Source organism: Cherax quadricarinatus, chromosome 26 (assembly GCF_038502225.1).
Source record: "Cherax quadricarinatus isolate ZL_2023a chromosome 26, ASM3850222v1, whole genome shotgun sequence".
NCBI lineage: Eukaryota > Metazoa > Arthropoda > Malacostraca > Decapoda > Parastacidae > Cherax > Cherax quadricarinatus.
The window spans coordinates 12,903,861-13,048,039 of NC_091317.1; positions in this window are offsets into that span (position 1 = coordinate 12,903,861).

A 144,179-nucleotide genomic window follows, 5' to 3' on the forward strand; every position below is an offset into this window, starting at 1 on the left:
TGGAAGCATTCACCACAAGAATGTAAATAAGAGAACTGGGAGAGACAGAAATAAAAATCCATGTATTTATGACATTTTAAGCTTAACGAGGAGAGACATTCTCGTTTACTGTCTCACAAATCATCGTTAATCCTGACATTTTTAAGTATGTTAAGAAACTGGAGGAAGTGTCGATGTAATTACTGCATAATTAGTTTTCAAGTAATTTTTCACTTATTTAGTGCATATTTTTGACTTATTACCCAGTCTTATATTATTGTTACGTATTTTTCACTTAGTGATGCTTATTTTTAACTTACTGACACTTATTTTTAACTTATTGACCCTTATTTTTAACTTATTGACACTTATTTTTAACTTATTGACACTTATTTTTAACTTATTGACACTTATTTTTAACTTATTGACACTTATTTTTAACTTATTGACACTTATTTTTAACTTATTGACACTTATTTTTAACTTATTGACACTTATTTTTAACTTACTGACACTTATTTTTAACTTATTGACACTTATTTTTAAGTTATTGACATTTATTTTTTACATGATATTTATTCTTCACTTGGCACTTATTTTTCACTTATTGTCACTTCTTACTTATTGGCACTTATTTCTCACTTATTGCCACTTATTTCTTACTTATTATCACTTCCACATTTTTCCACTTATTTTGTGCTTATTTCATTGTGAACGACGAAAGTTGAGGAAAATCTTCAATAATATCAAGTGATAATATTGTTGGAGCAGCACAAAGTTACGTGTAGTGAGAGTTTTGTCTGGATTATTGTGGCAGGTCTCGCTCTACTGACCTCCTCCTCTTATTAACGTTCTGGTCTCGTGAACGTTCTGGTCTCGTCTTGTGAACGTTCTGGTCTCGTCTTATGGACGTTCTTGTCTCGTCTTTTAAATGTTCAGGTCTCGTCTTGTGAACGTTCAGGTCTCGTATTATGAACGTTTAGGTCCCGTCTTATGAACGTTCTAGTCTCGTCTTACGAACGTTCAGGTCTCGTCTTATGAACGTTCAGGTCTCGTTTGATGAACGTTTAGGTCTCATCTTATGAACGTTCAGGTCTCGTCTTATGAACGTTCAGGTCTCGTCTTATGAACGTTCAGGTCTCGTCTTATTGACGTTCAGGTCTCGTCTTATAAACGTTCAGGTCCCGTTTTATAAACGTTCAGATCTCGTCTTATAAACGATCTGGTCTCGTCTTATGAACGTTCAGGTCTCGTCTTATGAACGTTCAGGTCTCGTCTTATGAACGTTCAGGTCTCGTCTTATGAACGTTCTGGTCTCGTCTTATGAACGTTCAGGTCTCGTTTGATGAACGTTTAGGTCTCATCTTATGAACCTTTAGGTCTCGTCTTATGGACGTTCAGGTCTCGTCTTATAAACGTTCAGGTCTCGTCTTATAAACGTTCATGTCTAGTCTTATGAACCTTTAGGTCTCGTCTTATGAACGTTCAGGTCTCGTCTTATGAACGTTCAGGCCTCGCCTTATAAACGATCTGGTCTCGTCTTATGAACGTTCAGGTCTCGCCTTATGAACGTTCAGGTCTCGCCTTATGAACGTTCAGGTCTCGCCTTATGAACGTTCAGGTCTCGTCTTATGAACGTTTAGGCCTCGTCTTATGGACGTTCAGGTCTCGTCTTATAAACGTTCAGGTCTCGTCTTATGAACCTTTAGGTCTCGTCTTATGAACGTTCAGGTCTCTTCTTATGAACGTTCAGGTTTCGTCTTATAAACGTTCTGGTCTCGTCTTGTGAACGTTTTGGTCTCGTCTTATGAACGTTCATGTCTCGTCTTTTGAACGTTCAGGTCTCGTCTTTTGAACGTTCAGGTCTCGTCTTATAAACGTTCAGGTCTCGTCTTATAAACGTTCATGTCTAGTCTTATGAACCTTTAGGTCTCGTCTTATGAACGTTCAGGTCTCGTCTTATGAACGTTCAGGCCTCGCCTTATAAACGATCTGGTCTCGTCTTATGAACGTTCAGGTCTCGCCTTATGAACGTTTAGGTCTCGTCTTATGAACGTTCAGGTCTCGTCTTATGAACGTTCAGGTCTCGTCTTATGAACGTTCAGGTCTCGTCTTATGAACGTTCTGGTCTCGTCTTATGAACGTCCAGGTCTCGTTTGATGAACGTTTAGGTCTCATCTTATGAACCTTTAGGTCTCGTCTTATGGACGTTCAGGTCTCGTCTTATAAACGTTCAGGTCTCGTCTTATAAACGTTCATGTCTAGTCTTATGAACCTTTAGGTCTCGTCTTATGAACGTTCAGGTCTCGTCTTATGAACGTTCAGGCCTCGCCTTATAAACGATCTGGTCTCGTCTTATGAACGTTCAGGTCTCGCCTTATGAACGTTCAGGTCTCGCCTTATGAACGTTCAGGTCTCGCCTTATGAACGTTCAGGTCTCGTCTTATGAACGTTTAGGCCTCGTCTTATGGACGTTCAGGTCTCGTCTTATAAACGTTCAGGTCTCGTCTTATGAACCTTTAGGTCTCGTCTTATGAACGTTCAGGTCTCTTCCTATGAACGTTCAGGTTTCGTCTTATAAACGTTCTGGTCTCGTCTTACGAACGTTCAGGTCTCGTCTTGTGAACGTTTTGGTCTCGTCTTATGAACGTTCATGTCTCGTCTTTTGAACGTTCAGGTCTCGTCTTATGAACGTTCAGGTCTCGCCTTATAAACGATCTGGTCTCGTCTTATGAACGTTCAGGTCTCGTCTTATGAACGTTTTGGTCTCGTTTTATGAACGTTCAAGTCTCGTCTTATGAACGTTCAGGTCTCCTCTTATGAGCGTTTTGGTCTCGTCTTATGAACGTTCAGGTCTCGTCTTTTGAACGTTCAGGTCTCGTCTTATGAACGTTCAGGTCTCTTCTTATGAACGTTCAGGTTTCGTCTTATAAACGTTCTGGTCTCGTCTTACGAACGTTCAGGTCTCGTCTTGTGAACGTTTTGGTCTCGTCTTATGAACGTTCATGTCTCGTCTTTTGAACGTTCAGGTCTCGTCTTATGAACGTTCAGGTCTCGTCTTATGAACGTTCAGGTCTCGTCTTATGAACGTTCAGGTCTCGTCTTATGAACGTTCAGGTCTCGTCTTATGAACGTTCAGGTCTCGTCTTATGAACGTTCTGGTCTCGTCTTATGAACGTATAAAGTCACCTCAGCAGTGTTGCCAACCCGTTCTTTAAATATATGATAAGGTGTCGCGCTAATCACCTTGTTTACACTCTTGCTGGATGTGGCAACACTTGTCTTGTTGACAATTTTAATGACTCTCTCTCTCTCGCTCTCTCGCTCTCTCGCTCCCTCTCTCTCTCTCTCTCTCTCTCTCTCTCGCTCCCTCTCTCTCTCTCTCTCTCTCTCTCTCTCTCTCTCTCTCTCTCTCTCTCTCTCTCTCTCTCTCTCTCTCTCTCTCTCTCTCTCTCTCTCTCTCTCTCATCCTAACATAAATTCTTCCTTTTCTGCTTGCTTGCCACCTTCATCCACTCCTCCATCTCCACCAACAACTCCTTCCCTTTCACCACTCACTCCTCCATCTCCATCACCCACACCTCCCCCTCCACCCACTCCACCTCCACCACCCACTCCTCCACCTCCACCACCCACTCCTCTTTCATCATCCACTCCTCCCCTCCACCCACTTTCTCTCGTCCACCCACTCCTTCCCTCCACTACCCACTCCACCTTCACCACCCACTCCTCCAGCTTCACCACCTACATCTCCCACTCCACCACCTACTCGTTCCCCTCTACCACCCACTCCTCCCCCTCAATCACACACTCCTCCGTCTCAAGCACCCACTCCTCCACCTCCATCTCTCACCTGGAGGGATGAAGGTGTGGTGGGAGAGAGGGGGGGGTAGTGGGGTGGAGGAGGGAGGTTAAGAAGAAGTGTAGGGTGGAAGGAGGGAAGGAAGGGTGGAGGGAGGGAGGGGTGGAGGAACGCAGGGTAGAGGGAGGCGTGGGGGTGGGGAGGTAGGGAGGTAGGGAGAGGTATATGGAGGGGTGGAGGGAGTGGTGGGAGGAAGGGTAAAGGGGTAGATGGAGAGGTAGCGGGAGGGGTAGATAGAGGGGTAGAGGGAGGGGTAGAGGGAGGGGTAGCGGGAGGGGTAGATAGAGGGGTAGAGGGAGGGGTAGAGGGAGGGGTAGAGGGAGGGGTAGAGGGAGGGATGGAGGGGGTGTTGTTGCAGATAGATACTCTAAATGTTAGTTATTTGTCGACGTACCCGTGTGTGTCTCACCTCGGGGTATATATAGATCTCCTGGGGTATACCACACTCCATGGAGGGCCACGGAGGGAGGGAGGGAGGGAGGGAGGGAGGGAAAGTGAGAGGAGGGAAGGGGAGGAAAGGTGAGAGGAAGACACAGAGTGTGAAATTTAGTTGTATCTTTCTGTATACAAAACTGTTGTTATTCTCTATAACATATATTTTTGGGTGTCTGGAATGGTTTAATTGGATTTACATTATTTTTATAGGAAATATAACAAAAAATACATTTTATACAGAATAACAATATATATATATATATATATATATATATATATATATATATATATATATATATATATATATATATATATATATATATATATATATATATGCCAGTTCATTTAGATATTCAGCAATATCCTTTATTATTATTATTAGTAGTAGTAGTAGTAGCAGTAGTAGTAATAGTTGTAGTAGTAGTAGTCACTAAAATGAGACGATAAATCTGTAAAGTGAGCGAAAGGTTGACTAAGTAAACGCTGGTTGTTAGGCTGGGCTGGTCTCACACTCAGGCAACGCCAGCTGGTTCCTGGGCGGGGCTGGTCTCACACTCAGGCAACGCCAGCTGGTTCCTGGGCTGGGCTGGTCTCACACTCAGGCAACGCCAGCTGGTTCCTGGGCGGGGCTGGTCTCACACTCAGGCAACGCCAGCTGGTTCCTGGGCGGGGCTGGTCTCACACTCAGGCAACGCCAGCTGGTTCCTGGGCGGGGCTGGTCTCACACTCAGGCAACGCCAGCTGGTTCCTGGGCGGGGCTGGTCTCACACTCAGGCAACGCCAGCTGGTTCCTGGGCTGGGCTGGTCTCACACCCAGGCAACGCCAGCTGGTTCCTGGGCGGGGCTGGTCTCACACTCAGGCAACGCCAGCTGGTTCCTGGGCGGGGCTGGTCTCACACTCAGGCAACGCCAGCTGGTTCCTGGGCGGGGCTGGTCTCACACTCAGGCAACGCCAGCTGGTTCCTGGGCGGGGCTGGTCTCACACTCAGGCAACGCCAGCTGGTTCCTGGGCGGGGCTGGTCTCACACTCAGGCAACGCCAGCTGGTTCCTGGGCGGGGCTGGTCTCACACTCAGGCAACGCCAGCTGGTTCCTGGGCGGGGCTGGTCTCACACTCAGGCAACGCCAGCTGGTTCCTGGGCGGGGCTGGTCTCACACTCAGGCAACACCAGCTGGTTCCTGGGCTGGGCTGGTCTCACACTCAGGCAACGCCAGCTGGTTCCTGGGCGGGGCTGATCTCACACTCAGGCAACGCCAGCTGGTTCCTGGGCGGGGCTGGTCTCACACTCAGGCAACACCAGCTGGTTCCTGGGCGGGGCTGGTCTCACACTCACGCAACGCCAGCTGGTTCCTGGGCCGGACTGGTCTCACACTCAGGCAACGCCAGCTGGTTCCTGGGCGGGGCTGGTCTCACACTCAGGCAACGCCAGCTGGTTCCTGGGCTGGACTGGTCTCACACTCAGGCAACGCCAGATGGTTCCTGGGCTGGGCTGGTCTCACACTCAGGCAACGCCAGCTGGTTCCTGGACTGAGCTGGTCTCACACTCAGGCAACGCCAGCTGGTTCCTGGGCGGGGCTGGTCTCACACTCAGGCAACGCCAGCTAGTTCCTGGGCTGAGCTGGTCTCACACTCAGGCAACGCCAGCTGGTTCCTGGGCGGGGCTGGTCTCACACTCAGGCAACGCCAGCTGGTTCCTGGGCTGGGCTGGTCTCAAACTCAGGCAACTCCAGCTGGTTCCTGGGCTGGGCTGGTCTCACACTCAGGCAACGCCAGCTGGTTCCTGGGCGGGGCTGGTCTCACACTCAGGCAACGCCAGCTGGTTCCTGGGCGGGGCTGGTCTCACACTCAGGCAACGCCAGCTGGTTCCTGAGCGGGGCTGGTCTCACACTCAGGCAACGCCAGCTGGTTCCTGGGCGGGGCTGGTCTCACACTCAGGCAACACCAGCTGGTTCCTAGGCGGGGCTGGTCTCACACTCAGGCAACACCAGCTGGTTCCTGGGCTGGGCTGGTCTCACACTCAGGCAACGCCAGCTGGTTCCTGGGCGGGGCTGGTCTCACACTCAGGCAACGCCAGCTGGTTCCTGGGCGGGGCTGGTCTCACACTCAGGCAACACCAGCTGGTTCCTGGGCTGGACTGGTCTCACACTCAGGCAACGCCAGCTGGTTCCTATGCGGGGCTGGTCTCACACTCAGGCAACACCAGCTGGTTCCTGGGCGGGGCTGGTCTCACACTCAGGCAACACCAGCTGGTTCCAGGGCTTTGCTGGTCTCACACTCAGGCAACACCAGCTGGTTCCAGGGCGGGGCTGGTCTCACATTCAGGCAACACCAGCTGGTTCCTGGGCGGGGCTGGTCTCACACTCAGGCAACACCAGCTGGTTCCTGGGCGGGGCTGGTCTCACACTCAGGCAACATCAGCTGGTTCCTGGGCTGGGCTGGTCTCACACTCAGGCAACACCATCTGGTTCCTGGGCGGGGCTGGTCTCACACTCAGGCAACACCAGCTGGTTCCTGGACGGGGCTGGTCTCACACTCAGGCAACACCAGCTGGTTCCTGGGCTGGGCTGGTCTCACACTCAGGCAACGCCAGCTGGTTCCTGGGCGGGGCTGGTCTCACACTCAGGCAACGCCAGCGGGTTCCTGGGCGGGGCTGGTCTCACACTCAGGCAACGCCAGCTGGTTCCTGGGCGGGGCTGGTCTCACACTCAGGCAACGCCAGCTGGTTCTAGGGCGGGGCTGGTCTCACACTCAGGCAACGCCAGCTGGTTCCTGGGCGGGGCTGGTCTCACACTCAGGCAACGCCAGCTGGTTCCTGGGCGGGGCTGGTCTCACACTCAGGCAACACCAGCTGGTTCCTGGGCGGGGCTGGTCTCACACTCAGGCAACGCCAGCGGGTTCCTGGGCGGGGCTGGTCTCACACTCAGGCAACGCCAGCTGATTCCTGGGCAGGGCTGGTCTCACACTCAGGCAACACCAGCTGGTTCCTGGGCGGGGCTGGTCTCACACTCAGGCAACACCAGCTGGTTCCTGGGCGGGGCTGGTCTCACACTCAGGCAACACCAGCTGGTTCCTGGGCTGGGCTGGTCTCACACTCAGGCAACGCCAGCTGGTTCCTGGGCGGGGCTGGTCTCACACTCAGGCAACGCCAGCTGGTTCCTGGGCTGGACTGGTCTCACACTCAGGCAACGCCAGATGGTTCCTGGGCTGGGCTGGTCTCACACTCAGGCAACGCAAGTTGGTTCCTGGGCTGGACTGGTCTCACACTCAGGCAACGCCAGCTGGTTCCTGGGCGGGGCTAGTCTCACACTCAGGCAACGCCAGCTGGTTCCTGGACTGGACTGGTCTCACACTCAGGCAACGCCAGCTGGTTCCTGGGCTGGACTGGTCTCACACTCAGGCAACGCCAGATGGTTCCTAGGCGGGGCTGGTCTCACACTCAGGCAACGCCAGCTGGTTCCTGGGCGGGGCTGGTCTCACACTCAGGCAACACCAGCTGGTTCCTGGGCGAGGCTGGTCTCACACTCAGGCAACACCAGCTGGTTCCTGGGCTGGGCTGGTCTCACACTCAGGCAACACCAGCTGGTTCCTGGGCGGGGCTGGTCTCACACTCAGGTAACACCAGCTGGTTCCTGGGCGGGGCTGGTCTAACACTCAGGCAACACCAGCTGGTTCCTGGGCGGGGCTGGTCTCACACTCAGGCAACACCAGCTGGTTCCTGGGCTGGGCTGGTCTCACACTCAGGCAACACCATCTGGTTCCTGGGCGGGGCTGGTCTCACACTCAGGCAACACCAGCTGGTTCCTGGGCGGGGCTGGTCTCACACTCAGGCAACACCAGCTGGTTCCTGGGCTGGGCTGGTCTCACACTCAGGCAACGCCAGCTGGTTCCTGGGCGGGGCTGGTCTCACACTCAGGCAACGCCAGCTGGTTCCTGGGCAGGATTGGTCTCACACTCAGGCAACGCCAGCTGGTTCCTGGGCTGGGCTGGTCTCACACTCAGGCAACGCCAGCTGGTTCCTGGGCGGGGCTGGTCTCACACTCAGGCAACGCCAGCTGGTTCCTGGGCAGGACTGGTCTCACACTCAGGCAACGCCAGCTGGTTCCTGGGCTGAGCTGGTCTCACACTCAGGCAACGCCAGCTGGTTCCTGGGCGGGGCTGGTCTCACACTCAGGCAACGCCAGCTGGTTCCTGGGCGGGGCTGGTCTCACACTCAGGCAACGCCAGCTGGTTCCTGGGCGGGGCTGGTCTCACACTCAGGAAACGCCAGCTGGTTCCTGGGCGGGGCTGGTCTCACACTCAGGCAAGGCCAGCTGGTTCCTGGGCGGGGCTGGTCTCACACTCACACAACACCAGCTGGTTCCTGGGCGGGGCTGGTCTCACACTCAGGCAACGCCAGCTGGTTCCTGGGCGGGGCTGGTCTCACACTCAGGCAACGCCAGCTGGTTCCTGGGCTGGGCTGGTCTCACACTCAGGCAACACCAGCTGGTTCCTTGGCGGGGCTGGTCTCACACTCAGGCAACGCCAGCTGGTTCCTGGGCGGGGCTGGTCTCACACTCAGGCAACGCCAGATGGTTCCTGGTCGGGGCTGGTCTCACACTCAGGCAACGCCCGCTGGTTCCTGGGCAGGACTGGTCTCACACTCAGGCAACGCCAGCTGGTTCCTGGGTGGGGCTGGTCTCACACTCAGGCAACGCCAGCTGGTTCCTGGGCGGGGCTGGTCTCACACTCAGGCAACGCCAGTTGGTTCCTGGGCTGGACTGGTCTCACACTCAGGCAACGCCAGATGGTTCCTGGGCTGGGCTGGTCTCACACTCAGGCAACGCCAGTTGGTTCCTGGGCTGGACTGGTCTCACACTCAGGCAACGCCAGCTGGTTCCTGGGCGGGGCTGGTCTCACACTCAGGCAACGCCAGCTGGTTCCTGGGCTGGACTGGTCTCACACTCAGGCAACGCCAGCTGGTTCCTGGGCTGGACTGGTCTCACACTCAGGCAACGCCAGCTGGTTCCTGGGCGGGGCTGGTCTCACACTCAGGCAACGCCAGCTGGTTCCGGGGCGGAGCTGGTCTCACACTCAGGCAACGCGAGCTGGTTCCTGGGCGGGGCTGGTCTCACACTCAGGCAACGCCTGCTGGTTCCTGGGCGGGGCTGGTCTCACACTTAGGCAACGCCAGCTGGTTCCTGGGCGGGGCTGGTCTCACACTCAGGCAAGGCCAGCTGGTTCCTGGGCTGGGCTGGTCTCACACTCAGGCAACACCAGCTGGTTCCTGGGCGGGGCTGGTCTCACACTCAGGCAACGCCAGCTGGTTCCTGGGCGGGGCTGGTCTCACACTCAGGCAACACCAGCTGGTTCCTGGGCGGGGCTGGTCTCACATTCAGGCAACGCCAGCTGGTTCCTGGGCAGGACTGGTCTCACACTCAGGCAACGCCAGCTGGTTCCTGGGCGGGGCTGGTCTCACACTCAGGCAACGCCAGCTGGTTCCTGGGCTGGACTGGGCTCACACTCAGGCAACGCCAGATGGTTCCTGGGCTGGGCTGGTCTCACACTCAGGCAACGCCAGTTGGTTCCTGGGCTGGACTGGTCTCACACTCAGGCAACGCCAGCTGGTTCCTGGGCGGGGCTGGTCTCACACTCAGGCAACGCCAGCTGGTTCCTGGGCTGGACTGGTCTCACACTCAGGCAACGCCAGCTGGTTCCTGGGCTTTACTGGTATCACACTCAGGCAACGCCAGCTGGTTCCTAGGCGGGGCTGGTCTCACACTCAGGCAACGCCAGCTGGTTCCTGGTCGGGGCTGGTCTCACACTCAGGCAACGCCAGCTGGTTCCTGGGCTGGGCTGGTCTCACACTCAGGCAACGCCAGCTGGTTCCTGGGCTGGGCTGGTCTCACACTCAGGCAACGCCAGCTGGTTCCTGGGCTGGGCTGGTCTCACACTCAGGCAACGCCAGCTGGTTCCTGGGCGGGGCTGGTCTCACACTCAGGCAACGCCAGCTGGTTCCTGGGCGGGGCTGGTCTCACACTCAGGCAACGCCAGCTGGTTCCTGGGCGGGGCTGGTCTCACACTCAGGCAACGCCAGCTGGTTCCTGGGCGGGGCTGGTCTCACACTCAGGCAACGCCAGCTGGTTCCTGGGCTGGGCTGGTCTCACACCCAGGCAACGCCAGCTGGTTCCTGGGCGGGGCTGGTCTCACACTCAGGCAACGCCAGCTGGTTCCTGGGCGGGGCTGGTCTCACACTCAGGCAACGCCAGCTGGTTCCTGGGCGGGGCTGGTCTCACACTCAGGCAACGCCAGCTGGTTCCTGGGCGGGGCTGGTCTCACACTCAGGCAACGCCAGCTGGTTCCTGGGCGGGGCTGGTCTCACACTCAGGCAACGCCAGCTGGTTCCTGGGCGGGGCTGGTCTCACACTCAGGCAACGCCAGCTGGTTCCTGGGCGGGGCTGGTCTCACACTCAGGCAACGCCAGCTGGTTCCTGGGCGGGGCTGGTCTCACACTCAGGCAACAACAGCTGGTTCCTGGGCTGGGCTGGTCTCACACTCAGGCAACGCCAGCTGGTTCCTGGGCGGGGCTGATCTCACACTCAGGCAACGCCAGCTGGTTCCTGGGCGGGGCTGGTCTCACACTCAGGCAACACCAGCTGGTTCCTGGGCGGGGCTGGTCTCACACTCAAGCAACGCCAGCTGGTTCCTGGGCAGGACTGGTCTCACACTCAGGCAACGCCAGCTGGTTCCTGGGCGGGGCTGGTCTCACACTCAGGCAACGCCAGCTGGTTCCTGGGCTGGACTGGTCTCACACTCAGGCAACGCCAGATGGTTCCTGGGCTGGGCTGGTCTCACACTCAGGCAACGCCAGCTGGTTCCTGGACTGAGCTGGTCTCACACTCAGGCAACGCCAGCTGGTTCCTGGGCGGGGCTGGTCTCACACTCAGGCAACGCCAGCTAGTTCCTGGGCTGAGCTGGTCTCACACTCAGGCAACGCCAGCTGGTTCCTGGGCGGGGCTGGTCTCACACTCAGGCAACGCCAGCTGGTTCCTGGGCGGGGCTGGTCTCAAACTCAGGCAACACCAGCTGGTTCCTGGGCTGGGCTGGTCTCACACTCAGGCAACGCCAGCTGGTTCCTGGGCGGGGCTGGTCTCACACTCAGGCAACGCCAGCTGGTTCCTGGGCGGGGCTGGTCTCACACTCAGGCAACGCCAGCTGGTTCCTGAGCGGGGCTGGTCTCACACTCAGGCAACGCCAGCTGGTTCCTGGGCGGGGCTGGTCTCACACTCAGGCAACACCAGCTGGTTCCTAGGCGGGGCTGGTCTCACACTCAGGCAACACCAGCTGGTTCCTGGGCTGGGCTGGTCTCACACTCAGGCAACGCCAGCTGGTTCCTGGGCGGGGCTGGTCTCACACTCAGGCAACGCCAGCTGGTTCCTGGGCGGGGCTGGTCTCACACTCAGGCAACACCAGCTGGTTCCTGGGCTGGACTGGTCTCACACTCAGGCAACGCCAGCTGGTTCCTATGCGGGGCTGGTCTCACACTCAGGCAACACCAGCTGGTTCCTGGGCGGGGCTGGTCTCACACTCAGGCAACACCAGCTGGTTCCAGGGCTTTGCTGGTCTCACACTCAGGCAACACCAGCTGGTTCCAGGGCGGGGCTGGTCTCACATTCAGGCAACACCAGCTGGTTCCTGGGCGGGGCTGGTCTCACACTCAGGCAACACCAGCTGGTTCCTGGGCGGGGCTGGTCTCACACTCAGGCAACATCAGCTGGTTCCTGGGCTGGGCTGGTCTCACACTCAGGCAACACCATCTGGTTCCTGGGCGGGGCTGGTCTCACACTCAGGCAACACCAGCTGGTTCCTGGACGGGGCTGGTCTCACACTCAGGCAACACCAGCTGGTTCCTGGGCTGGGCTGGTCTCACACTCAGGCAACGCCAGCTGGTTCCTGGGCGGGGCTGGTCTCACACTCAGGCAACGCCAGCGGGTTCCTGGGCGGGGCTGGTCTCACACTCAGGCAACGCCAGCTGGTTCCTGGGCGGGGCTGGTCTCACACTCAGGCAACGCCAGCTGGTTCTTGGACGGGGCTGGTCTCACACTCAGGCAACGCCAGCTGGTTCCTGGGCGGGGCTGGTCTCACACTCAGGCAACGCCAGCTGGTTCCTGGGCGGGGCTGGTCTCACACTCAGGCAACACCAGCTGGTTCCTGGGCGGGGCTGGTCTCACACTCAGGCAACGCCAGCTGGTTCCTGGGCGGGGCTGGTCTCACACTCAGGCAACGCCAGCTGATTCCTGGGCAGGGCTGGTCTCACACTCAGGCAACACCAGCTGGTTCCTGGGCGGGGCTGGTCTCACACTCAGGCAACACCAGCTGGTTCCTGGGCGGGGCTGGTCTCACACTCAGGCAACACCAGCTGGTTCCTGGGCTGGGCTGGTCTCACACTCAGGCAACGCCAGCTGGTTCCTGGGCGGGGCTGGTCTCACACTCAGGCAACGCCAGCTGGTTCCTGGGCTGGACTGGTCTCACACTCAGGCAACGCCAGATGGTTCCTGGGCTGGGCTGGTCTCACACTCAGGCAACGCAAGTTGGTTCCTGGGCTGGACTGGTCTCACACTCAGGCAACGCCAGCTGGTTCCTGGGCGGGGCTAGTCTCACACTCAGGCAACGCCAGCTGGTTCCTGGACTGGACTGGTCTCACACTCAGGCAACGCCAGCTGGTTCCTGGGCTGGACTGGTCTCACACTCAGGCAACGCCAGATGGTTCCTAGGCGGGGCTGGTCTCACACTCAGGCAACGCCAGCTGGTTCCTGGGCGGGGCTGGTCTCACACTCAGGCAACACCAGCTGGTTCCTGGGCGAGGCTGGTCTCACACTCAGGCAACACCAGCTGGTTCCTGGGCTGGGCTGGTCTCACACTCAGGCAACACCAGCTGGTTCCTGGGCGGGGCTGGTCTCACACTCAGGTAACACCAGCTGGTTCCTGGGCGGGGCTGGTCTAACACTCAGGCAACACCAGCTGGTTCCTGGGCGGGGCTGGTCTCACACTCAGGCAACACCAGCTGGTTCCTGGGCTGGGCTGGTCTCACACTCAGGCAACACCATCTGGTTCCTGGGCGGGGCTGGTCTCACACTCAGGCAACACCAGCTGGTTCCTGGGCGGGGCTGGTCTCACACTCAGGCAACACCAGCTGGTTCCTGGGCTGGGCTGGTCTCACACTCAGGCAACGCCAGCTGGTTCCTGGGCGGGGCTGGTCTCACACTCAGGCAACGCCAGCTGGTTTTTGGGCAGGATTGGTCTCACACTCAGGCAACGCCAGCTGGTTCCTGGGCTGGGCTGGTCTCACACTCAGGCAACGCCAGCTGGTTCCTGGGCGGGGCTGGTCTCACACTCAGGCAACGCCAGCTGGTTCCTGGGCAGGACTGGTCTCACACTCAGGCAACGCCAGCTGGTTCCTGGGCTGAGCTGGTCTCACACTCAGGCAACGCCAGCTGGTTCCTGGGCGGGGCTGGTCTCACACTCAGGCAACGCCAGCTGGTTCCTGGGCGGGGCTGGTCTCACACTCAGGCAACGCCAGCTGGTTCCTGGGCGGGGCTGGTCTCACACTCAGGAAACGCCAGCTGGTTCCTGGGCGGGGCTGGTCTCACACTCAGGCAAGGCCAGCTGGTTCCTGGGCGGGGCTGGTCTCACACTCACACAACACCAGCTGGTTCCTGGGCGGGGCTGGTCTCACACTCAGGCAACGCCAGCTGGTTCCTGGGCGGGGCTGGTCTCACACTCAGGCAACGCCAGCTGGTTCCTGGGCTGGGCTGGTCTCACACTCAGGCAACACCAGCTGGTTCCTTGGCGGGGCTGGTCTCACACTCAGGCAACGCCAGCTGGTTCCTGGGCGGGGCTGGTCTCACACTCAGGCAACACCAGCTGGTTCCTGGGCGGGGCTGGTCTCACACTCAGGCAACGCCCGCTGGTTCCTGGGCAGGACTGGTCTCACACTCAGGCAACGCCAGCTGGTTCCTGGGTGGGGCTGGTCTCACACTCAGGCAACGCCAGCTGGTTCCTGGGCGGGGCTGGTCTCACACTCAGGCAACGCCAGTTGGTTCCTGGGCTGGACTGGTCTCACACTCAGGCAACGCCAGATGGTTCCTGGGCTGGGCTGGTCTCACACTCAGGCAACGCCAGTTGGTTCCTGGGCTGGACTGGTCTCACACTCAGGCAACGCCAGCTGGTTCCTGGGCGGGGCTGGTCTCACACTCAGGCAACGCCAGCTGGTTCCTGGGCTGGACTGGTCTCACACTCAGGCAACGCCAGCTGGTTCCTGGGCTGGACTGGTCTCACACTCAGGCAACGCCAGCTGGTTCCTGGGCGGGGCTGGTCTCACACTCAGGCAACGCCAGCTGGTTCCGGGGCGGAGCTGGTCTCACACTCAGGCAACGCGAGCTGGTTCCTGGGCGGGGCTGGTCTCACACTCAGGCAACGCCAGTTGGTTCCTGGGCTGGGCTGGTCTCACACTTAGGCAACGCCAGCTGGTTCCTGGGCGGGGCTGGTCTCACACTCAGGCAAGGCCAGCTGGTTCCTGGGCTGGGCTGGTCTCACACTCAGGCAACACCAGCTGGTTCCTGGGCGGGGCTGGTCTCACACTCAGGCAACGCCAGCTGGTTCCTGGGCGGGGCTGGTCTCACACTCAGGCAACACCAGCTGGTTCCTGGGCGGGGCTGGTCTCACATTCAGGCAACGCCAGCTGGTTCCTGGGCAGGACTGGTCTCACACTCAGGCAACGCCAGCTGGTTCCTGGGCGGGGCTGGTCTCACACTCAGGCAACGCCAGCTGGTTCCTGGGCTGGACTGGGCTCACACTCAGGCAACGCCAGATGGTTCCTGGGCTGGGCTGGTCTCACACTCAGGCAACGCCAGTTGGTTCCTGGGCTGGACTGGTCTCACACTCAGGCAACGCCAGCTGGTTCCTGGGCGGGGCTGGTCTCACACTCAGGCAACGCCAGCTGGTTCCTGGGCTGGACTGGTCTCACACTCAGGCAACGCCAGCTGGTTCCTGGGCTTTACTGGTATCACACTCAGGCAACGCCAGCTGGTTCCTAGGCGGGGCTGGTCTCACACTCAGGCAACGTCAGCTGGTTCCTGGTCGGGGCTGGTCTCACACTCAGGCAACGCCAGCTGGTTCCTGGGCTGGACTGGTCTCACACTCAGGCAACGCCAGATGGTTCCTGGGCTGGGCTGGTCTCACACTCAGGCAACGCCAGTTGGTTCCTGGGCTTGACTGGTCTCACACTCAGGCAACGCCAGCTGGTTCCTGGGCGGGGCTAGTCTCACACTCAGGCAACGCCAGCTGGTTCCTGGGCTAGACTGGTCTCACACTCATGCAACGCCAGCTGGTTCCTGGGCTGGACTGGTCTCACACTCAGGTAACGCCAGATGGTTCCTAGGCGGGGCTGGTCTCACACTCAGGCAACGCCAGCTGGTTCCTGGGCGGGGCTGGTCTCACACTCGGGCAACGCCAGCTGGTTCCTGGGCTGGGCTGGTCTCACACTCAGGCAACGTCAGGTGGTTCCTGGGCAGGACTGGTCTCACACTCAGGCAACGCCAGCTGGTTCCTGGGCTGGGCTGGTCTCACACTCAGGCAACGCCAGCTGGTTCCTGGGCGGGGCTGGTCTCACACTCAGGCAACGACAGCTGGTTCCTGGGCGGGGCTGGTCTCACACTCAGGCAACGCCAGCTGGTTCCTGGGCGGGGCTGGTCTCACACTCAGGCAACGCCAGCTGGTTCCTGGGCGGGGCTGGTCTCACACTAAGTCATCGCCAGCTGGTTCCTGGGCTGATCTGGTCTCACACTCGGGCAACGCCAGCTGGTTCCTGGGCTGGGCTGGTCTCACACTCAGGCAACGCCAGCTGGTTCCTGGGCGGGGCTGGTGTCACACTCAGGCAACGCCAGCTGGGTCCTGGACGGGGCTGGTCTCACACTCAGGCAACGCCAGCTGGTTCCTGGGCGGGGCTGGTCTCACACTCAGGAAACGCCAGCTGGTTCCTGGGCGGGGCTGGTCTCACACTCAGGCAACACCAGCTGGTTCCTGGGCAGGACTGGTCTCACACTCAGGCAACGCCAGCTGGTTCCTGGGCTGGACTGGTCTCACACTCAGGCAACGCCAGATGGTTCCTGGGCTGGGCTGGTCTCACACTCAGGCACCGCCAGTTGGTTCCTGGGCTGGACTGGTCTCACACTCAGGCAACGCCAGCTGGTTCCTGGGCGGGGCTAGTCTCACACTCAGGCAACGCCAGCTGGTTCCTGGGCTGGACTGGTCTCACATTCAGGCAACGCCAGCTGGTTCCTGGGCTGGACTGGTCTCACACTCAGGCAACGCCAGATGGTTCCTAGGCGGGGCTGGTCTCACACTCAGGCAACGCCAGCTGGTTCCTGGGCGGGGCTGGTCTCACACTCAGGTAACACCAGCTGGTTCCTGGGCGGGGCTGGTCTCACACTCAGGCAACACCAGCTTGTTCCTGGGCTGGGCTGGTCTCACACACAGGCAACACCAGCTGGTTCCTAGGCGGGGCTGGTCTCACACTCAGGCAACACCAGCTGGTTCCTGGGCGGGGCTGGTCTCACACTCAGGCAACACCAGCTGGTTCCTGGGCTGGGCTGGTCTCACACTCAGGCAACACCAGCTGGTTCCTGGGCTGAGCTGGTCTCACACTCAGGCAACACCATCTGGTTCCTGGGCGGGGCTGGTCTCACACTCAGGCAACACCAGCTGGTTCCTGGGCGGGGCTGGTCTCACACTCAGGCAACACCAGCTGGTTCCTGAGCTGGGCTGGTCTCACACTCAGGCAACGCCAGCTAGTTCCTGGGCGGGGCTGGTCTCACACTCAGGCAACGCCAGCTGGTTCCTGGGCGGGGCTGGTCTCACACTCAGGTACCGCCAGCTGGTTCCTGGGCGGGGCTGGTCTCACACTCAGGCAACGCCAGCTGGTTCCTGGGCGGGGCTTTTCTCACACTCAGGCAAGGCCAGCTGGTTCCTGGGCGGGGCTGGTCTCACACTCAGGCAACGCCAGCTGGTTCCTGGGCGGGGCTTTTCTCACACTCAGGCAAGGCCAGCTGGTTCCTGGGCGGGGCTGGTCTCACACTCAGGCAACACCAGCTGGTTCCTGGGCGGGGCTGGTCTCTCACTCAGGCAACGCCAGCTGGTTCCTGGGCGGGGCTGGTCTCACACTCAGGCAACACCAGCTGGTTCCTGGGCGGGGCTGGTCTCACACTCAGGCAACGCCAGCTGGTTCCTGGGCAGGACTGGTCTCACACTCAGGCAACGCCAGCTGGTTCCTGGGCGGGGCTTGTCTCACACTCAGGCAACGCCAGCTGGTTCCTGGGCTGGACTGGTCTCACACTCAGGCAACTCCAGATGGTTCCTGGGCTGGGCTGGTCTCACACTCAGGCAACGCCAGTTGGTTCCTGGGCTGGACTGGTCTCACACTCAGGCAACGCCAGCTGGTTCCTGGGCGGGGCTGGTCTCACACTCAGGCAACGCCAGCTGGTTCCTGGGCTGGACTGGTCTCACACTCAGGCAACGCCAGCTGGTTCCTAGGCGGGGCTGGTCTCACACTCAGGCAACGCCAGCTGGTTCCTGGGCGGGGCTGGTCTCACACTCAGGCAACGCCAGCCGGTTCCTGGGCGGGGCTGGTCTCACACTCAGGCAAGGCCAGCTGGTTCCTGGGCGGGGCTGGTCTCACACTCAGGCAACACCAGCTGGTTCCTGGGCGGGGCTGGTCTCACACTCAGGCAACGCCAGCTGGTTCCTGGGCGGGGCTGGTCTCACACTCAGGCAACACCAGCTGGTTCCTGGGCGGGGCTGGTCTCACACTCAGGCAACGCCAGCTGGTTCCTGGGCAGGACTGGTCTCACACTCAGGCAACGCCAGCTGGTTCCTGGGCGGGGCTGGTCTCACACTCAGGCAACGCCAGCTGGTTCCTGGGCTGGACTGGGCTCACACTCAGGCAACGCCAGATGGTTCCTGGGCTGGGCTGGTCTCACACTCAGGCAACGCCAGTTGGTTCCTGGGCTGGACTGGTCTCACACTCAGGCAACGGCAGCTGGTTCCTGGGCGGGGCTGGTCTCACACTCAGGCAACGCCAGCTGGTTCCTGGGCTGGACTGGTCTCACACTCAGGCAACGCCAGCTGGTTCCTGGGCTTTACTGGTCTCACACTCAGGCAACGCCAGCTGGTTCCTAGGCGGGGCTGGTCTCACACTCAGGCAACGCCAGCTGGTTCCTAGGCGGGGCTGGTCTCACACTCAGGCAACGCCAGCTGGTTCCTGGGCGGGGCTGGTCTCACACTCAGGCAACGCCAGCTGGTTCCTGGGCGGGACTGGTCTCACACTCAGGCAACGCCAGATGGTTCCTGGGCTGGGCTGGTCTCACACTCAGGCAACGCCAGTTGGTTCCTGGGCTTGACTCGTCTCACACTCAGGCAACGCCAGCTGGTTCCTGGGCGGGGCTAGTCTCACACTCAGGCAACGCCAGCTGGTTCCTGGGCTAGACTGGTCTCACACTCATGCAACGCCAGCTGGTTCCTGGGCTGGACTGGTCTCACACTCAGGTAACGCCAGATGGTTCCTAGTCGGGGCTGGTCTCACACTCAGGCAACGCCAGCTGGTTCCTGGGCGGGGCTGGTCTCACACTCAGGCAACACCAGCTGGTTCCTGGGCGGGGCTGGTCTCACACTCAGGCAACACCAGCTGGTTCCTGGGCTGTGCTGGTCTCACACTCAGGCAACACCAGCTGGTTCCTGTGCGGGGCTGGTCTCACACACAGGCAACACCCGCTGGTTCCTGGGCGGGGCTGGTCTCACACTCAGGCAACACCAGCTGGTTCCTGGTCGGGGCTTGTCTCACACTCAGGCAACACCAGCTGGTTCCTGGGCTGGGCTGGTCTCACACTCAGGCAACACCATCTGGTTCCTGGGCGGGGCTGGTCTCACACTCAGGCAACACCAGCTGGTTCCTGGGCGGGGCTGGTCTCACACTCAGGCAACACCAGCTGGTTCCTGGGCTGGGCTGGTCTCACACTCAGGCAACGCCAGCTGGTTCCTGGGCGGGGCTGGTCTCACACTCAGGCAACGCCAGCTGGTTCCTGGGCGGGGCTGGTCTCACACTCAGGCAACGCCAGCTTGTTCCTGGGCGGGGCTGGTCTCACACTCAGGCAACGCCAGCTGGTTCCTGGGCGGGGCTGGTCTCACACTCAGGCTACGCCAGCTGGTTCCTGGGCGGGGCTGGTCTCACACTCAGGCAACGCCAGCTGGTTCCTGGACGGGGTTGGTCTCACACTCAGGCAACACCAGCTGGTTCCAGGGCGGGGCTGGTCTCACACTCAGGCAACGCCAGCTGGTTCCTGGGCGGGGCTGGTCTCACACTCAGGCAACGCCAGCTGGTTCCTGGGCTGGGCTGGTCTCACACTCAGGCAACACCAGCTGGTTCCTGGGAGGGGCTGGTCTCACACTCAGGCAACGCCAGCTGGTTCCTGGGCGGGGCTGGTCTCACACTCAGGCAATACCAGCTGGTTCCTGGGCGGGGCTGGTCTCACACTCAGGCAACGCCAGCTGGTTCCTGGGCTGGACTGGTCTCACACACAGGCAACGCCAGCTGGTTCCTGGGCGGGGCTGGTCTCACACTCAGGCAACGCCAGCTGGTTCCTGGGCTGGACTGGTCTCACACTCAGGCAACGCCAGATGGTTCCTGGGCTGGGCTGGTCTCACACTCAGGCAACGCCAGTTGGTTCCTGGGCTGGACTGGTCTCACACTCAGGCAACGCCAGCTGGTTCCTGGGCGGGGCTGGTCTCACACTCAGGCAACGCCAGCTGGTTCCTGGGCTGGACTGGTCTCACACTCAGGCAACGCCACCTGGTTCCTGGGCTGGACTGGTCTCACACTCAGGCAACGCCAGCTGGTTCCTAGGCGGGGCTGGTCTCACACTCAGGCAACGCCAGCTGGTTCCTGGGCGGGGCTGGTCTCACACTCAGGCAACGCCAGCTGGTTCCTGGGCTGGGCTGGTCTCGCACTCAGTCAACGCCAGCTGGTTCCTGGGCTGGGCTGGGCTGGTCTCACACTCAGGCAACGCCAGCTGGTTCCTGGGCTGGGCTGGTCTCACACTCAGGCAACGCCAGCTGGTTCCTGGGCTGGGCTGGTCTCACACTCAGGCAACGCCAGATGGTTCCTGGGCTGGACTGGTCTCACACTCAGGCAACGCCAGCTGGTTCCTGGGCTGGACTGGTCTCACACTCAGGCAACGCCAGCTGGTTCCTGGGCTGAGCTGGTCTCACACTCAGGCAACGCCAGCTGGTTCCTGGGTGGGGCTGGTCTCACACTCGGGCAACGCCAGCTGGTTCCTGGGCTGGGCTGGTCTCACACTCAGGCAACGTCAGCTGGTTCCTGGGCAGGACTGGTCTCACACTCAGGCAACGCCAGCTGGTTCCTGGGCTGGGCTGGTCTCACACTCTGGCAACGCCAGCTGGTTCCTGGGCGGGGCTGGTCTCACACTCAGGCAACGCCAGCTGGTTCCTGGGCGGGGCTGGTCTCACACTCAGGCAACGCCAGCTGGTTCCTTGCCTGGGCTGGTCTCACACTCAGGCAACGCCAGCCGGTTCCTGGGCGGGACTGGTCTCACACTCAGGCAACGCCAGCTGGTTCCTGGGCAGGATTGGTCTCACACTCAGGCAACGCCAGCTGGTTCCTGGGCTGGGCTGGTCTCACACTCTGGCAACGCCAGCTGGTTCCTGGGCGGGGCTGGTCTCACACTCAGGCAACGCCAGCTGGTTCCTGGGCGGGGCTGGTCTCACACTCAGGCAACGCCAGCTGGTTCCTTGCCTGGGCTGGTCTCACACTCAGGCAACGCCAGCTGGTTCCTGGGCGGGACTGGTCTCACACTCAGGCAACGCCAGCTGGTTCCTGGGCAGGATTGGTCACACACTCAGGCAACGCCAGCTGGTTCCTGGGCTGGGCTGGTCTCACACTCAGGCAACGCCAGCTGGTTCCTGGGCAGGACTGGTCTCACACTCAGGCAACGCCAACTGGTTCCTGGGCTGAGCTGGTCTCACACTCAGGCAACGCCAGCTGGTTCCTGGGCGGGGCTGGTCTCACACTCAGGCAACGCCAGCTGGTTCCTGGGCTGGGCTGGTCTCACACTCAGGCAACGCCAGCTGGTTCCTGGGCGGGGCTGGTCTCACACTCAGGCAACGCCAGCTGGTTCCTGGGCGGGGCTGGTCTCACACTCAGGCAACGCCAGCTGGTTCCTGGGCGGAGCTGGTCTCACACTAAGTCATCGCCAGCTGGTTCCTGGGCTGGGCTAGTCTCACACTCGGGCAACGCCAGCTGGTTCCTGGGCGGGGCTGGTCTCACACTCAGGCAATGCCAGCTGGTTCTTGGGCGGGGCTGGTCTCACACTCAGGGAACGCCAGCTGGTTCCTGGACGGGGCTGGTCTCACACTCAGGCAACGCCAGCTGGTTCCTGGGCGGGGCTGGTCTCACACTCAGGCAACGCCAGCTGGTTCCTGGCGGGCTGGTCTCACACTCAGGCAACACCAGCTGGTACCTGGGCGGGGCTGGTCTCACACTCAGGCAACGCCAGCTGGTTCCTGGGCGGGGCTGGTCTCACACTCAGGCAACGCCAGCTGATTCCTGGGCTGGGCTGGTCTCACACTCAGGCAACACCAGCTGGTTCCTGGGCGGGGCTGGTCTCACACTCAGGCAACGCCAGCTGGTTCCTGGGCGGGGCTGGTCTCACACTCAGGCAACACCAGCTGGTTCCTGGGCGGGGCTGGTCTCACACTCAGGCAACGCCAGCTGGTTCCTGGGCAGGACTGGTCTCACACTCAGGCAACGCCAGCTGCTTCCTGGGCGGGGCTGGTCTCACACTCAGGCAACGCCAGCTGGTTCCTGGGCTGGACTGGTCTCACACTCAGGCAACGCCAGATGGTTCCTGGGCTGGGCTGGTCTCACACTCAGGCAACGCCAGTTGGTTCCTGGACTGGACTGGTCTCACACTCAGGCAACGCCAGCTGGTTCCTGGGCGGGGCTAGTCTCACACTCAGGCAACGCCAGCTGGTTCCTGGGCTGGACTGGTCTCACACTCAGGCAACGCCAGCTGGTTCCTGGGCTGGACTGGTCTCACACTCAGGCAACGCCAGATGGTTCCTAGGCGGGGCTGGTCTCACACTCAGGCAACGCCAGCTGGTTCCTGGGCGGGGCTGGTCTCACACTCAGGCAACACCAGCTGGTTCCTGGGCGGGGCTGGTCTCACACTCAGGCAACACCAGCTGGTTCCTGGGCTGGGCTGGTCTCACACTCAGGCAACACCAGCTGGTTCCTGGGCGGGGCTGGTCTCACACTCAGGCAACACCAGCTGGTTCCTGGGCGGGGCTGGTCTCACACTCAGGCAACACCAGCTGGTTCCTGGGCGGGGCTGGTCTCACACTCAGGCAACACCAGCTGGTTCCTGAGCTGGGCTGGTCTCACACTCAGGCAACACCATCTAGTTCCTGGGCTGGGCTGGTCTCACACTCAGGCAACACCAGCTGGTTCCTGGGCGGGGCTGGTCTCACACTCAGGCAACACCAGCTGGTTCCTGGGCTGGGCTGGTCTCACACTCAGGCAACGCCAGCTGGTTCCTGGGCGGGGCTGGTCTCACACTCAGGCAACGCCAGCTGGTTCCTGGGCGGGGCTGGTCTCACACTCAGGCAACGCCAGCTGGTTCCTGGGCGGGGCTGGTCTCACACTCAGGCAACGCCAGCTGGTTCCTGGGCGGGGCTGGTCTCACACTCAGGCAACGCCAGCTGGTTCCTGGGCGGGGCTGGTCTCATACTCAGGCAAGGCCAGCTGGTTCCTGGGCGGGGCTGGTCTCACACTCAGGCAACACCAGCTGGTTCCTGGGCGGGGATGGTCTCACACTCAGGCAACGCTAGCTGGTTCCTGGGCTGGGCTGGTCTCACACTCAGGCAACACCAGCTGGTTCCTGGGCGGGGCTGGTCTCACACTCAGGCAACGCCAGCTGGTTCCTGGGCGGGGCTGGTCTCACACTCAGGCAACACCAGCTGGTTCCTGGGCGGGGCTGGTCTCACACTCAGGCAACGCCAGCTGGTTCCTGGGCAGGACTGGTCTCACACTCAGGCAACGCCAGCTGGTTCCTGGGCGGGGCTGGTGTCACACTCAGGCAACGCCAGCTGGTTCCTGGGCTGGACTGGTCTCACACTCAGGCAACGCCAGATGGCTCCTGGGCTGGGCTGGTCTCACACTCAGGCAACGCCAATTGGTTCCTGTCCTGGACTGGTCTCACACTCAGGCAACGCCAGCTGGTTCCTGGGCGGGGCTGGTCTCACACTCAGGCAACGCCAGCTGGTTCCTGGGATGGTCTGGTCTCACACTCAGGCAACGCCAGCTGGTTCCTGGGCTGGACTGGTCTCACACTCAGGCAACGCCAGCTGGTTCCTAGGCGGGGCTGGTCTCACACTCAGGCAACGCCAGCTGGTTCCTGGGCGGGGCTGGTCTCACACTCAGGCAACGCCAGCTGGTTCCTGGGCGGGGCTGGTCTCACACTCAGGCAACACCAGCTGGTTCCTGGGCGGGGCTGATCTCACACTCAGGCAACGCCAGCTGGTTCCTTTGCAGGACTGGTCTCACACTCAGGCAACGCCAGCTGGTTCCTGGGTGGGGCTGGTCTCACACTCAGGCAACGCCAGCTGGTTCCTGGGCTGGACTGGTCTCACACTCAGGAAACGCCAGATGGCTCCTGGGCTGGGCTGGTCTCACACTCAGGCAACGCCAATTGGTTCCTGTCCTGGACTGGTCTCACACTCAGGCAACGCCAGCTGGTTCCTGGGCGGGGCTGGTCTCACACTCAGGCAACGCCAGCTGGTTCCTGGGCTGGTCTGGTCTCACACTCAGGCAACGCCAGCTGGTTCCTGGGCTGGACTGGTCTCACACTCAGGCAACGCCAGCTGGTTCCTAGGCGGGGCTGGTCTCACACTCAGGCAACGCCAGCTGGTTCCTGGGCGGGGCTGGTCTCACACTCAGGCAACGCCAGCTGGTTCCTGGGCGGGGCTGGTCTCACACTCAGGCAACGCCAGCAGGTTCCTGGGCGGGGCTGGTCTCACACTCAGGCAACGCCAGCTGGTTCCTGGGCTGGACTGGTCTCCCACTCAGGCAACGCCAGCTGGTTCCTGGGCTGGACTGGTCTCACACTCAGGCAACGCCAGCTGGTTCCTGGGCGGGGCTGGTCTCACACTCAGGCAACGCCACCTGGTTCCTTGGCTGGGCTGGTCTCACACTCAGGCAGCGCCAGCTGGTTCCTAGGCGGGGCTGGTCCCACACTCGGGCAACGCCAGCTGGTTCCTGGGCTGGGCTGGTCTCACACTCAGGCAACGTCAGCTGGTTCCTGGGCAGGACTGGTCTCACACTCAGGCAACGCCAGCTGGTTCCTGGGCTGGGCTGGTCTCACACTCAGGCAACGCCAGCTGGTTCCTGGGCGGGGTTGGTCTCACACTCAGGCAACGCCAGCTGGTTCCTGGGCGGGGCTGGTCTCACACTCAGGCAACGCCAGCTGGTTCCTGGGCGGGGCTTTTCTCACACTCAGGCAACGCCAGCTGGTTCCTTGGCTGGGCTGGTCTCACACTCAGGCAACGCCAGCTGGTTCCTGGGCGGGGCTGGTCTCACACTCAGGCAACGCCAGCTGGTTCCTGGGCAGGATTGGTCTCACACTCAGGCAACGCCTGCTGGTTCCTGGGCGGGGCTGGTCTCACACTCAGGCAACGCCAGCTGGTTCCTGGGCGGGGCTGGTCTCACACTCAGGCAACGCCAGCTGGTTCCTGGGCGGGGCTGGTCTCACACTCAGGCAACGCCAGCTGGTTCCTGGGCGGGGCTAGTCTCACACTCAGGCAACGCCAGCTGGTTCCTTGCCTGGGCTGGTCTCACACTCAGGCAACGCCAGCTGGTTCCTGGGCGGGGCTGGTCTCACACTCAGGCAACGCCAGCTGGTTCCTGGGCAGGATTGGTCACACACTCAGGCAACGCCAGCTGGTTCCTGGGCTGGGCTGGTCTCACACTCAGGCAACGCCAGCTGGTTCCTGGGCGGGGCTGGTCTCACACTCAGGCAACGCCAGCTGGTTCCTGGGCAGGACTGGTCTCACACTCAGGCAACGCCAGCTGGTTCCTGGGCTGAGCTGGTCTCACACTCAGGCAACGCCAGCTGGTTCCTGGGCGGGGCTGGTCTCACACTCAGGCAACGCCAGCTCGTTCCTGGGCTGGGCTGGTCTCACACTCAGGCAACGCCAGCTGGTTCCTGGGCTGGGCTTGTCTCACACTCAGGCAACGCCAGCTTGTTCCTGGGCTTGGCTGGTCTCACACTCAGGCAACGCCAGCTGGTTCCTGAGCGGGGCTGGTCTCACACTAAGTCATCGCCAGCTGGTTCCTGGGCTGGGCTGGTCTCACACTCGGGCAACGCCAGCTGGTTCCTGGGCGGGGCTGGTCTCACACTCAGGCAATGCCAGCTGGTTCCTGGGCGGGGCTGGTCTCACACTAAGTCATCGCCAGCTGGTTCCTGGACGGGGCTGGTCTCACACTCAGGCAACGCCAGCTGGTTCCTGGGCGGGGCTGGTCTCACACTCAGGAAACGCCAGCTGGTTCCTGGGCGGGGCTGGTCTCACACTCAGGCAACACCAGTTGGTTCCTCGGCGGGGCTGGTCTCACACTCAGGCAACGCCAGCTGGTTCCTGGGCGGGGCTGGTTTCACACTCAGGCAACGCCAGCTGATTCCTGGGCTGGGCTGGTCTCACACTCAGGCAACACCAGCTGGTTCCTGGGCGGGGCTGGTCTCACACTCAGGCAACGGCAGCTGGTTCCTGGGCGGGGTTGGTCTCACACTCAGGCAACACCAGCTGGTTCCTGGGCGGGGCTGGTCTCACACTCAGGCAACGCCAGCTGGTTCCTGGGCAGGACTGGTCTCACACTCAGGCAACGCCAGCTGGTTCCTGGGCGGGGCTGGTCTCACACTCAGGCAACGCCAGCTGGTTCCTGGGCTGGACTGGTCTCACACTCAGGCAACGCCAGATGGTTCCTGGGCTGGGCTGGTCTCACACTCAGGCAACGCCAGTTGGTTCCTGGGCTGGGCTGGTCTCACACTCAGGCAACGCCAGCTGGTTCCTGGGCGGGGCTAGTCTCACACTCAGGCAACGCCAGCTGGTTCCTGGGCTGGACTGGTCTCACATTCAGGCAACGCCAGCTGGTTCCTGGGCTGGACTGGTCTCACACTCAGGCAACGCCAGATGGTTCCTAGGCGGGGCTGGTCTCACACTCAGGCAACGCCAGCTGGTTACTGGGCGGGGCTGGTCTCACACTCAGGCAACACCAGCTGGTTCCTGGGCGGGGCTGGTCTCACACTCAGGCAACACAAGCTGGTTCCTGGGCTGGGCTGGTCTCACACTCAGGCAACACCAGCTGGTTCCTGGGCGGGGCTGGTCTCACACTCAGGCAACACCAGCTGGTTCCTGGGCGGGGCTGGTCTCACACTCAGGCAACACCAGCTGGTTCCTGGGCGGGGCTGGTCTCACACTCAGGCAACACCAGCTGGTTCCTGGGCTGGGCTGGTCTCACAATCAGGCAACACCATCTGGTTCCTGGGCGGAGCTGGTCTCACACTCAGGCAACACCAGCTGGTTCCTGGGCGGGGCTGGTCTCACACTCAGGCAACACCAGCTGGTTCCTGGGCTGGGCTGGTCTCACACTCAGGCAACGCCAGCTGGTTCCTGGGCGGGGCTGGTCTCACACTCAGGCAACGCCAGCTGGTTCCTGGGCGGGGCTGGTCTCACACTCAGGCAACGCCAGCTGGTTCCTGGGCGGGGCTGGTCTCACACTCAGGCAACGCCAGCTGGTTCCTGGGCGGGGCTGGTCTCACACTCAGTCAACGCCAGCTGGTTCCTGGGCGGGGCTGGTCTCACACTCAGGCAAGGCCAGCTGGTTCCTGGGCGGGGCTGGTCTCACACTCAGGCAACACCAGCTGGTTCCTGGGCGGGGATAGTCTTCACACTCAGGCAACGCCACTGGTTCCTGGGCCGGTGCTGGTCTCCACACCTCAGGCAACGCCAGGCGGTCGGGCTGGGGTCTGGTTCCTCACACTTCAGGCAACGCCAGCCGGTTCCTGGGCTGGACTGGTCTCACAACCAGGCACGGCCAGCTGGTTCCAGGGCGGGCTGGTCCTTCCACACTAGGCACCCCAGCTGGTTCCCGGGCGGGGCTGGTCTCACACTCAGGCAACGCCAGCTGGTTCCTGGGCGGGGCTGGTCTCACACTCCAGGCAACGGCCAGGCTGGGTTCCTGGGCCGGCTGGTCTGGACACTCAGGCATTAGGAATCTGAGGTTAATGGTCTCACACTCAGGCAACGCCAGGGCTGGTCTTGGGGCTGGCCCAATCTCACACTCAGGCAACGCCAGCTGGTTCCTGGGCTGGGCTGGTTCACTCAGGCAACACCGTTGGTTCCTGGGCGGGGCTGGTCTCACACTCAGAAACGCCAGCTGTCTCCCTGGGCGGGGTTGGTCTCACACTCAGGCAACACCAGCTGGTTCCTGGCGGGGCTGTCTCACATCAGGCACCAGCTGGTTCCTGGGCAGGACTGGTCTCACAACTTCAGGCCAACGCTGCGCTGGTTCCTGAAGCGGGCTGGTCTCACACTCAGCAACGCCAGCTGGTTCCTGGGCCTGATTGGTTCTGGCCACCAGGCACCAGATGGTTCCTGGGCTGTGCTGGTCTTCACACCTCAGGCAACGCCAGTTGGTTCCTGGGGTCCTGACCGGGTCTCACACCTCAGGCAACGCCACTGGTTCCTGGCGGGGCTGGTCTCTGGCTCAAGGCACCAGCTGGTTCCTGGGCTGGTCTGGTTCTCACACCAGGGTACCAGGGGCTGGTTCCTGGGCTGACTGGTCTCCACTCAGGCAACGGCCCAAGCTGGTTCCAGGCGGCTGGTCTTCACACCTCAGGGCAACGGCCAGCTGGTTCTGGGCGGGCTGGTCTCTTACACTTCAGGCAACGCCAGCTGGTTCCTGGGAGGGGCGGGGCTGGTCTCACACTCAGGCAACGCCAGCTGGTTCCTGGGCGGGGCTGGTCTCACACCTCAGGGCGTAAAGGCCAGCTTTGGTTCCCTTAAGGGGGCTGGTCTCACCACTCAGGCAACGCCAGATGGTTCCCGGGCTGGGCTGGGCTGGTCTCACACTCAGGCAACGCCAGCTGGTTCCTGGGCTGGGCTGGTCTCACACCTGTGGCAAACGCCAGCTTGGTTCCTTGACCTTGGGCTGGGTCTCCCGGCACTCAGGTTCAACGCCAGCTGTTCCTGGCGGCCTGGTCTCACCAGGCAACGCCAAGCTGGCTTCCCGGGCTGGGGCTGGTCTTCACACTCAGGCAACGCCAGTTGGTTCCCTGGGCTTGGGCCTGGGTCTCACACTCAGGCAACGGCCAGCTGGTTCCTGGGCTGGACTGGTTCCACTCAGGCAACGCCAGCTGGTTCCTGGGCTGGACTGGTCTCACACTCACACTCAGGCAACGCTAGCTGGTTCCTGGGCTGGGCTGGTCTCACACTCAGGCAACACCAGTCCCCAAGGCTGGTCTCACACTGGTCAATCGCCAGCTGGCTCCTGGGCTTGGCCTGGGTCTCACACCCGAAGGCAACGCCAGCTGGTTCTGGGCGGGGCTGGTCCACCACTCCCAGGCAACACCAGCTGGTCTTCGCCCGGGCTGGGGCTCACACTCAGGCAACGCCAGCTGGTTTCTGACGGGCTGGGTTCCCACACTCAGGCAACGCCAGCCCTACCCTGGGCTTGGGCCCCTGGTCCACACTCGGGCAACGCCAGGGCTGGTTCCCTGGGCGGGGCTGGTTCACACTCAGGGCAACGCCAGCTGGTTCCTGGGCGGGGTTGGTCTCACACTCAGCAACGCCCTAGCTGGTTTCCTGGGCGGGGCCTGGTCTCCACACTCAGGCAACGGGCCAAGCTGGTTCCCGGGCCAGGACTGGTCTTCACACCTCAGGCAACGCCAGCGGTTCCTGGCTGGGACCTGGTCTCACACCTCCAGGCAACGTCCAGCTGGTTCCTGGCTGGTTCCTGGGCGGGGCTGGTCTCACACTCAGGGAACGCCAGCTGGTTCCTGGACGGGGTTGGTCTCACACTCAGGCAACACCAGCTGGTTCCAGGGCGGGGCTGGTCTCGCACTCAGGCAACGCCAGCTGGTTCCTGGGCAGGACTGGTCTCACACTCAGGCAACGCCAGCTGGTTCCTGGGCGGGGCTGGTCTCACACTCAGGCAACGCCAGCTGGTTCCTGGGCTGGATTGGTCTCACACTCAGGCAACGCCAGATGGTTCCTGGGCTGTGCTGGTCTCACACTCAGGCAACGCCAGTTGGTTCCTGTCCTGGACTGGTCTCACACTCAGGCAACGCCAACTGGTTCCTGGGCGGGGCTGGTCTCACACTCAGGCAACGCCAGCTGGTTCCTGGGCTGGTCTGGTCTCACACTCAGGCAACGCCAGCTGGTTCCTGGGCTGGACTGGTCTCACACTCAGGCAACGCCAGCTGGTTCCTAGGCGGGGCTGGTCTCACACTCAGGCAACGCCAGCTGGTTCCTGGGCGGGGCTGGTCTCACACTCAGGCAACGCCAGCTGGTTCCTGGGCGGGGCTGGTCTCACACTCAGGCAACGCCAGCTGGTTCCTGGGCGGGGCTGGTCTCACACTCAGGCAACGCCAGCTGGTTCCTGGGCGGGGCTGGTCTCACACTCAGGCAACGCCAGCTGGTTCCTGGGCTGGGCTGGTCTCACACTCAGGCAACGCCAGCTGGTTCCTGGGCTGGGCTGGTCTCACACTCAGGCAACGCCAGCTGGTTCCTGGACTGGGCTGGTCTCGCACTCAGTCAACGCCAGCTGGTTCCTGGGCGGGGCTGGTCTCACACTCAGGCAACGCCAGCTGCTTCCTGGGCTGGGCTGGTCTCACACTCAGGCAACGCCAGTTGGTTCCTGGGCTGGGCTGGTCTCACACTCAGGCAACGCCAGCTGGTTCCTGGGCTGGACTGGTCTCCCACTCAGGCAACGCCAGCTGGTTCCTGGGCTGGACTGGTCTCACACTCAGGCAACACCAGCTGGTTCCTGGGCGGGGCTGGTCTCACACTCAGGCAACGCCACCTGGTTCCTGGGCTGGGCTGGTCTCACACTCAGGCAACGCCAGCTGGTTCCTAGGCGGGGCTGGTCCCACACTCGGGCAACGCCAGCTGGTTCCTGGTCTGGGCTGGTCTCACACTCAGGCAACGTCAGCTGGTTCCTGGGCAGGACTGGTCTCACACTCAGGCAACGCCAGCTGGTTCCTGGGCTGGGCTGGTCTCACACTCAGGCAACGCCAGCTGGTTCCTGGGCGGGGCTGGTCTCACACTCATGCAACGCCAGCTGGTTCCTGGGCGGGGCTGGTCTCACACTCAGGCAACGCCAGCTGGTTCCTGGGCGGGGCTGGTCTCACACTCAGGCAACGCCAGCTGGTTCCTGGGCGGGGCTGGTTTCACACTCAGGCAACGCCAGCTGGTTCCTGGGCTGGGCTGGTCTCACACTCAGGCAACGCCAGCTGGTTCCTGGGCGGGGCTGGTCTCACACTCAGGCAACGCCAGCTGGTTCCTGGGCGGGGCTGGTCTCACACTCAGGCAACGCCAGCTGGTTCCTGGGCGGGGCTGGTCTCACACTCAGGCAACGCCAGCTGGTTCCTGGGCGGGGCTGGTCTCACACTCAGGCAACGCCAGCTGGTTCCTGGGCGGGGCTGGTCTCACACTCAGGCAACGCCAGCTGGTTCCTGGGCGGGGCTGGTCTCACACTCAGGCAACGCCAGCTGGTTCCTGGGCGGGGCTGGTCTCACACTCAGGCAACGCCAGCTGGTTCCTGGGCGGGGCTGGTCTCACACTCAGGCAACGCCAGCTGGTTCCTGGGCGGGGCTGGTCTCACACTCAGGCAACGCCAGCTGGTTCCTGGGCTGAGCTGGTCTCACACTCAGGCAACGCCAGCTGGTTCCTGGGCGGGGCTGGTCTCACACTCAGGCAACGCCAGCTGGTTCCTGGGCGGGGCTGGTCACACACTCGGGCAACGCCAGCTGGTTCCTGGGCTGGACTGGTCTCCCACTCAGGCAACGCCAGCTGGTTCCTGGGCGGGGCTGGTCTCACACTCAGGCAACGCCAGCTGGTTCCTGGGCGGGGCTGGTCTCACACTCAGGCAACGCCACCTGGTTCCTTGGCTGGGCTGGTCTCACACTCAGGCAACGCCAGCTGGTTCCTAGGCGGGGCTGGTCCCACACTCGGGCAACGCCAGCTGGTTCCTGGGCTGGGCTGGTCTCACACTCAGGCAACGTCAGCTGGTTCCTGGGCAGGACTGGTCTCACACTCAGGCAACGCCAGCTGGTTCCTGGGCTGGGCTGGTCTCACACTCAGGCAACGCCAGCTGGTTCCTGGGCGGGGCTGGTCTCACACTCAGGCAACGCCAGCTGGTTCCTGGGCGGGGCTGGTCTCACACTCAGGCAACGCCAGCTGGTTCCTGGGCGGGGCTTTTCTCACACTCAGGCAACGCCAGCTGGTTCCTTGGCTGGGCTGGTCTCACACTCAGGCAACGCCAGCTGGTTCCTGGGCGGGGCTGGTCTCACACTCAGGCAACGCCAGCTGGTTCCTGGGCAGGATTGGTCTCACACTCAGGCAACGCCTGCTGGTTCCTGGGAGGGGCTGGTCTCACACTCAGGCAACGCCAGCTGGTTCCTGGGCGGGGCTGGTCTCACACTCAGGCAACGCCAGCTGGTTCCTGGGCGGGGCTGGTCTCACACTCAGGCAACGCCAGCTGGTTCCTGGGCGGGGCTGGTCTCACACTCAGGCAACGCCAGCTGGTTCCTTGCCTGGGCTGGTCTCACACTCAGGCAACGCCAGCTGGTTCCTGGGCGGGGCTGGTCTCACACTCAGGCAACGCCAGCTGGTTCCTGGGCAGGATTGGTCACACACTCAGGCAACGCCAGCTGGTTCCTGGGCTGGGCTGGTCTCACACTCAGGCAACGCCAGCTGGTTCCTGGGCGGGGCTGGTCTCACACTCAGGCAACGCCAGCTGGTTCCTGGGCAGGACTGGTCTCACACTCAGGCAACGCCAGCTGGTTCCTGGGCTGAGCTGGTCTCACACTCAGGCAACGCCAGCTGGTTCCTGGGCGGGGCTGGTCTCACACTCAGGCAACGCCAGCTCGTTCCTGGGCTGGGCTGGTCTCACACTCAGGCAACGCCAGCTGGTTCCTGGGCTGGGCTTGTCTCACACTCAGGCAACGCCAGCTTGTTCCTGGGCTTGGCTGGTCTCACACTCAGGCAACGCCAGCTGGTTCCTGAGCGGGGCTGGTCTCACACTAAGTCATCGCCAGCTGGTTCCTGGGCTGGGCTGGTCTCACACTCGGGCAACGCCAGCTGGTTCCTGGGCGGGGCTGGTCTCACACTCAGGCAACGCCAGCTGGTTCCTGGGCGGGGCTGGTCTCACACTAAGTCATCGCCAGCTGGTTCCTGGACGGGGCTGGTCTCACACTCAGGCAACGCCAGCTGGTTCCTGGGCGGGGCTGGTCTCACACTCAGGAAACGCCAGCTGGTTCCTGGGCGGGGCTGGTCTCACACTCAGGCAACACCAGTTGGTTCCTCGGCGGGGCTGGTCTCACACTCAGGCAACGCCAGCTGGTTCCTGGGCGGGGCTGGTTTCACACTCAGGCAACGCCAGCTGATTCCTGGGCTGGGCTGGTCTCACACTCAGGCAACACCAGCTGGTTCCTGGGCGGGGCTGGTCTCACACTCAGGCAACGGCAGCTGGTTCCTGGGCGGGGTTGGTCTCACACTCAGGCAACTCCAGCTGGTTCCTGGGCGGGGCTGGTCTCACACTCAGGCAACGCCAGCTGGTTCCTGGGCAGGACTGGTCTCACACTCAGGCAACGCCAGCTGGTTCCTGGGCGGGGCTGGTCTCACACTCAGGCAACGCCAGCTGGTTCCTGGGCTGGACTGGTCTCACACTCAGGCAACGCCAGATGGTTCCTGGGCTGGGCTGGTCTCACACTCAGGCAACGCCAGTTGGTTCCTGGGCTGGGCTGGTCTCACACTCAGGCAACGCCAGCTGGTTCCTGGGCTGGGCTAGTCTCACACTCAGGCAACGCCAGCTGGTTCCTGGGCTGGACTGGTCTCACATTCAGGCAACGCCAGCTGTTTCCTGGGCTGGACTGGTCTCACACTCAGGCAACGCCAGATGGTTCCTAGGCGGGGCTGGTCTCACACTCAGGCAACGCCAGCTGGTTCCTGGGCGGGGCTGGTCTCACACTCAGGCAACACCAGCTGGTTCCTGGGCGGGGCTGGTCTCACACTCAGGCAACACAAGCTGGTTCCTGGGCTGGGCTGGTCTCACACTCAGGCAACACCAGCTGGTTCCTGGGCGGGGCTGGTCTCACACTCAGGCAACACCAGCTGGTTCCTGGGCGGGGCTGGTCTCACACTCAGGCAACACCAGCTGGTTCCTGGGCGGGGCTGGTCTCACACTCAGGCAACACCAGCTGGTTCCTGGGCTGGGCTGGTCTCACAATCAGGCAACACCATCTGGTTCCTGGGCGGAGCTGGTCTCACACTCAGGCAACACCAGCTGGTTCCTGGGCGGGGCTGGTCTCACACTCAGGCAACACCAGCTGGTTCCTGGGCTGGGCTGGTCTCACACTCAGGCAACGCCAGCTGGTTCCTGGGCGGGGCTGGTCTCACACTCAGGCAACGCCAGCTGGTTCCTGGGCGGGGCTGGTCTCACACTCAGGCAACGCCAGCTGGTTCCTGGGCGGGGCTGGTCTCACACTCAGGCAACGCCAGCTGGTTCCTGGGCGGGGCTGGTCTCACACTCAGGCAACGCCAGCTGGTTCCTGGGCGGGGCTGGTCTCACACTCAGGCAAGGCCAGCTGGTTCCTGGGCGGGGCTGGTCTCACACTCAGCCAACACCAGCTGGTTCCTGGGCGGGGATGGTCTCACACTCAGGCAACGCTAGCTGGTTCCTGGGCTGGGCTGGTCTCACACTCAGGCAACACCAGCTGGTTCCTGGGCGGGGCTGGTCTCACACTCAGGAAACGCCAGCTGGTTCCTGGGCGGGGTTGGTCTCACACTCAGGCAACACCAGCTGGTTCCTGGGCGGGGCTGGTCTCACACTCAGGCAACGCCAGCTGGTTCCTGGGCAGGACTGGTCTCACACTCAGGCAACGCCAGCTGGTTCCTGGGCAGGATTGGTCACACACTCAGGCAACGCCAGCTGGTTCCTGGGCTGGGCTGGTCTCACACTCAGGCAACGCCAGCTGGTTCCTGGGCGGGGCTGGTCTCACACTCAGGCAACGCCAGCTGGTTCCTGGGCAGGACTGGTCTCACACTCAGGCAACGCCAGCTGGTTCCTGGGCTGAGCTGGTCTCACACTCAGGCAACGCCAGCTGGTTCCTGGGCGGGGCTGGTCTCACACTCAGGCAACGCCAGCTCGTTCCTGGGCTGGGCTGGTCTCACACTCAGGCAACGCCAGCTGGTTCCTGGGCTGGGCTTGTCTCACACTCAGGCAACGCCAGCTTGTTCCTGGGCTTGGCTGGTCTCACACTCAGGCAACGCCAGCTGGTTCCTGAGCGGGGCTGGTCTCACACTAAGTCATCGCCAGCTGGTTCCTGGGCTGGGCTGGTCTCACACTCGGGCAACGCCAGCTGGTTCCTGGGCGGGGCTGGTCTCACACTCAGGCAACGCCAGCTGGTTCCTGGGCGGGGCTGGTCTCACACTAAGTCATCGCCAGCTGGTTCCTGGACGGGGCTGGTCTCACACTCAGGCAACGCCAGCTGGTTCCTGGGCGGGGCTGGTCTCACACTCAGGAAACGCCAGCTGGTTCCTGGGCGGGGCTGGTCTCACACTCAGGCAACACCAGTTGGTTCCTCGGCGGGGCTGGTCTCACACTCAGGCAACGCCAGCTGGTTCCTGGGCGGGGCTGGTTTCACACTCAGGCAACACCAGCTGGTTCCTGGGCGGGGCTGGTCTCACACTCAGGCAACGCCAGCTGATTCCTGGGCTGGGCTGGTCTCACACTCAGGCAACACCAGCTGGTTCCTGGGCGGGGCTGGTCTCACACTCAGGCAACGGCAGCTGGTTCCTGGGCGGGGTTGGTCTCACACTCAGGCAACACCAGCTGGTTCCTGGGCGGAGCTGGTCTCACACTCAGGCAACGCCAGCTGGTTCCTGGGCAGGACTGGTCTCACACTCAGGCAACGCCAGCTGGTTCCTGGGCGGGGCTGGTCTCACACTCAGGCAACGCCAGCTGGTTCCTGGGCTGGACTGGTCTCACACTCAGGCAACGCCAGATGGTTCCTGGGCTGGGCTGGTCTCACACTCAGGCAACGCCAGTTGGTTCCTGGGCTGGGCTGGTCTCACACTCAGGCAACGCCAGCTGGTTCCTGGGCGGGGCTAGTCTCACACTCAGGCAACGCCAGCTGGTTCCTGGGCTGGACTGGTCTCACATTCAGGCAACGCCAGCTGGTTCCTGGGCTGGACTGGTCTCACACTCAGGCAACGCCAGATGGTTCCTAGGCGGGGCTGGTCTCACACTCAGGCAACGCCAGCTGGTTCCTGGGCGGGGCTGGTCTCACACTCAGGCAACACCAGCTGGTTCCTGGGCGGGGCTGGTCTCACACTCAGGCAACACAAGCTGGTTCCTGGGCTGGGCTGGTCTCACACTCAGGCAACACCAGCTGGTTCCTGGGCGGGGCTGGTCTCACACTCAGGCAACACCAGCTGGTTCCTGGGCGGGGCTGGTCTCACACTCAGGCAACACCAGCTGGTTCCTGGGCGGGGCTGGTCTCACACTCAGGCAACACCAGCTGGTTCCTGGGCTGGGCTGGTCTCACAATCAGGCAACACCATCTGGTTCCTGGGCGGAGCTGGTCTCACACTCAGGCAACACCAGCTCTTTCCTGGGCGGGGCTGGTCTCACACTCAGGCAACACCAGCTGGTTCCTGGGCTGGGCTGGTCTCACACTCAGGCAACGCCAGCTGGTTCCTGGGCGGGGCTGGTCTCACACTCAGGCAACGCCAGCTGGTTCCTGGGCGGGGCTGGTCTCACACTCAGGCAACGCCAGCTGGTTCCTGGGCGGGGCTGGTCTCACACTCAGGCAACACCAGCTGGTTCCTGGGCGGGGCTGGTCTCACACTCAGGCAACGCCAGCTGGTTCCTGGGCGGGGCTGGTCTCACACTCAGGCAAGGCCAGCTGGTTCCTGGGCGGGGCTGGTCTCACACTCAGGCAACACCAGCTGGTTCCTGGGCGGGGATGGTCTCACACTCAGGCAACGCTAGCTGGTTCCTGGGCTGGGCTGGTCTCACACTCAGGCAACACCAGCTGGTTCCTTGGCGGGGCTGGTCTCACACTCAGGAAACGCCAGCTGGTTCCTGGGCGGGGTTGGTCTCACACTCAGGCAACACCAGCTGGTTCCTGGGCGGGGCTGGTCTCACACTCAGGCAACGCCAGCTGGTTCCTGGGCAGGACTGGTCTCACACTCAGGCAACGCCAGCTGGTTCCTGAGCGGGGCTGGTCTCACACTCAGGCAACGCCAGCTGGTTCCTGGGCTGGATTGGTCTCACACTCAGGCAACGCCAGATGGTTCCTGGGCTGTGCTGGTCTCACACTCAGGCAACGCCAGTTGGTTCCTGTCCTGGACTGGTCTCACACTCAGGCAACGCCAATTGGTTCCTGGGCGGGGCTGGTCTCACACTCAGGCAACGCCAGCTGGTTCCTGGGCTGGTCTGGTCTCACACTCAGGCAACGCCAGCTGGTTCCTGGGCTGGACTGGTCTCACACTCAGGCAACGCCAGCTGGTTCCTAGGCGGGGCTGGTCTCACACTCAGGCAACGCCAGCTGGTTCCTGGGCGGGGCTGGTCTCACACTCAGGCAACGCCAGCTGGTTCCTGGGCGGGGCTGGTCTCACACTCAGGCAACGCCAGCTGGTTCCTGGGCGGGGCTGGTCTCACACTCAGGCAACGCCAGCTGGTTCCTGGGCGGGGCTGGTCTCACACTCAGGCAACGCCAGCTGGTTCCTGGGCTGGGCTGGTCTCACACTCAGGCAACGCCAGCTGGTTCCTGGGCTGGGCTGGTCTCACACTCAGGCAACGCCAGCTGGTTCCTGGACTGGGCTGGTCTCGCACTCAGTCAACGCCAGCTGGTTCCTGGGCGGGGCTGGTCTCACACTCAGGCAACGCCAGCTGCTTCCTGGGCTGGGCTGGTCTCACACTCAGGCAACGCCAGTTGGTTCCTGGGCTGGGCTGGTCTCACACTCAGGCAACGCCAGCTGGTTCCTGGGCTGGACTGGTCTCCCACTCAGGCAACGCCAGCTGGTTCCTGGGCTGGACTGGTCTCACACTCAGGCAACACCAGCTGGTTCCTGGGCGGGGCTGGTCTCACACTCAGGCAACGCCACCTGGTTCCTGGGCTGGGCTGGTCTCACACTCAGGCAACGCCAGCTGGTTCCTAGGCGGGGCTGGTCCCACACTCGGGCAACGCCAGCTGGTTCCTGCTCTGGGCTGGTCTCACACTCAGGCAACGTCAGCTGGTTCCTGGGCAGGACTGGTCTCACACTCAGGCAACGCCAGCTGGTTCCTGGGCTGGGCTGGTCTCACACTCAGGCAACGCCAGCTGGTTCCTGGGCGGGGCTGGTCTCACACTCATGCAACGCCAGCTGGTTCCTGGGCGGGGCTGGTCTCACACTCAGGCAACGCCAGCTGGTTCCTGGGCGGGGCTGGTCTCACACTCAGGCAACGCCAGCTGGTTCCTGGGCGGGGCTTTTCTCACACTCAGGCAACGCCAGCTGGTTCCTTGGCTGGGCTGGTCTCACACTCAGGCAACGCCAGCTGGTTCCTGGGCGGGGCTGGTCTCACACTCAGGCAACGCCAGCTGGTTCCTGGGCAGGATTGGTCTCACACTCAGGCAACGCCAGCTGGTTCCTGGGCTGGGCTGGTCTCACACTCAGGCAACGCCAGCTGGTTCCTGGGCGGGGCTGGTCTCACACTCAGGAAACGCCAGCTGGTTCCTGGGCAGGACTGGTCTCACACTCAGGCAACGCCAGCTGGTTCCTGGGCTGAGCTGGTCTCACACTCAGGCAACGCCAGCTGGTTCCTGGGCGGGGCTGGTCTCACACTCAGGCAACGCCAGCTGGTTCCTGGGCTGGGCTGGTCTCACACTCAGGCAACGCCAGCTGGTTCCTGGGCAGGACTGGTCTCACACTCAGGCAACGCCAGCTGGTTCCTGCGCGGGGCTGGTCTCACACTCAGGCAACGCCAGCTGGTTCCTGGGCTGGATTGGTCTCACACTCAGGCAACGCCAGATGGTTCCTGGGCTGTGCTGGTCTCACACTCAGGCAACGCCAGTTGGTTCCTGTCCTGGACTGGTCTCACACTCAGGCAACGCCAATTGGTTCCTGGGCGGGGCTGGTCTCACACTCAGGCAACGCCAGCTGGTTCCTGGGCTGGTCTGGTCTCACACTCAGGCAACGCCAGCTGGTTCCTGGGCTGGTCTGGTCGCACACTCAGGCAACGCCAGCTGGTTCCTAGGCGGGGCTGGTCTCACACTCAGGCAACGCCAGCTGGTTCCTGGGCGGGGCTGGTCTCACACTCAGGCAACGCCAGCTGGTTCCTGGGCGGGGCTGGTCTCACACTCAGGCAACGCCAGCTGGTTCCTGGGCGGGGCTGGTCTCACACTCAGGCAACGCCAGCTGGTTCCTGGGCGGGGCTGGTCTCACACTCAGGCAACGCCAGCTGGTTCCTGGGCTGGGCTGGTCTCACACTCAGGCAACGCCAGCTGGTTCCTGGGCTGGGCTCGTCTCACACTCAGGCAACGCCAGCTGGTTCCTGGACTGGGCTGGTCTCGCACTCAGTCAACGCCAGCTGGTTCCTGGGCGGGGCTGGTCTCACACTCAGGCAACGCCAGCTGCTTCCTGGGCTGGGCTGGTCTCACACTCAGGCAACGCCAGTTGGTTCCTGGGCTGGGCTGGTCTCACACTCAGGCAACGCCAGCTGGTTCCTGGGCTGGACTGGTCTCCCACTCAGGCAACGCCAGCTGGTTCCTGGGCTGGACTGGTCTCACACTCAGGCAACACCAGCTGGTTCCTGGGCGGGGCTGGTCTCACACTCAGGCAACGCCACCTGGTTCCTGGGCTGGGCTGGTCTCACACTCAGGCAACGCCAGCTGGTTCCTAGGCGGGGCTGGTCCCACACTCGGGCAACGCCAGCTGGTTCCTGCTCTGGGCTGGTCTCACACTCAGGCAACGTCAGCTGGTTCCTGGGCAGGACTGGTCTCACACTCAGGCAACGCCAGCTGGTTCCTGGGCTGGGCTGGTCTCACACTCAGGCAACGCCAGCTGGTTCCTGGGCGGGGCTGGTCTCACACTCATGCAACGCCAGCTGGTTCCTGGGCGGGGCTGGTCTCACACTCAGGCAACGCCAGCTGGTTCCTGGGCGGGGCTGGTCTCACACTCAGGCAACGCCAGCTGGTTCCTGGGCGGGGCTTTTCTCACACTCAGGCAACGCCAGCTGGTTCCTTGGCTGGGCTGGTCTCACACTCAGGCAACGCCAGCTGGTTCCTGGGCGGGGCTGGTCTCACACTCAGGCAACGCCAGCTGGTTCCTGGGCAGGATTGGTCTCACACTCAGGCAACGCCAGCTGATTCCTGGGCTGGGCTGGTCTCACACTCAGGCAACACCAGCTGGTTCCTGGGCGGGGCTGGTCTCACACTCAGGCAACGGCAGCTGGTTCCTGGGCGGGGTTGGTCTCACACTCAGGCAACACCAGCTGGTTCCTGGGCGGAGCTGGTCTCACACTCAGGCAACGCCAGCTGGTTCCTGGGCAGGTCTGGTCTCACACTCAGGCAACGCCAGCTGGTTCCTGGGCGGGGCTGGTCTCACACTCAGGCAACGCCAGCTGGTTCCTGGGCTGGACTGGTCTCACACTCAGGCAACGCCAGATGGTTCCTGGGCTGGGCTGGTCTCACACTCAGGCAACGCCAGTTGGTTCCTGGGCTGGGCTGGTCTCACACTCAGGCAACGCCAGCTGGTTCCTGGGCGGGGCTAGTCTCACACTCAGGCAACGCCAGCTGGTTCCTGGGCTGGACTGGTCTCACATTCAGGCAACGCCAGCTGGTTCCTGGGCTGGACTGGTCTCACACTCAGGCAACGCCAGATGGTTCCTAGGCGGGGCTGGTCTCACACTCAGGCAACGCCAGCTGGTTCCTGGGCGGGGCTGGTCTCACACTCAGGCAACACCAGCTGGTTCCTGGGCGGGGCTGGTCTCACACTCAGGCAACACAAGCTGGTTCCTGGGCTGGGCTGGTCTCACACTCAGGCAACACCAGCTGGTTCCTGGGCGGGGCTGGTCTCACACTCAGGCAACACCAGCTGGTTCCTGGGCGGGGCTGGTCTCACACTCAGGCAACACCAGCTGGTTCCTGGGCGGGGCTGGTCTCACACTCAGGCAACACCAGCTGGTTCCTGGGCTGGGCTGGTCTCACAATCAGGCAACACCATCTGGTTCCTGGGCGGAGCTGGTCTCACACTCAGGCAACACCAGCTCTTTCCTGGGCGGGGCTGGTCTCACACTCAGGCAACACCAGCTGGTTCCTGGGCTGGGCTGGTCTCACACTCAGGCAACGCCAGCTGGTTCCTGGGCGGGGCTGGTCTCACACTCAGGCAACGCCAGCTGGTTCCTGGGCGGGGCTGGTCTCACACTCAGGCAACGCCAGCTGGTTCCTGGGCGGGGCTGGTCTCACACTCAGGCAACGCCAGCTGGTTCCTGGGCGGGGCTGGTCTCACACTCAGGCAAGGCCAGCTGGTTCCTGGGCGGGGCTGGTCTCACACTCAGGCAACACCAGCTGGTTCCTGGGCGGGGATGGTCTCACACTCAGGCAACGCTAGCTGGTTCCTGGGCTGGGCTGGTCTCACACTCAGGCAACACCAGCTGGTTCCTGGGCGGGGCTGGTCTCACACTCAGGAAACGCCAGCTGGTTCCTGGGCGGGGTTGGTCTCACACTCAGGCAACACCAGCTGGTTCCTGGGCGGGGCTGGTCTCACACTCAGGCAACGCCAGCTGGTTCCTGGGCAGGACTGGTCTCACACTCAGGCAACGCCAGCTGGTTCCTGAGCGGGGCTGGTCTCACACTCAGGCAACGCCAGCTGGTTCCTGGGCTGGATTGGTCTCACACTCAGGCAACGCCAGATGGTTCCTGGGCTGTGCTGGTCTCACACTCAGGCAACGCCAGTTGGTTCCTGTCCTGGACTGGTCTCACACTCAGGCAACGCCAATTGGTTCCTGGGCGGGGCTGGTCTCACACTCAGGCAACGCCAGCTGGTTCCTGGGCTGGTCTGGTCTCACACTCAGGCAACGCCAGCTGGTTCCTGGGCTGGACTGGTCTCACACTCAGGCAACGCCAGCTGGTTCCTAGGCGGGGCTGGTCTCACACTCAGGCAACGCCAGCTGGTTCCTGGGCGGGGCTGGTCTCACACTCAGGCAACGCCAGCTGGTTCCTGGGCGGGGCTGGTCTCACACTCAGGCAACGCCAGCTGGTTCCTGGGCGGGGCTGGTCTCACACTCAGGCAACGCCAGCTGGTTCCTGGGCGGGGCTGGTCTCACACTCAGGCAACGCCAGCTGGTTCCTGGGCTGGGCTGGTCTCACACTCAGGCAACGCCAGCTGGTTCCTGGGCTGGGCTGGTCTCACACTCAGGCAACGCCAGCTGGTTCCTGGACTGGGCTGGTCTCGCACTCAGTCAACGCCAGCTGGTTCCTGGGCGGGGCTGGTCTCACACTCAGGCAACGCCAGCTGCTTCCTGGGCTGGGCTGGTCTCACACTCAGGCAACGCCAGTTGGTTCCTGGGCTGGGCTGGTCTCACACTCAGGCAACGCCAGCTGGTTCCTGGGCTGGACTGGTCTCCCACTCAGGCAACGCCAGCTGGTTCCTGGGCTGGACTGGTCTCACACTCAGGCAACACCAGCTGGTTCCTGGGCGGGGCTGGTCTCACACTCAGGCAACGCCACCTGGTTCCTGGGCTGGGCTGGTCTCACACTCAGGCAACGCCAGCTGGTTCCTAGGCGGGGCTGGTCCCACACTCGGGCAACGCCAGCTGGTTCCTGCTCTGGGCTGGTCTCACACTCAGGCAACGTCAGCTGGTTCCTGGGCAGGACTGGTCTCACACTCAGGCAACGCCAGCTGGTTCCTATGCTGGGCTGGTCTCACACTCAGGCAACGCCAGCTGGTTCCTGGGCGGGGCTGGTCTCACACTCATGCAACGCCAGCTGGTTCCTGGGCGGGGCTGGTCTCACACTCAGGCAACGCCAGCTGGTTCCTGGGCGGGGCTGGTCTCACACTCAGGCAACGCCAGCTGGTTCCTGGGCGGGGCTTTTCTCACAATCAGGCAACGCCAGCTGGTTCCTTGGCTGGGCTGGTCTCACACTCAGGCAACGCCAGCTGGTTCCTGGGCGGGGCTGGTCTCACACTCAGGCAACGCCAGCTGGTTCCTGGGCAGGATTGGTCTCACACTCAGGCAACGCCAGCTGGTTCCTGGGCTGGGCTGGTCTCACACTCAGGCAACGCCAGCTGGTTCCTGGGCGGGGCTGGTCTCACACTCAGGAAACGCCAGCTGGTTCCTGGGCAGGACTGGTCTCACACTCAGGCAACGCCAGCTGGTTCCTGGGCTGAGCTGGTCTCACACTCAGGCAACGCCAGCTGGTTCCTGGGCGGGGCTGGTCTCACACTCAGGCAACGCCAGCTGGTTCCTGGGCTGGGCTGGTCTCACACTCAGGCAACGCCAGCTGGTTCCTGGACGGGGCTGGTCTCACACTCAGGCAACGCCAGCTGGTTCCTGGGCGGGGCTGGTCTCACACTCAGGCAACGCCAGCTGGTTCCTGGGCGGGGCTGGTCTCACACTAAGTCATCGCCAGCTGGTTCCTGGGCTGGGCTGGTCTCACACTCGGGCAACGCCAGCTGGTTCCTGGGCGGGGCTGGTCTCACACTCAGGCAACGCCAGCTGGTTCCTGGGCGGGGCTGCTCTCACACTCAGGCAACGCCAGCTGGTTTCTGGACGGGGCTGGTCTCACACTCAGGCAACGCCAGCTGGTTCCTGGGCTGGGCTGGTCTCACACTCGGGCAACGCCAGCTGGTTCCTGGGCGGGGCTGGTCTCACACTCAGGCAACGCCAGCTGGTTCCTGGGCGGGGTTGGTCTCACACTCGGGCAACGCTAGCTGGTTTCTGGGCGGGGCTGGTCTCACACTCAGGCAACGCCAGCTGGTTCCTGGGCAGGACTGGTCTCACACTCAGGCAACGCCAGCTGGTTCCTGGGCTGGACTGGTCTCACACTCAGGCAACGCCAGCTGGTTCCTGGGCTGGACTGGTCTCACACTCAGGCAACGCCAGCTGGTTGCTGAGCTGGACTGGTCTCACACTCAGGCAACGCCAGCTGGTTGCTGAGCTGGACTGGTCTCACACTCAGGCAACTCCAGCTGGTTGCTGGGCTGGGCTGGTCTCACACTCAGGCAACGCCAGCTGGTTCCTGGTCGGGGCTTATCTCACACTCAGGCAACGCCAGCTGGTTCCTGGGCGGAACTTGTCTCACACTCAGGCAATGCTAGCTGGTTCCTGGGCGGGGCTGGTCTCACACTCAGGCAACGCCAGCTGGTTCCTGGGCAGGACTTGTCTCACACTCAGGCAACGCCAGCTGGTTCCTGGGCTGGGCTGGTCTCACACTCAGGCAACGCCAGCTGGTTCCTGGGCGGGGCTGGTCTCACACTCAGGCAACGCCAGCTGGTTCCTGGGCGGGGCTGGTCTCACACTCAGGCAACGCCAGCTGGTTCCTGGGCGGGGCTGGTCTCACACTCAGGCAACGCCAGCTGGTTCCTGGGCGGGGCTGTTCTCACACTCAGGCAACGCCAGCTGCTTCCTGGGCGGGGCTGGTCTCACACTCAGGCAACGCCAGCTGGTTCCTGGGCGGGGCTGGTTTCACACTCAGGCAACGCCAGCTGGTTCCTGGGCTGGGCTGGTCTCACACTCAGGCAACGCCAGCTGGTTCCTGGGCGGGGCTGGTCTCACACTCAGGCAACGCCAGCTGGTTCCTGGGCGGGGCTGGTCTCACACTCAGGCAACGCCAGCTGGTTCCTGGGCGGGGCTGGTCTCACACTCAGGCAACGCCAGCTGGTTCCTGGGCGGGGCTGGTCTCACACTCAGGCAACGCCAGCTGGTTCCTGGGCGGGGCTGGTCTCACACTCAGGCAACGCCAGCTGGTTCCTGGGCGGGGCTGGTCTCACACTCAGGCAACGCCAGCTGGTTCCTGGGCGGGGCTGGTCTCACACTCAGGCAACGCCAGCTGGTTCCTGGGCGGGGCTGGTCTCACACTCAGGCAACGCCAGCTGGTTCCTGGGCGGGGCTGGTCTCACACTCAGGCAACGCCAGCTGGTTCCTGGGCGGGGCTGGTCTCACACTCAGGCAACGCCAGCTGGTTCCTGGGCTGAGCTGGTCTCACACTCAGGCAACGCCAGCTGGTTCCTGGGCGGGGCTGGTCTCACACTCAGGCAACGCCAGCTGGTTCCTGGGCGGGGCTGGTCTCACACTCAGGCAACGCCAGCTGGTTCCTGGGCGGGGCTGGTCTCACACTCAGGCAACGCCAGCTGGTTCCTGGGCGGGGTTGGTCTCACACTCAGGCAACGCCAGCTGGTTCCTGGGCGGGGCTGGTCTCACACTCAGGCAACGCCAGCTGGTTCCTGGGCGGGGCTGGTCTCACACTCAGGCAACGCCAGCTGGTTCCTGGGCGGGGCTGGTCTCACACTCAGGCAACGCCAGCTGGTTCCTGGGCTGGACTGGTCTCACACTCAGGCAACGCCAGCTGGTTCCTGGGCGGGGCTGGTCTCACACTCAGGCAACGCCAGCTGGTTCCTGGGCGGGGCTGGTCTCACACTCAGGCAACGCCAGCTGGTTCCTGGGCTGGACTGGTCTCACACTCAGGCAACGCCAGCTGGTTCCTGGGCGGGGCTGGTCTCACACTCAGGCAAAGCCAGCTGGTCGATCTTTAATAGTGTATCTCGACTTTCATGTTTCTTCTATATTTAGCTTCTTCTCGCCGTGTTTGTGGTTACAGGAGTCGAGTCACAGCTCTTGGCCCCGTATATAGGCAACATGATCCTCTGTTTTTCCTTACACTATAAATAAGAGAAATACTTCAATTTTTCCAGTTCTCACCCTGTGAACTGTTACGTTGGCACCCTGGCTGCTTCAGTCTCACCCTTCTCTCTCTCTTCTATCTTTATTGATAGCTAGAGTGTAATAAATACTTGTCGATACTCAATAGTAATCCTGTTGAAGAGGACACCAAACTGGGATCGAAATATACAGATCAGTTAATCGTCTGTGTTTCCTATCTCCATGTGGGTTATTATTGAGTATATATATATATATATATATATATATATATATATATATATATATATATATATATATCTTGTATGTATGTTTAAAGGACCCTCACAAGAAGACACGTAGATAAATGTTTCATGGATTTTTCAGTTTTGCAGTTGCATTTCGGCGGAATGTGAGAGATAAAGATCACGTCACACTGGGTAGGAGGTCACGTCATAATAATGATGTGACATGAGTCACGAGTTTTTCTCTATTCTGTATTAGGTTCGGCGGCCTTGTCAGAGTTTTACTGATATCGCTGTTCAACTGTATCAGCAGCTGTCGTGTCAACTCATCTAGATGTATGGAGATGTCCTCGCCAATGGTATTTTCAACTGAATCGTCACGATACCCGATTTCAGTCAGTTTGTCTCTTGACCAGACAGATTGTTTGAGTTTGGGTTTACGAGAGTTAGTTTGGCTGTAACTATTCACCGAGATACAGAAAATAGGTACCTGGGTGTTTCCCGACCGTTTTGGATGGCATCTGGACTGAACTGAGCAGAGAGGAAAAAAAAGAGAGAGAACTAACCACACACGAAAGGTCACTAACTATCAGCCTTTGCAAGTGTACATTTAACATGTGTTTATTACCTCACTGTTATGCTCCAGTGATTTCCGACAAACATCTTTGGTATCCGAGGGCAGATCTGGCACCCAGAGTCGTTCCCACTTTATTTACTCATCTCTGCCGTCGTATCGTAAGAGAGTCGCTTAGCACCCGTCAGCTGAACGTCAAAGATTTAATGCTTGCCTATTTAAACGCCAGTATAAACGTTAAAGGAAGTCAAACATGAAGTCTGACTTCTTTTCTTTCATAGGATGCTCATGGGTAGAGACGAAACTCTCTCTCTCTCTCTCTCTCTCTCTCTCTCTCTCTCTCTCTCTCTCTCTCTCTCTCTCTCTCTCTCTCTCTCTCTCTCTCTCTCTCTCTCTCACTCTCTCTCTCTCTCTCTCCTGAAGGGGAGAAACCAAATTTCGACTTAAACTTTTATTGAACAGCCAAGAGAAAATACTGTAGCTGAGTCTAGTACATCAATTGTTTCTCGAACAACATAGACATTTCGCCTACACAGTAGGCTTCTTCAGTCAAATAAAGATGATGTAATCAGTCCATCCAGCATCAACGTTCTAGACCATGATGGTGTCGAAGTCTTCTCCAGACTAAGGGACTAACAACCTCAAACACTTTCTCACCATTACACCTGCTGCATAGGAAAGCAGCCAACACTGAAACTGCAGGAGTTTACCATACACTATGCAACAAGTGTGAGTTAGTGTACCATACACCATACAACAATTGTGAGTTACTTCACCATACACTATGCAACAAGTGTGAGTTAGTTTACCATACACCATACTACAAGTGTGGGTTAGTTTACATGGGTGAGACCGCTCTTAGTCTCCCTACTAGAATAACAGCCATTCTTCCAGTTCGTAAAATCTTGTAACTCCACCATAAACCAGAAGAGCGATGATATAACAATCATAACAGTGACAGACTACACTTCCCAAATTCAGTATCACCAAATGAACATTGAAATGAGGTCAGATGCCCAAGTTCACATTGATGAAGTGCATACCAGGACCTAAATTAATCAGAAACGTACCAACTATTTGAATAAATTATGACCATGATCAGAATGATCTGTTTGTGTTGACTTCCATACAAGAAAGATTAACAACGTTGCTCCCTCCACTCCGCCCAGTCCTCAGTGTACTTGGCATGGCCGCCAACTTGCCTACGTTCTACAGTCTATTATGCGACGTCTCTCACATTCTCAGCGAGTTCTCGTGTCTCAGGCGACGTAACAGGAGCTAATATTGACGTCTGCTATGGCTGCTACACTCACAAACATTCGCCAGCTCTCCGCTGCAAGATTAATTCGCAAAAACACACTATGTTTCTGAGGCTGTAAGTCCCACCTTGTACTTGGCTGGGTCAGAGACAGGAGTGCTATTGTTAGCACAGGCTATTGTTATCCTGCGCTATTCTTAGGCTTCACCGCCATTTCGTATGTTATCCTGTTAACATATAGTGATCACAATGCATTATGAGACCCTTAAATTTTGCTAGTCTAACCCTGTACTGTGTTTTTAAGAGTGCCAGCCATACGGTGATCTTGGCTCGCTTACGGGGGAGTGAGCTATTGTTAGGCTACACTATTGTTAGTGCAACACTGACGTTGCACCTGCCATCCCGCTACTATTCAAGGATCATCAGATATCAATTTCCGGTGTAGCCCAGGAGAAAACTCTTCAATGAAAAGACGAGTTGCTACGGCGATTTTCACAGTTTCTCGCACAACGCTAATCCTGTCTTTGACTAGCCAGGCTGTTGGTGTTAGCGAAGAAGTCACAGAAACCGGAAAACAATAACAAGTGACAAAATTTAAATATCTTAATGTTCTCATTAAATGTAATTGGATACATCAGCAGTGTGCTGCTACACTATTCTATGTGATAGTTACACAGTGTGAACAACAACAGTGTGCTGCTACACTATTCTATATGATAGTTACAAAGTGGGAACATCAGCAGTGTGCTGCTACACTATTCTATGTGATAGTTACACAGTGGGAACAACAACAGTGTGCTGCTACACTATTCTATGTGATAGTTACACAGTGGGAACATCAGCAGTGTGCTGCTACACTATTCTATGTGATAGTTACACAGTGGGAACAACAACAGTGTGCTGCTACACTATTCTATGTGATAGTTACACAGTGGGAACATCAGCAGTGTGCTGCTACACTATTCTATGTGATAGTTACACAGTGGGAACAACAACAGTGTGCTGCTACACTATTCTATGTGATAGTTACACAGTGGGAACATCAGCAGTGTGCTACTACACTATTCTATGTGACAGTTACAGAGTGGGAACAACAACAGTGTGCTGCTACACTATTCTATGTGATAGTTACACAGTGGGAACATCAGCAGTGTGCTACTACACTATTCTATGTGATAGTTACACAGTGGGAACATAAGCAGTGTGCTGCTACACTATTCTATGTGATAGTTTCACAGTGGGAACAACAACAGTGTGCTGCTACACTATTCTATGTGATAGTTACACAGTGGGAACAACAACAGTGTGCTGCTACACTATTCTATGTGATAGTTACACAGTGGGAACATCAGCAGTGTGCTACTACACTATTCTATGTGATAGTTTCACAGTGGGAACAACAGCAGTGTGCTGCTACACTATTCTATGTGATAGTTACACAGTGGGAACAACAGCAGTGTGCTGCTACACTATTCTATGTGATGGTTACACAGTGGGAAGAACAACAGTGTGCTGCTACACTATTCTATGTGATAGTTACACAGTTGGAACATCAGCAGTGTGCTGCTACACTATTCTATGTGATAGTTACACAGTGAGAACATCAGCAGTGTGCTGCTACACTATTCTATGTGATAGTTACACAGTGGGAACAACAGTGTGCTGCTACACTATTCTATGTGATAGTTACACAGTGGGAACATCAGCAGTGTGCTGCTACGCTATTCTGTGTGATGGTTACACAGTGGGAACATCAGCAGTGTGCTGCTACGCTATTCTGTGTGATGGTTACACAGTGGGAACATCAGCAGTGTGCTGCTACACTATTCTATGTGATAGTTACACAGTGGGAACATCAGCAGTGTGCTGCTACGCTATTCTATGTGATAGTTACACAGTGGGAACAACAACAGTGTACTGCTACGCTATTCTATGTGAAGGTTACACAGTGGGAACAACAACAGTGTGCTGCTACGCTATTCTATGTGATAGTTACACAGTGGAAACAACAACAGTGTGCTGCTACGCTATTCTATGTGATAGTTACACAGTGGGAACAACAACAGTGTGCTGCTTCGCTATTCTATGTGATGGTTACACAGTGGGAACAACAACAGTGTGCTGCTACGCTATTCTATGAGATAGTTACACAGTGGGAACAACAACAGTGTGCTGCTACGCTATTCTATGTGATAGTTACACAGTGGGAAAAACAACAGTGTGCTGCTACGCTATTCTATGTGATAGTTACACAGTGGGAACAACAACAGTGTGCTGCTACGCTATTCTATGTGATAGTTACACAGTGGGAACAACAACAGAGTGCTGCTACGCTATTCTATGTCATAGTTACACAGTGGGAACAACAACAGTGTGCTGCTACGTTATTCTATGTGATAGTTACACAGTGGGAACAACAACAGTGTGCTGCTACGCTATTCTATGTTATGGTTACACAGTGGGAACAACAACAGTGTGCTGCTACGCTATTCTATGTGATGGTTACACAGTGGGAACAACAACAGTGTGCTGCTACACTATTCTATGTGATAGTTACACAGTGGGAACATCAGCAGTGTGCTGCTACGCTATTCTATGTGATAGTTACACAGTGGGAACAACAACAGTGTGCTGCTACGCTATTCTATGTTATGGTTACACAGTTGGAACAACAACAGTGTGCTGCTACGCTATTCTATGTGATAGTTACACAGTGGGAACACCAGCAGTGTGCTGCTACACTATTCTATGTGATAGTTACACAGTGGGAACATCAGCAGTGTGCTGCTACACTATTCTATGTGATAGTTACACAGTGAGAACATCAGCAGTGTGCTGCTACACTATTCTATGTGATAGTTACACAGTGGGAACATCAGAAGTGTGCTGCTACACTATTCTATGTGATAGTTACACAGTGGGAACAACAACAGTGTGGTGCTACACTATTCTATGTGATAGTTACACAGTGGGAACATCAGCAGTGTGCTGCTGCACTGTTCTATGTGATAGTTACACAGTGGGAACATCAGCAGTGTGCTGCTGCACTGTTCTATGTGATAGTTACACAGTGAGAACATCAGCAGTGTGCTGCTGCACTGTTCTATGTGATAGTTACACAGTGGGAACATCAGCAGTGTGCTGCTGCACTGTTCTATGTGATAGTTACACAGTGGGAACATCAGCAGTGTGCTGCTGCACTGTTCTATGTGATAGTTACACAGTGGGAACAACAACAGTGTGCTGCTACACTATTCTATGTGATAGTTACACAGTGGGAACACCAAGAGTGTGGTGCTACACTATTCTATGTGATAGTTACACAGTGGGAACATCAGCAGTGTGCTGCTACACTATTCTATGTGATAGTTACACAGTGGGAACATCAGAAGTGCTGCTACACTATTCTATGTGATAGTTACACAGTGAGAACACCAGCAGTGTGCTGCTACACTATTCAATGTGATAGTTACACAGTGGGAACACCAACAGTGTGCTGCTACACTATTTTATGTGATAGTTACACAGTGGGAACACCAGCAGAGTGCTGCTACACTATTCTATATGATAGTTACACAGTGGGAACATCAGCAGTGTGGTGCTACACTATTCTATGTGATAGTTACACAGTGGGAACACCAACAGTGTGCTGCCACACTAGTCTGTGTAATGGTTACGTACCAGCAACACCAACAGTGTGCTGCCACACTAGTCTGTGTAATGGTTACGTACCAGCAACACCAACAGTGTGCTGCCACACTAGTCTGTGTAATGGTTACGTACCAGCAACACCAACAGTGTGCTGCCACACTATTCTAAATGATGGTTACACAGTGGGAACAACAACAGTGTGCTGCTACACTATTCTATGTGATAGTTACACAGTGGGAACAATAACAGTGTGCTGCTATACTATTCTCTGTGATGGTTACACAGTGGGGACATCAACAGTGTGCTGCTACACTATTCTATGTGATAGTTACACAGTGGGAACAACAACAGTGTGCTGCTACACTATTCTATGTGATAGTTACAAAGTGGGAACAACAACAGTGTGCTGCTACACTATTCTATGTGATAGTTACACAGTGGGAACAACAACAGTGTGCTGCTACACTATTCTATGTGATAGTTACACAGTGGGAACAACAACAGTGTGCTGCTACACTATTCTATGTGATGGTTACACAGTTGGAACATCAAGAGTGTGCTGCTACACTATTCTGTGTGATGGTTACACAGTGGGAACAATAACAGAGTGCTGCTACACTATTCTATGTGATGGTTACACAGTGGGAACATCAACAGTGTGCTGCTACACTATTCTATGTGATAGTTACACAGTGGGAACAACAACAGTGTGCTGCTACACTATTCTATGTGATAGTTACACAGTGGGAACAACAACAGTGTGCTGCTACACTATTCTATGTGATAGTTACACAGTGGGAACATCAGCAGTGTGCTGCTACACTATTCTATGTGATAGTTATACAGTGGGAACATCAGCAGTGTGCTGCTACACTATTCTATGTGATAGTTACACAGTGGGAACAACAACAGTGTGCTGTTACACTATTCTATGTGATAGTTACACAGTGGGAACAACAACAGTGTGGTGCTACACTATTCTATGTGATAGTTACACAGTGGGAACATCAGCAGTGTGCTGCTACACTATTCTATGTGATAGTTACACAGTGGGAACATCAGAAGTGTGCTGCTACACTATTCTACGTGATAGTTACACAGTGAGAACATCAGCAGTGTGCTGCTACACTATTCAATGTGATAGTTACACAGTGGGAACAACAACAGTGTGCTGCTACACTATTCTATGTGATAGTTACACAGTGGGAACAACAACAGAGTGCTGCTACACTATTCTATATGATAGTTACACAGTGGGAACATCAGCAGTGTGGTGCTACACTATTCTATGTGATAGTTACACAGTGGGAACATCAACAGTGTGCTGCTACACTATTCTATGTGATGGTTACACAGTGGGAACATCAACAGTGTGCTGCTACACTATTCTATGTGATGGTTACACAGTGGGAGCAACAACAGTGTGCTACTACACTATTCTATGTGATGGTTACACAGTGGGAACATCAACAGTGTGCTGCTACACTATTCTAAATGATGGTTACACAGTGGGAACAACAACAGTGTGCTGCTACACTATTCTATGTGATAGTTACACAGTGGGAACAATAACAGTGTGCTGCTACACTATTCTCTGTGATGGTTACACAGTGGGGACATCAACAGTGTGCTGCTACACTATTCTATGTGATGGTTACACAGTGGGAACAACAACAGTGTGCTGCTACACTATTCTATGTGATAGTTACACAGTGGGAACAACAACAGTGTGCTGCTACACTATTCTATGTGATAGTTACACAGTGGGAACAACAACAGTGTGCTGCTACACTATTCTATGTGATAGTTACACAGTGGGAACAACAACAGTGTGCTGCTACACTATTATATGTGATGATTACACAGTGGGAACATCAAGAGTGTGCTGCTACACTATTCTGTGTGATGGTTACACAGTGGGAACAATAACAGAGTGCTGCTACACTAGTCTATGTGATGGTTACACAGTGGGAACAACAACAGTGTGCTGCTACACTATTCTATGTGATGGTTACACAGTGGGAACATCAACAGTGTGCTGCTACACTTCTCTATGTGATGGTTACACAGTGGGAACAACAACAGTGTGCTGCTACACTATTCTATGTGATAGTTACACAGTGGGAACAACAACAGTGTGCTGTTACACTATTCTTTGTGATGGTTACACAGTGGGAACATCAACAGTGTGCTACTACACTCTTCTATGTGATAGTTACACAGTGGGAACAACAACAGTGTGCTGCTACACTATTCTATGTGATAGTTACACAGTGGGAAGAACAACAGTGTGCTGCTACACTATTCTATGTGATAGTTACACAGTGGGAACAACAACAGTGTGCTGCTACACTATTCTATGTGATAGTTACACAGTGGGAACAACAACAGTGTGCTGCTACACTATTCTATGTGATAGTTACACAGTGGGAACAACAACAGTGTGCTGCTACACTATTATATGTGATGATTACACAGTGGGAACATCAAGAGTGTGCTGCTACACTATTCTGTGTGATGGTTACACAGTGGGAACAATAACAGAGTGCTGCTACACTAGTCTATGTGATGGTTACACAGTGGGAACAACAACAGTGTGCTGCTACACTATTCTATGTGATGGTTACACAGTGGGAACATCAACAGTGTGCTGCTACACTTCTCTATGTGATGGTTACACAGTGGGAACAACAACAGTGTGCTGCTACACTATTCTATGTGATAGTTACACAGTGGGAACAACAACAGTGTGCTGTTACACTATTCTTTGTGATGGTTACACAGTGGGAACATCAACAGTGTGCTGCTACACTCTTCTATGTGATAGTTACACAGTGGGAACAACAACAGTGTGCTGCTACACTATTCTATGTGATAGTTACACAGTGGGAAGAACAACAGTGTGCTGCTACACTATTCTATGTGATAGTTACACAGTGGGAACAACAACAGTGTGCTGCTACACTATTCTATGTGATGGTTACACAGTGGGAACAACAACAGTGTGCTGCTACACTATTCTATGTGATGGTTACACAGTGGGAACAACAACAGTGTGCTGCTACACTATTCTATGTGATAGTTACACAGTGGGAACAACAACAGAGTGCTGCTACACTATTATATGTGATAGTTACACAGTGGGAACATCAGCAGTGTGGTGCTACACTATTCTATGTGATAGTTACACAGTGGGAACATCAACAGTGTGCTGCTACACTATTCTATGTGATGGTTACACAGTGGGAACATCAACAGTGTGCTGCTACACTATTCTATGTGATGGTTACACAGTGGGAACAACAACAGTGTGCTGCTACACTATTCTATGTGATGGTTACACAGTGGGAACATCAACAGTGTGCTGCTACACTATTCTATGTGATGGTTACACAGTGGGAACAACAACAGTGTGCTGCTACACTATTCTATGCGATGGTTACACAGTGGGAACATCAACAGTGTGCTGCTACACTATTCTATGTGATGGTTACACAGTGGGAACAACAACAGTGTGCTGCTACACTATTCTATGTGATAGTTACACAGTGGGAACAACAACAGTGTGCTGCTATACTATTCTATGTGATGGTTACACAGTGGGAACATCAACAGTGTGCTGCTACACTATTCTATGTGATAGTTACACAGTGGGAACAACAACAGTGTGCTGCTACACTATTCTATGTGATAGTTACACAGTGGGAAGAGCAACATTGTGCTGCTACATTATTCTATGTCATAGTTACACAGTGGGAACAACAACAGTGTGCTGCTACACTATTCTATGTGATAGTTACACAGTGGGAACAACAACAGTGTGCTGCTACACTATTCTATGTGATGGTTACACAGTGGGAACATCAACAGTGTGCTGCTACACTATTCTATATGATGGTTACACAGTGGGAACAACAACAGAGTGCTGCTACACTATTCTATGTGATGGTTACACAGTGGGAACAACAACAGTGTGCTGCTACACTATTCTATGTGATATTTACTCAGTGGGAACAACAACAGTGTGCTGCTACACTATTCTATGTGATAGTTACACAGTGGGAACATCAGCAGTGTGCTACTACACTATTCTATGTGATGGTTACACAGTGGGAACAACAACAGTGTGCTGCTACACTATTCTGTGTGATAGTTACACAGTGGGAACAACAACAGTGTGCTGCTACATGATTCTACAAAGTGACAGTCTGAGCTGGGAGACTTCAGCAGTGTCAGCCTGAACTGGGAGACTTCAGCAGTGTCAGCCTGAACTGGGAGACTTCAGCAGTTTCAGTCTGAGCTGGGAGACTTCAGCAGTGTCAGCCTGAACTGGGAGACTTCAGTAGTGTCAGTCTGAGCTGGGAGACTTCAGCAGTGTCAGCCTGAACTGGGAGACTTCAGTAGTGTCAGTCTGAGCTGGGAGACTTCAGCAGTGTCAGCCTGAACTGGGAGACTTCAGTAGTGACAGTCTGAGCTGAGAGACTTCAGCAGTGTCAGCCTGAACTGGGAGACTTCAGTAGTGTCAGTCTGAACTGGGAGACTTCAGCAGTGTCAGCCTGAACTGGGAGACTTCAATAGTGTCAGTTTGAGCTGGGAGACTTCAGCAGTGTCAGCCTGAACTGGGAGACTTCAGTAGTGTCAGTCTGAGCTGGGAGACTTCAGCAGTGTCAGCCTGAACTGGGAGACTTCAGTAGTGTCAGTCTGAGCTGGGAGACTTCAGCAGTGTCAGCCTGAACTGGGAGACTTCAGTAGTGTCAGTCTGAGCTGGGAGACTTCTGCAGTGTCAGCCTGAACTGGGAGACTTCCGCAGTGTCAGCCTGACCTGGGAGACTTCAGCAGTGTCAGTCTCAGCTGAGAGACTTCAGTAGTGTCAACCTGACCTGGGAGACTTCAGTTGTGTCAGCATGAACTGGGAGACTTCAGAAGTGTCAGTCTGAACTGGCAGACTTCAGCAGTGTCAGCATGAGCTGGGAGACTTCAGTAGTGTCAGCCTGAACTGGGAGACTTCATTAGTGTCAGTTTGAACCGGCAGATTTCAGCAGTGTGAGTCAGATCGGGCAGACTTCAGTGGTGTCACTCTGATCTTCCAGATTTCATTAGTGTCATTCTGAGCTGGCAGACATCAGTGGTGTCAGCCGGTGCTGTCAGAATTCAGTAGTGTCAGTCTGAGCTGCCAGACATTAGTAGTGTCAGTTTGAGCAGGCTGACTTCAGTATTGTCAGCCTGAGCTGTCAGACTTCAGCAGTGTCAGCCTCAGCTGGCAGACTTCAGTAGTGTCAGTCTGAGCTGGCAGACTTCAGTAGTGTCATTCTGAGCTGGCAGACTTCAGTGGTGTCAGTGTGAACTAGCAGACTTCATTAGTGTTATTCTGAGCTATCAAACGTCAGCAGTGTCAGTCTGAGCTGGCAGACATCAGTGGTGTCAGTCTGAGCTGGCAGACATCAGTAGTGTCAGTCTGAGCCGGCAGACATCAGTAGTGTCAGTCTGAGCTGGCAGACATCAGTAGTGTCAGTCTGAGCTGTCGGTATTCAGAAGTGTCAGTCTGAGCTGGCACACTTCAGTGATGTCAGTCTGAGCTGTCAGATTTCAGCAATGTCAGCCTGAGCTGGCAGACTTCAGCAATGTCAGCCTGAGCTGGCAGACTTCAGCAGTGTCAGTCTGATCTAGCACACTTCAGAAGTGTCGGTCTGAGTTGGCAGACTTCAGTAGTGTCAGTCTGAGCTGGCAGACATCATTAGTGTCAGCGTGAGCTGTCAGAATTCAGTAATGTCAGTGTAAGGTTGCAGACATCAGTAGTGTCAGTTTGAGCTGCCAGACGTCAGTGATATCAGTCTGAGCTGTCAGACTTCAGCAGTGTCAGTCTGATCTAGCACACTTCAGTAGTGTCGGTCTGAGTTGGCAGACTTCAGCAGTGTCAGTCTCACCTGTCAAAATTGAGTAGTATCACACTGAGCTGGCAGACCTCAGTGGTGTCAGTCTGAGCTGGCAGACTTCAGTGGTGTCAGTCTGAGCTGGCAGACTTCAGTGGTGTCAGTCTGAGCTGGCAGACTTCAGTGGTGTCAGTCTGAGCTGGCAGACTTCAGTGGTGTCGGTCTGAAGTCTGTCAGCTCAGTGTGAAACTAATGAAGTCAGACAGCTCAGACTGACATCACTGAAGTCTGCCATCACCATACACAACAGTGACCATCAGTCACCGTCATCATCACCATACACAAAACAGTGAACATCACTCACCATCTCCATACACAATACAGTGACCCTCAGTCACCATCACCACACAACGACAGTGGCCATCACTCACCATCACCATACGCAACAGTGGCCATCACCATCACCATATACAACACAGTGACCATCACTCACCATCCCCATACACAACAGTTACCATTACTCACCTTCACCATACACAACACAGTGACCATCACTCACCATCACCATACACAACACAGTGACCATCACTCACCATCACCATACACAACACAGTGACCATCACTCACCATCACCATCACCATACACAACACAGTGACCATCACTCGCCATCACCATACACAGCACAGTGACCATCACTCGCCATCACTATCACCATACACAACACAGTGACTATCATTCACCATCACCATACACAACACAGTGACCATCACTCACCATCACCATACACAAGACAGTGACCATCACTCACTGTCACCATCACCATACACAACAGAGTGACCATCACTCACCATCACCATACACAGCACAGTGACCATCACTCACCATCACCATACACAACATAGTGACCATCACTCACCATCACCATACACAACACAGTGAACATCACTCACCATCACCATCACCTTCACCATACACAGCACAGTGACCATCACTCACCATCACCATACACAACATAGTGACCATCACTCACCATCACCATACACAACACAGTGACAGTCACTCACCATCACCATACACAACACAGTGACCGTCACTCACCATCACCATACACAACATAGTGACCATCACTCACCATCACCATACACAACACAGTGACAGTCACTCACCATCACAATACACAGCACAGGAGAAAGCACGGCTGAGAGGCAAGCAGGAGTTCCGGAGTGTGTACCTCGACCGAGACAGAACACAGGACGAAAGGAAGACAATGAAAGAGAGAGTTCAAAAACGAAAGGAGAAATGGGAGGAAATGAAAAAGGAGAGCAGAATGACCCAGGATCAAATGGAAGGACAAGCGCACCCCCCAGAAACACCTGCAGAAGGACTCCAGCCACGACACCCCCAAGGCAACTGAACATTCCAAACCAACCATCACACACCGATCCCTCTGTTTCCACCCCCCGCACCACAGTTACAGTATTAGAACAGAAGTTGAAGGTTTGGTACACAAATGCAGATGGATTAACGAATAAACATGAGGAATGGCAAGAAAGAATCAATGAGAAGTCCCCAGACATCATAGCAGTTACAGAAACAAAACTCATGGAGACAATAACAGATGCAATCTTCCCACCAGGATACCAGATCATGAGGAAAGATAGAAGGGGCAGGGGGGGAGGTGGGGTTGCTCTGCTCGTAAAAAACAGATGGAAATTCGAGAAAATGGAAGGAATAGATGAGTCGGGAGAAAGAGACTACATAGCAGGTACACTTCAGTCTGGGGAACACAAAGTGGTCATTGCAGTGATGTATAATCCACCACAGAACTGCAGGAGGCCAAGAGAGGAATATGAAGAGAGCAACAGAGCAATGGTGGACACACTTGCTGAGGTGGCAAGAAGAGCTCACTCCAGCAGAGCAAAGTTGCTGGTTATGGGGGATTTCAACCACAGGGAGATTGACTGGGAAAACCTGGAGCCACATGGGGGTCCCGAAACATGGAGAGCCAGGATGTTGGACGTGGTGCTGGAAAACCTCATGCACCAACATGTTAAGGACACTACCAGAGTGAGAGGGGAGGATGAACCAGCAAGATTGGACCTTGTGTTCACCCTGGGCAGCTCAGACATTGAGGACATCAAGTATGAGAGTCCCCTAGGAGCTAGCGACCACGTGGTTCTGTGCTTTGAATACATAGTAGAGCTGCAAGTGGAGAGAATAACAGGAGTAGAATGGGAAAAGCCTGACTATAAAAGAGGGGACTACATAGGGTTGAAGAACTTCCTGCGGGAGGTCCAGTGGGACAGAGAACTGGCAGGAAAGCCAGTAAATGAAATGATGGAATATGTAGCAACAAAATGCAAGGAGGCAGTGGAAAGGTTCATTCCCAAGGGCAACAGTAACAACGGGAAGACCAGAACAAGCCCCTGGTTCACCCGATGGTGTAAGGAGGCAAAAACAAAGTGCAATAGAGAATGGAAAAAGTACAGAAGGCAGAGAACACACGAAAATAGGGAGATCAGTCGCAGAGCCAGGAATGAGTACGCACAGGTAAGGAGGGAGGCCCAGCGTCAGTATGAAAATGACATAGCATCGAGAATCAAGACAGACCCGAAACTGTTGTATAGCCACATCAGGAGGAAGACAACAGTCAAAGACCAGGTGATCAGATTAAGGACAGAAGGTGGAGAACTCACAAGAAATGATCAGGAGGTATGTGAGGAGCTGAACAGGAGATTTAAGGAAGTTTTTACAGTAGAGACAGGAAGGGCTGTGGGAAGACAGAACAGAAGGGAACATCAAGAGGGAATATACCAACAAGTGTTGGATGACATACGAACAACTGAGGAGGAGGTGAAGAAGCTCTTAAGTGACCTTGACACCTCAAAGGCGATGGGACCGGACAACATCTCCCCATGGGTCCTTAGAGAAGGAGCAGAGATGCTGTGTGTGCCTCTAACCACAATCTTCAACACATCCCTTGAAACTGGGCAACTACCTGAGAAATGGAAGACAGCTAATGTAGTCCCCATATTTAAGAAAGGAAACAGAAACGAGGCACTAAACTACAGACCTGTGTCTCTGACATGTATTGTGTGCAAAGTCATGGAGAAGATTATCAGGAGGAGAGTGGTCGAACACCTGGAAAGGAACAAGATTATAAATGAAAACCAGCATGGGTTCATGGAAGGCAAATCTTGTATCACAAACCTCCTGGAGTTTTATGACAAGGTAACAGAAGTAAGATATGAGAGAGAGGGTTGGGTAGATTGCGTTTTCCTAGACTGCAGGAAGGCCTTTGACACAGTTCCCCACAAGAGATTAGTGCAGAAGCTGGAGGCAGCAACGAGTCATGGTACGTGAAGAGGTATCACAGTGGGCGCCTGTTACGAGCGGGGTCCCACAGGGGTCAGTTCTAGGACCAGTGCTATTTTTGATATATGTGAACGACATGATGGAAGGTATAGACTCTGAAGTGTCCCTGTTCGCAGATGACGTGAAGTTGATGAGAAGAATTAAATCGGACGAGGATGAGGCAGGACTGCAAAGAGACCTGGAGAGGCTGGACATGTGGTCCAGTAACTGGCTTCTCGAATTCAATCCAGCCAAATGCAAAGTCATGAAGATTGAGGAGGGGCAAAGAAGACCGCAGACAGAGTATAGGCTAGGTGGACAAAGACTACAGACCTCACTCAGGGAGAAAGACCTTGGGGTGACCATAACACCGAGCACATCACCGGAGGCACACATCAACCAAATAACCGCTGCAGCATACGGGCGCCTGGCAAACCTGAGAATAGCGTTCCGATACCTTAATAAGGAATCGTTCAAGACACTGTACACTGTGTATGTTAGGCCCATACTGGAGTATGCAGCACCAGTCTGGAACCCACACCTGGTCAAGCACGTCAAGAAGTTAGAGAAAGTACAAAGGTTTGCAACAAGGCTAGTCCCAGAGCTCAAGGGAATGTCGTACGAGGAAAGGTTAAGGGAAATCGGACTGACGACACTGGAGGACAGAAGGGTCAGGGGAGACATGATAACGACATACAAGATACTGCGGGGAATAGACAAGGTGGACAGAGATAGGATGTTCCAGAGAGGGGACACAGGGACAAGGGGTCACAACTGGAAGCTGAAGACTCAGGCGAGTCACAGGGACGTTAGGAAGTATTTCTTCAGTCATAGAGTTGTCAGCAAGTGGAATAGCCTAGCAAGTGAAGTAGTGGAGGCAGGAACCATACATAGTTTTAAGAAGAGGTATGACAAAGCTCAGGAAGCAGAGAGAGAGAGGATCCAGTAGCGATCAGTGAAGAGGCGGGGCCAGGAGCTGAGTCTCGACCCCTGCAACCACAATTAGGTGAGTACAATTAGGTGAGTGACCATCACTCACCATCACCATACACAACACAGTCACCATCACCATACACAACACAGTGACCATCACCATACACAACACAGTGACCATCACCATACACAACACAGTGACCATCACCATACACAACACAGTGACCATCACCATACACAACACAGTGACCATCACCATACACAACACAGTGACCATCACCATACACAACACAGTGACCATCACCATACACAACACAGTGACCATCACCATACACAACACAGTGACCATCACCATACACAACACAGTGACCATCACCATACACAACACAGTGACCATCACCATACACAGCACAGTGACCATCACCATACACAGCACAGTGACCATCACCATACACAGCACAGTGACCATCACCATACACAACACAGTGACCATCACCATACACAACACAGTGACCATCACCATACACAACACAGTGACCATCACCATACACAACACAGTGACCATCACCATACACAACACATTGACCATCACCATACACAACACAGTGACCATCACCATACACAACACAGTGACCATCACCATACACAACACAGTGACCATCACCATACAGAACACAGTGACCATCACCATACACAACACAGTGACCATCACCATACACAACACAGTGACCATCACCATACACAACACAGTGACCATCACCATACACAACACAGTGACCATCACCATACACAACACAGTGACAATCACCATACACAACACAGTGACCATCACCATACACAACACAGTGACCATCACCATACACAGCACAGTGACCATCACCATACACAGCACAGTGACCATCACCATACACAGCACAGTGACCATCACCATACACAACACAGTGACCATCACCATACACAACACAGTGACCATCACCATACACAACACAGTGACCATCACCATACACAACACAGTGACCATCACCATACACAACACAGTGACCATCACCATACACAACACAGTGACCATCACCATACACAACACAGTGACCATCACCATACACAACACAGTGACCATCACCATACACAACACAGTGACCATCACCATACACAACACAGTGACCATCACCATACACAACACAGTGACCATCACCATACACAACACAGTGACCATCACCATACACAACACAGTGACCATCACCATACACAACACAGTGACCATCACCATACACAACACAGTGACCATCACCATACACAACACAGTGACCATCACCATACACAACACAGTGACCATCACCATACACAACACAGTGACCATCACCATACACAACACAGTGACCATCACCATACACAACACAGTGACCATCACCATACACAACACAGTGACCATCACCATACACAACACAGTGACCATCACCATACACAGCACAGTGACCATCACTCACCATCACCATACACAACACAGTGACCATCACCATACACAACACAGTGACCATCACCATACACAACACAGTGACCATCACCATACACAACACAGTGACCATCACCATACACAACACAGTGACCATCACCATACACAACACAGTGACCATCACCATACACAACACAGTGACCATCACCATACACAACACAGTGACCATCACCATACACAACACAGTGACCGTCACTCACCATCACCATACACAGCACAGCGACCATCACTCACAATCACCATACACAACACAGTGACCATCACTCACCATCACCATACACAACACAGTGACCATCACTCACCATCACCATACACAACACAGTGACCATCACTCACCATCACCATACACAACACAGTGACCATCGCTCACCATCACCATGCACAACATAGTGACCATTACCATACACAACACAGTGACAGTCACTCACCATCACCATACACAACATAGTGACCATCAATCACCATCACCATACACAACACAGTGACCATCACTCACCATCACCATGCACAACACAGTGACCATCACCATACACAACACAGTGGCCGTCACTCACCATCACCATACACAACACAGTGACAGTCACTCACCATCACCATACACAGCACAGCGACCATCACTCACAATCACCATACACAACATAGTGACCATCAATCACCATCACCATACACAGCACAGCGACCTTCACTCACCATCACCATACACAACACAGTGACCATCACTCACCATCACCAAACACAACATAGTGACCATCACTCACCATCACCATCACCATACACAGCACAGTGACCATCACCATACACAACACAGTGACCATCACCATACACAGCACAGTGACCATCACTCACCATCACCATACACAACACAGTGACCATCACCATACACAACACAGTGACCATCACCATACACAACACAGTGACCATCACCATACACAACACAGTGACCATCACCATACACAACACAGTGACCATCACCATACACAGCACAGTGACCATCACCATACACAGCACAGTGACCATCACCATACACAGCACAGTGACCATCACCATACACAGCACAGTGACCATCACCATACACAACACAGTGACCATCACCATACACAACACAGTGACCATCACCATACACAACACAGTGACCATCACCATACACAACACAGTGACCATCACCATACACAACACAGTGACCATCACCATACACAACACAGTGACCATCACCATACACAACACAGTGACCATCACCATACACAACACAGTGACCATCACCATACAGAACACAGTGACCATCACCATACACAACACAGTGACCATCACCATACACAACACAGTGACCATCACCATACACAACACAGTGACCATCACCATACACAACACAGTGACCATCACCATACACAACACAGTGACCATCACCATACACAACACAGTGACCATCACCATACACAACACAGTGACCATCACCATACACAACACAGTGACCATCACCATACACAACACAGTGACCATCACCATACACAACACAGTGACCATCACCATACACAACACAGTGACCATCACCATACACAACACAGTGACCATCACCATACACTGCACAGTGACCATCACTCACCATCACCATACACAACACAGTGACCATCACCATACACAACACAGTGACCATCACCATACACAACACAGTGACCATCACCATACACAACACAGTGACCATCACCATACACAACACAGTGACCATCACCATACACAACACAGTGACCATCACCATACACAACACAGTGACCATCACCATACACAACACAGTGACCGTCACTCACCATCACCATACACAGCACAGCGACCATCACTCACAATCACCATACACAACACAGTGACCATCACTCACCATCACCATACACAACACAGTGACCATCACTCACCATCACCATACACAACACAGTGACCATCACTCACCATCACCATACACAACACAGTGACCATCGCTCACCATCACCATGCACAACATAGTGACCATCACCATACACAACACAGTGACAGTCACTCACCATCACCATACACAACATAGTGACCATCAATCACCATCACCATACACAACACAGTGACCATCACTCACCATCACCATGCACAACACAGTGACCATCACCATACACAACACAGTGGCCGTCACTCACCATCACCATACACAACACAGTGACAGTCACTCACCATCACCATACACAGCACAGCGACCATCACTCACAATCACCATACACAACATAGTGACCATCAATCACCATCACCATACACAGCACAGCGACCTTCACTCACCATCACCATACACAACACAGTGACAGTCACTCACCATCACCATACACAGCACAGCGACCATCACTCACAATCACCATACACAACATAGTGACCATCAATCACCATCACCATACACAGCACAGTGACCTTCACTCACCATCACCATACACAGCACAGTGACCATCACTCACAATCACCATACACAACATAGTGACCATCACTCACAATCACCATACACAACATAGTGACCATCACTCACCATCACCATACACAACACAGTGACAGTCACTCACCATCACCATACACAACACAGTGACCGTCACTCACCATCACCATACACAACACAGTGCCCATCACTCACCATCACCATACACATCACAATGATCATCACTCACCATCACCATCACCTTCACCATACACAGCACAGTGACCATCACTCACCATCACCATACACAACATAGTGACCATCACTCACCATCACCATACACAACACGGTGACCATCACTCACCATCACCATACACAACACAATGACCATCGCTCACCATCACCATGCACAACATAGTGACCATCACTCACCATCACCATACACAACACAGAGACCGTCACTCACGATCACCATACACAGCACAGCGACCATCACTCACCATCACCATACACAACACAGTGACCATCACTCACCATCACCATACACAACATAGTGACCATCACTCACCATCACCATACACAACACAGTGACCTTCACTCACCATCACCATACACAACACAGTGACCATCACTCACAATCACCATACACAACAGTTACCATTACTCACCTTCACCATACACAACACAGTGACCATCACTCACCATCATCTTACACAACACAGTAACCATCACTCACCATCACCATCACCATACACAAAACAGTAACCATCACTCACCATCACCATCACCATACACAACACAGAGACCATCACTCACCATCACCGTACACAACACAGTGACCATCACTCACCATCACCATCACCATACACAACACAGTGACCATCACTCGCCATTACCATACACATCACAGTGACCATCACTCACCATCTCCATCACCATACACAGCACAGTGACCATCACTCACCATCACTATCACCATACACAACACAGTGACTATCATTCACCATCACCATACACAACACAGTGACCATCACTCACCATCACCATCACCTTCATCATAAACAGCACAGTGACCATCGGGTACCATCACCATACACAACACAGTGACCATCACTCACCATCACCATACACAACACAGTGACCATCACTCACCATCACCATACACAACACAGTGACCATCACTCACCATCACCATACACAACACAGTGACCATCACTCACCATCACCATACACAACACAGTGACCATCACTCATCATCACCATACACAACACAGTGACCATCACTCACCATCACCATCACCTTCACCATAAACAGCACAGTGACCATCGGGTACCATCACCATACACAACATAGTGACCATCACTCACCATCACCATACACAACACAGTGACCATCACTCACCATCACCATACACAACATAGTGACCATCACTCACCATCACCATACACAACACAGTGACCATCACTCACCATCACCATACACAACACAGTGACCATCACTCACCATCACCATACACAACATAGTGACCATCATTCACCATCACCATACAAAACACAGTGACCATCACTCACCATCACCATACACAACATAGTGACCATCATTCACCATCACCATACAAAACACAGTGACCATCACTCACCATCACCATACACAACACAGTGACCATCGCTCACCATCACCATGCACAACATAGTGACCATCACCATACACAACACAGTGACCGTCACTCACCATCACCATACACAGCACAGCGACCATCACTCACAATCACCATACACAACATAGTGACCATCAATCACCATCACCATACACAACACAGTGACCATCACCATACACAACACAGTGACCATCACCATACACAACACAGTGGCCGTCACTCACCATCACCATACACAGCACAGCGACCTTCACTCACCATCACCATACACAACACAGTGACCATCACTCACCATCACCAAACACAACATAGTGACCATCACTCACCATCACCATACACAACACAGTGACCATCACCATACACAACACAGTGACCATCGCTCACCATCACCATGCACAACATAGTGACCATCACCATACACAACACAGTGACCGTCACTCACCATCACCATACACAGCACAGTGACCATCACTCACCATCACCATACACAACATAGTGACCATCACTCACCATCACCATACACAACGCAGTGACCATCACTCACCATCACCATGCACAACAGTGACCATCACCATACACAACACAGTGACCGTCACTCACCATCACCATACACAGCACAGCGACCTTCACTCACCATCACCATACACAGCACAGCGACCATCACTCACCATCACCATACACAACATAGTGACCATCACTCACCATCACCATACACAACACAGTGACCATCACTCACCATCACCATACACAACACAGTGACCATCACTCACCATCACCATACACAACACAGTGACCATCGCTCACCATCACCATGCACAACATAGTGACCTTCACCATACACAACAATGTGACCGTCACTCACCATCACCATACACAGCACAGCGACCTTCACTCACCATCACCATACACTACACAGTGACCATCACTCACCATCACCATACACAACATAGTGATCATCACTCACCATCACCATACACAGCACAGTGACTATCACTCACCATCACCATACACAACATAGTGACCATCACTCACCATCACTATACACAACACAGTGACCATCACTCACCATCACCATACACAACACAGTGCCCATCACTCACCATCACCATACACAACACGGTGACCGTCACTCAACATCACCATACACAACACAGTGACCATCAATCACCATCACCATACACAACACAGTGTCCGTCACTCACCATCACCCTACACAACACAGTGACCATCACTCACCATCACCATACACAACACAGTGACCATCACTCACCATCACTCACCGTCACCATCACCTTCACCATACACAACACAGTGACCATCACTCACCATCACCATACACAACATAGTGACCATCACTCACCATCACCATACACAACACAGTGACCATCACTCACCATCACCATACACAACATAGTGACCATCACTCACCATCACCATACACAACACAGTGACCATCACTCACCATCACCATACACAACATGGTGACCATCACTCACCATCACCATACACAACACAGTGACCATCACTCACCATCACCATACACAACATAGTGACCATCACTTACCATCACAGTGACCAGCACTCACCATCACCATACACAACACAGTGACCGTCACTCACCATCACCATATGCAACACAGTGACCCTCACTCACCATCACCATACACAACATAGTGACCATCAATCACCATCACCATACACAACACAGTGACCGTCACTCACCATCACCATACGCAACACAGTGACCCTCACTCACCATCACCATACACAACATAGTGACCATCAATCACCATCACCATACACAACACAGTGACCGTCACTCACCATCACCATACACAACACAGTGACCATCACCATCACCATACAAAACACAGTGACCATCGCTCACCATCACTATACACAACACAGTGACCGTCACTCACCATCACCATACGCAACACAGTGACCATCACTCTCCATCACCATACACAACACAGTGACCATCACCATCACCATACAAAACACAGTGACCATCGCTCACCATCACTATACACAACACAGTGATTGTCACTCACCATCACCATACACAACACAGTGACCATCACCATCACCATACAAAACACAGTGACCATCGCTCACCATCACTATACACAACACAGTGATTGTCACTCACCATCACCATACACAACACAGTGACCATCACTCTCCATCACCATACACAACATAGTGACCATCACTCTCCATCACCATACACAACACAGTGACCATCACTCACCATCACCATACACAACACAGTGACCATCACTCTCCATCACCATACACAACACAGTGACCATCGCTCACCATCACCATACACAACACAGTGACCATCACTCACCATCACCATACACAACACAGTGACCATCACTCACCATCACCATACACAACACAGTGACCGTCACTCACCATCACCAAACACAACACAGTGGCCATCACTTACCATCACCATACACAACACAGAAACCGCCACTCACCATCACCATACACAACACAGTGACCATCACTCACCATCACCATACACAACACAGTGACCATCACCATACACAACACAGTGACCATCACCATCACCATACACAACACAGTGACCATCACCATCACCATACACAACACAGTGACCGTCACTCACCATCACCATACACAACACAATGACCATCACTCACCATCACCATACACAACACAGTGACCATCACTCACCATCACCATACACAACACAATGTCCATCACTCACCATCACCATACACTACACAGTGACCATCACTCACCATCACCATACACAACACCTGGGAATGTTGTAATAACCTCTGCGAATGTTACAGTAGCTCTGTGAATGTTGTAATAGCCTCTGGGAATGTTGTAATAACCTCTGGGAATGTTGTAATAGCCTCTGGGAATGTTGTAATAGCCTCTGGGAATGTTGTAATAGCCTCTGGGAATGTTGTAATAGCCTCTGGTAATGTTGTAATAGCCTCTGGGAATGTTGTAATAGCCTCTGGTGATGTTGTAATAGCCTCTGGGAATGTTGTAATAACGTTTGAGTATGTTTTAAAAGCCTATGGGTATGCTAGTGACCCAGCATACTCAGCATACGTGACCTGGTGCTTCAGGAATGAACGTTAAGTTAGTCAAGTAAGTAAAGTAATGAGAGGCCACAAAGTTTCCCTCTCTGTAAGTACCAAGTAATGCCCAGCTACAGTGTTGCTTATAAGGTAAGTTGTTGGGTAAGTTGATGCCGCCCAAGTTGGCACTTTATTGAGGCACTCAAAATTTCTACATAGTTTTCAGATTTAATGGCTCGTTAATTTTAGTCCAGAGCCTTGAAAGCTCTCTTTTCTTTCTTCTTTACCCTCTGTCTGTCTGTCTGTCTGTCTGTCTGTCTCTCTCTCTCTCTCTCTCTCTCTCTCTCTATATATATATATATATATATATATATATATATATATATATATATATATATATATATGCAAAACAACCACTCTGAAAGAATAGAGAAATTCCAAGCGCTTTCGTGACTACTCACATTATCAAGGAACTATGAAAGTGAAGCATCCAAGGAAGCTATATAAGGGGTCGGCCAGCACCTCACTATCAGATCCCACAACGGTTAAACACGTGACGCGCGGCGAGCCAACTTGGATAGGTCCTTTGCAAAACTCACCCCCAAGCTATTTATTTGTCCAGTGTATTATTAAATTCTACCCAAATTCTATTAATTATAAATGGATCTAATTTATATAAACCAAAGGAAATATTCATATTATTGTCAAAACTGCTTTTTATGAAACAAGATTCAATTATATTCCTGTCGACCATGGACTTGCTTGATACTACTTTCTCAACTTTTTGAAAATCAATTGGATGGTTAAAATCTCTTACATGAATAAATAGAGCATTGGAATCTTGTCCAGTTCTAATGCTATATTTATGTTGTTTTAATCTTAGTTCGAGATTTTTACCAGTTTGACCGTAATAAACTTTATCGCAAATTTTACAAGGAATCATATAGACACATCCTTCAGCATTTTGGGGGGAATTCTTAATCAAAAGTTTTTTTACTGTATCAAGATTTTTGAATACAACTTTAATATTAAAAGTCTTAAGAAGAGAAGGCATATCAACCAAGTTTTCATGGTAAGGGAGAACCAACATATTTTTAGTTGAATAAGGTTGGTTGCCCTTTTTTGGATTATAAAAAGTGTTCCTAGCAACTTTAAAAGATTTATCAATTACATTTCTTGGGTATTTTAAATCATTACCTATTTCATAAATTTTGGATATTTCCTCATCTATGAACTCAGGACTACAAATTCGTAAAGCTCTCAAAAACATTGATGAGAAAACAGACAGTTTGACTCTATCTTGATGCGAGGAATAATAGTGGACATAGGAACAGTTATTTGTAGGTTTTCTGTAAATTTTAAATTTGAATTCATTATTACCCTTAATAATTAAAACATCTAGAAAAGGCAATGAGTTATTTTCTTCAAACTCAACAGTAAAGTTTATAGAATGGGCTAAGCTATTTAATTTTCCAAGAAAATGGTGTATATCTACATTTTTGGGCATAAGACACAAAATATCATCAACATATCTGAACCATTTAGCTCTATTAGGGAGGATTGTGTTAAGCTACCTTGTTTCAAAAAATTCCATGTATAGGTTACTAAGAACAGGTGAAAGAGGATTTCCCATTGCCATTCCAAACTTCTGAGTGTAAAACTTATCATTAAATACAAATTTTGCATCAACAATGCAAAGTTTAATAAGTTTAATGATAGTAGGAACTGGCAATGGTAAATCATAGTTAACGAGTTCTTCAGATAAGAAACTTAATAAATCATCAACAGGAACTTTCGTAAACAAGGAAGTAACATCAAAACTAACCATGTTAAAATCATTGACTGACTTAAATCACTTAGTTTCAATATATTATGGAATTACCCAGATAACTGCAATGAAATCTCTGTCCCTGACTTTTGCTTGGCCGATTGCATGAGACTGAGAAATTACCTGGGTGGGCTAAATTTGGATGACCTGACTATGGGTCAGGTAGGTGATCTTGGTTGCCAATATGACGTTTTTCAGAGCATAGTTCTAGCTGCCCAGACTACTTTTGTTCTGAGTAGGGAAATTAGATCTAACAATAATGATCCCAAATGGATGAATAATAGATTAAAACATCTTATTGGTCAAAAAAGAGGCATAAATAGGCTTATCACAAGAGGGGATGGGCAGTTAAGAAATTAATGTATTCAGTTACAGAGAGAATTAAAAAAAGGAATAAGAAAAACAAAAAGGGATTATGAGGCTAAGGTCGCAAGGGATTCAAAGACTAACCCAAAAGGGTTCTTCCAGGTATACAGAAGCAAGATTAAGGACAAGATAGGCCTTCTTAAGAGTAACTCAGGTCAAATCACTGACAGTAATAAGGATATGTGTGAAATTTTCAATACTTACTTCCTCTCAGTTTTTACTCAAGAAAATACAAGCGAAATTCCTAAAATAATAGATTATGTAGAAAAGGATAATAAACTATGCGCGATTGCCTTAACTAGTGACATGGTCCTCAGACAAATAGAGAAATTAAAACCCAACAAATCCCCAGGTCCTGATGAACTGTTTACAAGGGTGTTAAAGGAATGTAAAGAGGAACTTAGCAAACCTTTGGCTAATGTTTTTAACATATCACTACAAAATGACATAGTGCCTGATAAGTGGAAAATGGCAAATGTAATACCTATTTACAAGGCATGTGACAGGTCCTAAGCTTCAAACTATAGACCAATAAGCCTTACCTTCATAGTGGGAAAATTTATGGAATCAATAATAGCCGAAGCAATTCGTAGTCATCTTGACAGGCACAGACTGATTAATGAATCTCAACACGGTTTTCCCCTCAAGGAAGGTTCCTTGATGTTGGTGAGGGGCTCTTGATTTAGGGAATTGGATCTGTGCTCCAGTTCCCCGAATTAAGCCTGAATGCCTTCCACATCCCCCCCCCCAGGCGCTGTATAATCTTCCGGGTTTAGCGCTTCCCCCTTGATTATAATAATAATCAACACGGTTTTACAAAGGGGCGTTCCTGTCTTACGAATTTACTAACTTTTTTTTCACTAAGGTATTTGAGGAGGTAGATCATGGTAATGAATATGATAGTGTATATGGACTTCAGTAAGGCTTTCGATAGAGTTCCACATCAGAGGCTATTGAGGAAACTTAAGGCACACGGAATAGGAGGAGAATTTTTTTCCTGGGTAGAGGCATGGCTGACAAATAGGCAGCAGAGAGTTTACATAAATGGGGAGAAATCAGAATGGGGGCACGTCAAAAGCGGTGTTCCTCAGGGGTCAGTGTTGGGCCCGTTGTTGTTCACAATTTACATAAACGACATAGATGAGGGAATAAATAGCGACATAAGCAAATTTGCTGATGACGCCAAAATAAGCCGGCCAATTCATTCTAATGAGGACACTAGAGCACTCCAGGATGATTTGAATAGACTGATGTAGTGGTCAGAGAAGTGGCAGATGCAGTTTAATATAGACAAATGCAAAGTTCTAAATGTTGGACAGGAAAATAACCATGCCACATATAAAATAAATAATGTAGATCTTAATACTACTGATTGCAAAAAGGATTTAGGAGTTCTGGTTAGCAGTAATCTAAAACCAAGACAACAATGCATTAGTGTTCGCAATAAAGCTAACAGAATTCTTGGCTTCATATCAAGAAGTATAAATAATAGAAGTCCTCAGGTTGTTCTTCAACTCTATATATCCTTGGTTAGGCCTCATTTATATTATGTTGCACAATTCTGGTCACCGTATTACAGAATGGATATAAATGCACTGGAAAACGTACAGAGGAGGATGACAAAGTTGATCCCATGTATCAGAAACCTTCCCTATGAGGGTAGACTGGGGGCCCTGAATAAATGGAAAACAGGAATAAATAAAGAGGATGTAAATAGCGTGCTGAAAATTTCCAGCCATGACAGGACTCGCAGCTATGGCTTCAAGTTGGAAAAATTCAGATTCAGGAAGGATATAGGAAAGCACTGGTTTGGTAATAGAGTTGTGGATGAGTGGAACAAACTCCCGAGTACCGTCATAGACGTTGTGTAGTTTTAAAAATAAGTTAGATAAGTACATGAGTGGGTGGGTGTGAGATGGACCTGACTAACTTGTGCTACTAGGTCTGATGTCTTGCTCCTTCCTTAAGTGGAAGTGACCTGACTAGGTGGGTCATTGGGCTAATCCGGGAGGGGGATACATGGACCTGCTTGCTGCAGTGTTCCTTCTTTCTTATGTTCTTATGTTCTTATAAAAGGCGGATCCAAAAGGGTTCTTTCAAGTGCATAGAACAAAAGTCAGAAAAAAGTAGGACCGCAGAGAAGTCAGTAAAGTCACTGCTCTAGCTGGGAACGTGGTGTGGAGAGGTGTTGAAAGGAACTGCTGACTGGTAATGAACAAGAAATGTGTTCTATTCTATTTAATAGTTTTTTCTTTTCAGTCTTTAAGCAAGAAGACATAACTGATATCCCAGCAGTTAAGAATTATGCAGTTCCTGAAGAAAACAAATTAAGTAATATTACTGTCACGAGAGAAATGGTTATCAAACAGGTGGATAAACTGAAGTTAAATAAGTCCCCGGGACCTGATGAACTGTTTTCAAGTGTACTTAAGGAATGCAAGTTGGAACTTAGTCAACCATTAACGAGTGTGTTCAATGCGTCCATCCAAACTGGTGTTGTACCAGAGATGTTGAAGATGGCTAATGTAATTCCTATATTCAAATCAGGGGATAAATCCATTCCATCAAATTACCGTCCAATAAGCCTGACGTCTATAGTAGGCAAATTATTAGAATCAGTTATAGCTGATACTATTAGAAGTCATCTTGAAGAGCATAATTTGATTAATGAATCTCAGCATGAGTTCACGAGAGGTCGTTCCTGCCTCACAAATTTACTGACGTTCTTCAATAAAGATTATGATATTGTTTATTTGGATTTTAGTATAGCCTTCGATAGAGTACCTCACAAAAGACTCTTAAGAAAAGTGGCAGCTCAGTGTATAAAAGCTAAAGTTCTAACATGGATCGAGGCATGGCTTACCAACAGAAAGCAGAAAGTTTCCATTAATGGGGTTAAGTCTAAATGGGGACTGGTCACTAGTGGCGTTCCACAAGAATCAGTTTTAGGCCCATTGTTGCTCATAATTTACATTAATGTCCTTGATAAAGGAATTACAAGTGACATGAGTAAATTTGCTGATGGTGCAAACATATGCCGAATGATTGATTCTAAGGAGGATACCAATGAACTCAAGGAAGATTTGGACAAGTTAATGTCTTGGTCTGAAATATGACAAATGAAGGTCAATGTGGATAAGTGTAAAATCCTAGTCCTTGGGAATAAAAATACTAGGTATAGAAATATAAACACAAATGCAGTATAATGTGATCCTTTATTGACTACGTTTCGCCCACACAGTGGGCTTTTTCAAGTCACAAACAGAACTACCTGGGGTGGAAGGAACGCGAGTATTTATAGTCCGGCTGAGGTCAGGTGAAGAATGCTGCATCTGATGATGTACCGAGTGGGGCTATAGAGTCTAAAAACTTGGGTAGCTTGGAAAGGAGATTGGATAAGTTTGTGAGCAGACCTTCTACAGTGTTCTTATGTGGGATAGCGATGAAGAAGTTTCTTGGCAAGTGGTTCAGCTATGTTATAGAAGCCACTATTCTGGTTGAAGTTGTCGGATATAGAAATAAGTGATGATTCCAGGATTCTTCGGTATTGAGTGTTGTCTTCTGTGGCGATAAGTCTTGAGTTTCTGTAGTTTATCAAGTGGTTGTGTGAATTACGGTGTTGGACGCAGGCATTCCTTGTGTCGTCAGACCTGCTTTCGTATTGGTGTTCTGAAATACGTGTTTGGAGGTCCCTTGATGTTTCGCCCACGTATAACTTGTTGCAGTCATTACAAGGGATTATGTATACCCCTGCAGAGGATGGAGGCTTGTCCTGCCTACTACTGGTGATGTCCTTGATGGTCGTGGTTGTGGAGGTAGATACTTGGAATGATGTTTTGGCAAAGATGTTGGAAACATGTTTGGCAATGGAGTTGGTGGGAAGGACTATGTATCTCTTCTCGGCAGTGTCTTCTCTGGGTGTGTTGAAGATGTTTAATGCTCGCCGTCTGCAGTCTCTGATGAAATGACGAGGATAGTGGAGTTTGGAAAATACTTGTTCAATTATAGTGCATTCTTCCTCAAGGAACTCGTTGCTGCAGATTCTGAGTGCACGCAGGAAGAAGCCTATAATTACACCACGTTTGGTTTTGGTGTCGTGGTGAGAGTAGAAGTGGAGAAGATCGTTTTGGTTGGTGGGTTTTCGATAGACTTTAAAACGAAGTTCGTGGTCAGCTTTGCAGAGTAGAACATCAAGGAAAGGAAGAGTGTTGTCGACTTCTTCTTCAAGTGTGAACTGGATTGAAGGCTCGACCTGGTTGAGCTTGTCTTGGAGAGCTTGAACGTTGAAGCGTTTAGGAGTTATAAGGAGAATGTCGTCAACATAACGGAGCCAGGTGACAGACGAAGGAATAATGGTTTTTAGACTCTATAGCCCCACTCGGTACATCATCAGATGCAGCATTCTTCACCTGACCTCAGCCGGACTATAAATACTCGCGTTCCTTCCACCCCAGGTAGTTCTGTTTGTGACTTGAAAAAGCCCACTGTGTGGGCGAAACGTAGTCAATAAAGGATCACATTATACTGCATTTGTGTTTATATTGCCATTGTGTCGGTATTTTATACCATTTATTTCCACTGCATATGCATACTCTTGTTATCCATTGATCATCATGCTTACACTGAGGACTCAGCTTAGCAAGACACACTGCAGCAGCTAGCAAAATACACAAGAGGTAACAAGAATATAAAGACTAGTAGCTGACCTATAGCTGATTCAGTTTATCACTGACAGAGCTGGCCGCGCTACAGCTCTCACTGAGCTTGCTTATAAACACAGGTGGAGGAGCAGGAGGTAACCTTCCTCAAGCACTTACGTCATGTCTACAAGACAGACACTACGAACATAATAATAGTCAGCATAAATTATCTACATGGTGTTTGCAGTCAAGGAATGAGCTGTCAGGATAACACTGATAGAGAAACTAGGTCTGTTTTTTCACAAACAGGACGTGGACATTACTGACGACGTTTCGCCCACACAGTGTGCTCTGTCAAGTCGCAACCACATCATATCTGCCAACGTATCGAATTTTACTTTAATAAAAATAAAACAAATCAACCTTACAACATGTTATGTTGCTAACTTCTCACCTGCCCCTCTCTACCTGCACATCCACCTGCCCTCCACCTGTTCCCCCTCCACACTGCCCCTCCACACTGCACCCTCCACCTGCCCCCTCTACTACCACCTCACCTGCCTCCACCCACTACCCCCTCCTCACTGCCCCCTCACCTGCCCTCCACCTGCCCCCTCACCTGCCTCTCTCCCTGCCCCCTCCACCCTGCCCCCTCCTACTACCCCTCTACCCTCCACCTGCCCTCCACCTTCCTCCACCACTGCCTCACCCTGCCCCCTCCACACTACCCCCCTCTACCCTCACCACTACCACCCTCACCACTACCTCCTCACCACTACCCTCCACCTACCACCTCCACCTACCCCCTCACACTACCTCTCACCACTACCCCCTCCACCTACACCCCTCACCTACCCCCCTCACCTACACTACACACCCCTCTCACACTGCCCCCTCACCTACCCCTCTCCTGCCTATTACACTACCTCCACACCTGCCCCTCACCTGCCCCTCACCTGCCTCACCACTGCCCCTCTGCCTCCACCACTACCCCCCCTCCACCACTACCCCCCATCCACCACTGCACCCTCCTCACCTGCCCTCCACTGCCTCACCTACCTCCACCTACCCCTCTCACCTACCCCCTCCACCACTACCCCCCTCCACCACTACCCCCTCACCTACCCTCTCACCTACCCCACTCACACTACACCTCTCACCACTACCACCTCCCACCACTACCTCACCTGCCCCCTCACACCACCTCACCACCACCCTCCACACTGCCCCACTCACACATACCTACTCTTCCTGCCTCTCACCTACCCCCTCACCTGCCTCCATACTGCACCCTCACACTCCTCTCTTACTGCCCCCACCACTACCCCCTCCACTGCCCTCCTTTCCTCACCTCCACCTACCTCTGCCTCACACTACCTCCTCACCTGCCTCTCACTTTCCCCCTCCACCTGCCCCCTCCTGCCTCCACCTACACATCACCTGCCTCACCTGCCCCCACCACTACCTCCACCTGCCCTCACCACCCTGCCCCCTCACCTGCCCCTCACCACTACCCCCTCCCACCACTACCCCCTCCTGCCACACCCCCATACCCTGCCCCACCCTGCCCACTGCCACTACCTCACACACCTACCCCCTCCACCTACCCCCTCCACACCCTATCCTGCTCACCATCTCACCACACCCTCCACCACTGCCCCTCTCTGCTACACCTCTGCTACCTCTCACCTGCCCCCTCCTGCTGCCCCCTCACCCCACCTCTGCCTGTTTATCATACCTCTTCCACAGCCTCACCACTACACTCACCTGCCCCCTCCACCCTGCCACCCCTCACCCTGCCCCTCACCCTGCCCCCTCCACACCCCCTCCACCACTACTGCCTCACCACTGCCTCACCCTGCCTCACTCTGCCCTCCACCACTACCCCTCCACGCTGCCCCTCTCACCACTACCACCCCCTCCCCACCACCCCCCTCACCCTCCACCCCCTCCACACCACTACCCCTCTCACACTACCACCTCTGCTACCCTCCACCTACCCCCTCCTTACTACCTCCTGCTACCTCACCTGCCGCCTCACCTGCCCCCTCCTGACACTCACCTGCCTCTGCTACCTCACCACCTGCCCCCTCCTGCTACCTCTCACCTGCCCCCCTCACCTGCCCCCTCCTGCCCCTCACCTGCCCTCACCTGCCCTCCACCACTGTGCCCCCTCACCACTGCCTCCTCACCCACTACACCTCACCTTCCCCTCCACCGCCTCACCACCACCCCCTCCACCTACCCCTCCCCACCCTACCCTCACACTACATACCACTGCCCCCCTCACCTGCCTCACCTGTCCCACACACCACCTGCCCCCTCACCACTGCCCCCCTCTCACACTACCCCCTCCACCACTACCCCTCTCACCACTGCCTCTCTACTGCCTCTTACCACTGCTGCCTCCACCCTGCCTCCACCACTGCCACCCATTACCCTGCTGCCTCACCACTGCCACCTCCACCCTCCCCCTCACCTGCCCTCCTGCAACCCTCCAAAACTGCCCCTCACCACCACCACCCCTCCACCACTGCCACCCTCCACCACTGCTACACCTGCCTCACCACTAACCTCCACACTGCCTCCCTCCACACTACCACCTCCCCACTGCCCCTCGCACCACCCCCATCACACTACCACCCCTCACCTACCACACCCCTCACCTACCCCCCCTCAACCTGTCTTTTCCTCACTACCTCACACCACTGCCCCCTCCCACCTACCTCCCCTCCACCCTTTACCCTCACCACACCCCCCGTTCTGCCTCCTGCACACCTCACCTTGCCCTCCACCCTGCACCTTACCTGCCTCTCACCTGCCCACTCACCTGCCTCTGCTCTGCCTCCACCACTGCTCCATCCACCTGCCCCCTTCACCACTGCCCCTCCACCTGCCCCCTCCACCTGCCTCACCACTGCCTCCACCACTGCACCTCACACTACCCCCCTCACCTACCCTCACCTACACCCCTCACCTACCCCCTGCACACTACCCCTCCACCACTGCCTCTCACCTGCCCTCACCTACACCCCTCCACTGCCCCTCTCACCTACCCCCACCACTACCTCACCACTACCCCCTCTGCCTCTCACCTACCCCCTCCCACCACTGCCCCCTCCACCTGCCCTCCACCACTCTGCCTCCACCTCACCTCCTGCATTACCCCCTCCACCTGCCTCTCACCACTGCCACCTCACACTGCACCTCACCACTTCCCCCTCACCTGCCTCCACCTGCCTCACCACTGCCCCTCCACCCTGCCCCTCACCTGCCCTCCCACCACTACCCCTCTCACTACCCCGCTCCACACTGCCTCTCACCACCCACCCTCCTTCCACTACCCCTCACACTCCCCCCTCACCACTACCCCTCACACCTACACCCCCTCCACCTACCACCCTCACACCACCCCCTCCACCACTGCTCCCTCTCACCCTGCCCCCTCCCACCACTACCCCCTCCACACCTCCCCCTCCTTCACCACCTCTCACCTGCCTAAACCTGCCTCACCTGCCCCCTCCTACTGCCTCTCACCTGCACCCCACCACTGCCTCACCTCTTCCCCTCCTACCTCCTACTACCTCTGCCTCTTCCCTCCACACTACCTCTCACCTGCCCCCTCACACTACCTGTCTACCCCCTCCACCTACCTCACCACTACCCCTCACCTACCCCTCACCACTACATACACTACTCTCTCCACACTGCCCTCCACTACCTCCACCACTACCTCACCACTACCTCACCACTGCCCCTCACCTACCCCCCTCTGCCCCTCACACCACACCTCCACCTCTAACCTCACCTGCCTCACACTACCCCCTCACCTACTGCCTCACCACTACCCCACTCCACCACTACCTCTCACCTACCCCTCACCTGCCCCCTCCACCACTGCCCTCTCACCTACCCCTCTTCCTCACACCTCTGCTGCCTCCACCTGCCTCCACCTGCCCTCACCCTGCCCCTCTTACTGCCTCACCCTGCACCCCTCACCACTTCCCCTCCACCGCCTCACCTGCACCCTCACCACTGCCCCTCTCCTAACCCCTCCACCTGCCTCACCTGCCCCTCACACTAACCCTCCACCCTGCCCTCACCACCCCTCACCTGCCTCTCCCTGCCCCCTTAACCACTACCCTCTCACCTGCCACTCCACCCTGCCCCTCCACTCCCCCTCACACTGCCCCTCTCACCTACCCTCTCACCTACCCCTGCATGCCCTCCACCACACACACCTGCTGCCCCTACCTGCCTCTCACACGTGCCTCCTGCCTCTACCTTTATCTGCCTGCCTCACCACTACCTCTGCTACCTCACCTGCACCTCACCACTACCTCACCTGCCCCTCCACCCTGCCCCCTCACCATACCTCACCACTGCCCCCTCACCACTGCCCTGTCACCTGCCTCCACCACTGCCCCCTCTCCACTGCCTCACCACCACACCTGTCACCCTGCCCCCTGCCACTGCCCCCTCCTACTACCTCTCCTCCCCCCCTCCACCTACCCCTCACCACTGCCCCCCTCCACACTACCGCTCCACCTACCCTCCTGCCTCTCACCTGCCCCCCCTCCACCTGCCTCTCCACCTACCCCTCCACCACTACCCTCTCACCTGCCCCCTCCACCACTGCCTCTCACCTGCCTCCACCACTGCCCTGTCTCCCCTCACCTGCCTCTCACCACTGCCTCACCTGCCCTCACCACTGTGCCCTCACCACTGCCACCTCACCTGCCACATACCCTGCCTCTGCCTGCACCACTGCCCCTCACCTGCCCTCCACCACAACCCTCCAAACTACCCTCCTGCACTACTGCCCCTCACCACCACCCTCCACCACTACCACCCCTACACCACTGCCTCACCACTAACCCCCTCACACTACCTCCCTCCACCCTGCCTCCTCCTACCCCCTCCACCTACCCCCTTCCACTACCACCCTCCACCACTACCACACCTCACCTACCCCATCACCACTGTCACCTCCACCACCTGCCTCACCACTGCCCCCTCCAGCTGCCTCACTCCACCTGCCACCTCTTACCTCCATATACTGCCTCTACTACCACCCTCCTGCCTCCACCTACCACCTCTACCCTCCACCACTGCCACCTCTGCCTACCTCACCTGCCCCCTCCACCTACCACCTCACCTACCTCTCCACCCTGCCTCACTGCCACACCCTCCACCACTACCACCTCCACCCTACCACTCCTCCTGCCCCCTTCTGCTGCCCCTCACCTGCCCTCCACACTGCCTCTCACCTGCCCCTCACACTACCCCTCACCACTACCACCCCTCATACTACCACTCCTCCACCTACCCCCCCTCCACCACTACCTCTACCTACCACCCCTCCACCACTACCATCCCCTCCACCAGTGCCATCCTCCCACCCACTACCATCCCTCCACCTCGACCCCTCCTCCAGTTCATCATTACCACCACTGCCATCCCTCCTCTTACACTGCATCATTTACACTGCCGTCCATCACCACTGCCGCACTCCAGGACTGCCATCCACCACCATACCGTTCCTCCTTAGCCCCGTCCATCACCTGCCCATCCATCACCGCTACCGTCCCTCCACCGCTCTGTCCATCCACCGCTGCGCCCTCCACCTGCCTCGCACCCTGCCCTCCACCACTACCATCCCTCACCGCCATCCCTCCACCACTGCCTCCATCCACCAGCCTGTTCTTCAGCACTATTATCCTTCCACCACTACCAACCTTCGCCACTGCCATCCCTCACCTACCACCGCACGCACTGCCATCCTCCACCACTGCCCTCCACCACCATAATCCCTCCACCACTATCGTCCCTCCGCCACTACCATCCCTCCACCATCACCCTCCACCACTACCATCCTCCATCACTGCTGTTGCTCACCACCATCCACTTCACCACTACTGCTCCTCCTCACTGCAATCCCTCCATCACTGCCGTCCCTGCACAGCTACCAAGTATCTGCTACCGCGCATCACCCACATTTTCACCTGCCTTTATCCGCCCTGCTTGCCTCTGCACCATCCTCACCGCACTACCACCCTCCTGCTGCCGTCCGCCACCTGCATCCCTCCACCACTGCCATTCGCTCCACCTTCGTCCCTCCGCCACCATCCTCCACCTGCGTCCCTCACGCTGCTATCCTCCACCACTGCCGTCCTCACCACTCTGCCTCCACCTGCATCCGCCACCACTGCCATCCCTCCACTACCGTCCCTCCACCTGCCTCCTCCGCAGCTGCCGTCCCTCCACCACCATCCCTCCACTGCCAATATCCACCACTACCCCTCCCTCCACCAGCCTGCATCCCTCACCTGCTGTCCATCTGCTGCCGTCCCATGCCGCTGCCGTCACATCACTGCCTTCACATCACCTGCCGTCACTCCACCTGTCCCATCACGCCGTCCCTCCGCCACTGCCATTATCACCGCTACTGTCCATCACCATACCGTCCATCACCTGCCTCCACCACACCATCCGCGCCACCGCACCGTCCGCCACCACTGCCGTCCATCACCACTGCCATCCATCACCACACTCCGCACTCCACCACTACAATCCCTCCATCACTCGTTCAATCACTTCCGCCACTGCCATATCCTCATATGTCCCTCCATCACCTGCCTCACGCACTGCCCCCTCCACACTGCCTCCTGCTGCCTCCCCCTGCCTTCACCACCACCCCTCCAGCACTGCCCCCCTCCTGTTTGCACCTCTGTCTCCACCTCACCTACCCCCTCCACCTACCACCCCTCACACTACCTCTGCTGCCCCACTCCACCTGCCTCACACTACCCCCTCACCACTACACTCCTCACCTACCCCCTCCACCCTGCACCTCCTACCCCCTCCACCTGCCTCTCTACCACTGCCTCACCTGCACACCTCACCTACCCCCCTCCACCTACACCCCTCACCTCCTCACTACCTCCCTCCACCCCCCTCACACTGCCACCCCTCCACCACTACCATCTCACCAGTACCATCCCCTCACCACTGCCATCCCTCCCCTATGACCCCTCCTCAATTCCATCCTTCCTACCATCTCCTCACCATCCTTCCTACCATCCATCACCCTGCGCCTCCGAGACTGCCATCCCACCGCCACGCTCTGATTATCACCTTTGTCCATCACCACTGCGTCCCTCTACCTGCATCCCTCACCGCCTTTATCCTCACACCACTGCCGTCCTCCACCACTACCGCCCTCCACCGCTCTGTCCGTCACCACTGCCAATCCTCCACCACTACCATCCATCACCTGCCTCCCTCCACCAGCTTCGTTCGTACAACGTATCATTACGCCACTGTGACCTTCCGCCACCGTCCCTCCTGCTGCCACCCTCCTACCGTCCCTCCACCACTACCGCACTCCACCACTACCATCCCTCCACCACTATCGTCACTCACCACTACCATCCCTCCTACATCCCTCCACCACTCCCACCCCTCCACCCCTACCAGCCCTCCATCACTACCATTACTCCACCACTACCATCCCTTCACCACTACCACTCCTCCCTCACTACCATCCCTCCATCACTACCATCCCTACACAACTACCATCCCTCCACCACTACCACACCTCCACCCACATTTTCACCACTACCTTCCCTCCACCACTAACACCCCTCCACCACTACCATCCCTCCACCACTACCACCCCTCCATGTTACAAAAAACGCGATTCTAAAAGCTTAGAGATCTCCAGTGAATACTAGAAAGGACTGCCCTTCTAGCATCCAGCCTGTTACTGGGTTTTCGTAACAAGTAGTTAGTATCCTTGTCCAATTATCCATTAAAATTCAGTATGGTTCAATAGTGCTTTAGGATTACAACTGGTAGGCTACTAACTAGAGAAATTAAAATTTAATAAATCTGTAAGTTGTCTAGAGGTATATTATCAAAGTAAATTAAATTACAGCAATCAAAATAAAATCAATCTCTCGAGTTCAATATTATTGTGCTGAAAGCACATATCACATTTATAATTCTTAAGTACCGTCAGGTACATTAACATTAATAAGATATTACAAATATGTACAAGTGTGTGTATGCGTGTAAGTGCTCTTAAGTAGTTAGCTATGTCTCAAGACTCGAATAAGACTTAAACAAGTGACTGACAAAGTCCTCAAATAAACTAACTTCTTGACCGACTGGCAACCCGAACAGTCTGCTTGAACAACAAAGAATGCTAAGCCCAATAGCAATGCAATATCAAGCGACTGCGACACAATCAGGAACAAGGAGATAATATAACGACACTAAGTAGGGACCATCTGCAGATCCTCCACCAAAGTTACAAGACTCCCATAATACTGAATCTATGTTCAGCATAGGTAAAACTGTGACTGTGACAATACACAGGAACCAGTACAAAATTAGGTCAGAAGCTATAGCTAAGGACCTGAGATACTCAGAGTGTCTATGTGACACACAACCTCAGTACAACGTCGAAAATCACTAAGTCTTTACAATGTTCTGTGAACAAAGTTCTACAGAACTAACAAGAATAATGAGACAATCTGTCCAACCAGCAAGCGAGTCTCCAGCAGACTGACTACTTCACGAGAGGTGAGGACACCCCCCCTCGATCACGTGATAGCTACGTGGACAACTGCAGCTCAGAAGCCGGCAGTATAACGAGCGACAAGTGATAATTACAGTAGTTTGACAATCAAGACTAACTGAGCACATTTTATATACATCCTAACAATATGTAATATGTAACATCCTAACAACATAAGCTACGTCAAATAACAATATAAGGCAATACATTTACGATTTAGCTATTATCGCAAATATAAGCAATATAAAATTAAATGAAAATGTAATATACATTATATATACATAATAATCATTGTAACCCATTCAAGGGTTGCAACACCCCCCCCCCCCCCAACACGACAGAGGGTCGCACTAGGAGTTGCATGTTGTTTTTCACATTATTTCTGATTACTCATATCAATATTATTATCAATATAAAAATTAAACATTAATCAGAGTCTTTCTTGTGCCAAGCACCTCTACAATTTCACAGCGTCCGTCACTAGGTACTAGGGCAGTACACAGTATCGTATCTCTGTATACTCGTGGTTATGTACATCAGTGTAGAGACAGGATAGCGCTGACAAGGAGGGCACGTTGAGGCTAGATCATAGTAGAGGAGACTGCATTCCACTCTTAAGTAGTGGTTGTGGAATGCTAGGCAGTATGAACATCTGAGTATGAAACAGCTTAAGGTGTGTAGTGAGGGGGAAGGTCTGCGGCAGGACAGTGTTGCGTCACGCAGTACATCACCCGCACCACACTACTCACTCAACACTCAGCTTGTTTCCTCCTCACACAACATTACTGTGAATATATAAATATAATAATTAGACATGACATGAGTATATATAGTTAATATGGGCTGGAGGGATTACGTTACTTTACTGAATTTGAGATAGCAAGTAACAAAAGGTATTTGGGCATAAAATTACGTTAATTTAATGTAAATGATAATTATTAAGGACGAGACAGAGCGTCAGCAATTACATTACAATGACCACTTATGTGTTTTATACTAATAGAATAAGGTTGGATTCTGAGAGCCCACCTCATGATCCTAGCATTCTTACTCTTCATGGTGTTTATATAGGTGAGTGGATTGTGGTCTGAAAAAACGTTAATTTTAAATGGGGAAGTGCCCAAATACACGTCAAAATGTTCCAAGGACACCACAAGAGCTAGAGCCTCTTTCTCAATAGTGGCATAATTTTTCTGGTGTCGTTTAAGCTTAGATGAATAGTAACATATAGGATGGAGAATGTCAGTGGATGTTGACTGTTGGAGCAACACAGCGCCCACTGCATAACCACTCGCATCTATATGTAAAAAGAAGGGAAGATTGAAATTAGGACTCTTCATCACAGGAGCAGAGGATAGCAAGCGCTTCAACCTTTTGAACGAGTCTGAACAATCTCTAGTCCAGGTGAACTGAACTTTGCTACTAGTAAGCTCAGTAAGAGGAGCTGCAATCTGAGAAAAGTTTGGACAGAACCTGCGATAATATCCTGCCATACACAGGAATCTCTGTACTCCTTTCCTATCCTGTGGCACTGGAAATTCAGAAATTGCACGAACCTTAGCCTCAATAGGAGCAACCTCACCTTGGCCGATACAAAAGCCTAGATAGGTAATCTTGGCTTGACCAAAACTACATTTGGCTAAGTTGACAGTGAAGTTGTAGTGCGCCAGTCTCTCAAACAATCCTCTGAGACGCGTCAAGTGCTGTTCCCACGCGTCACTGTACACCACTAAGTCGTCAAGGTAGGCTTCTACTCCTTCTAAGTTGTGGGTCAACTCGTTCATTATACGTTGGAATGAAGAAGCCGCGTTACATAGGCCGAAGGGGGTGACGAGGTAGTTAAACAATCCATCTTGAACAGTAAAAGCAGATATTTCTTGAGCACGTTCAGTAAGCGGGACTTGATAATAGCCTCGTAAGAGATCTAAACGGCTGACAAACTGGGCTCCTGACACACGGTCAATAAGGTCGTCTATGCGAGGTAGAGGATAACCATCAGGCAAGGTGACAGAGTTCACTTTCCTGTAATCAGTGCACATCCTGAAACTACCGTCAGGTTTAGGCACTAAAATACAGGGAGATGCCCATGGACTTTTACTGCTTTCAATAAGTCCGTGAGATAACAGAAAATCAACCTCTTCTCTCAATGTTTTATGCTTTGTTGGACTCATCCTATATGGTGATTGCTTAATGGGTGATGCTCCCTGTACATCAACGTCATGTACACCCAGAGTACAACGTTTAGGAACATCACCGAACAATTCAGGGAAATGCAAAATCATGTTTTTAATATCACCAGCTTTATCAATCCCAAGGTTACTAAGAAAATCGTCTAGTGATTGTAGAGTCACTGAATTTTCTAAACGAACCTCTATACCTCTAGAGATGTCAGGTAGACTGACGTTTTCTTCCTCTGTCCTAGGAAGAATAGAAGTAGTAGGTAGAGGACTAGCGTAGTATGCCTTGAGCTGGTTAACATGGTACACATGATTAGATTTCTTTTTCCCAAGCGTGCGTACCAAATAATTTACGTCGCTAAGCTTTTTCACTACTTCCAGGGGACCATCATACCTGGCTTGTAGAGCATGACCTGGTACTAATTTCCGAGCCATCACCTTATCTCCTGCTTTAAAAGAACGAGAGACAGCACGCTTGTCATAATGTTGCTTCATTCTAGCTTGGGCTGAAACTAGGTTTTTCGAAGCTAGCTCTCTAGCGGCTGTCAAATGTTGCTGCATTAATGAAGGTGAAGTACTCAATGATGGATTTGATTTTCCTGTCCACACGTCTTTTAACACTGCGAGAGGACCACGCACTTGGTGTCCGAATATTAATTCAAACGGACTAAATCCGAAACTTTCTTGCTCACTTTCTCTCATAGCGAACAGAAGAAAAGGTATACCCTCATCCCAGTCTCTAGAAAAATGTTCACAATAAGCTCTCATCATAGACTTCAATGTCTGATGAAATCTCTCTAGAGCACCTTGTGACTGTGGATGATAACTGGTTGAAAGTACAGACTTTATTCCTAGGTGAGATAATGCTTCTCGAAAGATCTTAGAAGTGAAATTAGATCCCTGATCTGATTGTATCTCTCGTGGCAATGTCGCACATGATCAGCTACTGTTTCCTTCATTGGACAAGTAAAATGTTTTGCCAGTTTACCGAGTGTCTTCTTGACACCCAATTGTCCTCCTATGGGACTATTGTGAGCAAAATCAATGGCTTGTTCACGAAATGTAACTGGTAACACAACTAGATGCTTGACTGTGATGGAAACACTATCAGCTGACAACTTACATGTGTTTTTCTCCATCAGTACACCGTTACTATAATAGTAACAATTATCGAGATCCTTTGCTTCACTCTCAGTAACTGCTATATCTCTCAGTCTTTCCAATGACTGATCAACAAACTGATCCTTGATTAAATCATCATGAGTTAGAAATTTAACATCAGTTGTGTCCTGACTAGGTTGATGACCGGGGGGAGTCAGTGTTAATGATCCTGGGCGCAGAGCGTCACTAAACAACATATTCAACCCCAAATCATTGTCATCAACTAACTCAACAGGAGACAAGGATGGTTGTTGAATCTTTGACATAGCTCTAGTAATTGCGCTGAGAGGAAATAAAATAGGTTTCTCTCTACAAGCTTCAATGGCATAATTATCATCAGTGTTATTACCAATCACAAGTGGTTCTTTACATATACCAGCATGAAGGATATCGTTCCCTATCAACAAGTCCACTGACCTGATGGGAAATACACCACTGGACATACCCACTGAAATATAACCAGCATAATAGCTTGTTTCAATATAAACAGAGGCACTTTTATAACAGCCCCTCCATAGGCTTCTAACAATACATCTATCTTGCAATAGGTATCGTCAGTTATGGGCAGTACATCTTCTCTTAATAACGTGAGATAACTGCCAGTGTCTCTGAAAGTAATTATTTCAGTTAGATGTGATTCGTCAAATCCTACTTTATCTCTTGAAAAGTAAGGACTCATCGCTGAACGAATCTTTTCGTCAGATACACTTTCTGACGCTAGTCATCTATCCTGAGTAACATTATCTAAAACAGTAGGATCAGGGGCATTGCTAGGCTTTTGGTGTCTTTGTTGCACGGAAGAGGATACGACTTGAGTGGGAGCGCCAGCCGCACGACTGTTTCTCGTATCTCTTTCTAACTTATAGCAATACTCTCTAGTATGTCCTTTTCTGTTACAATAGGTACATTTAACTTTCTTCTTCTCGATATCAGATTTCTGTCTAGCCACAGAGACAGATTCAGGATTGTGAGTTTTCCTGGTAAAGGTACGAGAAGTTACAGTAGCAGGTACATCAGGCCGGCAATGAGCAGCTGATTTAGGTTGCCAACTTCTAGGACAATTTTTAGTTGCCTTGTTTCTCTGTGTTTTAGTACGTACAAGTTTGTGAGAAATCTCGTAATTGTCTGCTAATGCTGCAGTTTCCAGAATATCTGAGGTAGCATGATCGATCAGATATTCTTGTATGTCAGCAGGCATACAGTTGTTAAACTCTTCGTGTAGTAACAACTGAACAAGACTGTCGTAGTTGTTACACTTGGCAGCTCTAGTCCATCTCTCAAATGCAACTTTTTTCTCACGAGCAAACTCTACACAAGTTTGATCTTGTCGTCGTTGTAACGTACGAAATGCTCTTTGATAACTTACAGGTAACAAGTTATATGTCTCTAGAATAGTTTGTTTGACAGCGTCATAACTAATGTACTTGGCAAATGGTAAGGCTGCAGAACACGTTTGAGCTCTTCCCGTCAACGCTGTATGCAGCAATGTTGCCCAGTGCTTACGTGGCCAGTTCATAGCACGTGCCTGGTTCTCAAACACATCAAAATAGGTGTCTAAGTCACTTTCAAAAAACTTAGGAACCATGGATGCAGCTTTCTGCACATTAAATGTGTCCTGTGATATATCAGTCTGTTGTCTTAACAGACGAACATTTTCTCTTTGGAAATCTTCTTCGTTCAATCTCCTCTGTGCCTCAATTTGTGCAGTCTGCAACATAAGGAGGCGTTCAAACCTCTCAAACTGTTCCTGAGAGATAGGACCAGTGGGTAATGGAGGAGTGTTACACCCTTTTGTTCATTTTAAGTACTGTTTATCACAATGGTATACTTTTACATGTTATTTTTGCTATTTCATTTAATATTATATTCAGGAGTAATTCCATTAGTAGCTAAAATGGATTTACTCGACTTTATAATATTATCTGGTCGTATTACTTAGCTTTGTATTTAGGTAGGTCGTTTAGTGTCAACTGCTGGTGACCTGGCCAAGCACCAGTAGGTGTTTCGAGCTGCTCAACCCCTGTTCCGACCGAGACAAAGTGGGCTGGTAAAGCCTCACAGAGTTCAGTTCATACCTTCCTTTGGACCAGGAAGGGTCGAGGGAAGCATCCACCTCTAAACCACCATTTGCCTCCCTAGAAAATCCCAGGAATTTTCGGGAGCTTATTGCTAAGACTAATCTCGGTTGGAGAAGGCGGTTGAGAAGCTCTTAGAGAAAGTGAAGCCAAGTGAGCAAGCCCCTGTAGTGTATGAGGACTTATTGTAAAGTGAACCCTATCATAAGAAATCTATTAATGTGTTAGAGTTTTTAGGCAACGCCTGTGCATGTGCCTATACTAATATTTCGTGACTCGCTCAGAACCATTTGTAAATACTAAACCCAGTACTGTGTTGTTTTAATGACGAATGGTAAAAGTATTCTACTCATAGTGCAAAATATGAGAAGGTGAATTTAAGTGATTATTATGGTTATTAATAAATTAAATAGAAACTAAGAAAATTCCTTTTCCTCTGAAGTGAGTACCTAGACGTACTAAGTTTTTGTTACGAAAAGCACTATAACTCAGGGACCAACTGACTATGTTCGTAACAAAGTGGGGGCCCGTCCGCGATTCGCTCTCTGATCCAAGTGCCAATCCCATGAAAGTGAGCTGCTGTTCAGGTACCCATAAAATTAACTATGGAGGCTCAAATACAACAGTTAATATGTAAGTTAACCTTGGAAGATTTGAAGTCTTTAAAACTTCAGAAGTGCTGGCAAATTGCCGTACGCCTAGGAGTGAAGTATAACAAATATTACACCGCCGAGACCACTCGATCTATTTTGAGCAACATGCTGTTTCCGGAACAAGGGGAGGTGGATAACATTGACGATACTGATGAGGCAAGTCTAATATCTCAATTTGAACACTTGGACCGACCGCTTGGAGCACAAGGACTTGATCTTGGTGGCCTTCCAACTTTCCTACCCTCTGGTGACGTGGCTGAGCCAGAATCAAAGGGAGCTGCTGGTGAGCGGACATCTCTGGGAGAGGTGCCTGAAATTGGGGCATCTAATCGCCCAGTTTCCGACCCTGGTTCACAAGAAGCACCCAGCGCAGGTGCTAGACCCAAGGAAAGACGGGAAAACTTGTATCCTCCAACTCCTCCGCTACCGATTGGGCCCATATCACAGAGCCAGTTCGAAAGAATGGAGCGCCTTATTACTTTACAAATGGCCCAAATAGAAGCCCAAAGGAGGCTGAATGCAGAAGAGTTCGAGAGGGACACCATACTCTACGAACGTCAGCGGCAAAGGGAAGGAGTTGTGAGGCCCGAGGCTCCCAGAAATATTTTCGACATTCATAAAGCAGCATCTTTGGTGCCCAAGTTTTGCGAGTCTGATCTGGACACGTACTTCGATACGTTCGAAAATCAGGCTCGAGCTATGCAGTGGCCCCAAAATTTCTGGGCTGTCTTGTTGCATACGACGCTGACTGGTAAAGCTCGAGAATGTACCGCGGCTTTGCCTTACGAAAAGTACATACAATATGACTCCGTCAAAAAGGTCATACTGGAGACCTATGATCTACTCCCTTTGAGCTACCAGCAAGCCTTCTGTACTCTGCAAAGGTTACCAGGGCAAACTTGGGTGGACTTCGCCAGGCAGAAGAAGGTAGCTTTCGAGAGGTGGCAAAGAGCCTCACAAAGCAACACCGTAAGCAGCTTAACCCAATTAATACTACAAGAGGACTTCTATAATTCTATATCTGGAGATTTGCGGAAGTTCCTGATCGACCGTCCAACACCTGATGTGATGGAGACCGCTGCACTGGCCGATCGCTACGAGATCTCCAGCCAGCTGATCCGTGATAGAACATCCAGAGAAGAAGCAGTAAAATTGGGCCAGAAGGTTCGACCAGTTAAGTCAAGAACAGAACCTCGCCAAAAATTTCCTTCAGAAGCAGTGACCTCTCGAACCCTGGATAAGCCATGCAATGGTGACCGGTTTCAACCACGACAGAACCAGGTGGTGTATAAAGTCAGGAAGAATTTGTCCTGTTCATATTGCCAAAAGAGAGGTCATGTGAGAAACCAATGTTATCAGCTGGAAAGGGATAGGAAATATAAGTATCGAGAAGGTGCTCCTGTGCAGATGGTGTCTTCAGTAGCCCACACGCAGGGATGTTTACAGGCGGATCTAGAGCCGGCAGGACCGAAGACTGCTTCACTGAGATGACCAGAGACGAGGGCCATCTCGGGGCAAGAAATTGAAAAGGCAATGATCCCATATTTTTCAAAAGGAAAAGCTGGTATTGACGAGTGCCAAGTGGTGCCTGTTAAAACCTATAGGGATACGGGGAGTTACTTGACATTGTTAAAAAAGGGAATCCTCTCTTTGTCTGACCGCACTTATATCAAGATAGATGCACTTCTGGAGGCTTATGGAGGAGCCGTTTCTAGAGTTCCCCTCCATAGGATATACCTAGACCTGGGTTGCTATAAAGGATATGCGACTGTCGGTATATCAGATGAAGGATTTCCTATTAAGTCTGCTGACCTACTGATAGGAAATGACCTAAGCTACGAAGGAATCAAGAAAGAACCTCTGGTGATAGAAAATACCTCGGGAGAGGATTACGTGATTGAGGCTCATAGGAAGGACCTATCATTATTTCCGCTGGGAGTTGTCACTAGGTCCATGGCAACGACCAGGTTAACTCCTGAATCAACAGAGGAGGAAGAGGACAAAGCTGATCTGGGTTTGAACCTATTGTTTAGTGCGACCCACTGGCCCAATGATGCGACGTCTGTCTGCAGGGCTAGAATCAACTTTAGATTCTTTAGGTGCTAAAAAGTTTAGACCTGAAGATCTAATCCAAGCACAGATGGAAGGCCCCTCGTTGGAGAAAGTAAGAAAGCTGTTGATAACGGAAGAGGCCGAGAAACTAGAGGACTGTGTTTATTCTAGTAGGGGTATACTTATGAAGAAATCCACCAGAAGACATTCTCTAGGGGCACCTTTTGCCAAGGCCAAGCATGTATTAATCCTGCCTAGGATTTATCGTGAGCTCGCATTGAAGGTCGCCCATAATAGTCCAATGGGAGGACATCTAGGAGTAAGGAAAACTATGGTAAAGTTGTCAAAATACTTTTTTTGGCCTAGAATGCGGGAAACCGTGGTGGAACATCTTCGCAGTTGCCGGGTCTGTCAGACCATCTGTAAACCTGCTCATACCCCACCTCCAGCTCCTCTCTGTCCTATCACCTCAGATGGCGAGCCTTTTTCCCGTTTAATCATCGATTGCGTAGGTCCACTTCCCAGGACCAAGGCGGGGAATCAGTACCTATTCACTATAATGGATTCTGCCACTCGTTACCCCGAAGCCATTCCCATGAGGAAAATAAATGCTCGCGCAATAGTCCGCGCTTTAATAAAGTTTTTCTCACAGGTAGGGCTGCCTCGTGAGATCCAGTCTGATCAAGGATCAAACTTCACTTCAAAAATCTTCAAGGAGGCCATGTCACGCCTTGGTGTAAGATCTATCCTCGCTACGAGCTATAGGCCCCAGTCCCAAGGAGCATTGGAACGGTTTCATCAAACATTGAAGGTGATGATGCGTTCCTACTGTGAACAATTCAGTAAAGACTGGGACGAGGGCATTCCTTTCCTTCTCCTGGCCGTAAGGGAAAGCGAGCAGGAAAGTCTAGGGTATAGCCCTTTTGAGTTGATATATAGTTATACGGTACGTGGACCCCTCGCAGTATTGAAAGATGTATGGACCGGAAGACGTACTCCGTCAGTTCAGGTATGCCCGGCTTTGATGTAGGAACACCTCACTTTCACGAGGAACCTAGCCGCAGAGAACTTGAAGAAAGCCCAGGCTAAAATGAAACTACGACATGATGAACATGCGGCCTCTCGCTCTTTCAACATCGGAGATAAAGTATTGGCTCAAAAATTCATGCCCGGACATGCACTGAAACCAAGATATGAGGGACCTTTGGAAGTCATTAAAAAACTAAGTGAAGTGAATTACCTTGTTCGTACCCCAGGGAAAAAGAAATCAGACCATACATACCATGTTAACCAATGGAAGAAATATTATGGAGGGTTAGCCCCGACCGCTGCCATTCTTCTAGTCCCAGCAAGAAGCAGAGGATTTGGAGGACTGCTCCAAAGGAATAGAAGTCCGTCTTAGAAACACTCAAGTTCTACGATCCCTGGACGATTTTTTAAAAGATCTGGCCTGTGACAGAGCCAAAGAAGTGAAAAATGTGATTTTGAAGTACCCATCATTGTTTGGCGATATACCTAAGCGTTGCACGTTGGGGACACACGACGTGGATGTCCAAGGAGCTGCACCCATCAAGCAGTCCCCTTATCGCTTAAGCCCTATTAAACACCAAGCTCTAAAGGAGGAAATCGACTTTTTGCTGACCCATGGACTAATTGAACGAAGCAAAAGCCCATGGGCCTCACCTTGTGTGTTAGTCCCAAAGTCAGATGGAACCTATCGTATGTGTACGGATTATAGAAAGGTGAATTCCGTCACAGTTCCTGATGGTTACCCTTTGCCTAGGGTAGATGATTTAATCGATATGGTTGCCGGAGCCAAGTATGTGAGCCGGCTGGACTTACTGCGAGGCTACTATCAAGTGCCCCTGACGGACCGAGCTCAGGACATATCAGCGTTTACAGTGCATGGAGGCTTGTTCAACTACTTGGTTACCCCATTCGGGTTGTGCAACGCAGCATCCACGTTCCAGCGACTTATGAATGACCTTACTTATAACCTTGAGGGGGTTGAAGCCTACCTCGACGACCTAGTAGTCTTTAGTGAAGAGTGGAGTTCACATTTAGTCCGTCTGGAGGCTCTTTTTAAGAAATTAGATGCTTATAATTTTACCATCAATTTGTCCAAATGCAAATTTGGACAAGCAATGATTAAGTATTTGGGCTTCAATATAGGTCAGGGGACGGTGGCACCCATCAGTGCAAAAGTGAGAGCCATTGTAGACTTTCCTATACCAAGAGACAGAAAAGGGGTGCAGAGATTTTTGGGAATGGCTGGGTATTATAGAAGATTCTGCCCTAACTTTTCACACATAGCCGCCCCCCTTTTCGCGCTAACTAGTTCTAAAATTAAATTCGCTTGGTCTGAGGAATGTAATATGGCTTTTAATAGGTTAAAGCGATTACTGAACTCTTCTCCAGTATTGAAAAGCCCTGATTTTAACTTTCCCTTCCTGTTACATATAGATGCCAGCAGTTATGCTGTTGGATCAGTACTACTGCAGTCCTCCCACTCCTCTGATATTCTACATCCGATATGTTATTATTCCTCCACCTTAAAGCCACACCAAAAGAATTATGCAACCGTAGAAAAAGAAGCTCTAGCCCTGGTTATCTCTCTCGAGCATTTTGAAGTTTACTTGGGAACATCACCTCATCAGATTACAGTATACTCAGATCACAACCCTTTGACGTTCATTAATACCATGAAGGCTAAGAATGCCAGAATACAGAGGTGGGCCCTTAGAATTCAACCTTTTTCTATTAAAATCCTACACATAAAGGGCAAACATAATGTAATTGCGGATGCTTTGTCCCGCCCTTAAACCAGTTGCACCAATATGCCCTTGTTCTAACTTACACCTAATATTTCCTTTTTTGCCTACAGTTATGTGAATGAGTGGTACTGTTTACAGTTTAGTTATGGAGGATGAAGCTTGGAGACCAGTTGCTGTGTCCTTACATTTTACTTGAGAGACAGCATTCGTGTCACCCAAGACCAAGAGAGAACCCAATTCTGTTGAGGCAGATGTCTGTCGTCTTAACAATATCCTCCTTGAATACCTTCAGAACACAAGAAGATTGTCTGGGACAAATTGGCGGTGAAATGTATCAGTCTTGCTATATTGGTATTTCAGTTCTTCTACTGTATCTAAAAGATTCAGGATTATTCGTGTCCTATTGTCAGTGCGACATTTGGTCGTGGGAAGGGGATGTTACACCCTTTTGTTCATTTTAAGTACTGTTTATCACAATGGTATACTTTTACATGTTATTTTTGCTATTTCATTTAATATTATATTCAGGAGTAATTCCATTAGTAGCTAAAATGGATTTACTCGACTTTATAATATTATCTGGTCGTATTACTTAGCTTTGTATTTAGGTAGGTCGTTTAGTGTCAACTGCTGGTGACCTGGCCAAGCACCAGTAGGTGTTTCGAGCTGCTCAACCCCTGTTCCGACCGAGACAAAGTGGGCTGGTAAAGCCTCACAGAGTTCAGTTCATACCTTCCTTTGGACCAGGAAGGGTCGAGGGAAGTATCCACCTCTAAACCACCATTTGCCTCCCTAGAAAATCCCAGGAATTTTCGGGAGCTTATTGCTAAGACTAATCTCGGTTGGAGAAGGCGGTTGAGAAGCTCTTAGAGAAAGTGAAGCCAAGTGAGCAAGCCTCTGTAGTGTATGAGGACTTATTGTAAAGTGAACCCTATCATAAGAAATCTATTAATGTGTTAGAGTTTTTAGGCAACGCCTGTGCATGTGCCTATACTAATATTTCGTGACTCGCTCAGAACCATTTGTAAATACTAAACCCAGTACTGTGTTGTTTTAATGACGAATGGTAAAAGTATTCTACTCATAGTGCAAAATATGAGAAGGTGAATTTAAGTGATTATTATGGTTATTAATAAATTAAATAGAAACTAAGAAAATTCCTTTTCCTCTGAAGTGAGTACCTAGACGTACTAAGTTTTTGTTACGAAAAGCACTATAACTCAGGGACCAACTGACTATGTTCGTAACAAGGAGTAGGGAAATTAACATGGTCTGGACGGTCCTTAGGTCGGACACTTGGTCCAGCCGTCTCTAGAGTGTCTAGATCTGGTCTAGGATAAGTAGATACAGGTGTAGTATACACTGTACTAGTATTAGGCTGAGTCATACCAGCTATACTCTGTACTAATGTGTCAGTGAGGGAAGTCGTGAGCGAGAACTGAGCTACACTAGGCTCGGACACTAGGCTCACTTCTGCCTTAGTTGCTCTTTCTTCAACTTCAAATAGAGCCATACTTCCTAATTGTGACACTAGGCTTTCTGAATCTGAATCATAATCAGACATCTCTGTATGAGCAGGAAACAATATATCTTTAATTAACGCTCTGACAGTTTCAGCTGTGTAATTCCTGTTATACGTCACACCGAGATATTTGGCTACTCGCCAACACGTCTGAAGTTTTAATGTACTTAACTCAGACGAAGTCAGAGTATCAATTAACTGTTTCACTTTGGCATACATCACAAAAATAATTTTACTACGAGAGAGTGATTATTGGAAACTATAATCCCAATAGGAATTTTAGTGTTGGTTGTCTTAGAGCTAGAGCTCATAAACAGTATTTCCATCTCCTTGGATCAAGAGACTCAGTCAGGTACATACATCCACCTGGTATGTTGTACAAGACTAAACTCAAAGTCTTCAGATTAGGAAAGTACTCAAAGTGTTTGATCATAGATTCACTAGTATGTCAAACTGGACAATTTCTCCAACACCTTGGATCAAGAGCATCCCGGACAGGATCCCATTTGTTACAAAAAACGCGATTCTAAAAGCTTAGAGATCTCCAGTGAATACTAGAAAGGACTGCCCTTCTAGCATCCAGCCTGTTACTGGGTTTTCGTAACAAGTAGTTAGTATCCTTGTCCAATTATTATTTTTTTTATCACACTGGCCGATTCCCACCAAGGCAGGGTGGCCCGAAGAAGAAAAACTTTCACCATCATTCGCTCCATCACTGTCTTTCCAGGAGGGTGCTTTACACTACAGTTTTTAAACTGCAACATTAACACCCCTCCTTCAGAGTGCAGGCACTGTACTTCCCTTCTCCAGGACTCAAGTCCGGCCTGCCGGTTTCCCTGAACCCCTTCATAAATGTTACTTTGCTCACACTCCAACAGCACGTCAAGTATTAAAAACCATTTGTCTCCATTCACTCCTATCAAACACGCTCATGCATGCCTGCTGGAAGTCCAAGCCCCTCGCACACAAAACCTCCTTTACCCCCTCCCTCCAACCCTTCCTAGGCCGACCCCTACCCCGCCTTCCTTCCACTACAGACTGATACACTCTTGAAGTCATTCTGTTTCGCTCCATTCTCTCTACATGTCCGAACCACCTCAACAACCCTTCCTCAGCCCTCTGGACAACAGTTTTGGTAATCCCGCACCTCCTCCTAACTTCCAAACTACGAATTCTCTGCATTATATTCACACCACACATTGCCCTCAGACATGACATCTCCACTGCCTCCAGCCTTCTCCTCGCTGCAACATTCATCACCCACGCTTCACACCCATATAAGAGTGTTGGTAAAACTATACTCTCATACATTCCCCTCTTTGCCTCCAAGGACAAAGTTCTTTGCCTCCACAGACTCCTAAGTGCACCACTCACTCTTTTTCCCTCATCAATTCTATGATTCACCTCATCTTTCATAGACCCATCCGCTGACACGTCCACTCCCAAATATCTGAATACGTTCACCTCCTCCATACTCTCTCCCTCCAATCTGATATTCAATCTTTCATCACCTAATGTTTTTGTTATCCTCATAACCTTACTCTTTCCTGTATTCACCTTTAATTTTCTTTTGCACACCCTACCAAATTCATCCACCAATCTCTGCAACTTCTCTTCAGAATCTCCCAAGAGCACAGTGTCATCAGCAAAGAGCAGCTGTGACAACTCCCACTTTGTGTGTGATTCTTTATCTTTTAACTCCACGCCTCTTGCCAAGACCCTCGCATTTACTTCTCATACAACCCCATCTATAAATATATTAAACAACCATGGTGACATCACACATCCTTGTCTAAGGCCTACTTTTACTGGGAAAAAATTTCCCTCTTTCCTACATACTCTAACTTGAGCCTCACTATCCTCGTAAAAACTCTTCACTGCTTTCAGTAACCTACCTCCTACACCATACACTTGCAACATCTGCCACATTGCCCCCCTATCCACCCTGTCATACGCCTTTTCCAAATCCATAAATGCCACAAAGACCTCTTTAGCCTTATCTAAATACTGTTCACTTATGTTTCACTGTAAACACCTGGTCCACACACCCCCCTACCTTTCCTAAAGCCTCCTTGTTCATCTGCTATCCTATTCTCTGTCTTACTCTTAATTCTTTCAATTATAACTCTACCATACACTTTACCAGGTACACTCAACAGACTTATCCCCCTATAATTTTTGCACTCTCTTTTATCCCCTTTGCCTTTATACAAAGAACTATGCATGCTCTCTGCCAATCCCTAGGTACCTTACCCTCTTCCATACATTTATTAAATAATTGCACCAACCACTCCAAAACTATATCCCCACCTGCTTTTAACATTTCTATCTTTATCCCATCAATCCCGGCTGCCTTACCCCCTTTCATTTTACCTACTGCCTCACGAACTTCCCCCACACTCACAACTGGCTCTTCCTCACTCCTACAAGATGTTATTCCTCCTTGCCCTATACACGAAATCACAGCTTCCCTATCTTCATCAACATTTAACAATTCCTCAAAATATTCCTTCCATCTTCCCAATACCTCTAACTCTCCATTTAATAACTCTCCTCTCCTATTTTTAACTGACAAATCCATTTGTTCTCTAGGCTTTCTTAACTTGTTAATCTCACTCCAAAACTTTTTCTTATTTTCAAGAAAATTTGTTGATAACATCTCACCCACTCTCTCATTTGCTCTCTTTTTACATTGCTTCACCACTCTCTTAACCTCTCTCTTTTTCTCCATATACTCTTCCCTCCTTGCGTCACTTCTACTTTGTGAAAACTTCTCATATGCTAACTTTTTCTCCCTTACTACTCTCTTTACATCATCATTCCACCAATCGCTCCTCTTCCCTCCTGCACCCACTTTCCTGTAACCACAAACTTCTGCTGAACACTCTAACACTACATTTTTAATCCTACCCCATACCTCTTCGACCCCATTGCCTATGCTCTCATTAGCCCATCTATCCTCCAATAGCTGTTTATATCTTACCCTAACTGCCTCCTCTTTTAGTTTATAAACCTTCACCTCTCTCTTCCCTGATGCTTCTATTCTCCTTGTATCCCATCTACCTTTTACTCTCAGTGTAGCTACAACTAGAAAGTGATCTGATATATCTGTGGCCCCTCTATAAACATGTACATCCTGAAGTCTACTCAACAGTCTTTTATCTACCAATACATAATCCAACAAACTACTGTCATTTCGCCCTACATCATATCTTGTATACTTATTTATCCTCTTTTTCTTAAAATATGTATTACCTATAACTAAACCCCTTTCTATACAAAGTTCAATCAAAGGGCTCCCATTATCATTTACACCTGGCACCCCAAACTTACCTACCACACCCTCTCTAAAAGTTTCTCCTACTTTAGCATTCAGGTCCCCTACCACAATTACTCTCTCACTTGGTTCAAAGGCTCCTATACATTCACTTAACATCTCCCAAAATCTCTCTCTCTCCTCTGCATTCCTCTCTTCTCCAGGTGCATACACGCTTATTATGACCCACTTCTCGCATCCAACCTTCACTTTAATCCACATAATTCTTGAATTTACACATTCATATTCTCTTTTCTCCTTCCATAACTGATCATTTAACATTACTGCTACCCCTTCCTTTGCTCTAACTCTCTCAGATACCCCAGATTTAATCCCATTTATTTCCCCCCACTGAAACTCTCCTACCCCCTTCAGCTTTGTTTCGCTTAGAGCCAGGACATCCAACTTCTTTTCATTCATAACATCAGCAATCATCTGTTTCTTGTCATCCGCACTACATCCACGCACATTTAAGCATCCCAGTTTTATAAAGTTTTTCTTCTTCTCTTTTTTAGTAAATGTATACAGGAGAAGGGGTTACTAGCCCATTGCTCCCGGCATTTTAGTCGCCTCATACGACACGCATGGCTTACGGAGGAAAGATTCTTTTCCACTTCCCCATGGACAATAGAAGAAATAAAAAAGAACAAGAGCTATTTAGAAAAAAGAGAAAAACCTAGATGTATGTTTATATATATATGCATGTGCGTGTCTGTGAAGTGTGACCAAAGTGTAAGTAGTAGTAGCAAGATATCCCTGTTATCTAGCGTGTTTATGAGACAGAAAAAGAAACCAGCAATCCTACCATTAAAATTCAGTATGGTTCAATAGTGCTTTAGGATTACAACTGGTAGGCTACTAACTAGAGAAATTAAAATTTAATAAATTTATTAAGTCTATAAGTTGTCTAGAGATATATTATCAAAGTAAATTAAATTACAGCAATCAAAATAAAATCAATCTCTCGAGTTCAATATTATTGTGCTGAAAGCACATATCACATTTATAATTCTTAAGTACCGTCAGGTACATTAACATTAATAAGATATTACAAATATGTACAAGTGTGTGTATGCGTGTAAGTGCTCTTAAGTAGTTAGCTATGTCTCAAGACTCGAATAAGACTTAAACAAGTGACTGACAAAGTCCTCAAATAAACTAACTTCTTGACCGACTGGCAACCCGAACAGTCTGCTTGAACAACAAAGAATGCTAAGCCCAATAGCAATGCAATATCAAGCGACTGCGACACAATCAGGAACAAGGAGATAATATAACGACACTAAGTAGGGACCATCTGCAGATCCTCCACCAAAGTTACAAGACTCCCATAATACTGAATCTATGTTCAGCATAGGTAAAACTGTGACTGTGACAATACACAGGAACCAGTACAAAATTAGGTCAGAAGCTATAGCTAAGGACCTGAGATGCTCAGAGTGTCAATGTGACACACAACCTCAGTACAACCTCGAAAATCACTAAGTCTATACAATGTTCTGTGAACAGAGTTCTACAGAACTAACAAGAATAATGAGACAGACAATCTGTCCAACCAGCGAGCGAGTCTCCAGCAGACTGACTACTTCACGAGAGGTGAGGACACCCCCCCCTCGATCACGTGATAGCTACGTGGACAACTGCAGCTCAGAAGCCGGCAGTATAACGAGCGACAAGCGATAATTACAGTAGTTTGACAATCAAGACTAACTGAGCACATATTATGTACATCCTAACAACATAAGCTAAATAAAAATATAACAGTCAAATAATAATATAAAGTCATACATTTACGATTTAGCTATTATCGCAAATATAAGCAATATAAAATTAAATGAAAAGGTAATATACATTATATATACATAATAATCATTGTAACCCATTCAGGGGTTGCAACACTCCACCATTACTATCTCTCCACCATTACTATCTCTCCACCACTACCACCCCTCCACCACTACCATCTTTCCACCATTAACATCCCTCCACCACTACCACCCCTCCACCATTACTATCTCTCCACCACTACCACCCCTCCACCACTACCATCTTTCCACCATTAACATCCCTCCACCACTACCACCCCTCCACCACTACTCTCCCTTCACCACTACCATCCCTCCACCACTACCACCCCTCCACCACTACCACTCCTCCACTACTACCACCCCTCCACCACTACCACCCCTCCACCACTACCACCCTTCCACCACTACCACCCCTCCACCACTACCACCCTTCCACCACTACCACCCCTCCACCACTACCACCCCTCCACCACTACCACCCCTTCACCACTACCATCCCTCCACCACTAACACCCCTCCACCACTGCCATCCCTCCACCACTACCACCCCTCCACCAATACTATCCCTCCACCACTACCACCCCTCCACCACTACCATCTTTCCACCACTAACATCACTCCACCACTACCACCCCTCCACCACTACCACCCCTCCACCACTACTATACCTCCACCACTACCACCCCTCCACCACTACCATTCCTCCACCACTACCATCCCTCCACCAGTACCATCCCTCCACAACTACCATCCCTCCACCACTACGACCCCTCCTCCAATTCCATCCATCCACCACTACCACCCCTCCAAGACTACCATCCCACCACCACTACCATTCCTCCACCACTTCCATCCCTCCACCACTATCATCCCTCCACCACTACCATCCCTCCACCACTACCATCCCTCCACCACTACCATCCCTCCACCACTACCACCCCTCCACCACTACCATCCCGCCACCACTACCATCCCTCCACCACTACCATCCCTCCACCACTACCCTCCCTCCAACTACCGTTCCTTCAACACTATTATCCTTCCACCACTACCAACCTTCCGCCTCTACCATCCCTCCACCACTACCACCCCTCCACCACTACCATGCCTCCACCACTACCACCCCTCCACCACTACCATCCCTCCACTACCATTACTCCACCACTACCATCCCTTCACCACTACCACTCCTCCACCACTACCATCCCTCCATCACTACCATTACTCCACCACTACCATCCCTTCACCACTACCACTCCTCCCTCACTACCATCCCTCCATCACTACCATCCCTACACAACTACCATCCCTCCACCACTACCACACCTCCACCCACATTTTCACCACTACCTTCCCTCCACCACTAACACCCCTCCACCACTACCATCCCTCCACCACTACCACCCCTCCACCATTACTATCTCTCCACCACTACCACCCCTCCACCACTACCATCTTTCCACCATTGACATCCCTCCATCACTACCACCCCTCCACCACTACCCCCCCTCCACCACTACCACCCCTCCACCACTACCACCCCTCCACCACTACCACTCCTCCACCACTACCACCCCTCCACCACTACCACCCCTCCACCACTACCACCCCTCCACCACTACCACCCCTCCACCACTACCACCCCTCCACCACTACCACCCTTCACCACTACCATCCCTCCACCACTAACACCCCTCCACCACTGCCCTCCCTCCACCACTACCACCCCTCCACCAATACTATCCCTCCACCACTACCACCCCTCCACTAACATCTTTCCACCACTAACATCCCTCCACCACTACTATACCTCCACCACTACCACCCCTCCACCACTACTATACCTCCACCACTACCACCCCTCCACCACTACCATTCCTCCACCACTACCATCCCTCCACCAGTACCATCCCTCCACCACTACCATCCCTCCACCACTACGACCCCTCCTCCAATTCCATCCTTCCACCACTACCATCCCTCCTCCACTACCATCCTTCCCCCACTACCATCCATCCACCACTACCACCCCTCCAAGACTACCATCCCACCACCACTACCATTCCTCCACCACTTCCATCCCTCCACCACTACCATCCCTCCACCACTACCATCCCTCCACCACTACCATCCCTCCACCACTACCACCCCTCCACCACTACAATCCCGCCACCACTACCATTCCTCCACCACTACCATCCCTCCACCAGTACCATCCCTCCACCACTACCATCCCTCCACCACTACGACCCCTCCTCCAATTCCATCCTTCCACCACTACCATCCCTCCTCCACTACCATCCTTCCCCCACTACCATCCATCCACCACTACCACCCCTCCAAGACTACCATCCCACCACCACTACCATTCCTCCACCACTTCCATCCCTCCACCACTACCATCCCTCCACCACTACCATCCCTCCACCACTACCATCCCTCCACCACTACCATCCCTCCACCACTACCACCCCTCCACCACTACCATCCCGCCACCACTACCATCCCTCCACCACTACCATCCCTCCACCACTACCCTCCCTCCACCAACTACCGTTCCTTCAACACTATTATCCTTCCACCACTACCAACCTTCCGCCACTACCATCCCTCCACCACTACCACCCCTCCACCACTACCATCCCTCCACCACTACCACCCCTCCACCACTACCATCCCTCCACCACTACCATCCCTCCACCACTACCATCCCTCCACCACTACCATCCCTCCACCACTACCACCCCTCCACCACTACCATCCCTCCATCACTACCATTACTCCACCACTACCATCCCTTCACCACTACCACTCCTCCCTCACTACCATCCCTCCATCACTACCATCCCTACACAACTACCATCCCTCCACCACTACCACACCTCCACCCACATTTTCACCACTACCTTCCCTCCACCACTAACACCCCTCCACCACTACCATCCCTCCACCACTACCAACCCTCCACCATTACTATCTCTCCACCACTACCACCCCTCCACCACTACCATCTTTCCACCATTAACATCCCTCCACCACTACCACCCCTCCACCACTACTCTCCCTTCACCACTACCATCCCTCCACCACTACCACCCCTCCACCACTACCACTCCTCCACTACTACCACCCCTCCACCACTACCACCCCTCCACCACTACCACCCTTCCACCACTACCACCCCTCCACCACTACCACCCCTCCACCACTACCACCCCTCCACCACTACCACCACTCCACCACTACCACCCCTCTACCACTACCATCCTTCCACCACTAACATCCCTCCACCATTACCACCCCTCCACCACTACTATCCCTTCACCACTACTATCCCTCCACCACTACCATCCCTTTACCACTACCACCCCTCCACCACTACCATCCCTCCACCACTACCACCTCTCCACCACTACCATCCCTCCACCACTACCACTCTCCACCACTACCACCCCTCCACCACTACCATCCCTCCACCACTACCACCCCTCCACCACTACCATCCTTCCACCACTACATCCCTCCACCACTTCCATCCCTCCACCCCTACCATCCCTCCACCACTACCACCCCTCCACCACTACCACGCCTCCACCACTACCATCTCTCCACCACTACCACCCCTACACCACTACCACCCTTCCACCACTACCATCCCTCCATCACTACCACTTTTCCACCACTACCACCTGTCCACCACTACCATCCCTCCACCACTACCACCCCTCCACCACTACCACCCCTCCACCTCTACTATCCCTCCACCACTACCACCCTTCCACCACTACCATCCTTCCACCACTAACATCCCTCCACCACTACGACCCCTCCACCACTAACATCCCTCCACCACTACCACGCCCTCCACCGCTACCATCCTTCCATCACTAACATCCCTCCACCACTACCACCCCTCCACCACTACCACCCCTCCCCCACAGCCACCCCTCCACCACTACCACCCTTCCACCACTACCACCCTTCCACCACTACCATCCACACTGCCACCATCCCCACAGAAACCAGTATAGACAAGAAGGCTGGTGGGCAGCTAGAGCTCTACGCATGTAGCTGCCATCAACTATCACAGCGTAATTACCATCGTTCTCAGCGATAATAACACATCTATGCCGGCACTGAGACAAGAGATAGATAGTACTGGATCTTTCTCTTTCCTTCCTACTCTAATTATAACCTATACCTGTGTTATTATACTGGTAATTAACCTGGTGGAAGGGGATAAACTCTCCGTGGAGTAAGAGCTAGTATAAGGTAGCAAGCTCTCTACTCCACTCTTTGTTTACTAATGAAATTTATGGGGCATTCTCGATTTTATTTTCTCGCGTTGCTCGTTTTTTTTTCTTCTACGGTCATAAGAGTTTTGGATTGTTTTGGAAACCAATGGTCTTATTTGAGAAATATACATACCAGCGGAGAGTGTTTTGCATATTCGACTCAATGGCATATTTTTTTCATTGTTTTCTGAATATTGTAATTAATGTTGATATAGGAGAGAGTGAACACCTTCTGGAGGCTCAGGGAGACTTTAACATAAGTCTGTGATTTACTGAGGTGTTGCTACAGAACTGTCTGTGAGCTTTCAGAAATATTCAACACAAATTAAGTATGATTGCCTATTTGTAAGTGGTTGTTCGTAGCTGCTGGAGCAGAGTTATGTTCGTCGTGTCTCTCATCTTCACTACTCTGTTCATCGTCTAATTTTCTTAAAATTTCCACTGGTTGCAACACTTGTTAATTTCTCCTCTGATACATTCCCCGGGTCAGTCACTCTCAGAAGAAAAAATCTGTCTCTTCCATCTCACTTTTTTACAACTGTGGCTTCTTGTTATCCCTGTTGCAGCTGCTGAGAAACCTTTATCGACTCGTTCAAGTGCTTTCCGTACCTTGTATTTTGTTATCATGTCTCTCCTCTTCTCCTGCTGTCCGTCAACATGGGTAACTTTAATGTTTTCAACCTTTCATCATAGTTCATCGTAGTGTACTCACCTAGTTGAGGTTGCAGAGGTCGAGTCCAAGCTCCTGGCCCCTGGGACCAGTGTGTGTGTGTGTGTGTGTGTGTGTGTGTGTGTGTGTGTATGTATGTATGTGTGTGCGCGTGTGTGTGTGTGTGTGTCTGTGTGAACATCCTCCACCAAATCTTAGCCTCTTGCTCTTACCGGATTCACTAATTCCCTGCCTCGTGGTCTTTGTCGCACCTATCCTTAATACTGCGTATGGTCGTCACCTCTACCACCTTCTCTAGAGCCTCAGTCTAAATTCACACACACACACACATACACAAACACACACACAACACACACACACACACACACACACACACACACACACACACACACAAACACACAAACACACACACACACACACACACACACACACACACACACACACACACACACACACACACTAAACACACACACAGCACTAAACTACGGACCAGTGTCACTGACATGTATAGTATGCAAAGTCATGGAGAAGATTATCAGGAGAAGAGTGGTGGAGGAACACCTAGAAAGGAATGATCTCATCAACAGCAGCCAACATGGTTTCAGGGACGGGAAATCCTGTGTCACAAATCTACTGGAGTTCTATGACATGGTGACAGCAGTAAGACAAGAGAGAGAGGGGTGGGTGGATTGCATTTTCTTGGACTACAAGAAGGCGTTTGACACAGTTCCACACAAGAGATTTGTGCAAAAACTGGAGGACCAAGCAGGGATAACAGGGAAGGCACTACAATGGATCAGGGAATACTTGTCAGGAAGACAGCAGCGAGTAATGGTACGTGGCGAGGTGTCAGAGTGGGCACCTGTGACCAGCGGGGTCCCACAGGGGTCAGTCCTGGGACCAGTGCTGTTTCTGGTATTTGTGAACGACGTGACGGAAGGAATAGACTCCGAAGTATCCCTGTTTGCAGATGACGTGAAGTTGATGAGAAGAATTCATTCGATAGAAGACCAGACAGAATTACAAAGGGATCTGGACAGGCTGCAGATCTGGTCCAGCAATTGGTTCCTGGAGTTCAACGCCACCATGTGCAAAGTCATGAAGATTGGGGAAGGGCAAAGAAGACTGCAGACGGAATACAGTCTAGGGGGCCAGAGACTACAAACCTCACTCAAGGAAAAATATCTTGGGGTGAGTATAACACCAGGCACATCTCCTGAAGCGCACATCAACCAAATAACTGCTGCAGCATATGGGCGCCTAGCAAACTTCAGAACAGCATTCCGACACCTTAATAAGGAATCGTTCAGGACCCTGTACACCGTGTACGTTAGGCCCATATTGGAGTATGCGGCACCAGTTTGGAACCCACACCTAGCCAAGCACGTGAAGAAACTAGAGAAAGTGCAAAGGTTTGCACCAAGACTAGTTCCAGAGTTAAGAGGTATATCCTACGAGGAGAGGTTAAGGGAAATCAACCTGACGACACTGGAGGACAGGAGAGATAGGGGGGACATGATAACGACATAGCAACAAGGGGACACAGTTGGAAGTTGAAGACACAGATGTATCACAGGGATGTTAGGAAGTACTTCTTCAGTCACAGAGTAGTCAGGAAGTGGAATAGTTTGGGAAGCGATGTAGGGGAGGCAGGATCCATACATAGCTTTAAGAAGAGGTATGATAAAGCTCACGGTTCAGGGAGTGCGACCTAGTAGCGACCAGTGAAGAGGCGGGGCCAGGAGCTTGGACTCGACCCCTGCAACCTCAACTAGGTGAGTACAACTAGGTGAGTACACACACAGGAGGAGCTGCACTGCTCATTAAAAACTTGAGGAAATGGAATGAATGGATGGTATGGGCGAAAGGGACTACATTGTAAGAACAATCCAGTCTGAGGGCCATAAGGTGGTAATCAGTAATGTAGAACCCGCCACAGAACTGCAGGAGGCCAAGAGAAAAATACGACGAGAGCAACAGAGCAATGGCTGACACACTAGCCGAGGTGGCCAGAAGAGCTCACATGGGGAGAGCAAAATTACCAGTTGTGGATAATTTCCATCACATGGAGATTGACTGGGAAAACCTGGAGCTCCATGGAGGTCCCGAAACATGGAGAGCCAAGATGATGGATGTGGTACTGGAAAACCTTATGCATCAACATGTTAGAGACACTGCCAGAGAGAGAGGTGAGGATGATCCAGCAAGACTGGACCCAGTATTCACCTTGAGTAGTTCGGACATCGAGGACATCATGTTCGAAAGGCCCCTGGGAGCTAGTGATCATGTGGTTCTGTGCTTTGATTACATAGTTGAGCTACAAGTGGAGAGGTAGCAGGAATAGGACGGGAAAACCCAAACTATAGAAGGGATGGGGGCTACACAGGCATGAGGAACTTCATGCAAGACATTCAGTGGGAGAGAGAATTGGCAGGAAAACCAGTAAAAGAAATGATGGACTGTCTGACAACAAAATGCAAGGAGGCAGAAGAGAGGTTTGTTCCCAAGGGAAACAGAAATAATGGGAAGACCAGAACGATTCTTGGTCCACCCAAAGATGTAGGGAAGCAAAAACTAAGTGTACTAGAGAATGGAAAAAGTACAGAAGACAAAGGACCCAGGAAAATAAACAGATTAGCCAAAGAGCCAGAAACGAATATGCATAGATAAGAAGTGAGGCCCAGCGACAATGCGAAAATGACATAGCATTGAAAGTCAAGTCTGGCCCGAAGCTGTTGAATAGCCACATCAGGAAGAAAACAACAGTTAAGGACCAAGTAATCAGACTGAGGAAGACAAGTTGGGAGTTCACAAGAAACGACCTAGAGGTATATGAGGAGATCAGCATGAGATTTAAGGAATTATTTACGGTGGAGAAAGGAAGGACTCCAGGAATTCAGAAAAGGGAGGTACACCAACAAGTGCTGGATGAAATGCACACAATTGGGGAGGATGTGAAGAAGCTCCTTTGTGAACTTGATACCTCAAAGGCGGTGGGACCAGACATCTCTCTGTGGGTCCTTAGAGAGGGAGCAGAGATACTGTGTGTGCCACTAACAAAAATCTTCAACACAGCCACTGAAATTGGGCAACTACCTGAGGTATGGAAGACGGCAAATGTAGTCCCAATTTTTAAGAAAGGAGACACACACGAGACGTTAAACTAAAGACCTGTGTTAGTGATGTGTATAGTATGCAAAGTCATGGAGAAGATCATCAGGAGGAGAGTGGTGGAGCACCTGGAAAGACACAGGCTTATAAACGACAACCAGCACGGTTTCAGGGAAGGAAAATCCTGTGTCACAAACTTATTGGAGTTTTATGACAAGGTAACAGAAGTAAGACACGAGAGAGAGGGGTGGATAGACTGCATTTTCTTGGACTTCAAGAAGGCCTTCGACACAGTTCCTCACTAGAGGTTAATGCAAAAGCTTGAGGATCAAGCATGCATAACAGGAAAGGCACTGAAATGGATCAGAGAATATCTGACAGGGAGGCAACAATGAGATATGGCACGTGACTAGGTGTCAGAGTGGGCGCCTGTGACGAGCGGGGTTTAACAAGGGCCAGTCCTAGAACCTGTACTGTTTTTGGTATATGTGAATGACATAACGGAAGGGATAGACTCCGAAGTGTCCCTGTATGCTGATGATGTGAAGTTAATGAGAATTAAATCGGTCGAGGATCAGGCAGAACTAAAAAGAGACCTGGGCAGGCTACAAGCCTGGTCCAGCAATTGGCTCCTTGAATTTAACCCTGCCAAATGCAAAGTCATGAAGATCGGAGAAGGGCAAAATAGACCGCAGCCAGAGTACAGTCTAGGTGGCCAAAGACTGCAAACCTCACTCAAAGAAAAAGATCTACGGGTGTCTGGCAAACCTGAGAATAGCGTTCCGACATATTAATAAGGAATCGTTCAAAACTCTGTACACTATAAACGTCAGGCCCATATTGGAGTATGCAGCACCAGTTTAGAATCTGCACCTGGTCAAGTACGTCAAGAAATTAGAGAAAGTGCAAAGGTTTGCAACAAGACTAGTCCCAGAGCTAAGGGGAATGTCCTACGAAGAAAGCTTAAGGGCAATCGGCCTGACGACACTGGATGACAGGAGGGTTAGGGAGACATGATAATGATATATAAAATACTGCTAGGAATTGACAAGGTGGACAAGAACAGGATGTTCCAGAGATGAGATACAAAAATAAGGGATCACAATTGGAAGTTGAAAACTCGTATGAGTCAAAGGGACGTTAGGAAGTATTTCTTCATTCATAGAGTTGTCAGGAAGTGGAATAGCCTAGAAGTGACGTAGTGGAGGCAGGAACCATACATAGTTTCAAGACGAGGTTTGATGAAGCTCGTGGAGCAGGGAGAGAGGACCTAGTAGCAATCAGTGAAGAGATGGGGCTATGACTCGACCCCTTCAACCACAAGTAGGTGAGTACAAATAGGTGAGAACACACACAAAGACACACACACACACACACACACACACACACACACACACACACACACACACACACACACACACACACACACACACACACACACACACATACACACACACCGAACGAGGAACCCAATGGAAAAGAAGGAGACAGGACTTATGCAAACGCCTTATAATATTAGTAATATTACGAGTTCTAGGGAAACTAGTAATAATAAGAACGAGATAGATATTGAAAAGCCAGGGACCTTGGGTGATAAGGACAGTAATAGGTTTAGTAGAAAAATAGAAATGAGCAGGAAGGGTAAAGAGAAAGGAGAGTCTTTCAATGTTTATTATGCTAATTGCCGTAGTGCTAGGAATAAGATGGACGAGTTGAGATTAGTTGCTAGTGTAGGTAACATTAATGTATTTGCCTTAACTGAGACGTGGTTTAATTCAAAAAGTCGGGACATGCCTGCGGAATGTCATATTCAGGGTTTTAAATTGTTCCAAGAAGATAGAAGTATTGGGAGGGGGGGGTGGGGTGGCATTGTATGTCCGAGATCGCTTGAACTGTTGCATAAAAACGGGTATTAAGTCTGAAGTAACACATACAGAGTCTGTTTGGATAGAATTTTCAGAGGGGCATGAAAAACTGATTTTAGGAGTGATATACCGTCCCCCTAACTTAGATAGGGACCAATGGAAACTACTATGGGAGGAAATTGTTAAGGCCACAAGGCACGATAATGTAGTAATTCTAGGAGACTTTAACTTTAGTCATGTTGATTGGAATTTCTTGACTGGGAATTTAGAATCGTACGACTTCTTAGAAGTATTTCAGGATTGTTTTTTGAAGCAGTTTGTGACAGAACCTACAAGGGGAAATAACCTGCTTGACTTAGTTATGGCAAACAATGAATCCCTTGTTAATAATTTAGAAATTTCAGAGGAACTGGGTGCTAGCGACCACAAATCAATTACATTTAGCATTGAATGGAAGTACGATAGTAGCGATAACTCAGTAACAGTCCCAGATTTTCGCTTAGCAGATTACGATGGGCTTAGAGAACACTTATCATCTGTTGACTGGGGTAACGAAGAGAGCTATCAATATGACAGTTTTCTGAACACTATACATGCTGCTCAAAGAGCGTTTATCCCATATAAAGAAATTAGATCAAATAGAAATGACCCAAAATGGATGAATAATAGGCTCAAATATCTACTAGGGCATAAGAAAGGAATTTATAGGCGTATCAAAAGAGGTGAGGGTCATCTTATGAATCAGTATATTGACATTAAGAGGGACATTAAAAAGGGGATAAGAAAAGCTAAAAGGGACTATGAAATTAAAGTTGCTAGGGATTCTAAAACTAACCCAAAAAGTTTTTTCCAGGTCTATAGAACAAAAGTTAGAGATAAGATAGGTCCCCTTAAAAATAACTATGGGCACCTTACTGACAATGAGAATGAAATGTGCTTGATTTTAAATAATTATTTTCTCTCAGTTTTTACACAGGAAGACACTAACAATATTCCAGTAATTAATTTTTACAGTGGGCTAGAAGAAGATAAATTATGTAACATCACAGTCACTAGTGAGATGGTTGTGAGGCAGATAGACAGACTGAAGCAAAATAAGTCGCCGGGTCCTGATGAGGTTTTTTCAAGGGTTCTTAAGGAATGCAAAATGAAACTCTATGAACCATTAACTAATATTTTTAATTTATCTCTTCAAACAGGTGTAGTGTCTGATATGTGGAAGATGGCTAATGTAACTCCTATATTTAAAACAGGGGACAAGTCGTTACCGTCAAATTACCGCCCAATAAGCCTGACCTCAATTGTAGGCAAATTACTAGTCAATTATAGCCGAGATTATAAGAAGCCATCTCGATAAGCATAGCTTGATTAATGATACTCAGCATGGATTCACAAGAGGCCGGTCTTGTCTAACTAATTTATTAACTTTCTTCAGTAAAGCTTTTGAGGCTGTTGACCACAATAAAGAATTTGATATTATTTACTTAGATTTTAGTAAGGCTTTTGATAGAGTTCCGCACCATAGACTGTTAAAGAAAGTGGCAGCTCATGGCATTGGGGGAAAAGTGCTCTCGTGGATCGAGTCATGGCTCACTGACAGGAAGCAGAGAGTGTCCATAAATGGGGTTAAATCCGAGTGGGGATCTGTAACAAGTGGCGTTCCACAGGGATCAGTCTTGGGCCCGTTGTTATTTATAATATATATCAATGATCTTGATGAGGGAATTACTAGTGATATGAGCAAATTCGCCGATGACACAAAGATAGGTAGGATAATTGATTCAAACGTAGATGTTAGGGAACTTCAGGAGGATTTAAACAAACTCTATTCTTGGTCAGAAAAGTGGCAGATGCAGTTCAATGTAGATAAATGCAAGGTTCTGAAGCTTGGGAGTGCCCATAACCCTAGTACTTATAAATTAAATGATGTAGAACTTAGCCATACAGATTGCGAAAAGGACTTGGGGGTTATGGTGAGCAGCAACCTTAAACCAAGACAGCAATGCCTAAGCGTACGTAATAAGGCAAATAGATTACTGGGATTTATATCAAGAAGTGTAAGCAACAGAAGTCCAGAGGTCATACTGCAGCTTTATACATCATTAGTAAGGCCTCACCTTGATTATGCAGCTCAGTTCTGGTCTCCGTATTACAAAATGGACATAAATTCGTTAGAAAACATTCAGCGTAGGATGACTAAATTAATACATAGCATCAGAAATCTTCCTTATGAAGAAAGATTGAAGACTCTTAAGTTACATTCACTTGTTAGACGAAGAATGAGGGGAGACCTGATCGAAGTGTATAAGTGGAAGATAGGTATTAATAAAGGGGATATTAATAAGGTCTTGAGGATGTCTCTCCAAGAGAGAACGCGCAGTAATGGATTTAAATTAGATAAGTTTAGATTTAGAAAGGACATCGGAAAGTATTGGTTTGGAAATAGGGTAGTTGATGAGTGGAACAGTCTACCTAGTTGGGTTATTGAGGCTGGGACTTTGGGTAGTTTCAAATCTAGGCTGGATAAGTACATGAGTGGGATGGGTTGGATTTGAGTGGGACTTTCACATCAGAGCTTATTTCTTGGGTGGCATTGAAAATTGGGTAGGGCAAATGTTTTGTTAGTGGGATGAATTGTAAAGGACCTGCCTAGTATGGGCCAGCAGGCCTCCTGCAGTGTTCCTCCTTTCTTATGTTATGTTATGTTCTTATCAGTCCACTAATCAGGGCCCAGAAATATAGAGGGAAGAGCTATTAGGAGCAGGGAAAGCTATGAGGAGAAGGTGAGAAGGTGACAGATTCCATGCAGAGGCACAACCATGCCACCAAGAGTTGCAGAAAAAACAATGGAAAGGTAATGGGAGGAGGAGAGGGAGAAGTCAGTGTTTATTCATGAGCTTCAGGAGAGTGAGGGGACACACAATGAAAGATGGCAGGAAGAAAAACAGGAGATTGAAAGCATCATCAAAGAAATAGGCGAGGAGGACATGACTGAGATAGTAAATTTTCAGAAAATAGGGGGGTACTTGAAGGGGAGAAATCAGCTGGTCAAACTGATTTTCAAGAGAGAAATGGTGCAGAACAGGATCCTGCAAGGAAAACCATAGCTGAAGGAATCATCACCATATAAGAGGGTGTTCCTAGACTGTGACAGAACAAGAACAGAACGACAGCAGCCGAAGAGGAGGACACAGAGACGAAAGGGACTAGGAAGAGAGACAAGGACAGAGTCAGCAGAAGACAACCAGACCAGGGCAGAGCAACAAGTGCAAATGCACACAGAACCCCACAACCAAACATGCTACCCTAACACAACCCACAATCCATACTTACAGCCTGCACCCCACACTTTGCTTTAGATTCCCACAGCACACTGCCAGGTCCCCCACTCCCACAAACCCCCCAGAACACAGTGCTGGAGAGGAAACTGAAGGTATGGTACACCAACACTGATGGAATAACGAATAAGTGGGAGGAGTGGCACAGAAGCATCAAAGAAGCATCACCGGACATCATAGCTTTCACAGAAACCAAGTTCACAGGAATGATAACAGATGCCATCTTTCCAGTGGGATATCAGATCTTGAGGAAAGACAGAGGGAACAGAGGGGTAGAGGAGTGGCACTGCTCATCAAAAACCAATAGGATTTTGATGAGCTGGAAAGAGGAGACAGAGGAGAAGCAAGAACCTACATAATAGGAACACTTCAGTCTGGAGGTCCCAGGGTGGAAATTGCAGTAATGTATAACCCACCACAGAAATGCAGGAGGCCAAGGCAAGAGTATGATGAGAGTAATAGAGCGATGGTTGACATATTGGCTGAAGTGGACAGAATGCAGAGCAAAGCTGCTGATTGTGGTTGACTTCAATCACAAGGAAATCGACTGGGAGAACCTGGAGCCACATGAGGAGTCCAGAAACGTGGAGGACTAAGATGATGAAGGAGGTACTGAAAAACCTAATGTACCAACACATAAGGGACACTACCAGAGAGAGAGAGAGAGAGAGAGAGAGAGAGAGAGAGAGAGAGAGAGAGAGAGAGAGAGAGGAGAGGATGAACCAGCAAGACTGGACCTAATATTCACCTTGAGAAGCACAGATATTGAGAACATCACATACGAAAGACCCCTCAGGGCCAGTGACCAGTGTTTTTGAGCTTCGAATACGCAGTAGAGTTACAAGTGTAGAGGAAAGCAGGAAGGGCAGAAGGGAAGAACGACGCCAAATTATAAGAGAGGGGACTACAAAGGCATGAAGAATTCCGTGCACGAGATTCAGTGAGACAGAGCACTGGTAGGGAAGTAAGTAAATAAGATGATGGAATATGTGACAACAATATGCAAAGAAGCTGAGGAGACGTTTGTACCCAAGGGTAACAGGAATAACGAGAAAGCCAGGATGAGCCCTTGATTCACTCAAAGGTGTAGAGAGGCAAAAACCAAGTGTGCTAGAGAACGAAAGGAGTATAGAATGCAAAGGACCCAGGAGAATAAGAAGAGCAGTCGTAGAGCCAGATATGAATATGCACAGGTGAAAAGGGAGGAACAACAACAACAATACGAAAATGACAGCAGCGAAAGCCAAATCTGACCCGAAGCTGTTGTACAGCCACATCAGGAGGAAAACAACAGTCAACGGCCAGGTAATAAGGCTGAGGAAGGAAGGGAGAGCATCACAAGAAACGACCGAGAAGTATGTGAGAAACTCAACATGAGATTCAAAGAAGAGTTCACAGAGGAGACAGAAGGGACAATAGAAAGGCAGAGAGGTGAGGTACACCATCAACTGTTGGACACAATACATACAACCGACGAAGAAGTGAAGAGCCTGCTTAGCGAGCTAGATACCTCATATTCGATGGGACCGGATAACATCTCTCCATGGGTCCTGAGAGAGGGAACAGAGGCGCTATGTGCACTAACAACAATCATACCATATCTATCGAAAAAGGGCGACTACCTGAGGTGTGGAAGACAGCAGACGTAGTCCCAATTTTTAAAAAAGGAGACAGACATGAAGCGTTAAACTACAGACCAGTGTCACTGACATGTACGGTATGCAAAGTCATGGAGAACATTATCAGGAGAAGAGTGGTGGAGGACCTAGAAAGAATGAGCTTATCAACGACAAACAGCACGATTTCAGGGAAGGGGAATCCTGTGCCACGAACCTACTGGAGTTCTATGACAGGGTGACAGCAGTAAGACAAGAGAGAGAAGGGTGGGCAGATTGCATTTTCTTAGACTTTAAGAAGGCGTTTGACACAGTTCCACACAAGAGAGTAGCGCAAAAGCTGCAGGACCAGGCATTGATAACAGGGAAGGTACTGCCTTTCAGGAAGACAACAGCGAGTCATGGTACGTGGCGAGGTGTTAGAGTGGGCGCGTATGACGAGCGGGGTTCCACAGGGGTCAGTCCTAGGACCGGTGCTGTTCCAAGTATTTGTGAACGACATGACGGAAGGATTAGACTCAGAAGTGTCCCTGTTTGCAGATGATGTGATGTTGATGAGAAGAATTCAATCGGATAATCGGAATCTGGACAGGCTGCACTTCTGGCCAATCAACTGGAGTTCAACCCCACCAAGTGCAAAGTCATGAAGATTGGGGAAGGGCAAAGAAGACAGCAGACAGAGTACAGTCTAGGGGGCCAGAGACTACAAACCTCATTCAAGGAAAAAGATCTTGGGGCGAGTATAACACCAGGCACATCTCCTGAAGCGCACATCAACCAAATAACTGCTGCAGCATATGGGCGCCTAGCAAACCTCAGAACAGCATTCCGACACTTTAATAAGGAATCGTTCAGGACCCTGTACACCGTGTACGTTAGGGCCATATTGGAGTATGCGGCACCAGTTTGGAACCCACACCTAGCCAAGCACGTGAAGAAACTAGAGAAAGTGCAAAGCTTTGCAACAAGACTAGTCCCAGAGCTAAGAGGTATGTCCTACTAGGAGAGGTTAAGGGAAATCGACCTGACGACATTGGATGACAGGAGAGATAGAGATGATATGATAACGACATATAATATACTGAGAGGAATCGACAAGGTGGACAGAAACAGGATGTTCCAGAGACGGGACACAGCAATAAGGGGTCACAGTTAGAAGTTAAAGACTCAGATGAATCACGGGGATGTTAGGAAGTATTTCTTCAGTCACAGAGTAGTCAGAAAATGGTATAGTCTGGGAAGTGATGTAGTGGAAGCAGGATCCATACATAGCTTTAAGAAGAGGTATGATAAAATTCACGGTTCAGGGAGTGACCTAGTAGCGACCAGTGAAGAGACGGGGTCCATGAGCTAGGACTTGACCCCTGCAACCTCAACTAGGTGAGTACAACTAGGTAAGTACACACACACACACACATCAAGAGAGATGTCTCACAACACGTCGTTAAAGACGTTCAAGACGCAGTAAAACTGTTTTAATGACTCAAGACAAAAGCAAGAAAAGAGAAGCTTGTTCTTTGTGGTGTAAACTTACTCTATGTAATAATTTATACGTCCTGTGTTGACACACTAACTGTGTAAACCACCGCTCATCTTGTAATAATTATCTAATATTAAGTGATATACACAAGGCTCTCTCTTTCCTTCTCTCATATATATATATATATATATATATATATATATATATATATATATATATATATATATATAAATATATATATATATATATATATATATATATTTATATATATATATGAGTGAGTGTGTGTGTGTGTGTGTGTGTGTGTGTGTGTGTGTGTGTGTTATTTAACGAAACTCATTACACGGAAGTAAACGAATTAACGAGCCGAGACTAACAGAAACAAGAGAGCTTCATCATTCTTGGATGAATATTCATCACTTGACAGATATATACGAGTTAATAAACACTCTCTCTCTCTCTCTCTCTCTCTCTCTATCTATCTATCTATCTATCTATCTATCTATCTCTCTCTCTCTCTCTCTCTCTCTCTCTCTCTCTCTCTCTCTCTCTCTCTCTCTCTCTCTCGCTCTCTCTCTCTCAATATGTCTCCACTAACGAGTATATCTTGACATATCACTTGTTATCCTGGTCCCGTCAACTGATTAAAAGAACTTTTTGCAATGAGTCTAAATCTATTTGTTGTTGGATGAAGTATGTGGAAGTATATTGCAGTATGTGGAAGTATATTGCAGTATGTGGGAGTATATTGCAGTATGTGGGAGTATATTGCAGTATGTGGGAGTATATTGCAGCATGTGGGAGCATATTTCAGTATGTGGGAGTATATTGCAGCATGTGGGAGTATATTGCAGTATGTGGGAGTATATTGCAGTATATGGGAGTATATTACAGTATGTGGGAGTATGTTGCAGCATGTGAGAGTATATTGCAGTATGTGGCAGTATATTGAAGCATGTGGAAGTATATTGCAGTATGTGGGAGTATATTGCAGTATGTGGGAGTATATTGCAGTATGTGGGTGTATATTGAAGTCTGTGGGAATATATTGCAGTATGTGGGAGTATATTGCAGCATGTGGGAGTATATTGCAGTATGTGGGAGTATATTGCAGTATGTGGGAGAATATTGCAGCATGTGGAGGTATATTGCAGCATGTGGGAGTGTATTGCAGTATGTGGGAGTATATTGCAGTATGTGGGAGTGCAGTATGTGTGGGGAGTTTATTGCAGTATGTGGGAGTATATTGCAGCATGTGGGAGCATATTTCAGGATGTGGGAGGCAGTATGTGGGAGTATATTGCAGTATATGGGCATGTGGGAGTATATGCAGTATGTTGGAGTATGTTGCAGTATGTGGGAGTATATTGCAGTATGTGGGAGTATGAGGGAGTATATCGCATTATGTGGGAGGATGTGGGAGTATACTGCAGCAGTGTGTGGGAGTATGTTACAGTATGTGGAAGTATATTGCAGTATGTGGGAGTACATTGCAGTGTGTGGGAATATATTGCAGTATGTGGGAGTATATTGCAGCATGTGGAAGTATATTGCAGTATTTGGGAGTATATTGCAGCATGTGGGAGTGTATTGCAGCATGTGGGAGTATATTGCAGTATGTTGGAGTATGTTACAGTATGTAGGAGTATATTGCAGTATGTGGGAGTATATTGCAGTATGTGGGAGTATATTGCATTATGTGTATATTGCAGTCTGTGGGTATATTGCAGTATGTGGGAGTATATTGCAGCATGTGGGAGTATACTGGCAGCATATGGGAGTGCAGCATTGCAGTATGTGGGAGTATATTGCAGCATGTGGGAGTATATTGCGGTATGTGGGAGTATATTGCAGTATGAGGGAGTATATTGCAGTATGTGGGAGTATACTGCAGCATGTGGGAGTATATTGCGGTATGTGGGAGTATATTGCAGTATGTGGGAGTATATTGCAGTCTGTGGGAATATATTGCAGTATGTGGGAGTATATTGCAGCATGTGTGAGTATATTGCAGTATGTGGCAGTATATTGCAGTATGTGGGAGTATATTGCAGCATGTGGGAGTATACTGCAGCATATGGGAGTGCATTGCAGTATGTGGGAGTATATTGCAGCATGTGGGAGTATATTGCAGTATGTGGGAGTATATTGCAGTATGTGGGAGTATATTGCAGTATGTGGGAGTATATTGCAGCATGTGGGAGTATATTGCAGTATGTGGGAGTATATTGCAGTATGTGGGAGTATATTGCAGTATGTGGGAGTATATTGCAGTATGTGGGAGTATATTACAGTATGTTGGAATATATTGCAGTATGTGGGAGTATATTGCAGTATGTGGGAGTATATTGCAATATGTGGGAGTATATTACAGTATGTTGGAATATATTGCAGTATGTGGGAGTATATTACAGTATGTTGGAATATATTGCAGTATGTGGGGGTGTATTGCAATATGTTGGAATATATTGCACTATGTGAGAGTATATTACAGTATGTTGGAGCATATTCAGTATGTGGGAGTATATTGCAGCATGTGGGAGTATAATGCACTGTTTTGTATTATATGGAAGTATATAAGTGTTTGTTGGAGAATATGGGAGTGTGTTGGAGCATGTTTGTGTATGTAAGAGTATATAGAAATATATAAAAGTATGTGGGAACATGTGGGAGGAAGAGAGGGCTAGCATTACAATCACACTTTATGCTGGTTTAATTAGAGCTTTAGAATGTGTGTGGTGGGTATAGTTGGTGTGAGTGGGTGTGGGTGGGTGTGGTGGTGATGTGAGTGGGTGTGGGTAGGTGTGGTGGTGGTGTGAGTGGGTGTGAGTAGGTGTGGGTGGGTGTGGTGGTGATGTGAGTGGGTTTGAGTAGGTGTGGGTGGGTGTGGTGGTGGTGTGAGTGGGTGTGAGTAGGTGTGGGTGGGTGTGGTGGTGATGTGAGTGGGTTTGAGTAGGTGTGGGTGGGTGTGGTGGTGGTGTGAGTGGGTGTGAGTAGGTGTGGGTGGGTGTGGTGGTGATGTGAGTGGGTGTGGGTAGGTGTGGTGGTGGTGTGAGTGGGTGTGAGTAGGTGTGGGTGGGTGTGGTGGTGGTGGTGGTGTGGGTGGTGGGGTGTGGGTGGTGGTGTGTGAGTGGGTGTGAGTAGGTGTGGGTGGGTGTGGTGGTGTGAGTGGGTTTGAGTAGGTGTGGGTGGGTGTGGTGAGTGGTGTGAGTAGGTGTGGGTGGGTGGGTGGTGATGTGAGTGGGTTTGAGTAGGCGTGGGTGGGTGTGGTGGTGGTGTGAGTGGGTTTGAGTAGGTGTGGGGTGATGTGTGGTGGTGGTGTGAGTGTGGTGTGAGTAGGTGTGGAGTGGGTGAGTAAGGTGTGGTGGTGTGAGTGGGTTTGAGTAGGTGTGGGTGGGTGTGGTGGTGATGTGAGTGGGATTGAGTAGGTGTGGTGGGTGTGGTGGTGATGTGAGTGGGTTTGAGTAGGTGTGGGTGGGTGTGGTGGTGATGTGAGTGGGTTTGAGTAGGTGTGGGTGAGTGTGGGTGAGTTGGTTCTTGACTAAACCGGTAGACAGGTGTGAGTGTTGAGTAATTTAAAGCTTTAAATGCTGGGTGAGGCTTTTCAGCGGTGCTCTCTGTAAACCAGCTTTACATGATGGAGCTGTGGGAGGCTCTGGCAAGCAACCCCCTCCCCCTCAAACACACACACAGTTTCAGGAGTAGGTATGATAAGAGCCAAGTGGCTGGGAGCCAACCATTAACTCGACCCCTGCAACCACATATAGGTGGTTGCCAAGCACGTTATGAAATTAGAGAAAGTGCAAATGTTTGAAACAAAACTAGTCCAGGAGCTAAAGGGTAGATCCTACGGAGATGTTAAAGAAAATTAACCTGACAACACTGGAGGACAGGAGGGATAGGGAAGACATGATAACAACGTAAAATACTGAGAGGAACTGACGAGGTGGATAGGGACAGAATGCTTCAGAGATGTGTCACAGCAACAAGGGATCACAACTGGAAGTTGAAAACTCAGATGAGTCACAGGGATGTTAGGAAGTATTGTTTCTGCCATAGACTTGTCAGGAAGTGAAACAATCTGGAGAGTGATGTAGTGAAGGCAGGATCCATACACAGCTTTAAGAAGACATACGATAAAGCTCATGGAGCAGGGAGAGAGTGGATCTAGTAGCGACCAGTGAAGAGGCTAGGCCAGGAACTGTAATCCGACCTCTGCACCCACAAATAGGCGAGTACAAATAGGTGAGTACACACACACACACACACACACACACACACACACACACACACACACACCCCATGTACTACCTTGTACTACCATGTACTACCTTGTACTACCTTGTACTACCATGTACTACCTTGTACTACCATGTACTACCATGTACTACCTTGTACTACCATGTACTACCATGTACTACCTTGTACTACCTTGTACTACCATGTACTACCTTGTACTACCATGTACTACCTTGTACTACCTTGTACTACCATGTACTACCTTGTACTACCATGTACTACCTTGTACTACCATGTACTACCTTGTACTACCATGTACTACCTTGTACTACCATGTACTACCTTGTACTACCATGTACTACCATGTACTACCATGTACTACCTTGTACTACCATGTACTACCTTGTACTACCATGTACTACCTTGTACTACCTTGTACTACCTTGTACTACCATGTACTACCTTGTACTACCATGTACTACCTTGTACTACCATGTACTACCTTGTACTACCATGTACTACCATGTACTACCTTGTACTACCATGTACTACCTTGTACTACCATGTACTACCATGTACTACCTTGTACTACCATGTACTACCTTGTACTACCATGTACTACCTTGTACTACCTTGTACTACCATGTACTACCATGTACTACCTTGTACTACCATGTACTACCTTGTACTACCTTGTACTTTGTACTACCTTGTACTATAATGTACTCCCATGTACTACCTTGTACTACCTTGTACTACCTTGTACTACCATGTACTACCTTGTACTACCATGTACTACCTTGTACTACCATGTACTACCATGTACTACCTTGTACTACCATGTACTACCTTGTACTACCATGTACTACCATGTACTACCACGTACTATTATGTACTCCCGTGTACTACCATGTACTACCATGTACTATTATGTACTCCCGTGTACTACCATGTACTACCATGTACTACCTTGTACTATTATATACTCCCGTGTACTACCATGTACTACCATGTACTATTATGTACTACCATGTACTACCATGTACTATTATGTACTACCATGTACTACCATGTACTACCATGTACTATTATGTACTACCATGTACTACCATGTACTACCATGTACTACCATGTACTATTATGTACTACCATGTACTACCATGTACTATTATGTACTACCATGTACTACCATGTACTATTATGTACTACCATGTACTACCATGTACTACCATGTACTACCATGTACTACCATGTACTATTATGTACTACCATGTACTACCATGTACTATTATGTACTCCCGTGTACTACCATGTACTACCATGTACTACCATGTACTACCATGTACTATTATGTACTACCATGTACTACCATGTACTATTATGTACTCCCGTGTACTACCATGTACTACCATGTACTACCATGTACTACCATGTACTAGTATGTACTACCATGTACTACCATGTACTATTATGTACTCCCGTGTACTACCATGTACTACCATGTACTGCCATGTATTATTATGTACTACCATGTACTACCATGTACTACCATGTACTACCATGTACTATTATGTACTACCATGTACTACCATGTACTACCGTGTACTATTATGTACTACCATGTACTACCATGTACTACCACGTACTATTATGTACTACCATGTACTACCATGTACTACCATGTACTATTATGTACTACCATGTACTACCATGTACTATTATGTACTCCCGTGTACTATCATGTACTACCATGTACTACCATGTACTATTATGTACTACCATGTACTACCATGTACTACCATGTACTATTATGTACTACCATGTACTACCATGTACTACCATGTACTATTATGTACTACCATGTACTACCATGTACTACCATGTACTATTATGTACTACCATGTACTACCATGTACTATTATGTACTCGCGTGTACTACTATGTACTACCATGTACTACCATGTACTATTATGTACTACCATGTACTACCATGTACTACCATGTACTATTATGTACTACCATGTACTACCATGTACTATTATGTACTACCATGTACTACCATGTACTATTATGTACTACCATGTACTATTATATACTACCATGTACTACCATGTACTATTATGTACTACCATGTACTACCATGTACTATTATGTACTACCATGTACTACCATGTACTATTATGTACTACCATGTACTACCATGTACTATTATGTACTACCATGTACTACCATGTACTATTATGTACTACCATGTACTACCATGTACTACCATGTACTACCATGTACTACCATGTACTACCATGTACTACCATGTACTACCATGTACTATTATGTACTACCATGTACTACCATGTACTATTATGTACTACCATGTACTACCATGTACTATTATATACTACCATGTACTACCATGTACTATTATGTACTACCATGTACTACCATGTACTATTATGTACTACCATGTACTACCATGTACTATTATGTACTACCATGTACTATCATGTACTATTATGTACTACCATGTACTACCATGTACTATTATGTACTACCATGTACTACCATGTACTATTATGTACTCGCGTGTACTACTATGTACTACCATGTACTACCATGTACTATTATGTACTACCATGTACTACCATGTACTACCATGTACTATTATGTACTACCATGTACTACCATGTACTATTATGTACTACCATGTACTATTATGTACTCCCATGTACTACCATGTACTATTATATACTACCATGTACTACCATGTACTATTATGTACTACCATGTACTACCATGTACTATTATGTACTACCATGTACTACCATGTACTATTATGTACTACCATGTACTACCATGTACTATTATGTACTACCATGTACTACCATGTACTATTATGTACTACCATGTACTACCATGTACTACCATGTACTATTATGTACTACCATGTACTACCATGTACTATTATGTACTACCATGTACTACCATGTACTACCATGTACTATTATGTACTACCATGTACTACCATGTACTACCATGTACTACCATGTACTATTATGTACTACCATGTACTACCATGTACTATTATGTACTACCATGTACTACCATGTACTATTATGTACTACCATGTACTACCATGTACTATTATGTACTACCATGTACTACCATGTACTATTATGTACTCCCGTGTACTACCATGTACTACCATGTACTACCATGTACTACCATGTGCTACCATGTACTACCATGTACTACCATGTACTATTATGTACTCACGTGTACTACCATGTACTACGGGGAGGTGGGTGGACATACCCATGCCTGGATACACTCATTACCCGAAGAGCATTATCATGGTGTGTCCAATTACGTTAATTAATTTATTCGATTCGCCTCTCGTTGTGACTGTGAAATACACCACCAGAGTGTTGTAGTCTCCTTGTGGCCGGTGTATTGTGTGTTGTGGCAGGTGTATTGTGTGTGTTGAGGCAGGTGTATTGTGTGTGTTGAGGCAGGTGTATTGTGTGTGTTGAGGCAGGTGTATTGTGTGTGTTGTGGCAGGTGTATTGTGTGTGTTGAGGCAGGTGTATTGTGTGTGTTGAGGCAGGTGTATTGTGTGTGTTGAGGCAGGTGTATTGTGTGTGTTGTGGCAGGTGTATTGTGTGTGTTGAGGCAGGTGTATTGTGTGTGTTGAGGCAGGTGTATTGTGTGTGTTGTGGCAGGTGTATTGTGTGTGTTGAGGCAGGTGTATTGTGTGTGTTGAGGCAGGTGTATTGTGTGTGTTGTGGCAGGTGTATTGTGTGTGTTGTGGCCGGTGTATTGTGTGTGTTGAGGCAAGTGTATTGTGTGTGTTGAGGCAGGTGTATTGTGTGTGTTGAGACAGGTGTATTGTGTGTGTTGAGGCAGGTGTATTGTGTGTGTTGAGGCAGGTGTATTGTGTGTGTTGTGGCAGGTGTATTGTGTGTGTTGAGGCAGGTGTATTGTGTGTGTTGAGGCAGGTGTATTGTGTGTGTTGAGGCAGGTGTATTGTGTGTGTTGTGGCAGGTGTATTGTGTGTGTTGAGGCAGGTGTATTGTGTGTGTTGAGGCAGGTGTATTGTGTGTGTTGTGGCAGGTGTATTGTGTGTGTTGAGGCAGGTGTATTGTGTGTGTTGTGGCAGGTGTATTGTGTGTGTTGAGGCAGGTGTATTGTGTGTGTTGTGGCAGGTGTATTGTGTGTGTTGTGGCCGGTGTATTGTGTGTGTTGAGGCAAGTGTATTGTGTGTGTTGAGGCAGGTGTATTGTGTGTGTTGAGACAGGTGTATTGTGTGTGTTGAGGCAGGTGTATTGTGTGTGTTGAGGCAGGTGTATTGTGTCTGTTGAGTCAGGTGTATTTAGACAAATTGATTGGAACAATATGACAGGAAATCTTGAGTCTAGTGACTTTCTTGATACGGTTCAAGATTGCTTTTTAGAACAGGTTGTGACAGAACCAACTAGAGGAAACAATCGGCTTGACTTGGTTCTTGCCAACAAAGATTGACTAATTAATTATCTTGAGGTTAATGATGAGCTTGGGGAAAGTGATCACAAATCACTTAGTTTCAATATATCATGGAATTACCCAGATAACTGCAATCAAATCTCTGTCCCAGATTTTTGCTTGGCCGACTTCATGGGACTGAAAAATTACCTGGGTGGGCTAAATTGGGATGTCCTGACTGTGGGTCAGGAAGGTGATCTTGGTTGCCAATATGACGTTTTTCAGAGCATAGTTCTAGCTGCCCAGACAACTTTCGTTCCGAGTAGGGAAATTAGATCTAACAAAAATGATCCCAAATGGATGAACAATAGATTAAAACATCTCACTGGTCAAAAGAGAGGCATATATAGGCGTATCAAAAGAGGGGATGGGTAGTTAAGAAATCAATATATTCAATTAAAGAGAGAAATAAAGAAAGGAATAAGAAAAGCAAAAAGGGATTATGAGGCTAAGGTCGCAATGGATTCAAAGACTAACCCAAAAGGGTTCTTTCAAGTATACAGAAGTAAGCTTAGGGACAAGATTGGCCCACTTAAGAGTAACTCTGGTCAGATCACTGACAGTGATAACGATATGTGTGAAATTCTAAATACCTACTTCCTCTCAGTTTTCACCCAGGAAAATACTAGCGATATTCCTGAAATAATAGATTATGTAGAACAGGATGATAATAAACTATGCACGATTGCGGTAACTAGTGACATGGTCCTCAGACAAATATAGAAACTGAAACCTAACAAATCCCCAGGCCTGATGAACTGTTTGCAAGGGTGTTAAAGGAATGTAAAGATGAACTTAACATACCTTTGGCTAATCTTTTTAACATATCACTACAAACTGGCATAGTGCCTGATAAGTGGAAAATAGCAAATGCAATACCTATTTACAAGGCAGGTGACAGGTCCTTGGCTTCGAACTATAGACCAATAAGCCTTACCTCCATAGTGAATAAATAGCGACACAAGCAAATTTGCTGATGACACCAAAATAGGCCGTCCAATTCATTCTAATGAGGACACTAGAGCACTCCAGGATGATTTGAATAGACTGATGCAATGGTCGGAAAAGTGGCAGATGCAGTTTAATATTGACAAATGCAAAGTTCTAAATGTTGGACAGTTAAATAACCATGCCACATATTAACTAAATAATGTAGATCTTAATACTACTGATTGCGAAAAGGATTTAGGAGTTCTGGTTAGCAGTAATCTAAAACCAAGACTAACAGTGCATTAGTGTTCGCAATAAAGCTAACAGAATTCTTGGCTTCATATCTATAAGTATAAATTACAGAAGTCCTCAGGTTCTTCTTCAACTCTATATATCCTTGGTTAGGCTTCATTTAGACTATGCTGCTCAGTTCTGGTCACCGTATTACAGAATGGATATAAATGCTCTGGAAAACGTACAGAGGAGGATGACAAAGATGATCCCATGTATCAGAAATCTTCCCTATGAGGATAGACTGAGGGCCCTGAATCTGCACTCTCTCGAAAGGCGTAGAATTAGAGGGGATATGATCAAGGTGTATAAATGGAAAACAGGAATAAATAAAGGGGATGCAAATAGCATGCTGAAAATTTCCAGCCAAGACAGGACTCGCAGCTATGGCTTCAAGTTGGAAAAATCAGATTCAGGAAGGATATAGGAAAGCACTGGTTTGGTAATAGAGTTGTGGATGAGTGGAACAAACTCCCGAGTACAGTTATTCAGGCTAAAACGTTGTGTAGTTTTAAAAATAGGTTAGATAAATACATGAGTGGGTGTGGATGGGTGAGTTGGACCTGACTAGCTTGTGCTGCTGGGTCTGGGGCCGTGCTCCATCCTTGAGTGGAGATGACCAGACTGGGTGGGTCATTGGGCTAATCCGGGGAGGGGTCATTGGTCTAATCTGGGGGGACATGGACCTGCTCCTCATGGGTCAGTAGGCGTGTTGCAGTGTTCCTTCTTTCTTATGTTCTTATGTTCTTATGTGTTGAGGCAGGTGTATTGTGTGTGTTGAGGCAGGTGTATTGTGTGTGTTGAGGCAGGTGTATTGTGTGCGTTGAGGCAGGTGTATTGTGTGTGTTGAGGCAGGTGTATTGTGTGTGTTGAGGCAGGTGTATTGTGTGTGTTGAGCCAGGTGTATTGTGTGTGTTGAGGCAGGTGTATTGTGTGTGTTGAGGCAGGTGTATTGTGTGTGTTGAGGCAGGTGTATTGTGTGTGTTGAGGCAGGTGTATTGTGTGTGTTGAGGCAGGTGTATTGTGTGTGTTGAGGCAGGTGTATTGAGTGTGTTGAGGCAGGTGTATTGTGTTTGTTGAGGCAGGTGTATTGTGTGTGTTGAGGCAGGTGTATTGTGTGTGGTGAGGCAGGTGTATTGTGTGTGTTGAGGCAGGTGTATTGTGTTTGTTGACGCAGGTGTATTGTGTGTGTTGAGGCAGGTGTATTGTGTGTGTTGAGGCAGGTGTATTGTGTGTGTTGAGGCAGGTGTATTGTGTGTGTTGAGGCAGGTGTATTGTGTGTGTTGAGGCAGGTGTATTGTGTGTGTTGAGACAGGTGTATTGTGTGTGTTGAGGCAGGTGTATTGTGTGTGTTGAGGCAGGTGTATTGTGTGTGTTGAGGCAGGTGTATTGTGTGTGTTGAGGCAGGTGTATTGTCTGTGTTGAGGCAGGTGTATTGTGTGTGTTGAGGCAGGTGTATTGTGTGTGTTGAGGCAGGTGTATTGTGTGTGTTGAGGCAGGTGTATTGTGTTTGTTGAGGCAGGTGTATTGTGTGTTGAGGCAGGTGTATTGTGTGTGTTGAGGCAGGTGTATTGTGTGTGTTGAGGCAGGTGTATTGTGTGTGTTGAGGCAGGTGTATTGTGTGTGTTGAGACAGGTGTATTGTGTGTGTTGAGGCAGGTGTATTGTGTGTGTTAAGGCAGGTGTATTGTGTGTGTTGAGGCAGGTATATTGTGTGTGTTGAGGCAGGTGTATTGTGTGTGTTGAGGCAGGTGTATTGTGTGTGTTGAGGCAGGTGTATTGTGTGTGTTGAGGCAGGTGTATTGTGTGTGTTGAGGCAGGTGTATTGTGTGTGTTGAGGCAGGTGTATTGTGTGTGTTGAGGCAGGTGTATTGTGTGTGTTGAGGCAGGTGTATTGTGTGTGTTGAGGCAGGTGTATTGTGTGTGTTGAGGCAGGTGTATTGTGTGTGTTGAGGCAGGTGTATTGTGTGTGTTGAGGCAGGTGTATTGTGTGTGTTGAGGCAGGTGTATTGTGTGTGTTGAAGCAAGTGTATTGTGTGTGTTGAGGCAGGTGTATTGTGTGTGTTGAGGCAGGTGTATTGTGTGTGTTGAGGCAGGTGTATTGTGTGTGTTGAGGCAGGTGTATTGTGTGTGTTGAGGCAGGTGTATTGTCTGTGTTGAGGCAGGTGTATTGTGTTTGTTGAGGCAGGTGTATTGTGTGTGTTGAGGCAGGTGTATTGTATGTGTTGAGGTAGGTGTATTGTGTATGTTGAGGCAGGTGTATTGTGTGTGTTGAGGCAGGTGTATTGAGTGTGTTGAGGCAGGTGTATTGAGTGTGTTGAGGCAGGTGTATTGTGTGTGTTGAGGCAGGTGTATTGTGTGTGTTGAGGCAGGTGTATTGTGTGTGTTGAGGCAGGTGTATTGTGTGTGTTGAAGCAAGTGTATTGTGTGTGTTGAGGCAGGTGTATTGTGTGTGTTGAGGCAGGTGTATTGTGTGTGTTGAGGCAGGTGTATTGTGTGTGTTGAGGCAGGTGTATTGTGTGTGTTGAGGCAGGTGTATTGTCTGTGTTGAGGCAGGTGTATTGTGTTTGTTGAGGCAGGTGTATTGTGTGTGTTGAGGCAGGTGTATTGTATGTGTTGAGGTAGGTGTATTGTGTATGTTGAGGCAGGTGTATTGTGTGTGTTGAGGCAGGTGTATTGAGTGTGTTGAGGCAGGTGTATTGAGTGTGTTGAGGCAGGTGTATTGTGTGTGTTGAGGCAGGTGTATTGTGTGTGTTGAGGCAGGTGTATTGTGTGTGTTGAGGCAGGTGTATTGTGTGTGTTGAGGCAGGTGTATTGTGTGTGTTGAGGCAGGTGTATTGTGTGTGTTGAGGCAGGTGTATTGTGTGTGTTGAGGCAGGTGTATTGTGTGTGTTGAGGCAGGTGTATTGTGTGTGTTGAGGCAGGTGTATTGTGTGTGTTGAGGCAGGTGTATTGTGTGTGTTGAGGCAGGTGTATTGTGTGTGTTGAGGCAGGTGTATTGTGTGTGTTGAGGCAGGTGTATTGTGTGTGTTGAGGCAGGTGTATTGTGTGTGTTGTGGCCGGTGTATTGTGTGTGTTGAGGCAGGTGTATTGTGTGTGTTGAGGCAGGTGTATTGTGTGTGTTGAGGCAGGTGTATTGTGTGTGTTGAGGCAGGTGTATTGTGTGTGTTGAGGCAGGTGTATTGTGTGTGTTGAGGCAGGTGTATTGTGTGTGTTGAGGCAGGTGTATTGTGTGTGTTGAGGCAGGTGTATTGTGTGTGTTGAGGCAGGTGTATTGTGTGTGTTGTGGCAGGTGTATTGTGTGTGTTGAGACAGGTGTATTGTGTGTGTTGAGGCAGGTGTATTGTGTGTGTTGAGGCAAGTGTATTGTGTGTTGAGGCAGGTGTATTGTGTGTGTTGAGGCAGGTGTATTGTGTGTGTTGAGGCAGGTGTATTGTGTGTGTTGAGGCAGGTGTATTGTGTGTGTTGAGGCAGGTGTATTGTGTGTGTTGAGGCAGGTGTATTGTGTGTGTTGAGGCAGGTGTATTGTGTGTGTTGAGGCAGGTGTATTGTGTGTGTTGAGGCAGGTGTATTGTGTGTGTTGTGGCCGGTGAATTGTGTGTGTTGAGGCAGGTGGATTGGGTGTGTTGAGGCAGGTGTATTGTGTGTGTTGAGGCAGGTGTATTGTGTGTGTTGAGGCAGGTGTATTGTGTGTGTTGAGGCAGGTGTATTGTGTGTGTTGAGGCAGGTGTATTGTGTGTGTTGAGGCAGGTGTATTGTGTGTGTTGAGGCAGGTGTATTGTGTGTGTTGAGGCAGGTGTATTGTGTGTGTTGAGGCAGGTGTATTGTGTGTGTTGAGGCAGGTGTATTGTGTGTGTTGAGGCAGGTGTATTGTGTGTGTTGAGGCAGGTGTATTGTGTGTGTTGAGGCAGGTGTATTGTGTGTGTTGAGGCAGGTGTATTGTGTGTGTTGAGGCAGGTGTATTGTGTGTGTTGAGGCAGGTGTATTGTGTGTGTTGAGGCAGGTGTATTGTGTGTGTTGAGGCAGGTGTATTGTGTGTGTTGAGGCAGGTGTATTGTGTGTGTTGAGGCAGGTGTATTGTGTGTGTTGTGGCCGGTGTATTGTGTGTGTTGAGGCAGGTGTATTGTGTGTGTTGAGGCAGGTGTATTGTGTGTGTTGAGGCAGGTGTATTGTGTGTGTTGAGGCAGGTGTATTGTGTGTGTTGAGGCAGGTGTATTGTGTGTGTTGAGGCAGGTGTATTGTGTGTGTTGAGGCAGGTGTATTGTGTGTGTTGAGGCAGGTGTATTGTGTGTGTTGAGGCAGGTGTATTGTGTGTGTTGAGGCAGGTGTATTGTGTGTGTTGAGGCAGGTGTATTGTGTGTGTTGAGGCAGGTGTATTGTGTGTGTTGAGGCAGGTGTATTGTGTGTGTTGTGGCAGGTGTATTGTGTGTGTTGAGGCAGGTGTATTGTGTGTGTTGAGGCAGGTGTATTGTGTGTGTTGAGGCAGGTGTATTGTGTGTGTTGAGGCAGGTGTATTGTGTGTGTTGAGGCAGGTGTATTGTGTGTGTTGAGGCAGGTGTATTGTGTGTGTTGAGGCAGGTGTATTGTGTGTGTTGAGGCAGGTGTATTGTGTGTGTTGAGGCAGGTGTATTGTGTGTGTTGAGGCAGGTGTATTGTGTGTGTTGAGGCAGGTGTATTGTGTGTGTTGAGGCAGGTGTATTGTGTGTGTTGAGGCAGGTGTATTGTGTGTGTTGAGGCAGGTGTATTGTGTGTGTTGAGGCAGGTGTATTGTGTGTGTTGAGGCAGGTGTATTGTGTGTGTTGAGGCAGGTGTATTGTGTGTGTTGAGGCAGGTGTATTGTGTGTGGTGAGGCAGGTGTATTGTGTGTGTTGAGGCAGGTGTATTGTGTGTGTTGAGGCAGGTGTATTGTGTGTGTTGAGGCAGGTGTATTGTGTGTGTTGAGGCAGGTGTATTGAGTGTGTTGAGGCAGGTGTATTGTGTGTGTTGAGGCAGGTGTATTGTGTGTGTTGAGGCAGGTGTATTGTGTGTGTTGAGGCAGGTGTATTGTGTGTGTTGAGGCAGGTGTATTGTGTGTGTTGAGGCAGGTGTATTGTGTGTGTTGAGGCAGGTGTATTGAGTGTGTTGAGGCAGGTGTATTGTGTGTGTTGAGGCAGGTGTATTGTGTGTGTTGAGGCAGGTGTATTGTGTGTGTTGAGGCAGGTGTATTGTGTGTGTTGAGGCAGGTGTATTGAGTGTGTTGAGGTAGGTGTATTGTGTGTGTTGAGGCAGGTGTATTGTGTGTGTTGAGGCAGGTGTATTGTGTGTGTTGAGGCAGGTGTATTGTGTGTGTTGAGGCAGGTGTATTGTGTGTGTTGAGGCAGGTGTATTGTGTGTGTTGAGGCAGGTGTATTGAGTGTGTTGAGGTAGGTGTATTGTGTGTGTTGAGGTAGGTGTATTGTGTGTGTTGAGGCAGGTGTATTGTGTGTGTTGAGGCAGGTGTATTGTGTGTGTTGAGGCAGGTGTATTGTGTGTGTTGAGGCAGGTGTATTGAGTGTGTTGAGGTAGGTGTATTGTGTGTGTTGAGGTAGGTGTATTGTGTGTGTTGAGGCAGGTGTATTGTGTGTGTTGAGGCAGGTGTATTGTGTGTGTTGAGGTAGGTGTATTGTGTGTGTTGAGGCAGGTGTATTGTGTGTGTTGAGGTAGGTGTATTGTGTGTGTTGAGGCAGGTGTATTGTGTGTGTTGAGGCAGGTGTATTGTGTGTGTTGAGGCAGGTGTATTGTGTGTGGTGAGGCAGGTGTATTGTGTGTGTTGAGGCAGGTGTATTGTGTGTGTTGAGGCAGGTGTATTGTGTGTGTTGAGGTAGGTGTATTGTGTGTGTTGAGGCAGGTGTATTGTGTGTGTTGAGGCAGGTGTATTGTATGTGTTGAGGTAGGTGTATTGTGTGTGTTGAGGTAGGTGTATTGTGTGTGTTGAGGTAGGTGTATTGTGTGTGTTGAGGTAGGTGTATTGTGTGTGTTGAGGCAGGTGTATTGTGTGTGTTGAGGTAGGTGTATTGTGTGTGTTGAGGTAGGTGTATTGTGTGTGTTGAGGTAGGTGTATTGTGTGTGTTGAGGTAGGTGTATTGTGTGTGTTGAGGCAGGTGTATTGTGTGTGTTGAGGTAGGTGTATTGTGTGTGTTGAGGTAGGTGTATTGTGTGTGTTGAGGCAGGTGTATTGTGTGTGTTGAGGTAGGTGTATTGTGTGTGTTGAGGCAGGTGTATTGTGTGTGTTGAGGCAGGTGTATTACCCTGGTGTACGGGTACGCAGTAATCTGTGTTCAGTGCTTCATTATGAACTGCCTTGAACTTAGTTCAGATTAATTGATTTAATCTTCGGATTTTCTTTTTCTTTATATGTGGTTGAAGACTTTGTGTCAGGTGTTGCCAGGTGTGTGTAGTGTCAGGTGTTGCCAGATGTGTTTAGTGTCAGGTGTTGTCAGGGGTGTGTAGTGTCAGGTGTTGCCAGGTGTGTTTAGTGTCAGGTGTTGTCAGGTGTGTTTAGTGTCAGGTGTTGTTAGGTGTGTGTAGTGTCAGGTGTTGCCAGGTGTGTTTAGTGTCAGGTGTTGTCAGGTGTGTGTAGTGTCAGGTGTTGCCAGGTGTGTTTAGTGTCAGGTGTTGTCAGGTGTGTGTAGTGTCAGGTGTTGCCAGGTGTGTTTAGTGTCAGGTGTTGTCAGGTGTGTGTAGTGTCAGGTGTTGCCAGGTGTGTTTAGTGTCAGGTGTTGTCAGGTGTGTGTAGTGTCAGGTGTTGCCAGGTGTGTTTAGTGTCAGGTGTTGCCAGGTATGTGTAGTGTCAGGTGTTGTCAGGTGTTGTCAGGTGTTGTCAGGTGTTACCAGGTGTGTGTAGTGTGAGGTGTTGCCAGATGTGTGTAGTGTCAGGAGTTGCCAGGTGTTGTCAGGTGTTGCCAGGTATGTGTAGTGTCAGGTGTTGTCAGGTGTTACCAGGTGTGTGTAGTGTCAGGTGTTGCCACGTGTGTGTAGTGTCAGGTGTTGTCAGGTGTTACCAGATGTGTGTAGTGTCAGGTGTTGCCAGATGTGTGTAGTGTCAGGAGTTGCCAGGTGTTGTCAGGTGTTGCCAGGTATGTGTAGTGTCAGGTGTTGTCAGGTGTTACCAGGTGTGTGTAGTGTCAGGTGTTGCCAGGTGTGTGCAGTGTCAGGTGTTGCCAGGTGTGTGTAGTGTAAGGTGTTGTCGGGTGTGTGTAGTGTCAGGTGTTGCTAGGTGTGTGCAGTGTCAGGTGTTGCCAGGTGTGTGTAGTGTAAGGTGTTGTCGGGTGTGTGTAGTGTCAGGTGTTGCTAGGTGTGTGTGTGTGTAGTGTCAGATGTTGCCAGGTGTGTGTAGTGTCAGGTGTTGCCAGGTGTGTGTAGTGTCAGGTGTTGCAGCAGCACCACCACCACCATCACCACCACCACGACTCCACCACCACTCCACCACCACTCCACCACCACTCCACCACCACCACCACCACCACCACCACCACCACCACCACCACCACCACCACCACCACCACCACCACCACCACCACCACCACTCCAACACCAACACCACTCCAACACCACTCCACCACCTCCACCACCACCACTCCACCACCACCACTCCACCACCACACCACCACTCCACCACCACTCTACCACCACACCACCACAACCACACCACCACCACTCCACCACCACTCCACCACTCCACCACCACTCCCACAGCACCACCACTCCACCACCACTCCACCACTACTCCACCACTCCACCACCACCACCACTCCACCACCACTCCACCACCACTCCAACACCACTCCAACACCACTCCACCACCACCACCACCACTCCAACACCACTCCACCACTACCACTCCACCACCACTCCACCACTCCACCACTCAACCACTCCACCACCACTACCACTTCACCACCACTCCACCACCACTCCACCACCACTCCAACACCACTCCAACACCACTCAACAACCACCACCCCACACTCCACCACCACTCCACCACCACCACTCCACCACCACTCCACCACCACTCCACCACCACTCCACCACCACCACTCCAACACCACTCCACCACTACCACTCCACCACCACTCCACCACCACTACCACTTCACTACCACTTAACCACCACTCCACCACCACTCCAACACCACTCCAACACCACTCCACCCCCACCACCCCCCCTCCACCCCCCCGCCACCACCACCCCGCCACCCCCACACCCCCACCACACCCCCACCCCGCCACCACCACCACTCCACCACCACTCCACCACCACCACTCCACCACCACTCCACCACCACTCCACCACCACTCCGCCACCACTCCACCACCACCACTCCACCACCACTCCACCACTAGTCCACCACCACTCCACCACCACTCCACCACCACCACTCCACCACCACCACCATTCCACCACTACCACCACTAGCACCACTCCAACATCATCCCACCACTACCACCACTACCACCACTCCACCACCACCTCCATCACCATCACCACTCCACCACCGCCACCCTCCACTCCACCACTATCACCATCACACCACTACCATCACCACCACCACAAACTACCACTAACCAGTCCACCCTGACAATTATCCCTCATTCCCCACTAATGAGAAGAGTAGCTCCCCTCATCCATTTTCCTGACTTACCGATGCTGTTGCTGAGAGTTTTATCAGAGCGCCGTGATGGACTGTACCGCCGCCTGCCCACCTCAACACTCCCACCACACAACTCTTCAGTCCTCTTTTTTGGCAGAAATCTCTAACAACATCGTCCCTGCATCCTCTTGTACCATTGACATGACTTAGTGAGCTGCCTCGACCCAGAGTCACCTCACTGACAAAGACATGACTTAGTGAGCTGCCTCGACCCAGAGTCACCTCACTGACAAAGACATGACTTAGTGAGCTGCCTCGACCCAGAGTCACCTCACTGACAAAGACATGACTTAGTGAGCTGCCTCGACCCAGAGTCACCTCACTGACAAACACATGACTTAGTGAGCTGCCTCTACTCAGAGTCACCTCACTGACAAAGACATGACTTAGTGAGCTGCCTCGACCCAGAGTCACCTCACTGACAAAGACATGACTTAGTGAGCTGCCTCGACCCAGAGTCACCTCACTGACAAAGACATGACTTAGTGAGCTGCCTCGACCCAGAGTAACCTCACTGACAAAGATATGACTTAGTGAGCTGCCTCGACCCAGAGTCACCTCACTGACAAAGACATGACTTAGTGAGCTGCCTCGACCCAGAGTCACCTCACTGACAAAGACATGACTTAGTGAGCTGCCTCGACCCAGAGACACCTCATTGACGAAAACATGACTTAGTGAGCTGCCTCGACCCAGAGTCACCTCACTGACAAAGACATGACTTAGTGAGCTGCCTCGACCCAGAGTCACCTCACTGACGAAGACATGACTTAGTGAGCTGCCTCGACCCAGAGTCACCTCACTGACAAAGACATGACTTAGTGAGCTTCCTCGACCCAGAGTCACCTCACTGACGAAGACATGACTTAGTGAGCTGCCTCGACCCAGAGTCACCTCACTGACAAAGACATGACTTAGTGAGCTGCCTCGACCCAGAGTCACCTCACTGACAAAGACATGACTTAGTGAGCTACCTCGACCCAGAGTCACCTCACTGACAAAGACATGACTTAGTGAGCTGCCTCGACCCAGAGTCACCTCACTGACAAAGACATGACTTAGTGAGCTGCCTCGACCCAGAGTCACCTCACTGACAAAGACATGACTTAGTGAGCTGCCTCGACCCAGAGTCACCTCACTGACAAACACATGACTTAGTGAGCTGCCTCTACTCAGAGTCACCTCACTGACAAAGACATGACTTAGTGAGCTGCCTCGACCCAGAGTCACCTCACTGACAAACACATGACTTAGTGAGCTGCCTCGACCCAGAGTCACCTCACTGACAAAGACATGACTTAGTGAGCTGCCTCGACCCAGAGTCACCTCACTGACGAAGACATGACTTAGTGAGCTGCCTCGACCCAGAGTCACCTCACTGACAAAGACATGACTTAGTGAGCTGCCTCGACCCAGAGTAACCTCATTGACAAAGACATGACTTAGTGAGCTGCCTCGACCCAGAGTCACCTCACTGACAAAGACATGACTTAGTGAGCTGCCTCGACCCAGAGTCACCTCACTGACAAAGACATGACTTAGTGAGCTGCCTCGACCCAGAGTCACCTCATTGACAAAGACATGACTTAGTGAGCTGCCTCGACCCAGAGTCACCTCACTGACAAAGACATGACTTAGTGAGCTGCCTCGACCCAGAGTCACCTCACTGACGAAGACATGACTTAGTGAGCTGCCTCGACCCAGAGTCACCTCACTGACAAAGACATGACTTAGTGAGCTGCCTCGACCCAGAGTCACCTCACTGACGAAGACATGACTTAGTGAGCTGCCTCGACCCAGAGTCACCTCACTGACAAAGACATGACTTAGTGAGCTGCCTCGACCCAGAGTCACCTCACTGACGAAGACATGACTTAGTGAGCTGCCTCGACCCAGAGTCACCTCACTGACAAAGACATGACTTAGTGAGCTGCCTCGACCCAGAGTCACCTCACTGACGAAGACATGACTTAGTGAGCTGCCTCGACCCAGAGTCACCTCACTGACAAAGACATGACTTAGTGAGCTGCCTCGACCCAGAGTCACCTCACTGACAAAGACATGACTTAGTGAGCTGCCTCGACCCAGAGTCACCTCACTGACAAAGACATGACTTAGTGAGCTGCCTCGACCCAGAGTCACACTGACAAAGACATGACTTAGTGAGCTGCCTCGACCCAGAATCACCTCACTGACAAAGACACGACTTAGTGAGCGTCCTCGACCCAGAGTCACCTCACTGACAAAGACACGACTTAGTGAGCTTTCTCGACCCAGAGTCACCTCACTGACAAAGACACGACTTAGTGAGCTGCATCGACCCAGAGTCACCTCACTGACAAAGACACGACTTAGTGAGCTGCCTCGACCCAGAGTCACCTCACTGACAAAGACACGACTTAGTGAGCTGCCTCGACCCAGAGTCACCTCACTGACAAAGACATGACTTAGTGAGCTGCCTCGACCCAGAGTCACCTCACTGACAAAGACATGACTTAGTGAGCTGCCTCGACCCAGAGTCACCTCACTGACGAAGACACGACTTAGTGAGCTGCCTCGACCCAGAGTCACCTCACTGACAAAGACATGACTTAGTGAGCTGCCTCGACCCAGAGTCACCTCACTGACGAAGACATGACTTAGTGAGCTGCCTCGACCCAGAGTCACCTCACTGACGAAGACATGACTTAGTGAGCTGCCTCGACCAAGAGTCACCTCACTGACAAACACATGACTTAGTGAGCTGCCTCGTCCCAGAGTCACCTCACTGACAAAGACATGACTTAGTGAGCTGCCTCGACCCAGAGTCACCTCACTGACAAAGACATGACTTAGTGAGCTGCCTCGACCCAGAGTCACCTCACTGACAAAGACATGACTTAGTGAGCTGCCTCGACCCAGAGTCACCTCACTGACAAAGACATGACTTAATGAGCTGCCTCGATCCAGAGTCACCTCACTGACAAAGACATGACTTAGTGAGCTGCCTTGACCCAGAGTCACCTCACTTCTTTAACTCCACAAAAAATACTTTAAACTTCACCAGTTTAATACTTCAGAGACATATTTTAAATCAAGAAAAAACTACTTTTTGGCGCTGATAAAACCCATGGTTGGGTTTTATCGCCGGTCTTTTCATTAAAATTAAAAAAAAATCGATGGAATAAATTTATTCTGATGGAATATACTGAGAAGTTAAATTAAATAATTAATTGGTACAGTGAGATAAAACATGAGTGACAGGTGTTAGCGAGTGACAGGTGTTAGCGAGTGACAGGTGTTAGCGAGTGACAGGTGTTAGCTAGCGACAGGTGTCCTCTGGACGGGCACACGAGTGTTACTACACACCTGTGTGGCAGTCTCTACCACATCTGGAGACAGCAGGAGAAACATCGCCGAGAGTTTCGGAATTAAGATACCTAACTGTTGCACATGTGTCTTAATAACTTTCCTATTTCACAATTTCTGCAAGTTGCTCAGTGTTGTGTAGCTGTTGCGATCTTGTTGCTACTTTGTTCTCCCCGTTATTATGGCAGCATCTGTATACTGCCGTGCATCATCTATAATTTTACAGGGGTGGGCTGGTAAGCCAGCGGAAGGCCTCGGGCAGATGACCTAAAGTTCCAGTGGTGAGTCATCATATGACTAAGACCTGCTGCAGGAAACACTTGTCTTGTTTCCTGACAAGTCTAACCTCACCTAACCTGTGTACACCACCGTACTGAACAAAAATAACCAGGTCAGTATTCCGGTGAAGAGAAAATTTCTATTGTCTCAATGTTTCCCTCTCTGATGAGTTCAGTGTTTCGCTCTCTGATGAGTTCAGTGTTTCGCTTTCTGATGAGTTCAGTGTTTCCCTCTCTGATGAGTTCAGTGTTTCGCTCTCTGATAAGTTCAGTGTTTCCCTCTCTGATAAGTTCAGTGTTTCCCTCTCTGATAAGTTCACTGTTTCCCTCTCTGATGAGTTCAGTGTTTCCCTCTCTGATAAGTTCACTGTTTCGCTTTCTGATGAGTTCTACATAGAGCGAAGCGTTGTCTTGGACTGACTCGGTGCAGTTTTACACTGAGCAAAACACTGTCATGAACTGACCTGTAAAAGCTCTACACAGAGCGAAAAGTCGTAACAAAAAAAAAAAAAGCTTACCGTACACCTGCCTTCTCTTCATCTGCAAACGAGAACAGGTGTGATGCTGGTTCTCCACAGATGTGCTTACAAGGGTGAAGCTCCAGCTCCTGATCTCTTCCTCACCCACTACCCGACACCCTCAAAGGAATTGTTTACATAGGAATTGATGTGGAGTTCATCTCCAACATTTCCTCTCCCTGTGCAAGAAAGGTATAAAACACCGACAATATGAAAGTTGAGACACATGTGCAACATCTGGATATCTTTATTGTAGATGGCGAAACGTCTGCAATAAAGATATCCAGATGTTGCACATGTGTCTTAACTTTCATTTCCTCTCCCTGTTTCTTCTTTATTTTCCCATTACTTGACATCCTGTTGGAAATACGGCATTTGCTATCATCTCAGTTTTGTCTCTGTGATAGCTACGGCTTCTGGATTTTCCTATGCCATCCGTGCTTGCAGCTCATCAGTTTTGCTTGATAATCCATCTGCAACTGTGTGTGTGTGTGTGTGTGTGTGTGTGTGTGTGTGTGTGTGTGTGTGTGTGTGTGTGTGTGTGTGTCTCTGTGTACTCAGCTATTTGTGGTTGCAGGGGTCGAGTCACAGCTCGACCCCTGCCTGCCTGCCTGCCTGCGAGTGAGTGAGTGTAAGAATAACACCTTTAATAATAATATCTGAGAGTCATGGCTATAGTGTGATCCATCAAGCACATCTCACCAGAGGTAAATACACAAACACAAATTGACATTCCTACGCTCACAGACTCCTGACAGCCTACACAACCTTTGCTGTCAGCCTGTCGTTTAAGGAAGTATTACTGTAGTTTATCCTCAGCATACCAAAACTTCACATTCCACGAGTTAGGTATGCATGGCATGACCTGCTGTCAGCAACACAGCCATAACTAACATACAGAACTGTGTGTGTGCTCATATATATATATATATATATATATATATATATATATATATATATATATATATATATATATATATATATATATATATATATATTAAAATCTCTAGTAAGGCTGATGTATGCAGGGGATGAGATGAAAAGCTGTAAGCCTTCTCCCTGAAAGCTGGCTGCCTTGGATCAATGTCTAGCATTGTGCTAGGCGCCAAGGTATTGTCCAGAATGGTGGGAATGGTATAGCACTGTGTACCTTGTTCCAAGGTTCGTAGGTTCGAGTCTCCTTCGGCCAGAGATCAGTGTTTGTGTATATTTCTCCTGCTCTTGCGAATTCCTTGCATATATATATATATATATATATATATATATATATATATATATATATATATATATATATATATATATATATATATATATATATATATATATCATAAAACCCTTGATTGCAAAAATTAAAACCACCATAGTTAAACATGAACAGAAATAAGTGATGGTTTTCATGTGCTTACACACACATCTTCAAAGGAGACAGAAGAATCAAAGAAATTCCTTTTTATAGGTTTTTAAATCAGGCGGATTCTCCAAGTAAAGTTGAATTATATAAGAACAAGAACTACAGCAGACATACTGGCTATCTTGCTTACTACTTTCTCAGTCTGATGTCTTGTTATTTATATCATAAGTTTGACAAAAGAAATGATAGTTGTTTAATCGTACGAATGATCCACTAACTCTGCCACAAATGGTTATACTGAACTGGTTATGAAGTGTACCTTCGTAGAGGTGATGCATAGCTCTTCTTGTTACCACTTGTGTTGATCGCAGTGGGTTGTTTGATATAAAAGCATAGATGGGTTGCAGCTGGTGGTCACTACAAGCTTGACAGTTGCAGGATGTAGCAGGAGGGTAAAATAAGTGTTAGAGCGGGATGACTGAGTGGATAGTGCTTCTGACTCCTCACATGACAAATATAATGACTCATGCAACTATTTCGCTAGAATAGAATCTTTAACAGTTCAAGAATTAAAAGTGTACACAGGCGCCATGTTCTTCCCACCTGAGCCGAGGGACGCTGAAGGCCTCAGCTCAGTAGGTGGACTCACAGTGACCTTGTTGACCATGTC